This window comes from Heloderma suspectum, chromosome 1 (assembly GCF_057233095.1).
Source record: "Heloderma suspectum isolate Gila_16-S chromosome 1, 16-S_ref, whole genome shotgun sequence".
Classification (NCBI taxonomy): Eukaryota; Metazoa; Chordata; class Lepidosauria; order Squamata; family Helodermatidae; genus Heloderma; species Heloderma suspectum.
Window position 1 is genome coordinate 269,637,498 of NC_139458.1, and position 144,179 is coordinate 269,781,676.

Sequence of the window (144,179 nt, forward strand, 5' to 3'; positions counted from 1 at the left end):
GTATTCATATTTAATTTATAATAATTATTTATAAATGTGTATCTATACATACAAATTAGCATATGTAAACTTTATGCAAATTGGCATAATCTTTTGTTCTCTTTTTTGCCGCTGCATGCCCTCTTTTTTGGTGATTCATAAGTGGCCATCCTACCCTGTCTGCACCCTGTCTGCCTAAGACTGTGGCCTGCGTCTATAAAATTCCACGGGACTCATTGTGGCTGAGATGGTGCAACTCACTAATCTGGCTTTTATTTGTCTAATATTAAGGATGTTTAGGATTTTTGTACAGGTGTGATTGAATACACCCTTATGAAATGATGCTTTAGTGTACCTAGATTATTTCTGCAGAGCAGGGATGGGAATCATGTGGCTCTTCAGATGTTGTTGGACTGCAGCTTCCGTCATCCCTCACCATTGACTATGCTGGCTAGGGCTGATGGGAGTTGCAGTACAGCAACATCTGGAGAGCCACACATTTCTCATCCCTCTCATATAGTTTTGCGATCCTGAAGAACAGGTACAGCTGGACGAAGAATCCCCCAACAACCAGACACTGCCCTCGATGAATCTGAGCCTGTGCAAGAACCATCGCTAATCTGCATCCCATTTCTAATTATGATTGGCTGCATACAACATTCTACTCTTAGCAGGTAAGTTGTAGCTGACACCAAAGTAATGATCCGTTGAAAGGAGAACAGAGGTTTGCCACAGATGAGAAAGTGAGTTAATTTCCACACACACGCATACACACACACTGATAATTCCTTTGTATATTTTGTTAGGAATGAGCACCATCTTCTGGATCTAAACTGATAGGAGCAAACGAAAGACAGGCTTTGCTTGTATACAGTGTTTCTCTTAGCTTAGTCCAAACTTGCATCCACCCTTCTTTAAAAAACAAACAAAAGCACTTTGAAAACTTCAAAACAGCACCATCAACAGAAACTGAAAACAGGAGAGAATCCTAAAAACAGGGTATGGAGCGAAGATATTTAAAATGCTAAAAAGCCACACAGCACAAAAAGGTTTAACAGCTCACCTAAAACTAAATGGAGAAAGGGCTTAAAGAAGGGGCTGAAGAGAGAATGGGGTTTAGGACTTAAAGTTAGAATCAGTGCTTTGAAATGGGACTAGAAACTAATTGGACGCCAATAGCACTTGTTTGTTGTTTATTCGGTCAGTCGCTTCCAACTCTTCATGACTTCATGGACCAGCCCATGCCAGAGCTTCCTGTCAGCAGTCACCACCCCCAGCTCCCCCAAGGTCGAGTCCGTCACCTCCAGAATATCATCCATCCATCTTGCCCTTGGTCGGCCCCTCTTTCTTTTGCCTTCCACTTTCCCAAGCATCAGCATGTTCTCCATCTCAGTATTAAATGACTGAAAGCATGGGCTCTTGCCATAACAATCTAGGGGCTGCGTTTGGCTCCTAAGTGAAGTTTCTGGCCATTCTTCAAAGGCCGGCCTAAACAGAGTGCTTTGCAGTAGTCTAACAGTGCCAAAGCATGCATAACTGTGACCAGATCCACAAAATGCAGTTCTTGTATCTTCCCCTTCTCTCTCCCACTTTTCCTTCCCCTCTCAGATTCGTTCTTCTGGCCACTTCTTTTTATTTCTCTGGAGTACTCTGCCTTTCAACATTTCTTTCCTAGCCCTGTGTTCTTCCTACATACCATTTCCTAGGCCCTTCTGCCTAGCCTGCCTCTTTCTAGACTAGCCCAGCCAATAAGATGCGGGCAAACAGAACTGTGTACACACAGGATTTGAAATACTAGTTTAGAATACTAAACTAGTATTTACTAAATACCACTAATCCTAGTGGTTCATACTTTCATACCTAGTGGTTCATACCCAGTTTGAAACTGGGGGTTGATAAAGGTGAACTTAGACTTTGCTCTCCCCCTTGCTCTCATAATAAGCTGAGGCCAAACCCTGCTGATGTTTGGGTTCTGCTTGTAATGAGCTCACTCCTTCACTTCTTCCTGCTGTCAGTGCTTGAAGACTGAGGCCTTTGCTGCTGCCAGGGCATTCCAACACCAGCACCCCACATTTAGGGTGGCCATGTGTCCTCTTCTACAGAGGACTGTCCTCTGTTTTGAAGATGCCCTCTGTTTGAAGGGCTGTCCAATGTCCTTGAAGACGGTTCGGAAACTGCAGCTGGTACAGAACGCAGCGGCTCGCCTGATTAAAGGCAGCCAATGGCGAGATCACATCACTCCAGTGCTGAAGGAGTTGCACTGGTTACCAGTTGTTTTCCGGGCCAAATTCAAGGTGTTGGTTTTGACCTTTAAAACCCTATATGGTTCCGGCCCAGCCTATCTTAAGGAGCGCCTCCAGCAGCACCAGACAGGCCGCTTAACAAAATCAGCCTCGGATGGCCTTCTCTCTGTCCCATCAGCCAGGATAGCTAGACTGGTGGGGACGAGGGAGAGGGCCTTTTCTGTGGTGGCCCCCACTCTGTGAAACTCCCTCCCTAGGGAACTCCATCATGCTCCCTTTTTAATGAGCTTCCATCGTGCATTAAAAACATGGTTGTTCAGGCAGGCATTTGGGGTGGGTTAGGGTATTTTAGAAAATGTTTTTATTGTAGAATTTTATTGTTTTAAACTGTTTTATTGTATGTTGTACATCGCCCAGAGTGGCTGGGTGACCAGCCAGATGAGTGATTAATAAATTTAAAAATAAATAAATAAATAAATAAATGCAAGTCCAGCTTAAAGAACCATCTGAAGGAAGAGCTGGGCCTTGAAGTTGCCCATCAAAAGCAAATGGACAGCAGACTCAACGGGAAGGCACACACAAATCACCTGGTCACTCTTCCACACGATGGTGAAATGCACTGTATTTCTATTTAAATAACTACTACTGGTAGTAGTAGTAGTAACTTCTAAATTTGCATCTATATGTAGAAATTAGCATCTGCAAATATTATGCAATCAGTGTCTTCTTTTTGGGGTGGTGCATTTCCTCTTTTTTGACAATTCATAAGTGGTTACCCTACCTTGCAAGGATCAATTTAGGTGGCAACAAGTCAAGCCCATTGCAAGCCAGGCCCTTAATGTCACAGCCCCCTGCCCTTCCCCAAAACTTACTTGGTGGCTGCTGAGGTAATTAGGCCCCATAAAGGCTGAGCACCGAAGAACTGATGCTTTCAAACTGTGGTGCTGGAGAAGACTCTTACAAGCCCCCTGGACTGCAAGGAGGTCAAATCAGTCCATACTAAAGGAAATCAACCCTGACTGCTCATTAGAAGGACAGATACTGAAGCAGAAGTTCAAATATTTTGGCCACCTAATGCGAAGAGAAAACTCTCTGGAAAAGACCCTGATGCTGGGAAAGACTGAAGGCAAAAGGAGAAGGGGACGGCAGAGGATGAGATGGCTAGATAGCATCACGGATGCAATGAATATGAACTTGAGCACGCTCCGGGAGAGAGCGCAGGACAGGAAGGCCTGGCGTGCTATGGTCCATGGGGTCACGAAGAGTCGGACACGACTGAACGACTGAACAACAAGGAACCTCTTGAAAATGGAATGGTCATGTGTGTACACTGGAGACTCTGCTCCTTCCAGAGAACATTGGATTCGGAAGGATGAGTACGCTTAATTGTACTGGTAGTATATTTCAAGGTTGACTATGCCCAAAGCTGTGCTAATCCAGGTAACCTGAAAACTTGGTTCTCTTCAGATGTCCCTTTTTAGACCTATTGCCAGGATGAAAGCAATTAAAAAACACTAACGTAGTCCCAAGGTATATTTCACTTTGATCCTGTGATAGCCTGTTTCATCATAGTCATAACTTGGCTGGATCTGTAAAGTTGGATTCTGACATAGTTAAAGTATGACAGTGCCCTTTTGCACTCTAGAAAGCCCTAAAAGCAAGCAGAAGTGGAATGACATTTCCCCAGCAATTTTCATAATAGAAGGGATGATATTTAATAGAGGTTATAGACAGGTTAGGCAGATAATACTTGCTCCAAATTCTCTCTTCTTTTCCGTGCTTCAGGGGATTTGTTGAGAGTTTTTATTTAAATTTTCTTCTCGTGAGTCCGGCAGCAGACAAATGGCCCCTTGACTGATTTATCACAAATACCAGCACAACCCATTATTATTACCACCAGCATAAAATTCCTTTTCATGCTTTTTCCAGAAGCAGTTGCTGTTTTGACCTTTTTATTCATGTATTCAGATGGCTTTTTTATACATTTGACAGTTTCAACCTTTATATGAAGGGAAAATAGGTCATGGTTCGGTGAAAGGTAATCATGAGACTACTGGGGATTTTCTAATGTCCACAATTTCCTCCCTAAATAGATCTCTCTCTCTCTCTCTCTCTCATTTTGGCTACTGTTGTTGAAACTGTTGGCTCTTGCTTACCTAGGTAAGAGGTTGTTCAGGATTAACTATTTTGAGTGGGAAGAAGATTGCCCTGACATAAACCCAAAGCACATAGTGTTGTTAAGTGACACAGAGCAGTTAATAATGAAATTTACCCTACAAAAAAATTGAAAGAGCGTCACCATGCTGTTGTCAAGATAAAGAACTAATACACAAGGCACCAAATGACTTCTATGAAACTTGCAACTGATCTGGGAATTATTTTCTGGCATGTGAAATTATTCTCCAGTGTATTTACTTATTTATATATGTGGCTGTTACTAAGTGAGTAGGTCAGCTGTACAGCTTGCTATCTTTTCAGAGTTAGACTACTTCAGGCATCTGTATTTTAAATTAAAATGGCCCAAACATATTGAACTAAGCCTTGTGTAATTATTCTGGAAATATCTAATATATCTATACAAGGAATGTGCTATCATCACATTATACATGTCAGTAAGGGAGAATAATGGCATACCCATGGTGTCAAAATAATGGCATACCCATGGTGTCAAAATTACAATGGGCAGTATCCAACAGGGGCTTTGCCCCTACCAATTCCATTTTGCACCCCACCAATTCCTTTCCATGAGTGGCACTTACTGCTTGTGACACGGAGATTTAGCATTTCTGGGGTCAACCCAAAATGAGCAGAAATGCTCCTTTCTGGAACAGGGCAGGCTAGCAGAGCTTGCACAAGGCAGCTCCACCAACCTGTCCTGATCCAGAAATGAGTGTTTCTCCTTGTCTCAGGGCTTCCTCTAGGAAGTACTAAACCTCCGTTGCATAAGTGGTGGATCCCACTTCTGCAACGGAGTCAGCGGGACTCACCACGTGTGGAAGGGAATCGATAGAGCACAAAAGAATCGGTGGCGGTGTAAGCACCCTATTGGATACTGTCCTATGAGAAACATGCTGTCTAAGTGAAAACAGATAATCTCACTCACAACTAACTAGGTGGACTGGGGCTTATGGGTTTAGCATGCAAGCCCTGTTGTCAGAAGAGGAGAGAGAAAGAGAGAGATTGAGATGGGGAGAGAAATATGTTACTGGCTATTGTTTTCATTTTTATTTATATCTTTTTGAGATTGTATTTTGCAGGTAGCCTCCAGGTATTTTTCTCCCCTTTATACATGAAAAATCAGGATAGTTAACAACGATAAAAGATTTAATGGCAAGTATTTTACACGACATAAAAAACTAAAATATAACATTGCCACCCTGATCTTAACCACCTTTACTTGAAATGAGGCTGTATTTATTTGAATAGAACTTCCAAGAAAGTGAGCCTAGGAAGTAAGGCTGAAAAAGCATCACCTATCTAATCTGAATTACGAGGTCACATTTTTGTAACCAAGTGTACCAACAGAAATGCTTCTGAATTGCTGTAGAATAAGTTCTGACAAGGCGTTGTTTTGTGCCACATTTTAATATGTAACATTTTAACTTTGCTTTTGTATCTCTTTCATCTGAAAATTTAGGGCACAATCCTATGCATGTTTAGACAGAGAAAAGGCCTCCCAGTATTACCCAGCTAGCAAGGGGGAAATTATGTACAGATCTTATTATCTCCACTAGATGGCACTATTTCCCATCCGCCTACATCACTGCCAATTTTAAGTAGCAGAAGATGATTACTTCATTACTGCTGCTGCTTGGATAGAAGGTGTGAGCAGTTTACACACATATATACATAATGAGAATGAATCCCCATTAAGAGGTGATACGAAACCTAAAATGCATCAAAGATTACTTGCTAGAGGGATAGCTCTTGCAATATTAGGGAAGGCTTCAGCAGGGATATTTCATTCATTCATTCCTTTCATGTATTATATTTCTATAGCAGCCCCTAGCCGAAGCTGTCTGGGCAGTACACAAAGATTACACAAACATTAAAAATACATTATACAAAGTGCAAAACCATTTACAGAAAAACCTATAAACAGATAGCACATATGGAGGCAACGTATACCTAAAAACAATCAGCAGAAGACAATCCAGGGCTGTGTTTCGACGACAACGGAAGGAGAAGTGAATGGAGGAGTACTGGATGTTTTAAAAGGAATCAGCATTGCTGTGTTTTGGTCCATGCAGGGCTCCACGAGCAGGTTCTCAGGAGCAATAAAAATCCCTTCATAGAATATACTTCCTGGTGGGGGTGGGGGTTGAACGCCACCTGACTGGCAGGGGCTGCTCAACCAATAAGAGAGGCTTCCCCCTCCCCCCCTTTCTCCTTTCCCCTGAAAGTCCAGATGCACCTGCCTTTCAGGAGCAAGCCTCATTGAGCACAATGGGAGTTACTGCCGAGTAGATACACATATGCTTGTGCTGGGAAAGGGGGGGAGGAGAACACAAAGATGGGAAACCAGCCCCCATTTTAACTCACAGGATCTCTATAACGAAGGGTTAAAGTAGTTACTTCCTAGGGCAATAAACCAAACAATGGAGAATCGGAGCCTCAAGATCGTGCTTTACCGCACCTAGGGAACTGGGCTTTAAACTGTGCCATGTCAATTGAGGGGGATCTCTGTAAGTTCTGATGTGGGCATTCAGAGGGCAAGCCTCATTCAGCACAATGAGTTACTTCTGAGGAGACACTAATGGGTTTGTGCAGGGACGGGAAATGCCCCTTGACCAGGGTCACAGTGAAAGGCACACCCCATCTAGTCCATTGTTGCAGTCAGGCAACAGTGTTGGCGTAGGCCAGGAGTGGTCAAGTTGTGATCATCCAGATGTTTTGGCCTACAATACCCATCATCCCTCACCTTTGGCTATGCTGACTAGGGCTATTGGGAGTTGTAGGCCTAAACATCTGGAGACCCACATGTTGCTCACTCCTGGAATGGGCTGTAAGTTACACAATAATAAATGGATACAACAGTTTCTAACTCTATGTATTTGTCACACTGTAGTGTATACTGTAGATGACAGCACAACTGCATTCCAAACCTCCAGATGACTGGATGACAGCACTCAACAGTTTCGTGTAGATGTTGAATAGCCTGGAGAAAAAACCGACCCCTGCGGATCCCCGTACTGGAAAATCCACAGGACCGAGCAATATTCCCCAAGTAGCACCATCTGGAGCCAACCATCCAAGTCGAAGTGAAACCGCTGCAATGCAGTACCTCCCACTTCCAACTCAATCATCACAGGATTATACCATGGTCAAAAAGGCACTGAGAGATCAAGGAGAATCAACAAGGTCACGCTCCCCCTGTCTCTCTCCCGACATAGGTCATCATACAGAGTGACCAAGGCTGTTTCCATGTTAAAACCCAGCCTGAACTCCAACTGAAATGGATCTAGGTAATTAGTTGTATCCAAGAATGTCTGGAGCTGGTTAGCAACCACTTGCTGAAGTATCTTACCCAGGAAAGGAACATTTGCCACCGGCCAAAAATTATTAAGATTATCAGGGTCCGGGGAGGGTTTCATCAGGAGTGGTCTTGCCACTGCCTCTTTCAGGTGGCCCAGGACCACTCCCTGCTGCAAGAAGTCATCAATCACCTCCTGGCCACCCAGATATTCATTCCCTGCCAGTTTTTATAAGCCAAGAGGGGCAAGGATCTATTATGGAAGTGGTTGCACAAACCTGTCCAAGCACCTTGTCAATGTCCTTGACTTGTGTATCAACTGAAACTCATCCAAGAAAACTGGACAAGGCTGTGCTCTGAATATCTCACCAGATTCACCTGCTTTAACACTGGAGTAGGTCTCAGTGGATGCAAGAGATTTTATACCGTATCATAGGTACACTAGGGGTGTACGAAACTCAAGTTACCTGGCTCCGCTGGGGTCCGCAGGTGGGGGGAGGAGATCCATTCCTCCCCCCGGAATCCTCAACGGGGGGGGGAGGCGATCCATTCCTCCCACCTGGAATCCTGCCTGGCCACCTCTGCTCCATGCTTCCAGCCGGGACAACCCGCAGTGGGGCCTCCAGCCAGTGTCGGGCTGCTGCTGACGCAAATGGTGTCCTGCGTAGGGAACACCATTTGCGTCCCTACGCTAGCCCATGATAGGCTATGTCAATATTTACGTAGCCTATCACGGCTAAAGCAAGGACGCAAATGGCGTAGGGGACACCATTTGCATCCCTGCTTTACTGTGATAGGCTACGTAAATATATACATAGCCTATCACGGGCTAACATAGGGACGCAAATGTTGGCCGCTATGGCGGCCGCCATTTGCGGCCGCAGCAGCCTGGCAGCGGACGGAGCCGTCGCCACTTCATCCGCCGCCAGAGCCACTGCCACCACATCCGCCACCAGGTAGGTCTGTCCTGGGGGGATTCCGCAGGGTGGCGGGGGGGAGGCCATTCTGTCACGGACTCCGGGGGGGGGGGCAGATTCTAAAGAATCTGGCTTCACTGGAGTCCGTGGTGGAATTCTCCGCCATCCCTAAGGTACAGACTAGTGTTTGATTGCTCCCACTAGGAGTTCTTCTCCATCTGCACTCAAGCCATCTCCTATTTTGTTTCATCATTCTCAGCTATGGTGTGTACCACAGAGCAGTACGAGCTCTACTCAGGAGAGGGCACTCAGGAGCAATTGTGTCAATTCGTAGAACTCATAGAATCATAGGGTGGGAAGGGGCCTACAAGACCATCGAGTCCAACCCCTGCTCAATGCAGGAAGCCTGATTCCCAGGCGGTCTCCCATCCAAGTACTAACCAGGGCTGACCCTGCTTAGCTTCCAAGGTCAGACGAGATCCAGCGCATCCAGCACTGCCTGGGTCATTTCTGCATTCCACAGATCACCCAGGGTTGCAACAGGAGAGCCAGCCATATCAGCCAGAAACTTCTCCCGAGTCCTCTGGAAACCATCCGTTAGTCTCCAGGAGCAGATCATCTTAATAGGTCCTCCACCCTTGCAGAGGGGAAAAGCTGTAAGCCTAAATCACAGCAGGGGATGACAAAGGGACTGAGTCAAAGTCAACATAAGGGGAAAGCTAAAAGAGAAACACTGGGAAGAATCCAGTGGTGTCATGGCACTAGTGCTATGACATGGCACTGGCATAAACCCATGCTAGCGCCATGTCAGTAGTGTTTGTCAGTGTGACTGATTTTCTGGGAAACCACCAGTCGTGCTAGCAAGCACTATTGACATTATGCAAGCCCTGGTTCATGCTAGTGCAACATCAGTAGCACTTGCACCATGACACCATCGGTTTCCTGCCAATGTTTCCTCTTTTGCTTTCCCCTTATGTCGTGCACAAGTCAATTGGGAGATGGCGTAGGTTTCCGTCTCCTCCTCCTCCTGTTCCACCCCACTTTTTAATGTAAAGTTGGCCAACACCCCAAGGGACATGAGACTCCGCAAGTCACTTGATGTATTGAGAATGTTTGGGTACTACTTTAATATACAGGCTTAATTAAACTGTGACAGAAAATGATTAAAACAGTTCAAGAACTGTGCATTGGAATAACCTACTTCCACTTCAACATCTCTTATTTCAAAACATTTGCTCTGGTTCACAGCAAGCTTCAAAAGCTCCCCAAACAGATCAGACAGTAATGTTTCCAGCAGGGCACAGCAATAGCTAAGCACCTGCTTAAGGGAGAATCACTCCTTTGATGTTTCCAATCATTCTGAAAATAATATAAGTCATCTTGTCTGTTCCTTCATCATGTTGCCCAAACCACCAAGATCAAGTGAGACCAACCTTACAGTTAGTTTAAGCACATATTGAACAGTTAATGTTGTACTTTCAGAAGGCAGGGCATTGGATGTTTTATGAAACCAATGGGAAACAGGTATGTCACCTTCCCCAACCTGGTGGCCTCTAGATGTATTGGACTGATCATTGGCCATGCTGGCTGGGACTGATGGGAGTTGAAGTCCAAACCACCTGGAGGGCACCAGGTTGGGGAAGGCTGGTTTATGTTGTGGGCTCCCTCACACTATTGGTAGCTAACTAGATTCCAGAAAATCCCAGAATTTGGTGACACATATTGAACTGCACCAGAATAGACTACCAGAATCTCACAGGTTCCACTGTGAGTTTAGAAGGCTTCAGGGACATTGTATTTATTATGTATTTGTACAATTTTTTATTTTTTTATTTTTTTATTTAAAACATTTCTATACCATCCAATAGCCAAAGCTGTCTTACATGCTGCTGAATATAAAAATACAGTGATGTACATTAAAATCACAATAATAATACAACAATAAAGATAAGACAATCACATAATAGAAGTAAAATACATCACTGGGTTACACTACAGGAAAAGCCTGAATGACCAGATGTGTCTTAAGTAGGTGCCTAAATTGGGGCTGGGGGGAACTGGTTGACACCTGCCTAATATTAATGGGGAGAGAGTTAGCTCTGTTATTGGTAGCCATAAGGTGGACCTCTAGAGCATGCAGCACTAGTGCTTCCCCTGAGGACCGCAGTGACCTGACCAGGCACGTTATAAAGGGCCAAGCAATCCTTGAGATAACCTGGTCCCAAGTTGTTTAGGGCTTTATATACCTATAACAAAATCTTGAACTTCGCCTGGTAGCATATCGGTGTTACATATTGTTGAAAAGATGCTCCAATCAACAGCCTCGCAGCTGCATTCTACACCAGCTGTACCTTCCAGTCCAACCTCAAGGGAAGCCCCACATAGAGTACATTGCAGTAGTCCAGTCCTGATGTTACCAATGCCTGGATTACTGTGGTCAAGCTATCCTGGTCCAGGAAGAGCTGAAGCTGTTGTACTACCTGAAGTTGGTAGTCACCAGAGGCCACCTGGGCCTCAAGTGACAAATAGGAATCCAGGAGCACCTCAGGCTATAATCCTGCTCCTTCAGAGGGAATGTAACCCTGTCATGAACAGGCAAATAAGCTATATCTTTGACCTGGCAACCAACCACTCACCCACAAAGCCTCTGCCTTGACAGGATTCAAGCTCAGTTTATTGGCCTTCATTCAGCCCACCACTGTGTCCAGGCACTGGACCAGAGCCCGCATATTGGCCACACCTGAATCAGATGTTAGATAGAGTTGGGTATCATCAGCATACTGATTACACTTTGCTCCACTAATGACCACTCCCAACAGCTTCATATATATGTTAAACAGCACTGGGGACAAAATAGTGCCCGGTGGCACCCTGTAGCCGAAAAGTAATTTCCCAGTGCCACTCTCTGGAAATGACCCTGTAGGTAGGTAGGAACGGAATCACTGAAATATCCCATTGTGTAAGTAAACCAATCAATATAAAAGGCAAGGCTATATCAAGAACAACAAGTATCACAAGAATTGCACAAAACACACAAAAATTGGATCACACACACACACACACACACTAAAAGGTAAATTTCTTGGATTGGTATTGTTGTGGCTATTAAAAACAAATACCCCCAGGATACTCAGGAGATGAATCAATGACTACGTAAGTGGCATAGCCTCACTGAAGCCAGCTGGAACTAAACTACTGGAAGTGGTCATTGATTCCTTCCTTCCATCTTCTACCAGAACGAGACTGACTGACTCCATTTCAAGACTGTAAAAAATAAATAAACTAAGACGCATTTTAAAGACATGCAATGACTCCAAAGGGCTTGGCATATTGACGATGAGACAAACATCTAATGCGCTCAGTATTGCCGCCAAGACCAGCAAAAGCCTTTGTAAGGCTTTCTGTCCTGGGTACATAATTTCTGCCAAAAAGCTATATTTGCCAATTATTTGAACAGCTTTGACTGTTATCATGCTATTCTACATACATTAGAGTACTTTTTAAAAGTATGTTTTTACAGACAAAACCCAGTTAGCATTACCACATTTAAGGGTGCAATCCTATGCATGTTTAGACAAAAAAAAAGTCCTACAACTCCCAGCAATAACGATGCTGGGAGTTGCAGGACCTTTTTCTGTCTGAACATGCATAGGATTGTGCCCTAAAAGACTTATGAGACAATACCAAGTGATGTTGTGCTCAGAATATAGGTTGGCATCTCTCTTGCCAAATCAGGAATCATTCCACCTATACCAAAGGAATGTATCTAGTTCTAAAGAGAGAGAGAGGCCCTTTTGTCTCAGCAGTAGATCTGCGATCGAGAAGAAAATATGTCGGTCCTGAAGAGATACATTTTGTAAATGTAAAAGAGGAGTGGAAATGGTACTAGGGTTTGATGTGATTAAAGTATAGGATTGTATTATGTATAGGAATCCTATAGTATTACATTGCTAGTATAACATCTTAGCCTCTGTTGTTTTTACACATCCTGGGAAAAGTACATTTTTCTTTTGGCATAAAATCTACAAATGAAATATTTCAGTAGGAAAGCAACCATGTTTATGGTGACATTACTGAAGTCCATATTATAGGTGATGACATGGCCATTGCAGCTTTGACTCAGGAACAGCCTAATGAGACACTGAAGACAGCTTTGGAAGCTGGCGTTCAAACAACAGTACCCATAAACTACAACAGCTTACTTTGCCCCAGTTTTGGCATTTAATAGGCATTCACAACCTTAATAGTTGTAAATGACTTTGAATGACCTTGAACTTAGCTAGGCTAAAGTCTTACCAATATCCCAGAGAGAGATGAAATGAATGTTAGCAGTCAAAGCAAAACAACTTCTTTTACAGCTTAAAAGTATTAATAAAAGACACCTTTAGATTGGGCACTATGAGAATTATTTGTGATGTGCAGTCTCTTAATTGGGGGGGGGGGTGGAATGGTGAACTCAGGGGTCCTCCTCTATTACAAGTTTGAGCCCAAACTTCCACCAAAGGTTCAGATCTGGCTTATGGGTTTGACTCGTTGCCATCATGTGATATGGGGTGGGGGGAGGATGGTGTTGGGGAAGCTTGACAGTAGCAGAGGCCACTTTCCACCAGGAAGCCTAGAAACTGTGGTTTTTAGTTCCTCTTGGCTCAATCTATTGATCAAGGAGGAATTGAAAACTATAGCTCCTAGGTTTTCCAGCTGTAATGGAGGCTTCCAAGCATATTCCGGAACTTCCACTACTGTCATGAGGTGGACATCATCAGCTTCTGCCATCATCAACCCACAACTTCACTCCTCGCTTGGAAGGTTTGAGATGGAGTGAGGGTGAATAATGATGTCAGAGGCCTGGTGACAGTGGAGGTCTAGCAGGAGGTTCCCCTTGAGTTGGTCTTTCCAACCTTTCTCAAATAACTGTGCATGGCCATAGCTCACTGGTAGAGCACATACTTTGCATGTAGAAGGTCCCAGGTTCAATCCCTGGCATGTCCAGGTAGGGGCTAGAAAATAACTCCTGTCTGCGTAGGCAATACTGAGCAAGATGGATCAGTGCTCTGACCTGGGATAAGGCAGCTTCCTATTCTACTACTTCTAACTCTTGGGAAAGCTCTGAGTGTTCTCCAAGCCAGCTCAGAAAGGCTGAGCCAATTACAAACTGAGCCGGGAGAGATAAGTTGTCACCAATAATATTCAGAGACAGTAAGACACAGTGGCACGCTAAAGTTCACTGTAATTAAATCTAGGTAATGGCATTACTATAACAAATGCTCAGTGCTCAAGGTGGGGCACGTTCTTGGAATGTTTGGCAACAGCAAGTATCTGCAGCTAGGGATGTCAGAGAATTCCGCGACGGAGCTCAGTGAGGCCGAATGCCAGTGCATTCGGCCCCCCCAAATCTGTCGCGGAACGAAGCCCCCGCCCCCCAACCCACGAAAGGCACACGGGACGAAGTCCCCGCCGCCCCCACCCAATGAAAGTCACGCGAAACGGAGCACTTACCTGCTCCCGTCCGCGCTGCTGTGCGAATGGCGGCCGTCCTGCGGCCGCCATTCGCTTCATCTTCATAGCCATGATAGGCTACGTAAATACTTACGTAGCCTATCACGGCTAACGCAGGGATGCCATTTGCGTCCCTGTGGAGGCCATGACAGGCTACGTAAGAATTTACGTAGCCTATCACAGCAGGGGGGGAAAATACCCAGTGTACACAAATGGCGGCGGCTACTGCCATTTGCGTACACTGGGGTTTTTCCCCCTGCCGTGATAGTTTACATAAATATTTACGTAGCCTATCATGGCTCAATACAGGGACGCAAATGGTGGCGGCTACAACAGCCACCATTTGCGTCCCTGCAGGGCTGCCCAGCGGCCGGATGTCCGGCTGCAGGCGGCCGGAGCCGGCTGGCGGCTCTGCAGTTTGGCCGCGGAGCGGAGCCAGCCAGGCAGGATTCCGGGGGGGAGGACCGGATCACCTCCCCCCCCGTTGAGTATTCCGGGGGAAGGGATGGAGCCCCTCCCTCCCACCGCGGATTGCCCGGCGCGGAGCCAGGTAGGTGTTTCGTACATCCATATCTGCAGCATCAGCCTTCTGTAATAAAGGCCCTTCTGTAATTAAAGCATGCCCTTGACCGTATCCAAGGGTAGGGATGGGCAGATTCCCTACCTGTCATTCCGGCCGGGGATCCACCCTTGTGGGGAGGCAATCCATTCCTCCCTCCGGAATCCTCTTCAGCCAGCTCCGCTCCGCGGCAATTCTGCAGAGCCACCGACAGGCTCTGAAGTGCCAGCAATACGGCCGCCATTGCCGTATTGCTGGCTGAGGGGTATTGACTGTGGACACAAACAGCATCCAGGACGCCATTTGCAGCCGTAAAGGTCTTAGTTTAAGGTAAATGCAGCTGTAAATGGCTGCATTTAGCTTAAACTAAGACCTTTACAGCCGCAACTGACGTCATGGATTTTACGCAAATATTTGCATAGCCTATCGCGTGAAAAAAAAAGCAGGGACGCAAATGGCATCTAAGATGCCATTTGCAGCCATAAAGGTCTTCGTTTAAGCTAAATGCAGCCATTTACGGCTGCGTTTACCTTAAACTAGGCCTTTACGGCTGCAAATGGCATCCTGGACGCCATTTGCGTCCACAGTCAATACCCCTCAGCCAGTGATATGGCATGGCAGCTATATCACTGGCATTCCGGAGCCGTAGGATCCGGCCAAAGAGGATTCCGCAGGGAGGCAGAGGTAAGTGCTCCGTTCCGCCACGGACTCTGGGGACCTCATTGGAGTCCGTGGCAGAATTCTCCGCCATTCCTATCCAAGGGTCAGTTTGTCTTACGTATAAAAATTGGTCCTGGCCACAATGCAAGTTTTCAGTGCAAAGCTGAAAGGTGAACTGGCTGTCTTATTACTTTGTCCCAGGGCTGGATTGATTGTGAATAAAAAAATATGTTACTAAATTTTGTAACCTGGAAGGCTGAAAATTAGGCTGCCCATGTGTCCTCTCTTACAGAGGACAGTCCTCTATTTGAAGGGCTGCCAGAGCACAGTTCTCTATTTTGAAGGCATCCTGTATCCTAAGTCCAGAGATAATGATAAAGAACCATCAGAAGGAAGAGCTGGGCCTTGAAGCTGCCCATCAACAGCACCTGGACAGCAGACTAGGCAAGGCAAGGCACCACAGAGTCCTTGATCACCGTGGTCCACACTATGGTGAGATCTAATGTATTTCTATTAATAATTATTTCTAAATTTGCATTTGTATATATAAATTTGCATATGCAAACTTTATGCAAATTGGTGTCCGCTTTTGTCCTGTTTTGGTGATGTGTTTCCTCTTTGGTGATTCATAAGTGGCTAATTGAAAATCAGTCTTGGTGTGTGACAGAGCAACTAAATGACCCACTATACCTCACAGCTTGCTGTAATGCACACTGAATGCACTGGATGATTATTTATTCAGTTGCATAAATTGCATGACTGATTTTTTTTTTTAATTGCACATTCAGGGGACAAAAGGTCTCTGATTTGAGTTGCTTCTGTGTGGCCCTTAAACTGCAGCATCAGCCCATTATGTGCTGAATATTATATTATTTGTCCCGCTACCCACCCCCTTTTCAAGCTTCAACATCTGTCAGTTGGACTCAGGCTGCAGCGGACACTTCTAAGCAAGGGTGGAGAATCTGTGGCTTCCAGATGTTGTCACACTACAACTCCATCTCTGATCATTGGACATGTTGATGGGAGCTGAAGTCCAACAACATCTGAAAGGCTACAGGTTCCCTACCACTGCAGGATGCACAAAAAAACACTGAGCTTCAATTGTGAGAAAACGAAGCATTGTATATGCTTCTTCTCCCCACTCTTTTGCAATGTACAGATGCATCTTGTCAAAAACAAAAACCACCTCACAATATGCATTTTTGGTGAAAGTTAAAGTTGGCTTGTTTCATTGTTGTTGTTTTGTTTTAATGACAAGAACAGATGCCCATGTGTTTCCTGCTTGAGGTGAGGTTCACATAGTCAGGATATGGAACGTTAACATGACAAATGTAATTATTGTGTAGGAGGAAGTTCATTCAGTTCTAACGGGTATCCGATTCTTCTTGTACTGTCACACTCTCATTTGATAGACTTACCTCATTTCAGGGAGATGCCGCAGCAAATTCAGCAATATAGGCATCACATGCAGGAAGTAGAAACTTTAAGAAAGAGGACAAATAGCTGTGACGATTTGCCTTCAAAAAAGTCCAGGAATCAAATCTTACCATTGAGTGCTAACAGGGTGCTTCCAGGTGAGCCTTTTATTGTATAATTACCCTTCCTCAGATATCTTGTTCTTCCATTTCCAACCCTCCTGCGTTTTCCCACCTTTTCTTCTGTCTTTTTACTTTACTCACACACACACACACACACACACACACTCCTTTAAGGAGGAAAAGACAGAATAGCTGCACAATGTCTTCTAACTGGTGGCATTAGGTAGTTGTCTGTCTGGAAGCACCCACATCAATAAGTCCTGTCTCTCGCAAACAGCAGAAAAGGTGGCTGGTCTGTACCATTTCAGACTGCATATGGGGGCTTACATAATTGCATACTCTTCCAGACAAAACACAAATACTGCCCATAGAAAAATACTGTGTCAGGGAGAATTCTAGCTTGAAATCTTCTCCCTATGCTGCAACATTTTGTTGCAGGCTCCCATTGTAACTTACAAGTTAATGAACAAAGGCATCTGCCTTTTCTTGTTGGAAGGAAAGACCATTTTTGAAATTTTCTTTTGGATTCATTGTCACAGTAAGGAACCACATTTAAAATGTCCTGAATTCAAGATCAACTGACCTCAACCACCCATGAAAAGGTGTGTTACATCAAATTACTAAAACAAAATCAATTGCAATTAATATTGGGATGTTTTCTTAATATATGCAGAGTAATATGATCTACCACAAAACCAGTTTTTCCCCCCATGTAACTGTTTATTTAGCCAATTTCTGCTTTATGATTTTAATTATATACTTGAGACCATTACCCTTTAAATACAGGACAATATGAAGAAGGGGGGGGCTAAAGGGGAGGGAATGGTACAGAGGGGAGGGTTTACTGTTTGTACTGTATTGGAAAATAGAAAAAAATCTATTAACTGTTAATAACAAAAAAAGCATAAACAAACAAACAAATGTGCCTTTCTGTCACAGTTCCACCTATTAAATTATCTTTACCAGTTAATCAACTTTAGATGATTAATCTACTAGCTGAACTGATTAAAGCTGGCAGTTCTAATATAAATTCAAAATGAACTTCGTAAGTGTGATGGTTGGGTAGACAACAATCTCCTGAAATTTAACAAGGCCTAATGTAAAGTGTTATAAACCGGAAAGAAGAAACAAATGCACAACTTACAAGACCATGTATTGGCGACTTGTAAACAGCACTATTGAGAGAGGTTTAGGGATCGTAGAACCTCTTCTAGTGTGATGTTTCTAAATCTACATTCTAGATCTTAGTTTGTTTACTGAGTGTTTCAGGATTCATTCTCATAACCACTTTCTGGCATGGTACCTTCCATACATTACCGTGACACCAAGACTTGTATAAGTATCATGTCCAAAGAGAATGACGATTGTGTGAAAGCTGGTAATGCTGTGTACAGAACTCTACATGGATCAGCTTTTTACATGCTGTTGTAAATCCACAAAAAGTCACTGTGGTCTTGCAGTAGTATGCAAAAGATCTGATTTATACAGAGGGTCTGCCAATGGCAACAGTTCAGCATCACAGAAGACACCATGCCAGAAGTAGTTGTTGTGAGTACAGGCCCCAAATCTATTGTGCTTAGGTAGCCACTTATGAATCACCAAAAATAGAAAATGCATTATCAAAACAAAGGACAAAAGACAATACTGATTTGCATAACATTTGCATATGCTAATTTATATGCATACACGCAAATTTAGAAATAATTGTTTTTATTTAAATAGAAATACAGTACATCTCACCACAGTGTGGAAGACTGTGACCAGGTGCCTTGCGTGCTTAGCTGTTTAGTCTGCTGCCCATGTGCTACCTGTTAATGGGCAACAGGTCTTACAGTTCTTGATCTTAAACTGGACTTGGACAGCCCTTTATTTGACACTTTCAAACAGAGAACTCTATAAAAGAGTCCTCTGTAAAAGAGGTCACATGGCCACTCTAGTTGTGCTTTTTAAATCAGTTTTTATTGTGAGTTTCAACAAAACAAACAAAAACATAACAAAATAAAAAAACTGAAAATATAACAACATACGCTGAAGTCCTCAGTTTCAAATATTACAACATTTGGGGGGCGGCGGGAGGGAATAGAATAGATTACACATAAACTTAAGTAAAAGCAGACCAGATGTCCAAATATAAGTCTATTCACAAGTGACACCTATATATCACTCTTTCAAATGTTGTTACTACTGTTAAGTCTCCAACCCATTGCATTATAGGCGATGAGCAATACTATCCTTCCAGTATTGCAGTATCAGTCTTTTAGCAGCCAAGAGGGCACGAAAAATCCATTTACGCTGACTGTGTGTTACTACATTCCAAAAAGCAGGTAAATAGTTTAAGACAACATGTACATCAGTAAATATTGAAGAGCTTTCCAATACAAAGTTTATCCATATGATAACTTCCTCCCAGAAGGAGGCAACTATTGGGCATTTCCAAAACATATGAATAAAAGAAGCATTAACTTCATTACACCTCCAACAATTAGCCAAGTTTGACAAACCTCTGAAAGAGACATTGTGGCATCCAACAGACCTGAAACAAAAGTTTTTGCTGAATAAGACGTAACCGAAGGGCCAAAGAGATATCAGATACAGATGCCAAAATGGCAGTCCATTGATTAGACAAAATAGGACATTCCAGTTCCCTGTTGTAGACCCCATGTACCATTTTTATTCACTGATAATAGGTGAATAATAGGTAAACATGAATTGTGGGTTGATATACCTGGTCAGCTTCACTAATTTTTTCCAATAGCAAAAGAGACTCTGAGGCAGTAAAAGTAGCAGGACCAAATCTAGATACTAACAAATGTTTCATTGCAAATACTGCCATTCAGCTGTAGCAGGCAAACCAAATTCATCTCGCAAAGTTGAAAATGGCAAAAACTCATCAACACCCAATAACAGATCCAGGGTAGAGATCATTTTATCTGTCCAGGTCCACCACAGAAACATTTTCTTTCTTATTCTTAAATCTGGATTCCCACATAAAGTTAATTTGGCATGGGAAAATGGGTCAAAATGTAATTGGCATGACATTATATGCCACACATCTCTAACTGCTAAGATTGTGGGAGGAGCCATATCCACCTTAATATGCCAATAACCTAATGCCATCCATTTGGAGAGAGGCTTCATGCAGGAAGATTCCAAAACTGACCAAGGTGGAAAATCAAATCTGAGTGGAATAGACCAAAATTTAGTACAGGTCAGCACATAAGCCTGATGATCTAGAAAGCCGAACCCACCTTCTTTAATTGGAAGTTGCATCCTTTTCAAATATATTTTTGGTGGAAAGGAGCCCCAAAAGAATTTATGAAACAAAGTGCTTACTGCAAGGTACTTCTACTTCTGGTCATTTTATTCTTCTGAGTGATAAGTAGGAAAAGTATGGTAGTTTCTTTTCTTTTTACAGCAGTCTCTGGGAGTGGAAGTTTATTCTTTCCTTTCCTGTTTTGCATGTGTATATGTTTAGAGGCAGAATCTATCACAAAGCTAAGCTGCAGTTAACTTCCAGCCAGCACATGCGTAGGTTTTGTGGTCACCCTTTGCATAAGCTCCCTGAATTTCAGCAAAGTGTTTCTGAGCTAGACTGCTGAAGACTGAAGAGAAACTACCTCTCTAGCCATTTTTCATTTTGCCATAGTAGAAATAACCACTTTATAATCACCCTCCCTTGCCCCCAATCGAATTTGCCAAGTCCTCCACTAATACAAATGGCACTAAAGTGAATTCAGGCATTGCAATGTGCGTATTTTGAGCTGTTCTAAGGTGATGCCTGGAATCCATGTGGAAATTCTGGCTTTGATCCAGCTCAAATCAAGGACAACTTACCCAGTTTGCATGATCACCACAGCTTAAACAGTGGCAGGTGCCGGGCTGTGCTGGGTGCCATTTGCCTAATTACCCACCCTGGCACAGCTTGTCATGTTGTCTGAACCCTGGCAGCATGGTTTGTTTGAGGGGGAAACAACCCTCAAATAACCCAACAACAGGTCATTGTTTAAGCCACTGTGGTTGTGTGAACTGGGTTTTAGTGTGCATATGCATCCCTTCTGTATCAAAAGATACACATCTAGCCAGTTCCATGGGGGCTGAATCAAGATTGCAAAGCCGAATGCTGTTGTTAATAGCATTTGCATCAGCTGCATGAGCAGAAGCTGCTTCCACATGTGGATCTCCTTTACTAGATGGTTTGGTTCTCGACTGAAGCAGAAATCAAGTAGGTAATCAGTAAGATAACAGGGTTAACTTCCCTTTGCACTTATTCCTTAGTTGCCAAATGGCATTCACCAACTATTAAACCTCACTGTGACATTTGTGCAGCTGGCAAACAAGCCAGATCTTGCTAACCTTCCTGCAGAGGGCTGCACGTTGATAACCTAGAGGAAATCCCCACAACAATAATTTTGTTGATGCAGCATGAAAAGAACAAGTTGAGTTACTGCATTCATTAAACTTTCCCCCAATCTTTGACTAATGTTTTCATTCAAGCATATCATTTCTGTCAGTCTCTCAAAGGTAGATCATCATTCCAGCATACAGTTTTCAGCTCTTATTCTGGGATTCAAAACGTGCAAAATGTTTCTGAAAGAACTGTAAAATTAAATCAGAAAAGGGTACAAAGTCCTTTTCAAAAATCCCACAAATTCTGTATAAATGATTTTTGTTCGTAAGGCAAGGTAGGGAGATTTGAAAAAGGTGGTGTGGCATGAGAGCAGTGCTGGCTCCAGGTTTTGGAGGACCCTTGGGCAAGGCACCCACAATGGGCCCCTCCCTCAGTGAGCTGAGCTTCTCACCCCCATTGTCACCCGCTGCTCTTGCTCCTCCTCCCCTTTCTCATCACTGCTACCCCTTGCTTCATTGAGAGCCAGCGAGCCAGTGAGTAAGTAGGCAGTGGCCTCTACTGCTCCTCTTTCTCACCATCACCAATGTCTCAGCCAGAGCAAGAGGCGGGTGAACAAGCAGGTTGCAGTGGTGAGGAGGAGCAATGCCAGGGGGCTCTTGGCAGTGGCCCCCTATTGGGGAGTGGGCCCTCAGTAGGTACCCAATCATGCCTACCCTTGATGCCCGCCCTGTATGAGAGTACCCTAAATCATTATTATTCTGCCCCTGGTGTAAGACAGCAGTCACACAATCCTATCAGTGATCACACTGATTCCGTTGGAGTGGTTACACTGGGATGGTTAAAAAGAATACATTTTGTAGTCATTTTTACAAAGGAACTCCATTTTTTGAAGGAAGCATTAATGCACTTTTTTTTTGGTTCTTACCTGGTGTAAATGGGATCTAAAATGTCTGTTGCTTGGTCATCCCATATTTGAAGGGCAGGGGGAAGTGGGGGTAATCAGTAAATATTTATATTTATTTTTGCACAATTGGAGAAGAATTTGCCGGTGATACCTTAATTTTTAATGGGTCAGATAGGGAAATCATGGATAACATTGTGTCTACCTTAAGCAAATGTTTACCATTCACTTACATCTTTGATCTTACATTTGTGGCCTGGGGCTAGCATCTTGCAATCACTTGCATACAATAAACAGAATACATTGGTAGGGAACCAGAAATATAATGCTGTTGCCAAGGTTACAATGTCTAGATGCAATGGAAAATGTGTTTCTGCAAAGTAGCTGAAATCAGTTTGGTAAGCTAGTGGTATTAATAAGATCTAAGTAAATATGACATATCCATTGAGCAACATCTGGCAATATTATTAAGAATAATCTTGACATTATTGCCCATTTCAATGGAATCTTCTCTATATGTAACAAAATGTAATTTGTGCTATTTATATTCTGTCTGGACCAGCTGTCACTAGGGAAGAATCATCACCTTGTATAGCTATATTTTGTTTCAAGTGCACTTTTCTTATAGAAGAGAAGGTTTAGTCATTGCTTAATGTGGGTTGTATGGAAATGTCCCTTCCTAAGGCAGAAACAAAACAATTCCCTTACTAGCGTTACATTTTCTCTTTATTATTGCGGGATGAAGGAGAAGGCTAGGTTTTATATGCATATTTTTTGTTGAGTGTGTGTGTGTCTTTGAGCATTTTGTTTTGTTCTGCATTGTTACTTCCCATAGGCATGTGCAGTTACATCTGTGGAGGTCAATGTTAAATTTTTGCAAGCAGGTCTGCAGTGATTTAGTATTTTTCCGTGGCTGTGTGGTGCATTTCAATGGTTCTGTGTAGGAGACAAGCTGTTTTTAAAAATACTGTTGCCAATAGCAAACTGCTATTTTTGCTTGTGCTGTGGAGGGTTAAGCATAGTGCTGTCATAGTGCTATGATAACTGAACTGCTAATGGAGAGACCAGGCACTGTAGACACGTAGGATTTTTAACAGGGCCAAATGCATTGGGCTAAAAGGAGATCCAAGTTTGGGAGACCAGGGGAAACCTTACAGCGGCCATGTGTCCTACTTTATAGAGGATGGTCCTCTATTTGAAGGGCTGTCAGAGGACACTCCTCTGTTTGAAGGGCTGCCCACTGAATTGCAGACCGGAAGGTCAGCAGGACAGCAGTTCGAGACCCGAGTGCCGCGTGACGGAGTGAGCTCCCGTCTTCAGTCCCAGCTTCTGCCAACCTAGCAGTTCGAAAGCAAGAAATTGCAAGTAGATAAATAGGTACCACCTCGGCGGGAAAGGTAACAGCGTTCCGTGCACCTCGGTGCTCAGTCATGCCGGCCACATGACCACGGAAGCGTCTTCGGACAGCGCTGGCTCTTCGGCTTAGAAACGGGGATGAGCACCGCACCCTAGAGTCGGACACGACTGGCTGGGGACACCTTTACCTTTACTTTTTTACCACTCCAAGTCTAGTTTAAAGTTAAAGAACCCTAAGAAAGGAAAGCAGGGGCCTGGAAATTGCATCTGGAAAGCAGATTAAACAGGCACACTGATCACCTGGTTATAATCTCCCCCGCTACAGCAAAATGTAAGAACGCAAAAAGAGCCCTGCTGGATCAGACCAAGGGTCCACCTAGTCCTGCCTTCTGTTCACACAGTGGCCAACTACCTGTTGATGGGATACATGCAAGCAGGACATGAGTGCTACAGCGCCCTCCCACCCAACTTTCCCAGCAACTGGTGTACATAGGCATACTGCCTCTGAAACTGGTGGTAGCATATAGCCATCAGGACTAGTAGCCATTGATAGCCTTTTCCTCCAGGAATTTGTCTAACCCCCTTTTAAAGCCATCCAGGTTGGTGGCCGTCACGTCTTGTGGTAGCAAATTCCATAATTTAACTAAGCGCTGTGTGAAGTACTTCCTTCTATCTGTCCTGAATCTCCCACCAATCAGCTTCATATGATGACCCTGGTTCTAGTATTATGAGAGAGGGAGAAAAATGTCTCCCTATCCACATTATCCACACCATGCATAATTTTGTATACCTCTATCATGTCTCTTACTCTCCTTTTTTTCCAAGCCAAACAATCCAAGCTGTTGTAACCTCCCCTCTTATTCCCCTTGATCATTTTAGTTGCCCTTTTTTTTCACTTTTCCCAGTTCTACAATATATATTTTTTTGGTATTTCTATTTAATTTATAGTAATTACTTCCACATTTGCATTTGTTACATATCAATCAGAATCTGCAAATTTCTTACAAACCTGTGACCTCTTTTTGTGTGATGAATTTCCTCTTTTCTGACAATGTGTAAGTCACTTCCCTAGCTGGGGAACGCAGGGGAACCCCAGGCTAGGGAACCAGGGCAAAGACCCAGAGGCAGATGGGAAAAGAGCTGTGCTTGTATGTGAAGAAATGAAGCTTCCTTTCACTGGTGGTTAATGCAGATGGCAGTGGCAGGAAATTACTTCCAGCGCTCACCTTCCACTTGCCTTATTTTAGGCTCCTGGCAAACTGCTGATGTTCATATACACATATGCTCATCATATGCTGAATCCCAGATGCTGCTGCTGTCACTGTTGCCGCCGCAAACCTATCCCATACCAACAGCATTCCCTGCTTGCTCTGTCTGGATAGCATTTCTCCTGATGCTGTGATCCTGCTCTGTTTTTTTCTGGTGACCTTAGGCAGTATGAAGATTACAGTGAATAGTGGAGCTGTGTAATCGGCCCAGTGCTACATGGCCCTTGGCTATGTGCCCATAGAGAGCTGAAGGCTGCTCCTCTTATTCCAAACATTACAAGCTGACATATATTTACCCGAGTCATTTTCAGTGAAACCATACAGTGAGGGATTTGTAATCAGATGTCAGTCTTGCTTCGAGAGCTCTACAGCTAGGACTGTTTGACAATCCAAGCATATCAATATTGACAATCAACATCTTTTCACTGATTACATCTCTTCTAAAGTTTTTATTGAGCTTTTGACTACTGGGCACTTAAAGAGTATTTTTATTTACACAAGCAACTCTCCTGCATACAGAAGAGATTATGTATAATCAATCACATTTTAAGGCCAATATTCTTGAACCTTGCTAGTTAAAACTATTAATCTAACGGCCAGATTCTAATCTATAGCAAATTCCTATCACAAGAGGATTCCATCTTTAAAGGCAGCATAGAAATAATTTTAGATAGATAAATTAATGTAATGGCCAAATTCTATGATAGTTTAGTGAGCCAGAGAACTCTTGCTATTAGACAAGCCAGCCCATATTTCCTAAGTAATTCTTAGACCAGGTATTACAGAGCATACTTAACTTTATGAAATCACACGGTAGCAACTTAGTTTATGCTTCAACAAATATTTATTGAAGCTAATGTGATATCACCAACATTAAATTGAGTCAAATGCAGAATGTTTAATCTCCAAAAGCAAAATTCCAGGATCATTTTCCGCTGTGGCATTTGCATATGCCAGACTACTCCTGTACCATGGAAAGACGTGTGCCTCATGTACATAAGGCAGGGCTGATTCACAGGACTGCCAGACTTGTGGTGACTGCTTTCTTTTTACATGTTTCAGCAATCCAGTTTAGGAAGGACTTTCTCACCTTTTCAGTGCATCTGTGAAGTGGAAATTCTAATTAGAGTTCCCATCTTTTTTTCTCCTACAGTTATTGTGTCTTAAGTGATCACGTGACAGTTTCAGATATTTCTGCATAATTTCACATCCCTGCTGGGGAAAATCTTCACTTCTTGAATTTGTGTCTGTCATGCACAGAAGTCTTATTTGTGTTTTGGGGTGGGGGCCAGTTGGCAAGGGTTAATGATTCTGAATGGGAACAAGAGGGTAATAGGATTTTTCTTTTTCTTTTTTGCAGGACTGGAGAGCCTTTAATAGGTGCATGGGAGACAGAACGGCAGGTGAAAAACAAAATTTGTTTTTAACGTTATTCTTGTTATAATGGTTTGTTTTTAACCTTTCTATTGTAAGCTCCCTTGAGCACACATGATAGAAAGGTGGTAATAGAAATATTTAAAATAACTAAACAATTCTTCTTGTCTTGTAACTGTTAGGGACACAGGAGTCTCACCAGCATAGAATTTAGCAGCTCTAGAGGGTGATTATTAACAAGGTGTGCAAGGGAGTGGTCCTGTATGACTGTGTGATGTCAGAAACAGAGGCATCATTTCTGGTGGAAGTGGGTGAGTACTTTTAGCAGAAAGTGCATACACTATAATAATATACAAGTGCACGCAGTGCTGCCATCCGGTTAGTTTATTCCCCTCTACCTCTATGCTAGGGGATGGATTGCCACTAGTCTTATGCTACAACAGTTTAGGACAGGATTGGGAAACTTTTTTTTTTTTTTTTTTAATGTTGAGGGCCACAGTCCCTCAGGGGAATACTTGGGGATCACATACCAGAGGTGCACAGAGTCAGTGGTGGTCAGGGCCAAAGCCAAAAGTGGTCAGGGCCAGAACTGGAGGTGAGCTACCCATTTTCTTTCTGTCACTCCCTCTCTCTTTACGCATGCATAGGTACAGCTAATCTGCATAGGACTGAGCATTAAGGCATGCTTAATTGGCAGGAAGAACCATTGAACTCAGACATATTTGCAAGAAAACATGAATAGGATCAGGCTGTTAATGCTTGGCTCACTTAACAAGGTCCATTTATGAGCAAGTATGATCATTGCCTTAGTTTTCAAAAAGGAGAGGTGTCTGGGGCTTCAGGCTGGCAGGATGTCAGCTCAAATAAATCCAAAATTTGTAGCGCCTAGCTGTAGTAATTAAATTGTGAGGGAAACATACTCTGCACATGCCGTTTTTATTTTTACATTCATTTTCTTTTTCTTCTTTGTAGATTTTTATTTTGTTTATGTATTTAAAATATTTCTAGGCCACCTTTCAGGGCATTTTCTTTTTCTTCTCTGTAGTTACTCAAACCTCTTTCTGTATTAAGAAATGTCAGTCATTATTTAGGGATTTCTTGATTATATGGCAAGTCTGAAGCATGACAGCTGAGGAGATTGCATTATATTTAATAGGAATTGAAGGTATACGTATTCTTTCTAAGTTTTGCTTCAGGCTCTTTGTAACAACTTTTATAGCTGAGAGGAGTGCTCAGTGAATTGACCTGAATTTCTAGGCATGCTCTACATCCCAAAGTAGGGGCCAAACTAGACATGACATGGGAGCAGGGCAGTGAGGCCACAGCTACCTCAAGCAGCACATGTTGGGGGGCAGGGAGCAGTGGTGAGGTTTTGGAGGACAAAGCTGAATGTGCCACAAAACCTGCCCTACACCCCCTAAGCCAGGTGGCTGCCCTCAGGTGTGGTGGAGGATGCTGTCTTATCGCCAGCGTTTAAGTAAAATTCAATTGCCAGGTTGGCTTCTGTATGTATTTATTTCATTTCTGTGCCACCCAATAGCTGAAGCTCTGTGGACGGTTCACAACAATTAAAACCATAAAGTACAACATGAAACAATATAAAATATATTGTTGAATGTGAATTGTTGAGGCGGGGTAGGAGGAGCATATTGGCCTTGACCTGGGCCAGCACAGTGTCTTGGGCCAGCCATGCAGCGGAGATACCATGTGTATGCATGATATGTATGTTTTGCCCAAATGGGGGGAAATCGTGTGTGTGGGTGGGAAAAGGGTGGGTGATTGGGAAAAGGGCATGGGGGGAGGCTTAACCCTCTCCCACAATCCTATTAATATTAAACACACCCATCCACCCACATGCACTGGGGATCCTGTTCACAAAACCATGGCTCTTTTGGCCCTAGCTTGAGCTATTTACTTTTCAGTCCTTAGGTTTCCCCCCCCCCCCCCGTGATAGATAGATAGATAGATAGATAGACAGACAGATAGATGACAGCGATCACAATTCCGCCGGCTATAAATGATAGCTTCTCAACTATAGCAATTCCGAGTGTCTTGTTCGTTGGTTTGCCTCCGTTATTTCTGGCCTCTTGTTGCATGAGCGCTTGATGCTGCTTCTTAGGTGCTTCGCGTTACAGGGCTGCGCCCTGCCCGAGCCTGGCTGGGGGCTAAGCCGCGTGTGCGCGCACAGAGAACACGCCCGCCGGAGCGGCCGCAGTGCCGGCGCCCCCCTGGCAACTGGCTGAGGCGGCGTCCGAGGCCGCAGGAGCTCCGGGAGGAGAGAGAGGGCCGAGCGCGCCCTGACTGACTGACAGCCCAGAGCGCCTCCCCCAGACGGCACATACAGAGAGAGAAGGAGAAGAAGACGCTGCTGCTGCTCCCAGGGAGTGTCCCGCCAGCGCGCCCGCCGCCGCCGCCTCCTCTCCCGCGCTGCGTTGGGTCGGGCCATCGTTGCGAGCGCCGGCTGGGCATGGCTGAGCGCTCCGTTGTCTGCTGCAGCGCTGTGGAGCGGAGGCGAAGGGAGCAGGTGAGGGCGGCGGGGGTTGGCAGAGTAAAGCGAGTCGGGGCGGGTGAGGAGGGGGTGGACCCACAACTTTCCGCCGGGGGTGGGTGCGTGCGTGGGGGGAGAGCGGCCAGGGCTGGGGGGAGGAAGGAAGGAAGGAAGGAAGGAAGGGGCCCGGCCTGCGGTGCAGCTTGGTGCGGAGGCTGAGCTGCAGGCTGGCGAAGTGAGAGCGCGCCCTGGATGCTCGGGGGTGCTGGAGTGGGTCAGGAGCTCTCGGCTTGCGCGGGCTCTCGGCCAAGACTTAACCCTGCCCCGTCTTCCTCCTGGAAGCGGCAGCTTGTCCTCCTGCTCCTCAGCGAGATGCCGCCTTTCCCCCTGGGGGGTCATCACAATCCTCAACACCGCCCACGCCCGCGCCCCACCTACACACACTCTTGGAGCCCGATCGCGTGCTTGTTTACTCGGAAGGAAACCCCACTGAGTTCAAGGGGGTCTCTCTCCCAAGTACACGTGCGCAGGTTACGAGTGGTTGAGCTGGGGCGGAAATGACACCTGTTGCTGGTTTGCCTTGCCCGCCCGGCCCCCCCCCTCCCAGTGGTGACCTCTGCTTCAACTGTGATTCGGATGCGAGGCTTGCTAACACGACTGAAGAGGTTGCAGTTTGCCCTAACGTGCTTCCTTCTACCCCTTCCCAGTTCGGTCTGAAATTGTACGTGGGGGGCAGCGGGGGTGGTGGTGTTGATCACTGGCTTATGTCAGTCGTGGGCCTTGTGGAGGGGACTTAAGTGCTTTGCTGTTTCCCTCTGTTCCCCTTCCCTACCTCACGTTTCGGATTGACATAACGTGTGTTTCAAATCTAGTTTTGATTTTTGTCTCACTTCCTCCCATCATATACAACGGAAGGGAACCCTCGTACTGTTATTAATTCCTATTTTGTGGTGTTCTTTGGATGAATTAGGGGGGTGGAACTAAGGTCATATCACGTTGGGTAGGGTTTAGCCTGGTATCTGCCTGTGTGGACTGAATCGCTTGTATTGCCCTTGCTGTTTCCTTGGTCAGCCATAGGGACTAGCTGGGTTCACCTCAGTTGCCATGTGTGGCTTGTGGCAGAAGTGCAGTGTGGATAGAGCTTAAGCAGGCTTCAGATCATTGGAAGGCTGGTGTGGTTGCTGTCAGAAGTCCCTGCTTCTGCAGGGTAGTTTATGCTGCAGCTTATGTTTCTAAGTGGCAGCCATGTGGATATTGTGCAAAATCCCCATAAGGCTGCCACCAAGCCTTCGGGAGGCCCTACCATGGAAAGGAGTGTGTGTGTGTGTGTGTGTGGCAACTTTGTGATGCTCATAAATGTTCTAACTTAGTTAAGAGTCAGCATAGATAGTATATATGTCATGCTCTTCACAGGCCCCTCAGTCCTGTCCGAATGATCTAAAACATGTATTCTGGTGTCATATAGACATAATAAGATTGTACCATGTCAGGGAGACATGAATCACCTATTGGGGGCAATGCATTAAGGATTAAACTGTGTCACATAACTGTAAGTATTTGTTGAAAGGTTGAAGAGAATGTAAATTACTAGCAGGAAACTATAGTCCAAACTAGCCCTTACATGGATGATGGATGACATGATATTTTTGTTTTAAAGCAGCCGTGGGGGCTCCACATTTGATTGGAACAGTGGTGCTGGCGGAGACTGTTTAAACTTTCACCTCTGCACTTAGTTGCCTCAATCCAAATCTTCCCCTGCCCAGAGTTGGTCTTATCCCCCTCTCAGCCCAACCCACCTCACAGGGTTGTTGTTGTGAGGATAAAATGGAGAGGAGGAGGATAACGTAAGCCGCCTTGGGTTCCTTGCAAGAGGGAAAAAGGTGGGATATAAATGCAAAAATAAATAAATAAATAAATAAATAAAGAAAGAAAGAAAGAAAGAAAGGGAAAGCATCGTGTATGTCTGTGTGTGATGGAATTGAGGAAGGCAAGTACAGGTGAAAGGCTTAAATACGTCTCACTCAGCACCACTGCTCCAATCAAATTCGCCCTCTTCCTCCTCTGTTTTGTTTATAAATATAACAAGAGCCATACTGAATCAGAATAAACACCTATCTAGTCCAGCTTTCGGTTTGCCCAAAGGACAGCCCAATGCCCATGGGAAGCCCACAACAGGGCATGAATGCAATTTCACCCTTCCGCGCGTGTTCCCCATCAACTGGAATTCACCAGCATATTGCCTCTGATACTGGAGTAATATATAGTTATCATGACTAGAACCCTCTGATAGCCTTATCCTCCATGAGAAACAAAAAACATCAGGTTATCCAGTCACGTCTCTCCCACATAATATGCAGTTTGGCCTACTTCACAGGTTGCATTTGCTTTACACCGTCCACATTTGTGATACATATTGAATGATCCAGTTTTAGGTTGCCATTGCCATGTATTTTGTTTTCCCCACCCTTGATTCTTATCTTACCTCAAAACCGTACATGAAATTAATTTGTATATCCTTTATTGCATTTGCTATTCCAATTGAGGAATAGCAAATGAGTCATGTTTGTGTGGATATTAGTGTGTGTTATCCTCCAAGTGGCTCTACTTTCTATTATCTAAGGGATATCAGTTTGAGGTTGAACCAGTGTATAGCTGGCATTGTACTAATGCTATAGCAAAACTTCAGACATATCATAAACTAATTGCATGGATGGTAGGCTTGAATGGATGCCAAATTTGCCATTCTCTTTGCTCAATGTATTGAGTGAATCACTACTAATTACAGTGTTATCCTAAATTATTACTATATGTTTGTTTAAATCTCATGGATTTTAAAAGATTGGGGGCTTTTTGGATAAAGCAGGAGTTGGCAGAGTTTATTCTGCTTCCATATAACTTAGATTCTTCCTGTAGTCATGAATGTGAAAATCTTCTTAGTTTTCAAAACAAGGTTTGGATTTACGAGTTAAGGCTTTTAAGAAATGTCCAAATACTATAACAGGGTGTGTGTGTGTGTGTGTTTTTTGGGGGGGGTCATGAGTTGGTAACGTGGCTGTGATCCTTCCTAGAGGTTGTTGCTTATTTGGGTCATGGTAATGCCTTATGATGCCAACAAGGGTTCCTCTGTTCCAGGATCTTCATTAGCAAAGAGATGGAAAAATCCATTTCCCAGACCACTTACTGTCTTGTCCCAGGCCATACTAGAGGGACAACAGAAAATGGCAAAATACAGATTGTTGATGAGGAAAGGAAACAAAAGCTGCACAGTTAACAGTGTTGCATTTTAAAGGGAACCACTGCATGCGCTGGCATTTGGGTTTTCTCTCGTTTCATACCTGTAATGGAGACAGGGATCCAAGCTTTCATTGGCCATGTATACTTTTAGTTTTCTTCACATATTTACTGAGTTATAGACCTAGTATGCTGGGGGAAAAAGATTTTAGCATTTCAGCTATGTTTTGTTTTCTTCTTGGAAAAGAGAAGAACTGTCACTGGTTACGTACCCACTTTGTTTTTAAAATTCATAGCTCTGTCTCAGTCACTCTCCTGTGGCCTGTTTATCTTTTGGTTGCTGTTAAAAGCTAGCTGTGACACAACCAACTAGGTTCTTTCCTTGCCTAAAGGATCACAATTTGCATCTTGCAAATTGAAGGCAGAAACATTTCATAAAAGGTTCTTTGTAATATTAGTTATGTTCTGTTAGTACATCCCCTTGTTCCAGTCTGTACACTGATGTATTTCTTATGGGACTGGCATTGGGCTCTATTGTATCATTTCTGTTTGTCCAGCTTAGTTTTACAGAAGAACGAAAATCCTAACCCCCCGCCACCTCAGGTGTCTGCGTGTGTTGGGATAGTGTTCTCCCATCACCTCTCCTTCAGTGTTGTACAGTGAGAATAAACATGAATACACCACCTCTTTTGCAGGGGGAACGCTTTAAAAAAACACTTCTCAAATTACATGTTGTCTCGTTCTTAACTCTCCCCCATCTTTTCCTTCTCTTTGCATTTCCCCATCTCCTTAGTCAGAAACAAATTTTGGTGGTGAGCCCTCCGCCGACCCCGCCCCCAGAAAAAAAAGGCACACATGTACTTTACATTTATTTCAGTTTGTCTCTTGAAGCATACAACATTTTACACACCCAGAAAAAGAAAAAAAAAAAACCCTCATAGTCATGTTAACCTCATGTTATATTAGTGCATAATTCCATTTTGTGCTTCCTTTGTGGTGAGCTGTTCTTGAAGTATAATTATAGTAGGTTAAAATGCTTTTTAAATTATTTTTCTCACTTGTTTACCCTCTCATGTGTTTTCCTGTTCTATGCTGTATAACTAGGCCCAGGGGCCATATTTTCTCTCCCTGCCCACCCCTCGCCCCAACATCAGGGTGACTGTGTTAGCATTACTCCATTTCTTACTCACTGGCACTGTCATTCGGAGAATGGCAGGTGCAGCTGGGAGTTATTGTTGGCTGTGAGAAAGCAAAGGATCATGAACACAAACCGCTCTGTAGACAGCAGCCGGAAAGTCCTGGCCCTGCTGGTGGTATTTGTTAGATTCTAGCTTTCATGTTTTATTATGAAACCCTTAATATTTGGGCTGAATTTTACTCACAGTGGTAGTAAAGTGCACACTTGCTCAGCTAGGATAAGTACTCCTTATCCTAGCTATTTAAACATAAAAGGTCCACCACTACAAGACCCACCCTTGTCATCTTTTTACACAGGCATAATTTTAGCCTTGTTGGTGACATCATGACACTATATGGGTGGGGTTTGTCACTGAAACCCATAATATTAAAAACAAAATTATGGAGGCTTTGGCACTCGGCTTCCATGTAACAAATTTACCCTTACGTGTGATAAGTGATGCATTTGGCTTATTGTGCAATCCATGGATTTTCACAACTTTTAGTCTTTATAGAAGCCAAATCTTTTAGTCTTTACAGAAGCCACCTGAACACTTTTCCCCCCCGTATGCCTTTTGTAAAAGACGCTTCTGTACAGCTCTATCACATTGTCAACATTTGCAAACATATAATAGAATATAAGAATTATTTGAAACCCTACTGGACGAGAACTAGTTGATTTGTCTAATGGCTGTTGATGCAGTAGCTGTGCCAGGATGAATCATAAGAATGTACGAAAATAAGAAGAGCCGTGCTGGATCAGACCAAAAGTCTATCTAGTCCAGCACTGTGTATCAACAGTGGCCAACCACATGCCTATGGGAAGCCCACAAGCAGGACATTAGCACAATTTAGCACCCTAAAGCTTGTGTGCTCCAGCAACTGGTATTCAGAGGTATATTCCTTCTGATACTGCAATTATGACTAGTAGCAATGCATTCCCGACCATTGGCAATGCTGGCAAGGTTTACTGAGAGTTGAAGTCTGAAACATCTGGAGGGCACCAGGTTGGGAAGGTTGTTGTAACTTGTCCTCATAATGGAGTTGCTCCAGTCCCTTGATTATTTTGGTTGCTCCTTTTCTGCACCTTTTCCAGGTCTACAATATCCTTTTGGAGGTGCGGTGACCAGAACAATACACAGCAGTCCAAGTGTGGTTGCACCAGTGATTTATATAAGGACATTATGATATTGACAGTTTTATTTTTGATTCTCTTCCTAATGATCCCCAAAATGGAATTTGCCTTTTTCAGAGCAACTGTACAGGTGATGTTTTCACTGAGCTATGTACGACAACCTCAACTGATCTTTCTTGCTCAGTCACCACTAGCTCAGACCCCATCAGTGTATATGTGAATTTAGGATTTTTTTGGCCCCAGTTTGCATTACTTTACACTTGCTTACATTGAACTGCAATTGCCATTTTAATGCCCATTCTCCCAGTTTGGAGAAATTCTTTTGGAGCTCATTGCAATCCTTTTTTGTTTTAACCACTCTAAATAATTAATGTCATCAGGAAACCTGGCCATCTCACTGCTCACCCTTAACTCCAGATAATTTATAAACAAGGTAAAAAGTGTTGATCCCAATTCAGCTGCTTGGGCTACACCACTCTTTACATCCCTCCATTGTGAGAACTGACCATTTATTCCTACTCTGTTTTCTGTTGTTTATCCAGTTACCTACCATAAGAGGACCTGTGATCTTATCCCATGACTGCTAAGTTTGCACAGGATCCTTTGTCAAAAGCCTTTTGGAAGCCCAAGTAAGCAATGTCTGTGAGATCTCTCCTGTCCACATCGTCACTCTCAAAAGCTCTGACTGACTTTTGCTTAAGCTATATTGGTTCTTTTTCAGCAGGATATGTCCTTCTGTACGCTTGATAGTTTCATCTTTAATCATGCTTTCCACTGATTTACCTGGACCAGTTGTTAAGCTACCAGCCTGTAATTTCCTAGATCACTTTTTAAAAATCGTTATTATATTGGCCATGCACCAGTTGATCTTATGTAAGGATGGGAGAACCTGCAATTATCAACTCACCTATGTTGTCTGAAAACCACTTCAAAGCTTGTTTTGGCTCTCTCCCATTTTCATCTTCAATCTGTTTTCGATCAAACAGGAAAAGTTCACATTTCTATGTGTATTTTTCCAAAATGTGCACTGTTCCCCCATTGACTAAAGCAGGAATTTGCTAACATTTGGGGGGGGGGGGGGAAAGCTCCTGCTTGCATTCGTATTGAGGATTGTGAATGGGACATGGTCACATGATTTGCAAGCAGAAACAAAATTCTCATACATCCCTAACCCCTATTTCTGTTAGATCAGCAATTTCACATTTGAGTTCTTTAAGAACCCTTGGAGGAACCATATGGCCCCAGTGATTTATTTGTTTTCAATTTGTCAGTAAGGTCTAGAAACTCCTCAGACTCCCTTCCTGAAAATACCAGTTCAGGCACAGATATTTGTTCTACATCTTCTGCAGTAAATACAGATTAAAAGGGTTGTGCCATCAACGGCTTGAGTTGGGGCAGCCTCTCCCCCACCTTTCCTGGGGCTACTTAAGACTTGTGTGCCTTGAGGGGAGGCAAAAGAAAAGCCCCAGCCAGGGAGCGCATGCCCTAAGCTCCTGAAAAGACATCCAGTTGGTGTTAGAGAACTATATTCTGATGGCTGTTTTGTTGTTTAGTAATGTTTGCTTGTTTCAGTATTTAAAGATCATAAACTGCCTTTGGTATCCTGGCAGAACAGTATAGAAATTATTAAATCAATCAAGCAGCTTCTCTACAGTCTCCTCATCCTCCCCTAGTGCTCCTTTAACTTCCGTGTCTTCCAGTGGTCCAACCGCCTTCCAAGCCAGTTTCCTGTTTCTGATGTATTTAAATAATGTTTTATCTTAACGTTATTAATATACTCCTCATAATCCTTTTTTGCATCCCGTATTGTCTTCTTGTATTTCCTTTGTGCAACTTTGTGATCCTTTTCATTTTCCTTGTTTGGATAGGACTTCCATTTTCTGAAGGAAGCCTTTTTCTAATAGCTTCTTAGACACTGCTTGTAAACCATGCTGGTGACTTCATGGACTTTGTGTGTTACCTTTCCTGAACTACAGTATACATTCTAGCTGAGCTTCCATTACTGTAATTTTTGAGTAACCCCAAAATGTTCTGGAGAGATGTGACCACCTTGACTTACCCTTTCAACTTCCTTTTTATCAGTTCCCTCATTTTAGAGAAGTTTCCTTTTTTTGTAGTCAAGTGTGACTGTGTTGGACTTCCTTGGAAATTTTCCACTTACATATAAATTAAGGGCGCAATCCTATGGGGATAGTTGGCCACCTCTGAACTCGGGGGTGGCCGACTAGCCAATGCAATTCAGGGCAGAACATGGAGGGGATCTTCTCTGCACCCCAGTCACCCTGCATTTGTGGCTAGACAGCCAATTTCAGCTGTCTAGCCAGGGCACCTCAGAGTGGCGGGGGGTGGGGCGGAAGGTGCATAGAAAGTGTTGTAACGGTGGTCCCCTCCCCACCCCCAGAAATGCCCCCTTTTCAGCCTCCTGTGACCCATGCTTCCTACAAGGCAATGGGGAAGGGGGCAGTGAGTTGGATTTCTGGGAACTGAGCTCAGAGCACTGACTCCAAGCTCAGTTCCCAGAAACCGAAAAATCCTATGGTCATCTAGATACTGTCTAGCAGCCATAGGATTGCGCTATAAATTTAATAAGTGTGCGCAAAGGGGCATTCTCCTAAAACTTTACTTTGCATTGCCAGTTTCTTTACTCCGAAAGTATTTTCTGTAGGTTTGGTAATGTGCAAATGTGTCAAACATCAGCATGCTTCAAAACAATATTTTCTATTACTCAAATGTTATGCAAAGTTGTTAAACTATTTTCAGACTGGTTAGATAGTATATCAGTTGGTTTTCCTACATTTCAAAATACTTTTTGAAAAACATGGAAGAACTAGCCTGAAACAATAGCAACTCTTTTTGTCAATCAGATCTTGCATTCAGTTCTAAATATTGTTAACATGCTTAAAGTAAAACATTAATTCTTGAATGCCAGTGATCTTTTCAGAAAGTCTGGATTGAAAGAAAAAAACAACACAACCCTCTCAAAACTCCAGTTACATGCATGCTGTTAATTAGCGATTTTTCTTTTTCATATCTTTTCATTTGTGTTGTCTGGTTTCTATCTTGCAGACATTTACATGCTTGCCATCTTGTTGACCCAATTTAAAGTTGGCAGTGCCTCTTTAAAATGACCCAATTTCTTCCATGATTTTTCCCCTTTGGTGAATTTGGGGCCATTTTATTAATCATAGTATTCTGTTGAAAATTGTAACTTGCTAATTACTTGAACCTATAAGCTGCAGTTCTGGTGATCTTTAAATCTCAGAGAGTAACCTTGTTAGAGAAACTACATACACATTTTATGAGTAAAAGCCTTGATCCAGAGAGTCGTGGTACTGACTCCACTACAGTCCTGGATATGCTGCTTATTTGAAACTCTTCGCCCACCTTCCATCTCATTTTGTTGTATGACAAATATAGAAAGCATTTTTAAATGCTTTAGTTACAATTAATTATAATTGTTTGGATCCAGGGTCTTCATCCATGGAAGGCGTGCAATCCACGGAACACTTGCACTGGTGGAATGTGGGAGTAGACAAACTTCACCATTTCTCCCCTCCCTGTGTAGTCTCCTCCCCCCCCCCCAAAACAATGGGGGAGATGTTGCAGGGGGCTGCAGAGGTAGGAGCAATTGACACAGTTTTGCTCCTCCCTTTTTCAGCTGATGGGAGCATTCTGAGTGGATTCTGCTCTGGGAATGCTCCTGCTGGCAGAAAAGAAACTGGATCCCACCTAATGTGTGAATTCGGGGAGTAATGAAGCTGTGAATGATGCTTGAAAGGAGTTAAATGTTATAAATCAATTACAATATTACTTGGACATAAATCCAGTTGATTTCAGTAGAGTGGAAGTATACTTAAGACTCTAGCTTTTGAACTCAAAGCAAGACATCTTTTCTGTGAGTCTGTGCAGTTCCAATTGTTGTGTCTTTGAACTTCAGACATTGTTATGCTAGCATAATCTAATATTTATTGGCATAATCATTGTGGAAGTGATATGTGATTTGGCTTATAAGAGGGCAATGGCAGCGGACATCATAAAGAAAAAAGTTGGATTACAAGGCTGCTTGGAAACCCATCCAGTGGTAGGAAAAAAAAATTCCCAGTGTGAATATAACTATTGGCAACGGCACTGTGAACTTCGCAGCGCACGTGTTTCCACCTATATGACGATTGCTCTCCCCACAGAAATGCATAATGTATGAACCTGCTTCCAGCAGTCAGGGTGCTGCTTTTACTTTTACACATTTTCCTTAATAGCTATGCAGATCTTTAGAAATCAAGCCATGATAGTTTAAGTTAGCAGGTGTAGCACTCAAGCAAACTGAGACCACATGTGCACCACGAGGCGTTCCAATGAAAAAGTATTGAGCAAGATGCAAGTAGAACAGCAGAAGTGCATTCTAGGGAATTCTCCTCTTCTACGGCATATATTGCTTGAGAGTCATATTGGCTATTTTACTCTGGAAACATGTCACTTTAGAGATACTTTGGTGACTAGAAATGTGATCGATTTTAAAGTGAATGGTGATGGTCTGTGACAGTGTTTATAGTTTCATAGTAATCTTTTCCTATTTTTTTCATGCATTGAATGTTTGCTGTGGTGTAGTTATATCTGGGTTCTACAGGCTGTGCTCTCCTTTAGTTCATCTTTAGTAGAGAGATGTTATGATTATGCCTTCCAGAATGATTAACCTATTCCCCCACAAAGTTACCTTTTAACCCAAGTGTGGCAGTATTTTTTTTTTTTTTAATTACCATGTATTTATTTATTTAGGGAAGTTTCTACACTGCTCTTCGGACGCCGAGGCTGATTCCGGATTACAAATACATGCAGTGAAGATAATGAGATAAAATCACATGCTTAGACATACTTTTAGACACTGTCATTGTTTGTGGGGACGTCTAGGTGATAGGATAGCGATCACTTTAATACAGTGGTGTATAGATTGACCATGAATGAACTGAGAGTGATGCTGGCTCCTCTTCCTCTTGCTTTAAGGCACCCGTGAGGGTGTTATTTTTTAATCTTCTCACTAACAGGCTGTTTTGCAACTACTTCCATTTTGCCAGCAGGCAAAAAAAATGTAGTCCAGCGTGTTAGATTGAATCAAAAGCTTTTAAAGAGGCTGGGGACGAAGGATAATTTTTTCTGATGAATGATTTGGGTGGTTGTTTTGTTTTTATTTGTTATGGTTTCTTTTACTTGATAACCAACTTTAAATGGTAAAACAACTGAATCTTATTCTCTGCGGTTGAACGTTATAATTCTTTTATGATTTATGGAATCCTAAATGTATACTTTATGAAGGCAAACAACCCTCTTTTGACAGGTTCTGGGTTATTTTTCTGAGATCACACATTTGCAATAGATGTGGCTGAGTTGTAAGTCCATTTCCAAGGTATTCCTCTGTTATATGTCATTGCTGGTGTTTGTGTGAACGTACCACTAATAGTAATGATGTTCGGATGGCAAGAATGAGAGTGAAAGAGAGGAGGGGAATTCTTTCTAACTTTGGCATATTTAAACTATGGTTTGAAACAGTTGAGGATTTTAGGATTCCTGACTTCCTTTGTACTTTCTGAAGCTTTTCTGTTGCTGTTCTTCAGCTTTTAATGTTCTGATGGGTAGTTTCTAAAGGAGGCTTTTTAGAGCAGCAGTGTGTTTGCTAGAATATTTCTCTTTAGAAGCAGGTCTTTAAGAACTATCATGGAGTCATGAGACAGCAAGCTGCTAGCTACTGAGCTGGAGCCTCTGACAGGCTATTTTCTGAGGCTTTGAATTTGTTGTAAATGCAGCTGAATGATGAGCCTATTTCCAAGGTATATAAGGCCTCCTGTCAACCATCTGATGAAATTTGGTGGTGTGGATACACCAGCTGTACTGCTGATGGTAACTATGCTTGACATGTTGAATGAGTTATTGACAGAGGAATTCATTCTTTCTTGAGTCCCTGTGTTCCTTGAACTCTATTCCAGGCATGGGATATAAGGCATAGATTTATCTGCATATGTAGCAAAGTTGGGAAGGAAAATGTCCATATAAATAATAATAACAACAACAACAACAACAACTATCAGATGTTCAAAGGAGTGTATTTCCTGTTTTTCCCCTGCAGAAGAAAGCAACATAACCTGTCATCCTTTTTATGTGGAGTTTTTTTGCAGCACTGCTCTAAGCCTTCAGTATGGGACTTCTAAGTAATCCTTGTAATGGAGATTGTGAGAGCCATGTTTACAACACAGGCAAGAAATACAAAATAGATGTGGTGAAAACTATTGAAGCATACTTTTATCATGGGAGTATGAGAATTTTCTTGTAATGAAGGTGAATGGTGGGAGATTCAGGACAGATAAAAGGAAGTACTTCCTTACACAGCGTGTAGTCAAATCTATGGAATTCACTACCACAAGATGTGGTGGGATGGCTTTAAAGGGAGATTAGACAAATTCATAGAAGATAAAGTTATCAATGGGTATTAGTCATAATGGCTATATGTTAAGGGTTCCACTCTTAAAGGTGGCCTAAAAATAATTTAAATGAATAAAATCAAGAAATAGTGCCTCCAGTATCAGAGGAGGTATGTTTCCAGTATCACAGGAAGTATGCACCTGAATATCATTTGCTGGGAAACATAAGCAGAAGAGTGCTATCGCTGTCGTGTCCCACTTGTGGGCTTCCCGTCGGCATCTGACCATTGCAGAAACAGAATGCTGGACTAGAGAGACCTTTAGTCTGGAATGGCAGGACTCTTCTTATGTTCTTCAACAGGCAGCATGGAAAGGATGCTATTTATTCATTAAAGAAATATGAAAAATTTGGCTGTTTAAGGAGCAGAGGCAGCTATGTGACAGTGCTTGGAAATGACAACAAGGCTGGTGAAAAACGCAATCCTTTCTCTGTATCTACTGTCTTACTCGAAACTTTGAGCATATCTAGAACATGCATAAACTGGTGCAGTGTAGTGGCTAAGAGACAGTGCAACTTTACGGTTATCTACGCAGAAATAAGTTCTGCTGAGTACAATGGTATTTACTCTCAAGTAAGCATGCATATGATTGCAACCTGAGTCGGTAATTTGGAGGTGCCTGCTTGAGATCTCATCTTAGCCAATGACTTACTGACCTGGTTCGCACAAAATGAGAAGCCACCGTGTGTGAATTCCCCTGCGGGGTTTCACATTGTGGCGGTGGCTGCCATTTTGAATTTTCAAGCTGTGGTGGGGGTGCGTTGCAGCTTGTTGTAACATGAATTTGGCAAGGGTGGATTGTTGGGGTGGTTGACAAGCCACCGAGCACCCATGGGCTGTATTAGGGTTGCAAGTGGCTTGTTAACCACCCCAGCAACACACCCTCACTGGGTTCACACATAATGACAAGCTACGGTGGCCTGCCACTGTAGCTTGAATATTCAAAATGGGAGTCACCACCATGGCAAGAAGCCTCACAGGGAAATTCACCTATGGTGATTTCTCATTTCATGCGAACCAGGTCACATGGTGGCCTTAGACAAACCGCTATCTCTCAGCCCCCTTTTGCATTAGGAGGATAGTAAATAATACTGATCTACCTTACTGAGGTGTTGTGAGGATTACTGAGATAATGTATGTGAAATACTCTGAGCATTCAAACACCATATAAATACTATTATAAACACTATTATTTAAAAAAAATCAGAAGACAATTTGGGGTTGTGGTGGATAGCTCTGTGAAAATATCAGTTCAGTGTGCCATGATGACAAACAAGGCAAATTCCAGGCTAATGTTTATTAGGAAAGGATTGGAAATAAAATGGGCAATGTTGTAATGCCCTTGAATAAATCTATTGTGCAGTCACATCTGCAAAATTCTGTGCAAATTTAAAAAATTGTCCCAAAGAGCTTGGAAGGGGACAGGAAAAGACAATGAAACTGATCACGTGGTTGGAGCACCTTTTCTATGAGAAAAGGCCAGTGAACTAAGAAGCCCCAAATTTTAAAAAAGGCTGACAGGTTTATAAAATTATGATTGGTGGAGAGAAAGAGAAGAATAAAGGAGTGAGAATCTTTTTCGTAATATTAAGACTTTTGTTTCAATTAAGTTAATTGGCGATAAATCCAAGACAAAGGAACAAAAGTACCTTTTGCATCATGTAATTCATGTATCAAGTTGATTGCCACAAGATGTGGCAATGGCCACTTTAAAAGGCCATTAATACCAGGGCAGGCCCAAGACATTTTGTTGCCTGAGGCAGAGAAGATAAACCTCCTCTCCTTCAATGTACAGAAACTGACCAGACTGGCAGTTCAATCTTATTTTAACACTGGCAATGGGCAAGGAGCTTCCACTGTACTTGAGGGCAGCAGGCATGTTTAGTGGACACAGGGCAGGCCACATGACATACATAGCTCAGTCCTGACCCCTCCGCTCCCTGTCCCCCAGCATCTGCCGCCTGAAGCATCCGCCGCCTCACTCTGCCTAATGGTAGGGCTGGCCCTGCTGAATACCAGTTCCCTTAATGTCCAGGTTATGGGCTTTCTGGAAACATCTGCTTGGCCACTGTGAGAACAAGGTTCTGAACTAGATGGACTTTTGACCTGATCAAGAAGATTGTTCTAATTTCTCCTTAATATATTTAAAGGCAAGTTGCCCTCTCACTTTTATCAAGAACTGTTTACGAGTTCACACAGCACATGTTCGTGGCTCAGTGATTTGAGCATCTTGAAAGATAGTTTGCACATGTGAATGAACTATTACAAATTAAAACCACAGGCAGAGCTTGACTCAACTATATTTGGATCAAAATAGTGTTCAGCTATGACTCATCGAAAGATGAGATAACAAGTTCAGCACATTCATATGTGAATTAGCACCGAGGACCAGAGAGAAGAGAGGTCATGCTGGAACATTCAAAGCATGCTGTAGTTAGTTTTTAAACCTGCCCTGAGCTAAAAGGATGGGTCAGGAAGATAGAAATTGAAATAAATGGGTCAGTGACTAAAGCAGTAATGTGTGAGTAAAAGTCTTCTGTCATGTTGGACAGCATGTTAGCATCTGTATACTTTTAAGCTGGCATTACTGCTGTACGTAATGGGCTTTGAAATGGTTGTACCCTATGATGCATTGTGAGCCTGTTGATCTGGTAGTGCTTCTTACTGGGAGTGGAACACTTTTAAATGGACAGGCAAGAAAATTACAAGGCTTCTTCTGATCCCACGAAGTGTTGCATTTTCCCTGAGGCCGCCAATCCTATACACTTACCTTGGAGTAAGTCCAGTTGAACTATACTATTGATAATACTATAAACATGTAATTAAAAACACAATAATAATAATAATAATAATAATAATTTAAAGACTTACTTTGAGAATACATATGAGTAGGATTGCTCTCTTACAGCAACATCCATTTGGGAAACCAGTTAGTGGCTTGCTGGCAAGGCTTTATTTTTGTAGTGTATATTTTTAAAGTGTGTGTATGTGTGTGTTTTACAAATACATGTTATGTTTTAAAGATATAGTTTGTCCATCTGTCAAAGGAGAAGAGGAGTGGATATTGCTAGGGGAAATCTTAAACAAGAGGTTTGGGGACATGGAAGAAGGCCAGAAGGCTCCATACACATACAGAAAAGTATGTGTATGGAGCTAGTTGGATTAAATAGTGCATGAGAAAACTTATCCTCCATAGCTCTAAGATTGTCAGATGCCTCCCTAGTTCTCTTTACTATCTTCTCTTGTGTTTTCAAACCCAGTGCAAGGTATTTTTCCCCTCAACTTTTAAAGGTTTCTTTGTGACCTTCCTTGCCTTACATGAGGAGTAGGCAAGCTGGTGCCCTCTAGATGTTATGTTCCGATAACCTCTGACCATTGGCCATTTTGTCTGGGGCTTATAGGACTTGTTGTATAAGAAAAAACTGGAAGGTACTAGGTTGCCTACCTCTGCTCTACATTTTAATTTTCTTAGGGTGGAATGCTGGGAGTTGTAGGACTTATTTCTGTCTAAATATAAATAGGATTGCACCCTTATATATTTTTATATCCTTGCTAAGACCTCCAGTGGTACACCCACAACTCCGTGGGCAACACTTGCCATAGAGCCTTCTCTTTTCCAATCTGACTTGACTGATACATACTTTGTGACTACCTTTTCTTCTTGTGTTTTGTTGCATTGTCCTCATCTTTTAAGCCAAATCTCAAAAAACATGTTAGAAACTTCCTTACATTCTTTTCTTCCTGCCCTTATTTCCAGGTAGAAAATTGTCTTCTGTATGTTTTTCTCCATCTCCTTGTCCTTCAGTTTTTCTGTAGTTTCTCAGACCATGTTCCTTTGGCATCATGAGTCACTCTGGCTGCAAGAAGCACAGTTATTAGTTATTGTGCTCTCTCTTTCTGTGTGTGTGTGTGTGTGTGTGTGTGGCATCCAACATGGTTCCTGTGGGGGTACCAATGTGCCCATGTATGCCTTTTTTGGTGCCTACCAGGTTCCCTACCCCTTGTGCTTTGCATGCTGCAAAGTGAAGTTCTGCTCTTGAGCTCCATCTTTATTTGGATTCATAAGAGTGGTTTTATGTTTTGGAGCTTTGCCTTGTACTTAAATATTTGGGCAATATACTTTTGTAGTAGGCCCACCAGCTTGCCTTCTTGGAAATGGGTGGTTTGTGAAAGGCCACACCCACCATAGCAGCCATTTGTGAGAGTGCTCACAACACTCACAATTTCAAATGTACCCACCAACCCAAAAAGGTTGGGGACTCCTGGTGTAAGGCATAGAACAAATGAAACTTGTGGACAGTGCAGTCCTTGGCAGCTGCAATGCAGCTTTGACAGACAGCACAGCCAGCAACAACATCCCAGCTCAGCAGGGGTGGGACCAACAGGATGGCCTGGATTGAAGACTGTCCATGCCTGGGCCTAAAGAATGGCCCCAGTCTAGACAGCGGCCCAGGGTGTATTTTCATCCTCCCCACCCATTATTTATTAAAGTTTAATAGAAGTGCTTTCTTTGGTTACTGGCTGATGGAGCTGGAAAGGAATTTTACCAGGCCCCTGACTTGGCAGATGTGAGTTGTGGGTTTTTGCCTCCCTCATAGCAAAGTAATTTTCTGACATGTACATACGTAGGTTGGTTGGTTCAAGTGATTATGTTTTGCTATTCATAATGGCATGACTGGCACTTAGCATTAGGCAGGGGCCATAGTTTAGGAGGGAGGAGGCATGGATGGGCTCGCTGTAAATTCCATGGAGGAATCTGCAAAGGGCATAGAGGATAGTCTTCCATGGGACTGACTGCCAGCCACCCCCCAGGTTGGTGGCTGCTCGTGCCATCTGCTGTGCTATCCACTTTACTCAGCTGGTGGGCTGCCTCGGCTCCCCCTCCATAGTCAGGCTGTCAGCAACATTGCAGTGACCAAATTCATGGAAGTGGAAGCAATGCAATTAGGGCCTGTTTTCAGCTCAGCACATTGGATGTGTGTCATCCTTTTTCTTCCTTCAGGTCCATGCTGCATGCATAACATGGATTCAGAAGCTTCCTGTGGATCACGTACTATCCAGCCAAAATGACTCTCTTGCCACCATTCAAACATTAAAGTGCACTCCTTCTGACAAGGAGATTAATCTCCATGTTGTAACAAGTTTCATGTAAAGCAGCCCTTGATTTAGCACTGCAGAGCCCTAATTGCATGAATAATACTGTGTGAATAATTAGTAGAAATAATTCCCCACATAGCTGTTAACTGCTGAACAGGCTTGAAGAGCAGATGCAAGACTTTTGAAAAGGTGGTGGCAGATACTGCCTAATACCCAAATGGAGGTGGGAGAGAGGTTTTGACTCCTTAGCTCTTACCTTTGGTAAAGTATGGATTACCTTCAAGCAAGAGGAGCTTTGCAAAAATCGGTGGTTCTTTTGTTTTGGGCCATAAATAATATACTACATGAATCTGTGTGGGTTGGTTGTTCTCGTGGGCTTTGAAATGCCGCATTTACGTCTCAGCATTGTCTGAAACTCTAGGAGGTTTAAAATCATTGAATAGTTCAGGTAAAGGCTCCAGTTCCTTCTTGAGTGGATACTTGTCATCTGTTGTTTTATATAAATTTAGAATGCTAGGGGAATTTGTAACTTTTCCGTTTCTATACTCATTTTGAGAATATACCATATATTTTATATATTCAGGTGTTCCGTTCAGTATATTTTTGTGATATAAAGGATTGAGTTTGACTTCACATCAGTGATTCCATGGGTTGAGTGAACTTTTTTTGCTGGGGGTGGGGGGATGTTATCTGGTTATTGAGTTCCCTTTCCCCCCCTCTTTCTTCATGTTGCATTTAAGTTACTCCACCTCTCAGCTCATTACTATCTTTATTGTGAATTCCATTTATTCCTTGTTTACCTGGTCTGTGTTATCACACCCTTTTTGGTGTTGTCTTCCACTCTTGACTTTAATCCTCCTGCTTCATTTCTCCTTATGCCCAGAATGGCCACCCTTTCTCTCTAGCATTTGTATGTTTTCCCTCGCAGGGCAGATAGCAGCTTTGGGTGTTGAAGAAGCATTTCAACTGGGAAATGGCACAGGGATAAAGGGTTAAGCCAGCTTTCCCCAACCTGGTTCCATCCATATATTTTGGACTATAACTCCCAGCATTCCTGACCATTTGCCATGCTGGCTGTGGCTGATGGGAGCTAAGTCCAAAACACCTGGGGGGCACCAGATTTGGGAAGGCTTTTAAACTCTGCCTCCTCCAGTGCTGCTGTCCCTATCCACGTGATCTCCAGTCCCTATCCAAATTGTCCCTAAACATGGAAGATTCTGTTCACAGATCTTCTTCTGCATTAGTTTGGCTGTCACTATAGTACTTACACATCTCTTAATTTGCCCTGAAAACCCTCTTCTGCATTGACATCAGCTGGTTTGTTTGTTTGCTTTTGGGGTTGCTTCCAGATGAGGCTTTTATCTTGCCTCAAACATGGAATTTTATGGGGAGTCCAGGTGAGAACGCCTTCCATTTGTAACCCTCCCATGTTTTCCATGTTTGTCCATAGTTTTTGTTTCCACAAGAAATCCATTAGGGAGTAATATACAGAATAGGTGCATATAGTCATTTAATTGGTAGCACTGAATTTAAATGCTGAATGTTTGTTGCTGCATTCAAAATAATACTTTTTAATGTGTTTTATTCTTGGTTTTAACCTTGTTTTTATTGTTCTTGTTTTTATTATGTACATCACTGAGAGCTTCAGCCACATAGGGTGTCTCATAAATTGAAATAATAATAGTGGTAATGACAGTGATAATGATCATAGCGCTAGGAGTCCTCTTCTGAAAGTACCCTTGGTTTATTTATTTAATATATAAACAAATGTATACCCTGCCTTTCAGGGCACCCCCCTCCACATTTTCATTGCTTGTGATGATGGTTATCATTTTACTTGTTTTATGGGGCTTCTTGCTCCCATATAGATCTGTCCAGGAATTAAGATCAGTGTCAGAGGCTTTCTCCTTGGTGCCATCCCGGGACATTTGGCGAGTGAGCACAAGGGACAGAGCCTTCGTGAGGGTGATGCTGCAACACTAGACTGCCCTCCCAGTTCAAATGGCTAAAGCTCCCTCTATGTGTATCTTTTATTTCAGTGGGCTTTTAATATATAACACCTAGGACAGAATCCATCCCTGCCCTTGCATGTGTGGCCAGCCCCCCTGATTTTGGTCTGCATGTGGCCAGCCATGCCGTTTCTGGTCCAAATGTGGCCCCTACCATTTCCAGTCCAAAAGCAGAACAGCAAGCCCCCCCAAATAAGAGAAAATGAGCTCTGCTGACCTGCCCCTTCCAGAAACTAGGGGTTTTGCTAGTTTCAGGGCTTGCCCCCAGAGGAGCTGCATTGCCATTCTGCAAATTGTAGGGGCTGCTTGCAGACAGGAAATGGTCTTGGCCACACGTGCAAGGGCAGGGCTGGATTCTGCCCCTAGTTTTGTTATTGGAAGTTTTAATGAATAGCATCTTTTATTGCTGCCACTAGGTTTGTGATTTGCTTTGTTTTAAGCGTTAGCTGTAGTTTGTTATTGCTTTTAGAAATTCTTTGTTTGCTTGTTTGTACTTCCATTTTTATTGTTTTTATGATTATATTGTATACCAGACTGGGTACTTTTAGTAGAAAAGTAGGATATAAAAGTACGTTACAGTGTCAACAGTATGTAACTCTAGCTCTCATTTCCACATACTAATCTCGGGGAGCCTGTGGAAACTGTTGAGCTGGTGTCTAGAGGCAGTTTTGGGATGGATGAGGGTGAACAAGAGGAGACCAGTACTGTTGGTGGGGCAGCCAGTTGCTCTGAGCTTCACCACATGAGGCTAAAATCCTGCATCCTTACTGGGGCTTCTGCAAAGATTCTTTCTGGGATTAAGATCGATTTGTTTACACAGGTGGACACATGCTTCGAATTGGGGAGTTCCTTTCTCAGCAAGTTCTATATGTTTCATTTTAGAGCCACTAGATGGCACTGAAGTTATAGTGGAACTGCGCAATTACACACAGCCAATATATAGGATTAATGTTCCTTATCTAGTTATCTCCAGTCATTTAAAAAGCAGGATAAAGGTCAGAAAGCATGGGAGTTGCCCTGGAGGTTGACAGTGTCATGTAAAGGACCTGTAAACCTCCATGAGTGACCAATCACGAGAGTGCAATAAAAGCCTCGTGTAGAGGTGTTCAACTAGTTCTGGATGCAGTTGAACTCCCTCTGAAAGGCTAAGTTTCTGGGTCCTGAGCACTATCTGTGGAAGCTCAATAAGTTTATGCTGATATGCCAAGCTACAACCATTTCTGAATATGGTAGATCTTGTTGCAGTGAATCATGTCCTCTTGAGACCAGACCATTTACTTTTAGCTGGGCCCAAAAGACATTTTTATTTCAGACTGCTTTTGGTTAACACGGCAGGTCAGAGGTTTTTGTTGTTGTATGATGTTCTTAGTGGATCTGTTTGTAGATCTTATGACAGAATGGCTGGCTGAAATGATGCAAGTGTACTTCTCTTTTGAGGAATTATTATTCTTGTTTCTTATTCTTGTTTTACTGTTTATGCATGTTATTTATCATCACTTCTTTGCCACCTTGTAAAAATACTGTATTTGAAAGGCGGTTTATAATTTTCTCAATAAAATAAATTTCATTGGGCAATACTGTAAATTTCATTAGAAAATATTTATAACTCAGTGGCAGTATGTACATTTTAAATAAATAAACCCCTCTGTCTCCTTTCTCAGCCTTGATTTCTGTCTGTCTGACTTCAGCCCTTGATTCCGTGGGAGGGTGGGGTACAAGTTTTATTAAACTCAATGGCACTTAGTTCCAGGTAACTGTGTTTAGTATTTGGGTAAAAGACTTCAAGCTCTTTAGATAGGAACTATGCAATTTAAGATTTTTTGAATCCCTGACAGCTTACAATTTACACCAAGGGTGGGCAACTAATGGCCCTGCAGCTGTTTTGGCTTACAACTCCCATCAGCCCTAGTCAGCATAGCTAATGGTGAGGGATCATGGGAGTTGTAGGCCAAAACATCTGGAAGGCCACAAGTTGCTTGCCCCTGATTTACACTAAAAAAAAAAAAAAAAAAAAAGCTAAACAGCACTGGTGATAATACATGAATTGGCCTCAAGATGATTTAGTAATGAGATTTCTCCAAGACTAGTAAGTCCTGGTTTTTCTTAAGTCATATGTTGGGTAACTATGACTCCAATCCTACATGCATTTACCCAAACGTAATCCTCATTGAATTTAGTAGGACTTACTTCTCAATATGCACACATAACTCATTAGGCTATTAATTATGTGTACTTCCAGATGTAAATTTCATACATAGTTCTACTGGATGAAATAAGTCTGTACATGTATATTAACTTCAGACCATACGTTCCTTGGTATATTACCTAGACAATGTGTATCCATGTGAGGGTCAGTGTGGTATAGTGGCTGAACTAGGCATGCACAATCCGCTAAAGCTGATCACAGCTCAACAGCAGTGTATTGCTGCCTTGATACTCCCCTCCTTTAGCAGTCCTACACACAGCAACAAAAAGAGGCTTAAAACATCCCTAGCAGACCGTGATGCATAGCTGGTGGGTAGGGTGGCCACTTACGAATTACCAAAAAGAGGAACCGCATCGCCAAAAAAGAGGACAAAAGGGGATAGTAATTTGCATGAGATTAGCATATGCTTATTTATCGGTATAGATGCAAATTTAGAAGTAATTGTTAAATACAAATACAGTACACATCATCATAGTGCAGAAGACTGACTCCATGGCCCATGTGTCTGCTTGTTCATTCTGCTGTTCACGTCCTAACTGTTGGTTGTTTGGCAACAGTCCTTATGGTTCTTTATCTTTAAACTGGGATTGGACAGGGCAGACAGGACAGCCCTTGAAACAGAGGATGTCTTTGAGTAGAGGACACTCCCCTGGCAGTCCTTCAAATAGAGGTCTGTCCTCTGTAAAAGAGGGTGCATGGCCACCCTACGGTTATCCTACACTTGGCTTGGTAAGTTTTAAGGTATATAGACCTAGGTTAGAGTGTTGAGTTTGACCTTAGGAAACCCAGGTTCAAGCCCATGCAAGGCTGTGAAGCTCACAGATGGGCCTTGAGCATGTCATTGTATCTCTCATAGGATTGATGGAATAACATTCTTCTTTGAGCTACTTAGGAGGAATTTAACAGTCAAGAACTTTTCATTTCTGCTAGATTTCTCAAGGCCAGAGCAGACACTACTTGAAAGACATTGCAGCTGTGTGTACCCCATTTTACTCTAGAGTAGGCGCAGGGCCCCCCAATCCAAATCAGGACCCTGGAATGAGAGTGGAAGGACATTAACTTTTTATCTTGTGCCTACAATTTCTATTTCAAAATAGTGATCCATAAAGCAAATGGATCATTGTTTTGCAATATCAATTTCAGGAGCAGTCCCTAATCTGGATTGGCCCCCTAGTGGGATGGGGGAGAGGGTTAAAGTCCTCTACTTCCCCTGATAGAGTTCAGATCTGAATTGATCCCCCTGTACCTTGCGTAGAGTAAAAATGGCGGCGGGGGGGGGGGAATGTAGCTGCTAGCTAAATCTTCAAAGTAATGGCTGCTTTGGCTGTTAACTCCAACCACCGTATAAAGGCTGCTGTATTTTTCTTAATTTAGCTAGGCCATTACTACAGGGGTCACAATAGGGATTTAGAATATTCCTCCTCATTAGCCACTATTTTTCACCTGGTGGATCTCAGGGTACTAGTAAAAAAACAAAGTGGATCCTGAAATCTACCCACCCGTGCTTTAAGGCATCATGCAGATGTATGGCATTTTCTAAATAATAAATAAGTCATATCTGGGTGTCTTTGATAACAGAAAGAATGGGATCAGACTATCTGTGTGGATGTGCTGGCCAGTTTTAAAAATATCAAATCAAGCTATTTTTCTGGTTGTGTTAAACTATCTTTTTTCTGAACAAGAGCAGCCTTTAGCAGATTGGTAGTGGGAGGCAGATGCTGAAACATTATAGGACATCTGTAGAAATCTGTGGAATTGTAAGTGGCAGATTATGCAAGTATGCCTTTTTATTGCTGTTTCATGGCAGTCTGTCAGTACATCTGTTTGGAAGAACAAGATGTATGTACTAATGATAAAGCCGTGATCACACTTACACAATATGAATTTAAAAGAAGGTAAATGCATATAACATATTTGAATATGCTACTTGTTTTTAAAGTCGTATTTTCTGTTTCAGATTATTAAGGAGCAAATATGTAGAAATATAACTTGGTGTACGTTTGAGAAGACAATAATGGAGTTATTTTTTCTTTTTGTTTCAGGATGTGTGTGCATGTACTCATTGAGGTGGGAAAGGGTGACTTGCATGACAACTTGCAGGGTTTTTAATTCATGTGTCTGAAGTGAGCAGTTTTTGGAGCTGTGCTGGCTTCCTTCAGCTTTTTGCCCATAATAGGAAAAAAGCATTGCCATGTGACTTATATAGTGAAAAAAACCCACAAGATCAAAACACTGTCTCATTTCAGGAGGCTTAATAGTGGTTTTTAGGCCAGGATTTGCAACTTAATTTCTGTATAATTAACCTTAGTAGTCCCTGCGCTGCAGGGGATGCATTTCTCTCAGTTTGTCTACAGTTTTATTAGTGGGAATCCACAGTTTTTCTTATACAGTCTTTTTGTCTGTAGTAAAATGATGATTAGCTTTGACTTAATATAATCCTTAATTTGTAGCACTGGATGGCTCCACTAGAAATTAAAGATTTATTACAGTCAAGGACTGGCATAAATACAACTAAAAACAAAATTTAAAACATTTTATCAGCACTTCTTCAATCTTAATTTCATTGCATTTGCATTTCTGTTGTCACAAAAACTTAACAATTAGCTCATTTGAAAACTTCCTTAAATTTGACAATAATTTCAATACTGCTGTATGGAATTTCCTTATTGATCAATAATCCAGAGTAACCTTCAGTTCTTGGGAGATGATCCTAATGTGGAAGTATAATTCAGAGTTCTCTAATTTAATCCTTCCATGTTTCTGAAATTATGTAAAGCCAGCCGTGGGGGTGGGGGGAGAATCCCTGCTTTGCCTACCAGGATGTGTATCTGAGTCACAGGAGCAACCTGCCTTGAATGTTTTGTTACTTATCCTGACCAAGAGGTTAACTGCATGGCTGGCAATTCCAGGCATGCATTGATCAGGATGAGCAACAGATTGACCGCTGAGATTATTTGGTCCAGACTGCACAGAAGGATCTGCCATTAGTGTGAATTTATTATGTCACTGTGATGTTGGCTTGTATGCTGGTGGTGGAAATTTGGAAAGGTAACTTCAGCTGAGGACCTTGGCTGGATCTTGTCTTGCACTTCTTGACATTTCATGTTAACACGGCATCAAAGAAACTCTGGGTTATTATCAGTAATCATTTTACAGCTCCTTTACATTACTAGTAAGCTAGTATACTGCCTTTCAACTCAGACAGGGCCCCCAATGTAGTATATAAAAAGGAAAGGAACATCAAAAACACAATTCAAATTAACAGCTAAGCTATCATTAAAACCTCAGAGACAGATTTAACCCGATATCAAAAAACATTAAAAGCTGGACAGTATATTCACTTTTTACAGAGGGAATGCTAGAACCATCTGTAGCCTTTCTACAGGTTGTGAACAGTGAAATCGTAGACTGAGATGGCTGAGTTCTTGGGTTGTACCACTTCTGACTGGAGGTGGGAGGTACATCAAGAAAAAAGGTTTAGCGCATCCTTCTCCATTCACACAGGGAGAAAGATTTATGTGGGTGGCCTTCAACAACAAGAAGCACCCACTCGCCTGCAGTCTGAAGAAGCATAGCCTAGAATCCTATGACTCATCCTGTATAATATATAGAGTGAATGTAGATACAAGTCCAACATTCTAGCTTCTGGACCACATGAGCTTCCAGTGTCAGCTAATGTTAGTTAAAGGTTCCAGATGCTGCTTCTTTCTGCAGACTGTGTTGTAATATCCCCATATGATGTTATGATGAGTGAGAGGTTGGACAGTAGAATTGGAAATCCCATATTTGAGAAAGAGAGGTTATTTCCATTCTACTGTTCACCGTGTCACCATGATAAGAAAGGGATAGAGTAGCTGATGACTACACTTTATATGAGAAATTTTACAGGAGCCTTGCTGTGGTCTGTTTTATCTTGCTAGCCATGGTTTATGTTGTTTTCAACCATTCTGTTACACAGTCCTTTTTCCCCCCTCTAATGGCTTAATTTTTAATGCATTCTGGAAGACTGATCATATGGCCTTCATTATTTCTTCCACAGCAGGACACTTCCAGAGCAACAGCTGTGTATTGCCTTAAGTTAAATTGACTGTAAAGTATTATTGCTCAAACTTGGCATGTATAATAAGCTTTTCTCCTAGAACATACAGTTGACTGCGGTGTGGCAGGTACTGAACTGGATTTTTTAAAAGTACCTTTTAATCTATAGTTAAATGGATTTGTTAGGTGTCACTTAAACTGTAACATGTATCTCTTTCTGTCTGTCGGTCTGTCTCTTTTTGCTGGAATATATAGACTAGGAACAAACAAAAAATATGCATCAAAGTTCTGTGTACCCAAGGGGGCTATGGATTTGTTCCACCCCCAGCCTTACAACACTGCCGACCACTTTTGAAATTCCAAGGAATCTCAGAAGCAGTTTGTAATATGGCATGGGGACCTGCTTCATGAAGAAAAAAGTAAAAAATAATAATACATGTTGAAGCTGAAGTACCTCTTTGGACACTAGCCCCTCAGTAGTTCGTACATATGTGGCTAGAAAAATAAGACTCTTGTTAATATTGGAAAGGGTTTTTCTTCTTCTTTTTTGTCGCTATTGATACTAAGAACAGGCTCTTAGTGATATAGTGAGGATTAGGCTGTTGTGGTGGTCATGGGGGAAGTCCACATAGAAGCTAGAGCTGAGTTAGAGTATTTATTGAAGCAGATGGATCGATGCAAAGAGCATAATGCAAAACCATGGCCATATCATTCATTTATTTACTGTATTATTTCTTATGATACTTCTATACCATGTAGGGTGCAGAGTCCTGTCCAGATAGTCAGCAGCCTCCGAACTTGGAGGCTGCCAAGTATCCAGTGCAGGGCGAGATGAGAGGAGAGAACTCCATGCTTCAGCTGCCCCGCATTTCTCCCGATTTTGCCTGTCTAGCAGTGGTGGCTCAGAGGGGGAGGGAAGGAGCCTGGTGCAGCCAAAGGAAATGGCGTACTGCAGCCACCCCGGTCTCCTCCCAGCCCCCAGGAACGCCCCTTTCCCCCACCTCCATGCTCTGATTTCTGAGTGCAGAGTACAGTTCTCTCCTTGCTGGCTACAAGGAGGAGGGAGTGGGGAGCAAGGTTTCCTGGCATCCAGGTCAGAGCCGTATCTCTGACTTTGTAGCCAGGAAACCAAACAATCCTATGGCCCCTCAGATGCTCTCTAGGGGCCATAGGATTACTCTCTTGTTAAAACTCCCTAAGTGGTTCACAATAAAATATGAGATAGCAAGGTAAAAACAAGATAAACATAATACATAATTAAAAACATTACAGCACTATAATTTCATGTGCCATGTGCTTCAGAATTATATCTGCCTGTAGATGTAGACAAGAGGGGGCAATTGTGAACGTCATAATTGTCAATATAGATGCCAGGGCTCAAAGCAAGATCATGTAGTTGAAGGCTGCATAGACAGAACCTTCCAGAAGCATGATGCTGGGCTGAATAGTATTTCTCCATGGAATGGAAAGTAAATGTCCTTCTTGTCTGGTTGGTAATTATAAAAATTAACTGAACACTTTGCAGACTGTCAGTAGTTAAAGGACATAAAAAAGAGTATAGTGGATGATCCTGGTGAAATAATAGGGTGTTGTCTCCTGGACCCTAGTATCTGTGATGCCTTGTTAGTTCTGGGATTAAGAGGAAGACCACAATAACAAATAAAATACACGACATACATGTCTTCTCTAATGCTTGACCTCAGAAGTCAGGTATTTTTCCTCATTGGTCTTCCTTTTAAAGCAAATCTTTTACTCCATGCTTTTGATGGAGACCTACAGATTCAGAATTAAAGGACTATAGATGTAGACGTTACCTGTTTGCATTGAATTCAGGTTTCATTTTAAACCAGGGACAGTATCCATTGTTGTGCAAGTGGCAGCCACAGCTTGCATCATGGAGATTTAGTGCTTTCCGGGGCAACCCGAAACAAGCAAAAATGTTTGTTTTTCTGAAATGGGGCGGGTTGGCAGAGCTTGCATAAAGGAGCTCGACTGACCTGTCTCGTGGGTACGTCTTGTGGAACAGAATCAGCAGGGCTGGCTGCTCACACAGTGGAAGTGGTGGTGGGCCGCACTCAGAGACGGGCAGTGTTGGATGCTGTTCCGGGTTATTTTTATTATTTTAAAATGAAACACTATATAATTGAAACTTTAAAAATGAAAATATCCTTTTGTGTGTGTTTGGGAAAAAGATAGGATATCAATTTTTATGCACCCTGTGCTTAACGACTGTGCTCTGGATGGAGGGCCCTTCTTTCTCATGAAGGCAGCCAAGCTTAGCCCATCAAGGCAATGAAAGAATTTGGCTGTTTCAGGCTGGCTATATGATTGCAAAGGATGATGTCCCCTTTGCTACCACAGCTGAAACACTGATTCACCATGAGAAATGACCAAGTAAGAGGAAACACATCTGCTTTGAGTACAGAGACTGTGGCACTTGGTTGGGAAAAACTGATGTGCACTTGCAGTTCTATATTTCTTAAAATATTGTCTGAATTTCATAATATAGTACATTGTTATTTCATTTAACTGTTAATGCAATAATCCCTGCACCATTCTCTCCCATTCCCCTTCTGAGATTTTAGCTCTCACTTTCTTACCCCTTATTACTTCCCTCCTTTCCTTTTTTTTCTCCTTGGAGTGTCTGTGTTACCATTTTATATTTGAGAATTATTTTACTCTAAATAGAACTTTCTTTCTTTAATGACACTGGTGGGAGTAGATCATGCTGTATACATAAATCCAAATATGATGTATAAAAAACTAAGGGAATAGATTTGCAAGTTGCAAGCATTGCAGGACAATTTAATCTATAATTTTTTAAAAAACAGAATGACTGTCTGTCCATGCCATAATGCCAAGACTGTGAAATCTAGACACGTGAAACTTGGCATGCATACTAAGGGGACTATAGCAGTGTGCACCTTGGGCTTATTTTGTTTTTAAAATGCATTTACTAATTTAAATTTAATTGAATATGTCCGTGTGTTTGAAGCCACCAGTATCATCATCAGTCACTAGGCGGTAGACTTCCCTACCCAGTGCATAGCATTGCAATCTATACGATTTGAAGCCAAGAGGGATTAGACTGAGGGACAAAGTTAAACAGCTGCCCCCTCTCCCTGCTGGGGGGCAGCCCCCTGTAGGGGAATGGAGTGAACAGACCACTCCGTCAGAGGGCTATAGGGGTTCACTGTGGCGGCAGCCATGTCTTTACACAGACAGGGTGCACACAATGTGTCCAACTCTGAGAGCTATGTAACTTTGCTTGAAGGCTTCGCTGTATCAAACAAAGGGCTATTCCAGACCATGTGAAGCCCTGTCCATTTGCTAGTAAGTAATAAACAGCTGATTTGTAGACTGAGGCAATGTAACTAAGGGCACAGCTTTCTTATCTGTAGAATGTTAAGTGTGTCTGAGGCCTCAGATTAGAATTACCATCTCTTCCATCCTTACAGCTTTGCCATACATTTTCCTATTTTATAGAAGGGAAAACTTGGAATGAAAAATAAGAATACTCACAGTTGAGCAAGAATTTGAACGCAAGCTGCATGTTCAAGGGCAGCACTGTTTGTTTGTTTGTTTGTTTGTTTTTTGACAATGCTAGCTCTAGAAATATTAAGCCAACATAGCTTAAACCAGGGTTCATAAACCAGATTCTACCTCTGTTGTCAAGCTGGTTTAAAGCTCACCATGAGAAGTATTGATCTTGGTGCAGGCATAATGCTGACTGTGGCTAATGCTGAAAAGGGAGGGGAGGAGGCAATTTGCATGGAAGGAGGGGTAGGGACCACATGGGGCACTCCCATTCTCTTAATCAGCCCATCCTCTGAGTTAAAAATTAAAACACCAAATAAAACTTGATCATATTTCTTTGTCTATATGTAACTGTGGGACACATTATTTAAACTGCATTGTTCTTATAGTGGATTTCCTTAACAAATTAATGAATAATGATAAATTAATGTTATGAATTTAAAATTGGCAGGTTTCGCACTTCTGTTAGATCTCTAGGAGGCTTTGGAGAATCTCTATAGAGGTAAGTAAGATCACACCAGTTAGCTGCACTCTTGTATCCATTGAGGATACAGCTATCAGTGGCTACTAGTCCCGATGGCTGTATGCTACCTCCAGTATCAAAGGCAGTATGCCTCGGTACACCAGTTGCTGCTTCATGGCCTGCTTGTGAGTTTCCCATGGGCAGCTGGTTGGCCACTGTATGAACAGAATGCTGGACTAGATGGACCCTTGGTCTGATCCAGCATGGCTCCTCTTACTTCTGCTGGGTGGCTGCTTAGTGTTAGAGCTCCTGCTTTGCATGTAGAATGTCCCTGGTTCCATCCCCGGCAGCATCCCAAGGTAGGGCTCGGAAAGATTCCTGCCTGAAACCCTGGAGAGATGCCCCTGCTAGTCAGTGTCAACAGTACTGGGCTAGATGGACCAAAGGTCTGACTTGGTATAAGGCAGCTTCCTATGTTCCTGTGTACAAAGTCTTTACCTTCCACAACTCATTTTTGCTGAAATAGTTAAGATTTTAACTATATTAGAAGTCAGGGCTGATTGATTTAAATCAAGGTGGGGTAGGGAACCCATGGCTTTCTAGATGACATTGGATTACAAGTCCAGATTACACTGGACAACTTAGCCAGCACGCTCAATTATCAAGGATAATGGAGTTGTAGTTCAACAACATTTGTAGGGCCACAAGTTCCCTACCTCTGACTTATTTACACCAGCAAGAAATAAGGCCTTTAAATCAGTGATTTATATCAAGTTTCCTATTGATACTACTTCAAATATATCCTAAACAATGGTGCTTGGGGTGGGTTGCTCATTGATGTCAGTGGGAAGGAAATGAACTATGTCAGCTCCAGGGCTGGTGTAGTTCTCCCCACTACCCAACCATTATAGGGGGCCATTGGAGGCATGTCCACAGGATGTCACCTTATCCACTTCTTTTGTTGGAGAGGTAAGATCTGTGGAGGTTTCCGTGGGGGCTGGGAGAAGGTATCCCAGGTCACTCTCCCACTCTGAGAGTGGATCTCTCTTGCTGCCCTCAGAACTGGAGATCTGAAAAATCCTAGGACACGTGAGATCCCTTCCCAGGATTACAGCCCACTTAATGCACAACTAATTAGAGTATTATTTACAGTGTTGTTTCATTCTTGCAACCAGACCTTGTATCTATTGGTCATACTTTTACATCTTGCATGCTCTCTGTTTTAAACTATTTCTTTTAACTATACAGGGGATGTCCTTAAAATATTTCCAAATAGGGTTTTTCTTATGATCAGTAGCCATGACCATTTATGAGATCCAGTATAAAAATACAGGGATTTATGCATTGGACAGTGTTGTATTTTCTCCTTTTCAGTGTTGCTCCTTTCTGCTTCACTATGCCTTGGCCCATCCCCACCCGCACAGAAATAGAGTAGTAAACAAAACTGGGATGCCCATGTGTCAGGGTCACCCTTATGTCCTGGACCCCCTTAGCAACTCCTTAAGGATCTCTTGCCTCCTTAAGGGTCCCACCTTCCTTCTTTTCCCTTTCCCTTTCCAGTAATGTGGGGTTTAGGCTAAAGGTGTGGGGTGATTGACACATCCCCTAGACACAGGGTTTAACCAAAACAGTTTACTGGTAAATTAAAGCAAGCAAATCACAATTACAGTATTTACAGAATAGAGCTGAGTGATACAAAAGGCATCAAGAGAAAATAAAAGTTGCAAAACACAAGTTGCTTTACCCTAGGTGTCCTTAGACATTTACAGGCTGCTTCTTCCTGCTCCCTCTTCAGGCTCTGGTCTCCCTGACTCTGCTCTTTCTCTCTTTTTATATACTCTCTCCCTCAAAACCGAAAATACTGTTTCAAACCTGAAGAAATGAAACTTAACTGGGGAAATGAAACTGAAACTTAACTGGGCAAATGAAAATGAAACTTAACTGGGGGAATGAAACTACTCCTCTCATGCCCTCCCAACAAAAACCCCAGGCCTCTAGGCCTGACCTTTTCCCTTGCCTCTGTAGGTCTCAGACCTTCACACCATGGCTGATATGTTGAAGCAAGGTCTGGTAGGTAGCTACTGAGCAGACTAGAGCAGTTTATTTCATCTGGTGAGAATTAAATGTCTGCGTTTGTAAGCAGAGTGTAACTACTCATTTTTGAGTAATGATCAAACTGGGTTTTCATTTACATAGAAAAACCTTCTGTAACTAAGTCTATTTGGTAGAAGGCACTGATTCAGTTTAGAGATTTACTGTAGGGCTAACATGCTTATATTCAGATAGTTTTAATATTAACCAAGTTTTTCCTTAAGACAGGATCAGCAAATTGTGTCCCTCCAGATGTTTTGGCCTACAATTCCCATGGCCTCTCGCCATTGCCTCTAAAAGTGCTAAATAGCTGTTGCTCAAGAAGTAGGGGCTGCTTGCGCAACAGAATCAGATGGCCAGATGTGGCTGGTCACTGTTGGATACTGCCCATAGTATTTACATTTTAAAAAACAAAACACAACACAACATCAGTTTAAATAAAACATTCTGATTTGATTTTTAAAAATTAAATTATTGATAGGAACTGTTGTGGTTTGCAAAGTGCAGTATGACTTGAAAATGTTGGTGTCCTGTTTTTCCCCACTGACATAAGTCTAGATTTCGCCTGTCCTGCTCCTAACCAGTTTCACTGATTTTGCTATTGCTTTCTCTGTAGTAAATGCTGACAGGCAGGATCAGATTGGGGTAGTTGTCATATACAAATCTGACCTTCTTGTTTTGGAACTACTTCAGTTCTGAGAAGTGGCCAGGGTGGCAATGTGGGGGACATCCTTCTTATAATTGGTATCATAGTCTGTAGATTAGGAAGTGCTTAACTTAACTTAACTCATAATTGGGGAAATACTGCCGCAGAAAGGGCTGACTCTCAGTAATCTCAGGGACATAAAATCCTGAGATCTTATTTTTAAAGAAAACAGAAGTTTTGCCATTCTCTTTTTTAAAAGTCCTTTGACTGGAAGCCTCATAGGAAGATCAGTCCACATCCCCATTTCTTAAATTGTGAGTCTGAGGGCAGGGCCTGTGTTTTTAATTTTATGTTATGTACAGTTAGGATGCAGTCCTATGGGGACAGGCGGCCGCCTCTGAACTTGGAGGCGACCGCCTATCCAGTGCAGGGCAGGAGAAGCACGGAGGGGATCATCTCCTCTCCTCCGATTTTGGCTGTCTAGCCATGGGAAGTCGGAGTGGGGGCTGGATTACACATAGGATGTGTTGTACCAGCATTTCCACCCACCCCCGGGAATGCCCCTTTTACACCGCTCTGCGCTGCTCTTACGAGCACGGAATGCGGGGCCATTCCGCGCTGCCTATGAGGCAGCGCAGGAGAGGGGAAGGTCGGTTCCCAGAAACTGACATATCCTATGGCCATCTAGCCACTGACTAGCAGCCATAGGATTGCTCCCTTATATATTTTATAAACTATAACGGGTTCCATGATTGTTTCTTTTACAGCTTTTCCCCCGAGTATTGACTAGAGCAGCCAGTTTTATGCCTAGTGTAGAGTTAAACATTCTGAAATGAAGAGAGAGCTACATGAGAGTGGGGATTCTCACTAGTGGTATCCTGACTGTGGAACTCCCTCCTAAAACAAGTTTACTTAGCTCCCTCTCTCAAGTTTCAGAAAGGCAGCAAAGCCTTTTAAACTTGCACTGTGCCTTTTGGCTACAATCCTAAATTAAACTCATTGGGGCTTACATCTGAGCAGGCATGTATACCATTGTACTCATAATCTGTTTTAACCTCCTGCTATGGCATTATCTTTTAAATGGGCCCAGTTATTTTATACCCTTTTCATGCTGTTTTTGTAGTGATGTGCATGGTAATCCAATGCATTTTTACACAGAAGTAAGTCTCACTGAGTTCAGTAATATTTATTCAGTGAAGGATTGCAGCCTTAATTAACGTATAGTATTTGCTTTTATCACATTTTTACTGTATTTTTGTGTTTTTAATCTGGAAACTGCCTTAGGGGCCTTTTGGGGGTCCAAAAGGTGGGGTAGAAATTTTCTAAAATGAATTGAATAAATAATAGAAGCTCCCCCCTACCTACCGCACATGCACAATTATGCCTGGCAGTGTAGCACTGATTGTACCCCTCTAAGTACAGCTCTCACTTTCTTCTGCTCTCTCTGTGCAAGGTCCCATGGGAAGGCAGAGTAGTCTGAAGCTACTTAACAGTAAGGAAAATGGCACATAGAATATCTGTATTTGAGACTGAATTGGTTGGCACAGCCTTGGGAAAACTTTTAGGAATGGCTTTTTATGATTGTCACACCCACTTATATCCAGTTGAAGAGGAGCCTTTTAAAACATCTGTGGTCACTCATGCTCATATGCATGATTAATGCTTTACACCATTCCCGCTCCCCCCACCCAGCCCAAACCATCCCCAGACTTCTACAATCAAGTCTCAGCACGCAATACTTCATCCACGTTCCCAGCCCTTTGAAAAAAGCAAAACAAAAACAACCACCTTCAGTGCCCCTTAATTTCTCCTGTCTCCCTAATTCTGTAAGTTTTCGACCTGGTTCGCATGTAATGACAACCCAGAGTATGGGCTGAATACAGGTTGAGTACGGGCTGTTGTTGAATGATGGACTGTTGTTACGCACAAACCCTGCCCTATCATTTCACTATTAGTTGTTAACCATGTGTAACCCAGAAAGAGAACCCATGGTTTGTTGTTGGGTTGCGAATTCCGGGTTGTTTGTGCTTAACAACCCATAGTTAAACCATAGTGCAAGGTTTGCACATAACAACCCACAATTCAATGAAAGCACATGATTCAACCCATACTTGAATCATGTCATCGTTACATGCAAATAAGGCCAACTCTGTTCATGGTAACCAAGTACCCATCCATCTTTGGGACTTTTCTAGATTCCCTCCTATGAAACTAGAGCTGCACATTTACAGCACCAGTTAGAGCCAAGCAAAAGCAGGAGTGCCCCACTTAATAGCAAGTTCAAATATAGTGATACTTTTAAGAGACACTTCATTGTAAGTTGTCTCAGTTATACTCTGTCTGCAGACACAGGTTTTGTTTTGCTTTGAAAATTAGAATATATGAATATATTGAAAGAGATCTTGAATGCTTAATACTTTCAGGTTGAAAAGCTATTCAGAGCCATCCATTCAGATCTCCCTGGGCACAACACACACACACACCCCTTACTATTTGTTGATAAACTTAAGAATGTGCTTTCTATATTCTATAAGAATATATATATATATATATATATTCTTATATATTCTATAAGAATATGTAACACATATGTTACAGTGTCATAAATTTGGTAAATCCTGACATTTACTGATAATAATTAGGATTTTAAGAAAGCAATCCTATGGTCCCTGGGCGAGCATCCCAGGTACCATAAGATGGCTTGGATTCCCTCGTCTGAGGTCAGAGACAGACCGCCAACATTGAAAGGGGGGGTCAGAGATCCAAGCCCTGCCCCCTCACAGCCTGCTTGGAGAGAACCACACCAGCTGCCTCTCTGAGGTCGGAAAATCGACCATGGAGAGGGGGAAAAGGGGGCATTCTGGTGGGCAGGGATGAGAGGAGATGGGAGAGATCAGGATTCAGTTTATCTTGAGCTTCTTCCAGCCTGCTTCCCTCCTTCCCCCTTCAAAGCACCCTTGCTAAACATGCTGAAAAGCCTAGCTAGTGAAAAAAGCCAAGATTGGAGGACGGGGAGGCAAAGATTGCCTCCATTGCTCCTCCCGCCTTGCTGGCTTCAGCCTGGCAGTGCATAGCAATCTTGGAAGCGTCTGAGTTTGAGGGCTTCCAAATACTGAGGGCACAGTCCATAGGATTGTGCCCAAGAAGGCCAAAAGGAACCAGGAGAAAGTGCAACCTTGTGACAGTAAAGGAACAGTTGTTTGAGCAGGGTGTTTGTATATACATAAACTTGAGTTCTGTATGAAGCAGTTACTGACTACCCAATTCCATTGTTGCAGATTATTGTTGCAGATCATTGAACCTGATTCAGAAGAAATACATTTTCAGGTAAGAAATTACTCGGTCTATCAAATGCTTTCTTAGGCAGCACTCCAGTAAGGATTTTTAGGTATGTTTTGTGAATCTAGCTTTGTGTATATGATTATATATAAATCCACGTTTCCCCATTCCAGAGCTTTATGGGGCTCTGTTTACATGTGGATCTCCACATAATTAGAGGCTCCTACATAAATATGTGCCCTTGAAGGTGAATGGGGTAGTCCCTGATTTCACAAAACTCTGTTAGTATATGGGAGCCTTGGGTTCATGCCTTGGGTACATGCCAAAACTATTGCTTCAGGGCTAATATGCTTTTAAATTAGTGGAAGAGTGTACATTCACAAAAATACACAACCTATTCAGTGTTCTTAAATCAATTACATCCTTATCTTGCTTTTGATAAATACCTTAGTAGGGACCCTTGCAGAAAAATAGTTTTGGGGCAACGTGCTAACTCAGAAGTCTCATCGATAGCAGAAAGCACATTAGAAAGCACTCAGTAACTAGTGTTAGGAATGCACAAGGATTTCATTCAGCCTACATTTTTAAACAAACTGACTTAATTCACATTTTCTGGACTAATACATGGATCAGAATGCAGTTACCCTTCAGATCAAGCACTTCTCAGAATTTTATAATGCAGTTCTCAACAGCAAAACCCATAAGTAATGTGTATTTTAAGGATAAAATGCATACAGAAACATATTTAACTAAGTATTTAAATATGAATTTCTATGGATTCATGTTTTTTTTTAATTTAAAACTCCCACATATTGATGCGGGAACAGACTTAGAGTTGAATACATATGAAACTGACACTGACTGGATTAGAGTGATCCCTAACTAGTATATAGATAGGACGTAGCTAGGTAGATTGGCAGAATCAGCTAGGTGCCCCCTCAAGCTCCAGTACTGAGTTACATACTCCCCCAAACAACCATAAACACTTGGTCAGATCTGCTTCTAGGTAACGTTTGCCGAAAACTGATGTCTTGGGCTGTTCGGAGGGGAGGCTACAAGGGAGAAGCCATGTGGCCCAGGGAGTTTCCAGGCTCAGTGAATTGGCAGTAGCAACAATGAGTCCTTCTGCGTGCTGCATATGGTGGGTTATGAAAGAAGCTTGTAGAGGCATACGCCTTTAAGGGAAAAGAGGGACACAGTTTCTCCCATCTTTATTTATCTCAAGTTTCCTCACCCACCCAGCCTGCTGCCACAGAGCAACACCACTCAAGTCATGTTTTTGTCTGTTTGCTCTGGCTGCTCCTATTAAGTACCCTGGAAAATATCTCCATGATCACAGGGTCCGAACAGGGGAGATCTTCAGGGTGTGTGGAAGATGGAAGGCCTCCTTCCTGTCTCTGGCCTGCCTTGCCACCTGCCAGAATTATCACACATCTTCAGTTAAATCCAACTGATAAGCACAAGGTGTGTGTCAGTGATGTTGAACATCCGTACCCAAAAAGGAAGAGTGGAGGATAAGGCAGAAGCATACTAGGAAAGGCAGCAAAGACAGCAGATTTTCACTGTTACCTACTCAGATCACCTTGCAGGGACTGTAGTAATTAACACTGCTGGAATGTGGGTGGAGGCAGCATTTTACTGGATGCAACTTAAAACTAATCCTGGCTTTAGTGCTAGGTTTCAGGTTGAAACACCCTATTTACATAATTCAAAATTCACTTTTCTGTGTTTGATATCAAAGTGACGTAGAAAACTTAAAAAAAAATTAAAACCCAGTGAAGAAGAAAAAAATACACCATAAAACTGCAGTCGTGAAAACATCAGCCAGAAGACTTAAAACAGCTGTCTGCACCTCAGTAGTATGCCAAATACTTTCCAAAATAAAAGCATATTAAACTAACAAAAAGTATACTGGGGGGGGGGGGGATAGGAACTCTTTTGTTAAGTGTTCCAAAGAGGGCACCACAACTGAGAGATGCCCACTACATGTGATTTATTTATTTTTAACATTTATATGCTGCCTTATTTGCCGAAATGCCATCAAGGCAGTGTACAACAGTTTAAAACAATAAAACTCTTCAACAATAAAAACAAGAACATCAAAAACAGTTAAAACATTAAAACTACATATTTTTAAAGGCTACATTGAACATAAGTGTCTTTCTAAATGCCAAGAGAGTGAGGGTGGATCATAATTCTTGAGGGAACACATTCCATAGTTTGGGGGCAACACAGGAGTCTCTGTGGGTATTGGTTCCCTCAAAAGGGCCTCTCCTGCCGACCTTAATACTTGGGAAGGTTCATAGCAAGGCAGGCAGCCCCTTAGTAAGCCGGGTCCTAAGCCGATTAAGGCTTTAAAGGTTAAGACCAACACCTTGAATTGAGCCCGGAAAGCAATCTGCAACCAGTTCAGGTCTTTCAGGACAGGTATAATATGAACCCAATACTGTGTACTGGTTAGCAGCCTAGTTGCTGCATTTGAAGCTTCTGGACACGCTTCAGGGGTAGCCTCACATAGGGCGTATTGCTAAAGTCTAAATTTGATGTAACCAAGGCATGGATAATTGTTGCTGAGTCAGACCAATTCAGGAAGGGTCACTTCTGGTGCACCAAGCTTAATTGTGCAAATGCACTCCTTGCCACCAATGCAACCTGGAGATCCAGGGACAGCATAGGATCAAGGAGTACTTCCAAGCTATGGACTTGATCCTTCAGAGGGACTTCAACCTCTTCCAGAACAGGTAGAATTCCAGTTCCCGAGTCAGGCTTTCTCCTGACCAACAACACCTTCAGCTTGTCGGAGTTTAACTTCAACCTGTTCACCTTCATCCAACCCATTATTGAATTCAGGCAATGTTCAAGGGTTTCAGCGTCTTCCTTAATGTTCGGTGATAAAGAGCATTAGAGTTGGGTGTCATAGAATCATAGACAGTACTGTTCACTCAAAAGAGAGCTACTTCATAACAATCCAAAACCCAGCAGATTTGTCCATCAAGGCTCAGGGCTTTGAATCATAGAATAGTAGGGTTGGAAGGGGCCTACAAGGCCATCAAGTCCAACCTCCTGCTTAATGCAAGAATCCAAGACAAAGCATCCCTGACAGATGGCTGTCCAGCCTCGTCTTGAACGCCACCAGTGTGGGAGAGCCCACTACCTCCCTAGGTAATTGGTTCCATTGTCGTATTGTCATATGCTGTGTCATATGCTGTGTCATCAGCATATGGGTGGCACCTTACTCCAAAGCTCCGGATGATCTCTCCCAGTGGTTTCATGAAGATATTAAACAACATGGGGACAAGATAAAGCCCTGTGGGACACCATGGAGTCGAATCTTAATCCCCAGCACCACCTTCTGGACACGGCCTGACAGAAAGCACCAGAACCACTGGAAAACAGCACCCTCAAGGCCCAGCCCTACCAGACAGTCCAAAAGGAGACCATGGTCTGTGGTATTGAAAGCTGCCGAGACGTCCAAGAAAACTAAGAGCCGTACTCTTCCCATCCAGTTTCTGGCATAAGTCATCTGCCAAGATGACCAAGGCAGTCTCAATCCCATATTGTAGTCAAAAGCTCAGTTGAAATGGGTGCAGATATTCATTTTCATCCGGGTGCATCTGGAGTTGTAACATCATCACCTTGTCAATCATCTTATCCAAGAATGGCACATATAAGCCTGACCTATAGTTAGACAGATCTCCTGGATCAAGAGAAGGCTTCTTTAATCAAGGTCTTATTGCCATCACTTTTAAGCAAGAGGGAACAACTCTTTTCCATAAAGAGGCAGTAATCACTTCCCTTAGCCATGGTATCAGTCCCACTTTGGCCTGTTTAATCAGCCAAGAAGGGCACGGGTTCAGTACACAGGTGGTGGCTCTCACCACTCCAGATACCTTGTCCACATCCTTGATATCCTCAGGCTGAAAAGAATCCAAAACAACTGGACAAGCAGTTGTTGAGGTTACATCACTCTGACCTGGTGCAAGTTGGAGTCCAAGTCAAGGCAAATCTAAGCAGCTTTACCTGCAAAGAGAGAAGCAAATTGTTCACAGTGAGCCACCGACTGCTGTATCTCTCTCTCTCCAGCATTCTGCCGAAGGAGGCCTTGCACAGTACAGAAAAGCATCACTGGTATATTCTGTGTGGACGTGATAGTGGCAGAAATGTGAGCTTTCCTTACAGCCCTCACCACCATAGTATAGGTCTTTGAATGGTCTTTTACCCATGTTTGGTTGGATTCATCCCGAGTTATTTTCCAGAAGCACTATAGCTGACATCTCTGTTCCATTGCCCTCAAGATGTTAAACCAGGGAGCTGACTTGGGTCTACCAGGAGGGAGAGGGTGCTTAGGAGTGATAGTGTCAGCGGTCTGGGCCACCGCCGCATTCCAGAGATGAGCTAGGGCTTCGACAGTACTACCGACACACGAGGCAGGAAAATCCCCAAGTGCATTCAGGAAACCATTCAGAATCATTAGGTGCCTGGGGCAGGCTATTCTAGCTGGTCCCCCACCCCTGTGGAGGTCTGTACCGGCAGACAGTCCAAAACTAGCCAGACAGTGGTCTGTCCAGGACAACAGTCACATGTAACTACTCCACCTTCAGAGCACCAAGTCCACCAGAGCAAAATACCAGATCAAGAGTGTGCCCTACTGCATGTGTAGGGCCAACCACTAGTCGGGACAGGAAGGAAGACTGTAGAGCATTGGGATGGACGGTACACCAACAGAATCCCTACACTGTCCTGGCCATCCAACTGCAGCAGCATGCACTCAAAATTAGCAGACTATGGTTTCCAGAACCATAAATAATGGAATGCAAAGCAGGACTTCATTGTTTATCTTAAGGTCCTGGGAGAGAGTACATGCGGGCTTACTTAGGCTGTCTCATCGAGCCTTTTGGCAGCACATGGGGGGGGAGGTTCTCATCACCTATTGATGAGGTTCTAATGAAACATTTTTCTGCCCCCCAATAACCCTTCCCTTTTACCTGAATGCTCACATGTATGAATCCAAGCCCAGTGTCTTGGGTTTCTGGCTCTAGAATTGAATGCCCTCTGTTTCAGATATGGACCCAGTGTGTGGGCATAACAATTCATATTGTTATGAATGCTGACCATGCTGTGCCAGCCACATCCATTACAATTTTGGGGTCATATTTTCTGAGAAACTGTCATGGGCACTTTCACAAAATGGCTGCCATGGTGACACGGCAAGTCACAAAATTTGCTATTGCAACCACCTTTTTTCACAGAAAGGTGAACAAGTGAGGCTTAATTTATCTACAGATAGAGCGTAGACTCCTTCCCCGTAGGGCTAAACTGTGTAGGGGTGTGTGGGTGCACACATAAGCCCCATCCCCAATGTCCCTTCCTGCCTGGCTTCTGTGTAGACTAGGGCTCTGCAAGCCCATTCAGCTGACCGGACTTGAGAGTTCACTTGATCGGAAACCCTGCCTGACTGGGGCGATGGAGGCATGGCTTACGTGCGTGGCTCTTTTGTAAAAGCAGCAGATCTGCTCCTCTCATTAGATCCCTGTACTGCAAAGTGCTTCACCAACAGCTAACTCAAAGCCCCCTCTCTTTTCAAAACCGCCATAATCCTGTTTGTCGCTCACAATCTCCCAACCACTTGCCTTGGGGCTGACCTAGATGATACATTAAATGTGTCATTGGATTTAAGGTTTTCTAAATCTAGTTGCTTTTCTCTTAAAGAACAGCTGGGGAATCAGGATTGGGATTGCAGGGAGGGGGCAGTTACTCTTCCCTTGCCGCTGGCCATCCCAGCAAAGATCGCCCACACCCTGAAACTGGGCTAAAGTCATGGGTCAAAAAGCAGCTTAGGAGAGGGGGGCAGATTTTGTCACAGCTGCAGTGGGAAGGGGCGGGGGGGTGCAGTCACACATTTAATGCATTGGCTAGTTTGGCCCTCAGCACCCCCCCCCCCAAAGTGGTTTGTTTTGTCAAATTCCCCACTCCCATCTGGAGTCACTGTAGACAAAACCATAGCGATTGATCCATTCACAGTAATCAGGTGGCTCCACAACAGCACTACCATGCTCTGTCAAGCACAGCTGTAGGAGGTCCCGGTTATCCTTATTTTAGAAAGTCATCCCTTTATTCTCAGAACATCATAGACATCTTAAATATAAGAATTTCCTGTTATTTCCATATTGCATAATGGCTGCCTCATGTCAAACATCACAACTCCAAAATATCCCCTGTTTTTGACATTTTGATATGGCAGCTCTAATTGCCTGAGCGCTCTGAAGTCATGCATATTGGACTTGAAACCCTTATCCTTTATGCCTAAAGGCATAAAGACTTTTGTTAGTGAAGTGCGGAAGAGCTAGCCTAAAAGAAATCTCTACATATGGTCCATTAAGAGAAAAAGACAAGCCAAAAACCAGTCTGTTTTTCCTGTGTAGCAGGAACAAATCTGGATGCTTTACTGTCATAGGACATGTTTCCAGAAATGGACTTGGAGCCACACCCAGGCAGAGTTACAAAACAGGATACCGTTCCATAGTGTGTGAAGCCCACCTGCAAGTATTGTAGACCTGAAGGCTTTCTTGCTTTCTGAAGGGAATGGAGAATTTGAGAATAATTTAGCTTATCAGATGATTAAATATTCACTGTGGAATTTTTTATAAAGCTAGAAATGCTTGCTTAATACTGTGTAGCACATTCCTCTTGTATACCACAGCTATAAAATATCATTTAGTCATTCAGCTAGTGGAATCAATTACTTTTCCTTGTGTGAATCTTGTAACAGTCAACAGAGTTGTTCTGTGTGTTCCATTTACGCAGGAATCTTCTCTTTTTCTTTTTTCTTTTTAACTTTAGACCATAGTTCTTGCTTCCCCAACTAGGCACCCTCCAGAAGTGCTAGATTACAACTCCCATCATCCCCAACCACCATGGCTAGTTGTTGGGGGTGATGGGAGCTGTAGTCCAACACATATAAAGGGCACCTGGCAGAGGAAGGCTCTTAGTTCTAAAAGGCTTTTGTTAAGAAGATGTAAAAGAATGTTAAATTCTCCTTGTTAAAGGACTATTTCTTATTAGTTCTGGTGTAGTGGTGGTGAGAGTGTTGGACTGGGAGCTGGGAGATCCTGGTTGTAGTCCCCGCTCGGCTATGGAAGCTCACTGGGTGACTTTGGGCCAGTCACAGACTCTCAGCCCAACCTACCCCACAGGGTTGTTGTTGTGAGGATAAAATGGAGAGGAGGAGGATAATGTAAGCTGCCTTGGGTTCCTTCCAAGAGGAAAAAACGGTGGGATATAAATGCAATAAATAAATAAATATTCAGTTTTTTTAACATTTGAAATATAGCAAAATAATAAAAGAACTTTGTATTCCAAACATTCAGTTCATACTGAATTTAACACTTCCCTTCCCTGACCCATCTAAGCTATCCTCATAAAACTATAGTCCCCCCTGCCTTAAATAGCCTTCCACTCTCCCAGAACCCTAATCCTAGGATGCCTAAACCACATAAGACCCAGGCGACAAAGTTAAGGGGTGGAGGGAACAGAAGAGCTAATATGTCACTACTGTAGACCCTCCAGATGGTTTGGCCTACGACTCCCATGATCCCTCACCATTGTCTGTACTGGCTGGGGCTGTTGTAGGCCAAAAAATCTGGAGGGACACAAGTTGTTCACTCCTGGGTACTATTTCCCAAACAGAATAGCTCTAGAAAATAATCATCATAATTAGTGGAAAGGAAAAGAAAAATGGATGGAAGTGTGTGAATTATTAGTGGAGTTATAAACCAATCCTGCCAGATGGAAGGGGACAGCAAAGTAAAGGATGTATGGAAGAGACAGCTCTTTAAAATAACCCCCCCCCCCTAAACTTTGCTGAAATGTCTAGGCAGGAGTGAAAGAGTAAAAATGCCTGAGAAAAAATTGGGCCAATAAAATTTGCTGTCATTTGAAATAAAACCCATATGGAAGGGAAATAGGATTTAGGTATTTATGAATGACAAAGTTAATGTTGGCAATAAAGCACAGGACTCAGATCTTAATTAACTGCCAATTTTCTCTGCAGATCTAAAATGGTTTTACAAATGTATTATTTGGGGAGCCACCGTAACTCAGTGGCAGAGCCCCTGCTTTGCATGCAGAAGGTCTCAGGTTCAGTCCCCAGCATTTCCCAATAGGGCTGCGAGAACTGCCTGAAACTCTGGAAAGCCAGTGCTAGTCAGCGTTGACAGTACTAAGCTAGATGGACTAATGGTCCGGCTCAGTATAAGGCAGCTTCTTGTGTTCCAATGAAGATAAGGCTTTTATATCCAATTCCAAATGCTGGAGATGTCAGCACTGATCCTTCTAGCCAGCTGGGATGGTATGCAGTGGATAAGAGGGACTCGCCATAGGTTGCAGCCCATTAAGTATGGATTTGTGTCTTGAAAACAAATGCCCTGCACAGATGTAAGCATGTGACTTGTGTGGAGGAACTGGGAATGAAAGAAACGTCTTTTATCTTTTTTGGTCACCAAAGTGTTTACTACTTATTGAGTCTTGTGTAATGTCACCTGAAGATAAAGGACACAGTCCAGTGATGCAGTTCTGCAAAGTGTAGAAAGGGTTCTGTTTCATTGTCAGCAAGGGTGAAAATTGACCCCATCCCTCCATTCTAGGAGCTTCAATGGGAGCCCTGCACCTGTTATCTCAGCCTTTGATTCACAGCGACCGATTATTGACTCAGATTGCTCTGTGTTTAAAAAAAACAAAATATTTAAATGTTAATTGATTTTTTTTTTATGGAATAAGTTGAAGTTGCATTTGTGTTTGCCAGTTCACTATAGAAAAAGACTAACAGCAGCTATTATTCAGCCTTACATTTCCATGATGAATACATTTTAAGGTGTAGCTTTAAAATAAACATAATTGCTTTCCTTTTATTAAAGGCCTGTGGAATTTTGGGGGAGTAGCATATTGTGGGTAATCCCCCTTTCTCCATTACTATTGTTGCCTAGATTCTGAAAGTGGCCTACTCCTGCTGATATTTGTACAGACTACTATAGGTTGCCACCTGTAATAAGTGGTATTGATTATCCAGGATACCTACCTACATTTTTCTAAAAACAAATATCTGCAATGCGATTTTTTTTGGCCTGGCCACCTGTATTTTTACTTTGGCAGGCTAATATTGCCACTCAGTGGATGACTCCTCTAACTGCAGTCTCTTCTTTAAAAATATAATGAAAGGCAGCTAGATTGGCATGTTTTTAGTTGGCTTTTAGAGGAGAGGAGGTTAGCCTGAATTGCTGAATTGCTGAATTTCTGAAATTAATTTGACACTGAGCCAGTTCACATGACACAGCAGGCTGTTGTACACAAGCAGGAGAGAGCTTGTTCCATAGCAACCCATGATCGGCTTCACTGTAGGTTGCTTAACTTGTCATCCAAACCTGGAGAGCTGGATTGTTTAGGAGCTAAACAACCCAGCGGTTAACCCAACAACAAGCTGTGGGTTAACCACTGAGTTGCTTAGGCCCTAAATAACCGAGCACTCCAGGTTCAGACGGAGCCAATCTTGTGTTGCTAAGGAAACATGGAAGTGATGGGTGCACTACAGACAGCGTGTCCGCTCTCTCCTGCTCATGTACGACAGGGAGTTTAACCCATGGGCTGCTGTGTCAGGTGAACCAGGTCACTGTGTCAAGTGTGTGTATGCCTCAATAGTGACCTGGTTCACATATAACACTAACCCATGGTTGTTGCCCTACCTGGGGTTTGTCTGGCAGATGATCAAACAAACCACAGTTTCTTTTTTCAATCCCTGGGTTGTTTGTTTCTGTCCTCCTTTGCCCATTCCCTCTCTGTATCCCACATGCCTTTGCAGTACTGTAGTGCTGGCAGGTAGAGTGGCTGGATTTTTTACCACTTTTGCTCACTGCCTCAGTAGCCTGGCAAAACAACCCATGAACAACCCATGGCTCTGGGTTTGGATGTAACAACAACCAACCAATTTAAACAATCCGGAGTTCACAAGCCAACAGCAAACCATAGGTTCTCTTTCTGGGTTGTTTGTGGTTGTCAAACCATGATTTGTTAGCGTGCCTGGGTTCACACAACACGACAACCTAGAATTCACCAGCTCATACCATGGGTCAGCGTTACATGTGACCCCAGCCAGTATGTCCAACAATGGCAAAATTGTAGCAGCTACAAGAACAAATTCAAATTTCAACAGCATCTCTGCTAACAGCTTTATACTGCTAGAGTACCTCCCAAGAAAGAAAGAAAAAGAAAGAAAGAAAGAAAGAAAGAAAGAAAGAAAGAAAGAAAGATCACCTGTTCCCCTTCCACTAACAACAGGATTGTGTTACTAGAAGTACTTCATGGCAGTGCTGGTCCATGGTTAGCTCTGATTCTCTGTAGCCTTTGGGACTGGCTTTGGTCAATAAAGCCTTGCATTCCTGGCTGTCTTATTTCCTCGTTGTGTCTCACTGCACTCTCTTAAGTACAACCATCTCTATCAGATATGGGGAGTGTGTGGCTCTCCAGATGTTGTTGGGCCGCTATTCCCATCATCCCTCACTATTGGCTATGCTGGCTAGGACTGATGGGAGTTGCAGTCCACCAACATCTGAAGGTCACACGTTCCCCACCCCTGATCTGCATGATGAAGATATACCTGAGAAAGATGCTTGGGTTTTACTGGATGTCTGGAGCTAGGGAATTTTCAAAGGTGATGAGCAGTCAAGAATCACTTGCTGACTGTTTAGACTTTGTCATATGAAGAGCACTTCAAAGATTCCACTCCTACCTGCATAGGGAGATTGCAGTGGGACAAGGGGATGAGACTGAACATGTGAGGATTTAGGAGCTAGTTAGGAAGCTATTCTACTCATACTCAGGAATAGTTCCTGCTGGATTTAATGGGATTTACTTCTGAGTAGACAGGGCTAGGATTAAGTTGTTACTTTCCCCAACCCAAGATGTAAGTTCATATGGGACACAAGCTGAGGCGTAAAAATGCACATTTGCCGCTGCTTCTTTTTTCCTGTTGACCCCATGTAACATCCAATAGTGGGAAATTATTTACAGGAGACATTTAACAGTAGCTTAGTAAGTTTTTTTTTAACCCAACTTGCAGGCATTGAAGTCCCAATATTTTCATGATCATATCTGCTTGAGATGGCATTGTAAAACCCCAGCAATGTTTGACTGCTGTTTCTTTGCTGTGCTGGTGTAAATGGTGACATTCCACTTCCTAACCCCTTTAACAGTGGTAAGCAAAACCTAAGAATCAGAGGGAGCAATCCTATGGGGATAGACGGCTGCCTCCGAACTCATAGGTAACAGCCTATCCAATGCAGGGCAGGCAGAGTGGATCTTCTCTGCGCTCTGGCCACCCTGCATTAGTGGCTAGACGGCTGATTTCAGCTGTCTAGCTGCAGCGCTTCAGAGCAGGGCTGCGGGGAGCCCGGCCAGCCAGCAAATAGGAAGCGTCGTAACGACACTTCTGCCGCCTCGCTCTGCGCTGCTCTTATGAGCGCAGAGCCTAGGACAAACCACACTTCTTACAAGGCAGTGGGGGCAGAGGTGGGGAGGCGGTTTTCTGGGAACCAACCTCAGAGCGTGGGCTCTGAGGTCAGTTCCTGAAAACCGAAAAATCCTATGGCCATCTAGCCACTGTCTAGCAACCTTAGGATTGCCCCCTTAGAGTCCTGCTGCTACTTACCAGTGCTGCACTTGGAATGGACAAAATGATGTGTGTTTGTGTTTAGCGGACAACAGAGAACAAATGTCCCTTCGTTCCATAGGCTAATTCTCTAAACTGAGAATATTTTAAAATATTCATTTAACCCAAATCCTCCCTCTTTTGTATGTGTGTGTTCTCTTGATTAGTTTTGCCTGAAGAGAATTTACATGAACATTGTTCTAAGTTTGCAGTTTCATTTCAGATCTGATTAAAGTTGTAATCGTAACCTATTTAGATTTTTAGATGAAATTACCAACACCACAGAGAACATCATCAAAATCAAAGGTATTCGGAAACCATCAAAACATTTTTCCATACTTCTTGTTTTCGAGCCTTTTTAAATTTTAAGTGAAACTTGCGATTTTTTTTTCTTGCTGAGTGGAATGCTTGGTTTAAAAACACTTGAGAAAAAAATGACATTTCTCTTTTTTTTAGTTTTAACATCTAACAGCAGGGGGCACTATGTAATTAACAAAGTCCATTCCTAGCCTATGTAATTCTTCCCCCCAACCCCCTTCTTCCTTCATGTGAAGCCATGTTGAATGAGCAAATGTCTATAGACTGGTCTGCGAGTTTTAAATGTCTCCTTCACAGGAAATCCACTGTGTAGCACTGCAGGGTTGTCCAAACAACTGCACAATGTCCACTTCTGTGCATATGTTTAACTTCGCTCAGATCACTGAACAATGTCTGTTTTCTTTGTATAATAGATCACTTTAGTCACGTGCATCTAGTATTATGAAAGGAGCAAATGATATTTGCCATAAAGGGTGTCTGTATATGATTAATCATCATGTGGATTTGTCATGGCTTAAAACTAGCAGTTTTAGAACTAACTTGATCTTGAATATATAAGTGGGACTTTTTATAAACTTAATTGTCTTAACAAGATCTTACTGTATGGATTTTACTGCTGCTGAATTGAGATTAGTTTCTAGTCACTCATTATTAAATACGCCACTCTAAAACAAAACACAAAATTCACTATTTACATTTTACAGTTTTTAACTTGGAACGCGTGTTTCCTTTTTTAAAAAAATCAGCAACTGTATTTTTTTTATTGCCAGACTAGTCATTACTTTGCCTTTTCTAGGCAATAGGCTCTTGTTATAAGGCACAATAAGATTTTTTTCCCCTATAAATTGATTGAACAGGACTGGCTGATCTTAAACCTTTCTCTAGTTAAACCTGACTGATGTTTTGCCCAAAAATGTCTACTGTTTCAGCCAGGACATAATACAGAGGTGATATTTTTTGCTTATTAATATGTGTCCAGCTGTTATGTGATCTGTTCACTATTAATAATAAAAACTCTGCATGGGTTGGACAGCTTTGGGTTTTCACACTTCGTGGAGACATTTCCTATGGACTGCCTGTGAATGGCTGAAAGATGAGTCAAGACAAGTGTTTTTAAAAAGAAGAAACTGACCAAATAACTTTGCGAACAGATTGAAAATAAGCACAATTACTTTTCTTGAAACTAGTTTTGCTTTGGGAAGCTTTAGGAAGAAATAGTTTGGGATTCAAGATAATTGTTCAAGGCTGCTGTGCACCTTTACTTGGGAGTAAGCCCTACTGAACTCAGTAGAGCTTATTTATGAATGTGTGAACAATCAAACCACACAAAAGTCAGTCTTATCTATAGTTAAGGCTACTGTTTTTCACTTCTTATCTTCCTTGAACTCTCCTTTTAATTTCTCTAATTTAATTAGAGATGTTGGGCTTGCGTAGACAGCAGTATGGGGACTGCTTACCCACGGTTGCTTCCATGCTTCCAGGTCAAGCAATATTCATGTGCAAAGTATTCATTCATGCACAGAGCAGCTTAGGAAAAGCCATGGGCTATCTGTTCATGCACAAATGCAGGAAGTTGAAACATCCCCACTCCCCATACTCTACAAGAGGTCAAATGTGCACGTGGAGCTAACAGGACTGTGATCTTCCTCAACCCCTTCAATTGGGAGCACTGCACACGTAAGGGGGTTGATCTTATCACTTAAGCAAATGGGACAATCCATGCAAACATGGTGGCTTGAAGGGAAGTATTTGAAGATCTGCCTTTATAGCTAGTCTATGGCCCAAACTAGATGATACATGAAATGAGTGATTCCTGATTAGGGGCCTTCTGTGGCTTCTGTTTTAAAACACAAAAAACAACAACCCAAAACATACGCATTTCATATAACATCACAATAGTTCATCTAGTATATGAACTAATCCTTTTACAAATCAAGATACATGCTCCAAGATCTTTTTTATGAAATGGGTTTTCTCACCTTACCTCTCAGGTAGGTTTCAAAAGATGGTAATAGGGGGCTGTTTCTGTGTCCCATGGCAACTGTCCTGTGGGGTGCTTCAAAATTCCATCTTGTCTTCCATATTTTAACATGTACATGAAGCTGCTAGAAGAGGAAGTATGAGGTTTTGGAGTTGGAATCATCAAGATGCACTGCAATTATACCTCTCTTTTAAAAAAAACAAACCCTGCTGTAGCAGTAGAGTCCCTGAGTCAGTGCCTGGATTATGGTGCCTCATTACTGGAGTCAGTCATGAGCTACAGAAGGTCCCAGTAAGATGAAATTCAATCATGATAAGGACAATGGTATTGGTAGATGGATCTGTTAACTTGGGCAAGTACAGGGACAGCTGCCTCTAGATAGGGTTGCACCTTCCCCTAAAAAAGCATTGTTGCAGTTTAGGGATGATTCTGGATCTAGTTTTGCTGTAGCAAGATGCATCTCTATCAGCCCTTGATTGGTGTGGCAGCCACATGCTCCTAGAGTCATACATACCCTGGTAACCTTGACATGAGATTACAGGGTTTGTAACATGAGATTGTAGGGTTGGCTTTGTCCAGAATCAAGCTAGGCCAAACACTGCCACCACCACCCTTTTCACAAGACTATTAACCTTTTGTGAAAGTGGGGGGGAACAGCAGTGACTTTCAGCAAGTGAGCAAAACCAAAGAACATTTGGGTGTGGTCAAGCTTACTTTTAAACACAAGGTGGCCATGGTTGTTGTCCTTTTTTTTTTTTTTTCACATTACATTCTGCCCCGGATTTCAAAAGGTGCTCATTCATTCCTGTACCTCTTATTCAATATCCTCAATCTTTTTGCCACAGTTTCTTGTGTTATACTCATTTTTAAAAATCATCTTTGAATTGGAGGTGCCACACATGCTGTGTCAGCATTGTAAATAATTTTTCATTGTATGCTTGCTAACTTGTACTCTCTTCCTCACCGTATCAATTCCTGCTGTCTCACATTGTCTAATATCCTCTAATCCTTTAGAGGGCAAATATTATTCTCTGTCATACACGCACTGTCTTTATCTCCCAGTGGTTTTCAAGGATTGTTTTATAAAATATGTTTTGGAAACATGGGATTCATTCTTATTAGCTGGGGTGTACTTATTAGGTGGGGAGGTGAGAGCACACCAGAACTACTTTCACCAAACATGCACAAATAGCCCAGACCTGACCCAAAGGAATCACTTAGACTGTCATGTCTCAGTTGGGACCCAGTATTGCCCTTTCCAACACCTGGAAGCCGTGCTGCAATTAGAGTAAACCTGGCATGGCAAACAGCTAGATCGAGTCTTCCCCTACGTGTGCATGGACATAAGGCATGAGTGTGCATCTCTCCCAGTACTAAGGGTGATGTCAGAAGGGACCCAGAATATAAGGAAGAATTAAAATGGATTCATAGCTGTAATGAATAGGAAGCGTGAAGTATGTTGCCAGTAGGGAGGAAAGTTGGGGAGACCTGGATGAACATGAGATATTTGGAGAGCAGCCTTTAGTCCAATGTTTGCTTAATTTATTTCTTCTAGTCACAACAACTGATCTCCCTCTTCTAGTCAAGGAAGAGCATGACTCAGTCAGTAGGGTCTGTCGTAATATATAATACAGATTGGAAATAGTAAAGTTTTTTTCCTTGTCTCTAATGATAACTTTCTGTACCTTTGGCTTACTTATTCATTGGAGGGGAAGATATTACAATGTATTTGTTCACAGATTTATTCTTTTTGAAATTAGAACAAGTAAAGGTTAAGGCTGTTTTTGTTTTAAATTACATTCAGTAGAAGAAAAATTAAAGCAGAAATAACAGTGAGAAATAGTTCTGACTCACTCTTTCAGTATTATTTAATTATAATATTTTCACATTTTTCACTAATTTCTGTTATTACACCAGATATTTAAATTAATTTACTGTTGTCAGTGAAAAGTATTTTTAAGTTTCCATGCTTTTGTGCAGTTTAATCTCAGCCACAATTTGTCTTTGCATTGAATCATCCTTAAAGCCTTGAACGATTCCCAAAAGAATAGTTTATATTTTAGTGAGACAGAGAATATTTTTCTTGGAACACCCTTGGTGTGAGAGAGTTCAACTTCCAGAAATTAGTTTAGACTCATTAATAGCATAGTCCTGTACATGTCTGCTCAGATGTAGTCTCATTGAGTTCAATTGGACTTGCTCCCAGGTAACTGAGTATAAGACTACAGCCTAAGGTTGCAATCCTGTGCAAGTTTAGACAGAAAGAAGTCCTAAAACATCATTCCCCAGCCAGCCATGCATAGAATCACACCCTTAGTGTTTAATACTATACCTGTTCTGTCGATCTTTGGCCCAAAAGCCACTTCTGCCAGTTTTACATCCTCGGAGACGAAAGAAACCAGTAACTGCAGTCAGCAGGCTTAGAAAATGTAATTTTAAATCATCGTTTATCATTTTCAATTATTTTAAAGTAATAACATAGTGAAACATTTCAAAGCATCATCACGTTGAAAGTGATTTTTGTTCAGTCGTTAAGTCGTGTCCGACTCTTCGTGACCCCATGGACCATAGCACGCCAGGCCTTCCTGTCCTGCGCTCTCTCCCGGAGCGTGCTCAAGTTCATATTCATTGCATCCGTGATGCTATCTAGCCATCTCATCCTCTGCCGTCCCCTTCTCCTTTTGCCTTCAGTCTTTCCCAGCATCAGGGTCTTTTCCAGGGAGTTTTCTCTTCGCATTAGGTGGCCAAAATATTTGAGCTTCACCTTCAGTATCTGTCCTTCCAATGAGCACTCAGGGTTGATTTCCTTTAGGATGGACTGATTTGACCTCTTTGCAGTCCAGGGGACTCGTAAGAGTCTTCTCCAGCACCACAGTTCGAAAGCATCAATTGTCATGTGCTTAGTTGCAGTCCCCTCGGTTTCATGTTGCTCCCCCCTGCCCTGCATCAAGTTGGACGCCAAAGGCAGGCGTTCAATTCTGTGATCTAATTTATATGTTTAAGAAATAAAGTGTAGTATGTATGTTTGTCCTATCTGGAATGATGTAATAGGTGGGGCTGCATCACAGTCCTCTGTATATGTATTCAGGAGTAAGTCCTACTGATTCTGTGGGTCTTGCTCCCTTGTAACTGTACATAGGATTGGGGGGTAAAGCAGGTTTGCTGAAGGTGCTGCAAGCACAGGTAATTTTCAAGAACTGATTTAGAACAGTATTTCCACCAAAATCATGTTGACAGATGGTACAGAGGGGAAATTAGGCTGGCTCCTAATTCATTCACTGCCATTACCTGGAAGCCATCATTACATCTACACTGGGCCAGGGAATTCAGACCTGCTCTTATGGCTTCCATTCTGAAGGCACGGTATACAATATGTGGCTCCAAAGTCCATTTGTGTCAACCAGGGGTAGGCAGTGTGGTGCCCATGGGTACCAGTGCACCCTCGGACACCTTTCTTGGCACCTGCTGAATGCACTACCTCTCCTACTTTTCATTTTTTAAAAAAAAAATAGTAAGTTTTCTTTCTGGCAGCTGAGATTACTTCAAAACAAAGTGAGGGCCTCCAGCCATAGCCATCCTAATTTTCCATGAATGCCTCTCAGCCTCACGTGGGGCTCAGAGACATTCTTAGGAAATAAAGATGGTGGGCCGCTGCAGGCATGCAGCATGCTCAGTCATCAAGAAAAATAAGGGGAAAAGGAAAATAGACTCTTGGTGCTTTTGTCTGATAAGCTGGTGGGGGGCAGGGTGCTGGGGGAGCTAGGAAGGACAGCAGTTCAATAAGTCAGCTGGGGGATCAAGGAAGCCAGTGGAGGGGGGCAGCAGCAAAAAGCCAGGAAGGCTTGGGGAGCCAGCTTGGAGCAACCAGGTGGGTTTTGATCTTCTGTATTGGGCGGGAGCCATGTGTGTGCAGAAGATAGAGGGAGAGAGAAAGGGTTTAGGAAGGATTTGGAGGAGTCCTGGAAAAGAATGAATGTGAGCATAAGAGGAGCTGTGCTGGATCAGACCAAGGGTCCATCTAGTCCAGCGTTCTGTTCACACAGTGGCCAACCAGCTGCCCATGGGAAAGCCACAAGCAGGACGTGAGTGCAATAGCACTCTCCTGCCCATGTTCTCTAGCAACTGGTGTACATAGGCATACTGCCTCTAATACTGGAGGTAGCATAAAGCCATCAGGACTATGTGCCATTGATAGTGTGGCTTTTTGTGTGTTTCCAGTGAGGAGAAGGGAGGGACATGTATGCATGCATGGTGGATACATGGAATGCTTGCATGCATGTGTGGGAGGATGGTTGGCTGATGGAGGTATGTGGCTAACTGGGGCATGTATTCTGAGTGTGTGTGAGAGAGAAGCTGTACATCTGTGGGTGGTGAGCTGGGGTGAGAGAGAGTGCATGGGTGATGATCCAGAGTGAGAGAGAGAAAGAGATCATGACTCCCAAATTCAGACAAACAGGAGAAAACTACCTTCCCAATGGGAGCTTCTGCATATTGGTGTGGTGGTGAGGGGGTGGCGAGATATACAGAGTTCTTTGTCAGACATTACATAGAAATGCAGGAAGCATATTTAAAAAAATATATATATCCCCAGTGCTCTGCGTTCTGGAGGAGCTGCTTTAAACTGCTAGCAGATTTCAGAGAAAGCAGCAAGATGGGATTGATGTTGGCACACATGTTCCTCTTTCTTCAAAATGCAAATGCTTGCACTCTACTTTTGGAGATTATGGAGAAATGTAGGGAATCAGAAGTGTGAGGCACCTCCGGCTCCTGTTCCCTGTACTTCTCAAGACCTCCAGAGCAAATTGAGGCCGTTTCACACACTGCACAGCAGTACATACCAGGAGCCATTGAGTATACACTTAACAGGGAGCCACAGTTTTTCCTGGTAGCATGAGCTTTGTCTGGAATGTTGGGCATGGCCATCCAGCTCTGATCCATTTGTTCTTGGGAAGACGACTGCTATGGTTACTTAGAACAGACTACTGTTTGTGAAGTCAGAAGTACAGCCATGGCAGAGGTGTATGCATCTGTGGGATCCACCTGGCTGCCTTTCAGAACAATGCCCTGGGTTTAACTAGGATGGTTTGTGGCTTTGGAACTAAAACATGCTTTTGGGATTGTAATCTGATTTCATTTTTTTAATGAGGTAAGTTGTGGTTTTTAAATTAAGTTTGGAAGCATGTCATCCCTAATTAAATCATATTCTGAGATGAATTGTCTGTCAAAATGCAGATTTTTTTTTAGCATGATCCTGGTGTTGTGTATATGACACTTATGCATGATGAAGTTAGTCACGTTGAAATAAAATTGATGGGATCAAGTCTAAAGTTTACTGAATGAGATACAGTTGTGTTCTAAATTATTTACCCTAGTAAAACTTTGATTTGAAAAGTAGTTGTGATTTTTTGTTCCTTACTTTCTTATAAACTGGTTATGCATTCTGAAAAGTTATGTTTGGTCTGGCATGTTTTAATACATTGTATGCAAAATGTTACTAATTGAAAGGGTTTGACATACCTGCTCTTAGAGAGGGTGTACACAGTATGACCACAGCACATGTCCAGCAGGTTTTAAGATGCTGGTTGCAAGCTTTTAAGCCGTGGTGTGCCTGAAATTAATTGAAAGTGGTAAATCAGTTTTGGGAGGATGACCAAGGCTGCAGAACAGCAGTTCATTTCACCAATGGGTTTGGACCCACCCCATATTGTTCGCAGCCCTGTTAGTAATAAACAGAGCTGCTACAGATACAAGGAAAACATTCCTTATGAGGCTACCTTTACTCTGCTCCTTATGATGCTGTCCCTTTATATAATATTGGAGTGGCTCTTGTCTGTAATGTGGCAAATGTATGCTAAGTTGAACCCTTGGACATTCATTACCGAAACCTGGTTGTTTGGGAGACTATATAACATTAAAACATTGTTGTTGTTTTTACAAACAACTCCACAAAAGATATCCGTCCAGAAATAGCTTACTAGACCAACTGCCCACATATAACAATGTAAGCCATTTGTGACAATAGTCGGAAAGGAAAGCAACCAACTCTTGGTTTGTAAATAAACTAATGGCTATAAAGAAGCCCAAGTAATACGAAGTAATAGAGAATATAGAAATATTTTAAACTGCCTTGAGTAGCTGAATAGAAAGGTACTTAAGAAATAAACAAACTATATACAGAAATATTTTGTATAGGTAAATTGGAACAATTTTTCTTTTATGTTTCTCGTGGATGTATTGGGTTGTATCCAGTGGTGCCCATTTCCCAGCAGAACGGACATTACTGATGGAACTCGCCAGTAGTCCCTGCATGCCCCTCAAATTTGCTTCAGAGGGTTGGGGAATCCTCTGGAGTAGATTGAGGGGTGGGGGAGGAGAGGAAGAGGAAGTCCCATTGAATGAACAGAAGTCCACTCACCTGACATTGATTGCAGCCCAGTGCCAACACAGGAGCAGAAAACAAGAAACAAATTGGAGGACACTATACCATAATGTGGTACATTCATTTTTTGTTAATGCCTCTGGTCAAACAGATTTTGCAGGGTTTTGGAGTACCTCTTTGACCAGAGACAAAAGTGGCATAAAATAAACTAGTGGGTTCATCACTGGCAACTGTGCCTCTATCATAACACTTAACTGTCTCCAAGACTATCCAGTCTCAGTAATGAAGTTCAATGCCTGCATATCCTTTTCCATATTTGGGTTCCTCTGTGGCTGGCCACTGTTAAGCTATTCCCAGTGAGTCTTTCTTATGGCACTTTATTTTCAACATTGCTCTAGAAAACAGCCTGGACATTATTATTTCAATTTGAAATAAGAATAGCAGTGCATGTCAAGCCCTTACTTTTCAACATTCTAATTTTGCATATATAACTCTTTATGATTTTATTGCATTCACTAGGTTTGCTGGTATGGGTAATCTTCTTAAAGTCCTTACCAGGGAAATTGAAAACTACCCACATTTTTTCCTGGATTTTGAAAGTAAGTTCAAAGATTGGAACATCATTTTCCCTGACTTAGGAGCGGGTTGAGAAGGAATGTTTAAGTCTGATTTGCTTTGACAGATAAACATGTTCAAGCAGTGCAAATGATCTGACTCAATGCTTTCAAGATTTGTTCGCTGAGCACCTTTCCTGTTCCTTTTCTATTTTTCAGGAACCAAATGGGAAACCTTTTAAAAGTTCTCACTTGCACAGAGTTTGATCAAGGGCCAAATTTTTTCCTTGACTTTGAAAGTGAGCAAAGCTTCTTGCCTGGCTTGCATTCTTTTATCGGGGGGGGGGGGGGTTATTTGTAATAAATTGCATGTATTAATCCACCATACAAGCAATACAGTGCACACCACTTACACTTTTCTTTCTTCATTCTGAAAGCTAACTGTGCTCAGTTTGTCCAAAATCACAAGAATATTTTTGTGACTGTTAGCATAATTAAAAGCATGGGCTAACACTGCCTTGTATTCTGGGCAGGTGACTGCTGTACCCAGCAGCCTGCATTTTAGAATGTTTTTGTTGTTATTGTCTACAAAGAACAGAGCCTGCAGAAAGAGGTTTTAGTGAATCTAAATTTTCTCCCTGGGTTTAACCTGTGGGGAGAAAAGCAGCAGACCTCAAGGTAGTATGCTCAGCCTCCTGTGTTCCTCTCGCCATGGTCGTTATAAGTGGCTTGTGCTGTATTCAAAAGGTACTTGTAAGCAAATTTCTTTGAGCACGTTACTGTGACACTGCTAAAATCGTGTTGGGCAGAAAAGTGTTGACATAGTATATGATGGAATAGACAATTTTTACCTCCTATCGTTTCAAAGCATAAATATCATATAAAAAGAAAGGCAAATTCAGAGATTTATGATACATGTTGATGAATCTATTATCAAAAGACTGAAATTAATATTTTGGATATATCTGTCCTATAAAGGATAATGCTACGACACTTTTCTTGCCTTTATTTAGTTTTGAATTGGACAATCTTTTTGCCTTTGAGGGCCATGTACAGTGAAGGATAAGGGCCGTCAGTTGCCCATGTATTAATTAATGGGATTACCTCCATTAATTTTAAAAATAAAACTATAGCAATTGAAATGAACCCTTGATTGCTTTTCTCTTACCTTTATTTCAATCATGTGGTGAAATGCATTATACTTCTAACATTAATTTTCTAACCACATCTTTCATTGGATTATTACTAATACAATCCTTCTGCTTACAATCTGATGCATGTAGTTTCAGCATTCCTTTGAAAATTGATCAGCAAATATGTTAAATTCCCTTCATACACTAAAGATATACTATACCTTTGCTCTGCTTCCTATGTAATACCTTTTTAAACACTGACAAGACAGGTGTATGTTGTTTTTCAGCACAGGCTGTTATATTTCATAACTAACATGTTATGGGAAGAACTTTCTAAGGGGCATTGTATCAGTTTCAGTCCATATCCCTACATCCTTTCTACAGTATTCAAATAATTTCTTCATACCTGCATTTTCTCAAAGTTCCCTGATAATTATGCACAAACGTAGCCTAATTAGGTTCTTGGCATTTAGATCAATATTCAGGGCCATTGCACATTAGTCAGGTTTGCTACTGCGTGGATTTACTTCAAGTGCAAGAAACCATTTCTGGCATGGAATTATACCAGAAGCATAGACTTCTGGTAAGTATGGCCAATGGTCAGGGATATGGGAGTCGTAGTCCAACAGCATCTAGAGTGCCACACATTCCCCACCCAATGTGTAGAGCATTTCCAAATGGACATACCTGGTGAGATGTTAGTGACATGGCTATGATTGGTTGTGTTTTAGTTTTTTCTTGTTGTTAAGGGCAATGTTCAGGTCGATTAGAATATGGTAAACTCAGTGAATGTGCAGGGAGATTAGGAAGAGATAACACTTTGCAAAAGCATAACATCAAAATAAGTAACAGAATGGTCCTTGCTCTGAAAACTCAGCAGGGGCCGAGGTGAGGAACTGGAAGTATGCTTAGTCCATCCATGGTATCACATTGTGGAATGACTTCCAAATGTGCAAGGCCTCATATGGTACAGTCCTCCCATAGGAATATATCATTACAAATCACATGTGATGTGTGCAAAAGTACCCTCTCCACATCAAGATCTCCTCATCCTTGGAAAAAGTACATAGGAAATTCAGATATTGGTAGGTCTGGGATTATGGAATATCTGAACTTGAACTTTGCATCAGTATCCATTTAGCTAGCAGTAAAGGTCTGGCAAGTATCATGGGTGGGAGAGGGTTCCTGACTTCCTCACAGTTCTGGAGCTGCGTTCAAAAGGAGGAAGAAGGACACTGCTCCTCTCCCGTGGTGTCCCTTTCTTTGGTGGCTGGGCCACTTCATTGGCATGTTTGCCCTCATTGTAGCAAGGTACCCAAGTGCTGCACTTAACTTTTCCTACTGGAATGAGTGGTAGCTGTTCACTTCTGTGCATAGGAGAAAGTAAATGGGTGCAGTTGGGGACACTATTCAACATGCTTTGTCCCTGGTTATTCCAGCCACTGAGGTTCAGTCCTTCCCTATCTGCATAGGTCAGTTTTGTTTCTTAGTTACAGTCTCAACCCATACAGATAAGTAAACTACTCTGGAGTGCACTGTCCCACCCCTGAGTAACATAGCCATCTGCATCATCTTGACAAATGGTAAGGAGGATTTTATCAAACATCACATTCTAATGCGTGATGTGTAAAGGTTGCATGTCTGGGCTCAAAATCATGATGGAATATTGGGTACTGACTGATGCGTATATTATAGAGGGGAAAAAAATGTCAGCCAAATCCTGACATCCGGAATTGCTAAAGTGACAAGAGCAAAATCTTGGCTCACTTTACGTGCTGCATATCTGAGTTTTCCCTCTAATGAAGGTTTTTCATTTGCACCTGCAGTGAATTCCACCACAATGAATCTTGTTAAAACTAAGGATCTCTCTAGGTCTTTTTAGACCTTGTACCTGCCTAAACTAATAACTAGTAGGCTGATTTTTGAGCACTCAAGGCCATGAGCACCAGGCATTTTTCTTGTAAAATGTGTACTACTGGATTTTACAGCTCATTTAAAGTTAGAAGCCATTTATTTGATGTGTATGAAGGAGGAGGAAAATAATCTTCCAGAGGAGGCCTTATTCCAATCCATAAAATAGATCTGCAATACTTGTTATATGAGGGCATAGGAATCTTAAACACACAAAATTCCTGATTTGGGGAACCCTGAGTGACGCAGACGTCTCCTTAGGGAATATGTGCATGCACACTGCTTAGTGTGGTCGGTGCTGTTAGGATGTAACAGATCTCACCTCTGAAAGGGGAGGGGGAAGGGGTGCTTAGACTGAGCCTAGTGCCCATTTCTTCCTCCACCCCCAAACAGGGGATACCTGTGCCACATGCAGGAAAGACAGCTTTTTTTTTCTGGCAGTGGTACCAACCCATATTCTGAAATCTGTTTCCCCACAGCATTGGCTTTCCTAGGTCTAGGTGATAATATCTGAATCGATTTATCCATCCCACTTCTCATGATACAGTATTACGTTTTGAAGAATAGTGGCCCTCATGTCTAGTTTTGTATAGCATCAACAGATGTTGCAAGCACATCTTCTGAATTTTCTAGTTGTCTTCAATATTATGGTAGTTATTGCAGGTACTTATAATCTCAGTGCAGCATGTTTAGAACTTTGGCTAATGGCCATAATCTATTTATCTGGGTGTTCAAAATAAATGCATTTGGAATAATATGATGCTGGTGAAATCAGAGATCAGTATTGACAGGTGCCTGCTGAGGCCTGTACCCCACTAGGCCTGCTGCTTCTCCTTGCCTGTTCATCTGCCTTCTCCAAGTGACCAAGCAGAGAAAGGAGCAAGGAGAAGAAACAGCAGTTTCTGTACACCTTGTCCTCTGCCTCTGGAAGATGGAGTGGGGGCAGTGTGGCCCAAGTTATTAATTTTAAAGTTGGAGAATCAAGTTTCCAGTTAATTTGTGAACAATGCCCTAAACACTGTTCTGGAGTGTGGGGGCATCAGTACAGTGAGTGTAGTTTCAAAGACTTGAAAACTTGCTTTCATTTTTGTTCAATTTGTTCATCTCTGGCTTGAATAATTTATGTCAGGACTGATTGGACCAGACCAACTCCAGTGACTTCAATATTGCCCATCGAGAGGTCAGAGTATGACCCTGAGTCCATGAATATTGGGAATCATTTGAATGCACCTGTGTCTAACACCCTCTGAAGAAGGATTTACAGCAATGCTGTGTAGTGTGTTTGCTTTAGTTAAATTGATGCTTGATTTTAAAGAGGAACAAAGAAAAGTGGCTGTAACAGTTAACTGAAATGATGAGTCTACTAGGAGATAAAAGAATGGCACGAGGGTTATCCACATTCACAAATCATGCTAAGCAACCTTGGGAAGTTTCTCCCAAGAGTGCTAGCCACACGAGGAGGGGTGATTTTGTTCTGACTGCACTGGGGAGGGAAGAGATCAGCGTCCGCTTCCTATGAGCTGCGTTCCCAGTAAGAATCGTACACACCCTCCGGGCAAGCCTATAATTTATTAAGAAAAAGCCAAGATATGCAGGTGCATGCTATCTGTCAAGTAAACCTCTAATTTATTAGGGGTTCAAGGGTGGAGGGTGCAGGGAGGACTCTAGGCCCTGTCATTCTCCCACTGATGTTGTGGGGGCCCAGAGGCCTTGCCAATTTGGAGATTACCAATTAAAATGCCGATTAGTCCAGCAGATACCCTCTTAATAAATTGGGTCTTTTATAAAATGGATTGTTTCCAAATCTGATATTGTGGAGCATGTCCTCCCTTCTCTAGCAATAACTTCACTGGCGATTAATTTCTCATTCCCAAGAGTCAAGGCATGGAAATAACCAGGGCAACATCAGACTATGATTAGTTTTGGGAAAACGGGAAAGATTCTTGAGTATTCTTTTGATCTTACCATAGCAACATCTGTAACACTGGTGGAGGTGAGCTCGCCTCATAGATGTCATCGCCTCCTGCCTAGTAATACCAGTTGGGAAGGATTGCAACTACATTTTTTAATGTATCCAGTTACCTTGATTCCGTGATATCTTTGACCTGGAGTTTGTTGAAATCTGAAATTGTTTTCAGTTCATAAATAAATTTGCATCAGGGCCTTTTTTTAAGGCAGGAGGAAGCAGCATTCCCAGTCCTAGTTAAGATTGAGCTAAATACCAAGGCATGTATGTGAATTTTCTGCAGGCTAATGAAATATGGACCAAATAACCAGTGTACTGGATTCCACGGAAGTGCATTGTGTTTTATGTCTGTTTCATTTGCAGTCTAACACTTTTTAAAATTCCTGTGTGTGTGTTTTATGTTTTGCTTAGATGCTCAGCCTACAGATGGAGAAAGGGAAATATGGAACCAAGTCAATGCTGTCTTACAGGATTCAGAAAGCATGCTTTCAGACCTACAGTCTTACAAAGGAGCCGGACAAGAGATTAGAGATGTGCGTTAAACCATACTATGGAAACAAATATTTTCTGAGGAAGAAAATTAAACATCACTCTGCAATATTTCTTTCAATTCTCCATACCCAAGCAGTCAAGAATTTTTAAAAATTGTGTGTTTCTAATTCTGCAATATTTATTAAAACCAAAAATAGTGAGAATTTTCCAGGTCATGGCACAAATTGACTTTCGGAGACAAAAATGTATCACTACAACCAAGCTACTATATGAAGTCACTAAAATGATATCCTTTTTGAAACTTGTAGCAACAGTCTTTAGCATTCCAAATTAAAAAGTGTGTGTGTATGTGTTTAATCTATGCATGCATATGGTGTGAGACAAGACTGCAAAGAGCTTTTTCTAAGGATGCTATTTATTAATGACTCAGATGATGAATGGTGGAATGTGAGAGCTGCATGTTGGCTAAAAGATTTCTGTTCTAAGATATCTACCAGGGCTGCAGTAAATGGTGTGGCTTCAAATATAGATTTAAGAGCATCTTGGTTTGGTGGTCTCTGTGTGTTTTTGTTTTAATTTACCAAACCCCTCAAATGGTTATGTATAAAGCACCATTGATGTATATGATGCTTTACAAAGAAAAGCCAAAACAGATTCCTGCCCCTGTACTTACAAACATTTTCTTTTCTACAGAAGAGGGAAGGGAGGGACAAGGGTAACAAAGAATAGCAAATGAACTGGACTAGTTGGAATCTGATGGATAATTTACTCTCTTCTAATAAATCAGGGTGGGGAACCTATTTTCTTTTGATGGCTGCATTCCCTTGGGGGTAATTTGTTGGGGGCTACATGCCGGTAGTGGAAAAGGGGAAGCCAGTGGTGGGCAGGGGCAGGGCCTAAAGTGGTCAGAGCCACCCTTTTTCTCTCTCTCTTTCTGGCACCGCCTCCCCACTCTCCGCCTCTCTCTCTCTCTTTCTCCCCTCCCAGCAGGCTGCCAACGGAAGGACAGATAGTTCTTGAGCTCTGAACAGATAACTTGCAGAAAGTTTTTGAAATTAGGCTGAGGGCCACATGAAATTAAGTCAAGGGGCACATGCAATCCTAGGACTACAGATTGCCTTTCCCTATAAGAAATGAATAATTTTGAGAAGATTTTATTTTAGGTATACTTAAATACAATAACAAGTGGTATGCTAATTTTAATTTTCTCTTTGGCTATTTTTGTGCACTGTCATTTCATCTGATATTGATCAGATGTCATCCATCTGAGGAATGCACATGCGTTAGAAGGACGGGGTATAAATCTTTATCTAAAATAAATAAAATTGGTCAAGGTGTTGTTGTTGTTTTCCAGGCAATACAAAACCCAAATGATATCCAACTTCAAGAGAGAGCCTGGAATTCAGTGTGCCCTCTGGTTGTGAGGTTGAAGCGGTTCTATGAATTTTCTCTTAGACTAGGTGAGGACCTGCCTATTGGTTTCAAAAGAAGGTTTAGTGAGATGATCAACCATCATCTGCTCTACTCCTTAGGTAGTGGCTCTTTCCTCTGACATATGCATACCTGAACATTTTGTGTGTGTGTGGGGGGGGGGGGGTGCACTTAGAACAATGCAGTTGTACATTCATATGTCCAGACTTATTGCTAATCTTAAAAATCTGTTTGAAGCTATCATGAATAATACTGTATTGCCAGACTTCTGTCAGCAAGAGAATGATGCCTTTTTAATACTTGAGTTCAGAGGAGCAGAAAGAGACAACAAAATGGGGAAGTCCTGAAAACGTGAGATAAAATTTCCAGAGGGGTAGCCACGTTAGATGCCTGCAGCAAAAGCCAGCTTGTGGCACCTAAAGACTAACACATTTATTATGGGATAAAGCTTTCTTGGGCTTCATGAGAGCCCACTTCATCAGATACACCATTTGGAAATGCAGACTGGTATGCAAAAGATAACGATGAGGGCTGGTTCACACAGGAATAACTACTGCATGTTTTCTCCTGTCTGGATTAGCAATCAGTATCATTGAACAACGGGATGTTAGCAATACATGTTAACTTTCAGACTTGGGGCCTTTAAGGACTTTATTTATTGAAGCCATTTTTTTCATGTGTTACTGTAATGGGATGTATTCCATATTCCCAGATGTGGTGATGAAGAAGAAGTAATTAAAGATGCTTTTATTTATTAAATTTTAGTTATGCCACACTTAAGATAGCTTGCCTTCTTCCTCCAGGATCCTCTGAAAGCAATCTTCATTGAGGTCTGCAATCAGTTGAGTAAAAGTCAGGCAATCAATTTTTTTTTAAGCTTTTAATCAGTCGACAAGTCTATTAAGCAGCCATATGGATGTTATAGATTGAAAGACTCCTTTAAAAAAAAAGAGAGACAAACATATGTGATTTCATTATTTATTTTTCCAGAGAAAGCACTGCAGAGCTTGTTGGAATCCTTGACTTGCCCCCCCTACACACCAACTCAGCACTTAGAGCGAGAGCAGGCCCTAGCAAAGCAGTTTGCAGAGATCTTGCATTTTACCCTTCGCTTTGATGAACTCAAGGTTTGGAGTAGGAAGTGGTGGACAGCTTACACTGAAATGTTTAGTTGCCTTTTTGGTTAAGAATCTGATCTCTTTTTAAAATTTTGTTTTGCCTTTTTCTTTTATTAAGATGAGAAACCCAGCAATTCAGAATGACTTCAGCTATTATAGGAGGACATTAAGTCGCAACAGAATAAACAATATGCATGTAAGTAAAATATTTCCTTATGGAGCTTATGAGTATCCTGTACTAGGAGACTCTTAGGAACATAGGGAGCTGCCTTAGACTGAGTCGGATCATTTCCCCATCTATCTCAGTATTGTCTTTACTGACTGGCAGCAGCTCTGCAGGGTTCCAGTAAGGAGTCTTTCCCACCCATACCTGGAGGTGCCAAGGACTGAACTTGGAACCTTCTACCTGAATAGCATGTGCTCAACCACCGAGCTGCATTCACTACCACATGCTGCATGTATTTCTGTTCATTGGTTATATATGCAGTAAACGCAGTGTTCACAAACATGTTTATACCATGGGATAATTCAAAGTTTTTTGCATAAGCACCTGGTCATATGATTTTTTAAAAAAAAATTAGGAATCCACTGTTGTGGATGGAGCCTTTGTCAGCAGTAGGCATGGTTTTCAAATGACAAGCTTGATACATACCATCTGTTGTGATACTTAAATGTATATAGGCCCTAAGAAGGAGTGTTTCCCTTGTGTTTTCATCAGCTCGACATTGAGAGTGAAGTGAACAACGAGATGGCTAATAGAATGTCCCTGTTTTATGCAGAAGCTACACCAGTGCTGAAAACGTTGAGCAATGCTACCACACGTTTTGTAGCAGAAGTGAGTGGTGCTACTAATATAACTTTAAAAAAGGAAAGCAAATTATAGGGAAATACTGAATGACTGACCTGATTTGTTGTTGTTGTTTGTTTTGTTTTAATCTTCATAGAACAAAACTCTGCCAATTGAGAATACAACAGACTGCCTAAGTACGATGGCCAGTGTATGTAAAGTCATGCTGGAAACACCGTAAGTTAGTTATATGAGGAATGGACATGTGTAATTTCATTTCATTTCATTTATTTGTTTTTGATGTAATGGTTCAAATAAATTACATTAGCTAAAAGCTTGTAGAAGTGGTCAGACAGTGGTAGCGGTAGTTGGCATTTCAGGGCATCTCTGTAAGGCTGGAGACAGGTGGTAGTTAATCCAGAGTGTGTGAAAGAGGCATTGTGGCCCAGGCTGAGCACATCCATCCCACTGTCATCTCTGGTAAACAGGTTTTGCAGGTTCTCTAGTGCTTTAAACAAAAACATTCAAAGCATGTTTCAGCAGAGACAATAATGGGACAAAATAAATAATCACACACACTGTGGGTAGTGATGCCTCTTGCAAATGTGGCCTTCTGTATTCTTCAAGACAGAGCAAGACCAAAAACAGCAGCACTGTATTGTTGTTTCAAGAAAATGAGAAGACATCTAGGGATATTCAGTGCATGACATGTCATCGCACCACAAAATTTCCTGTTCCCAGTCGACTTCATTACTGTGTGCTTTTAAGAAGTAGGGAAACATGTGTTGTGGTCATATTGCACAGGCATTCACCTGCAACGTGAGTGAACCTAACTTGGGAATGGGATATGGGTGTGCTCGCAGGCCCTGCCCACAAACGTCCCCACAACCCCCCACTCCGGCTGCCTTACAGATCGTCATGTTAAACGTGCAAAGATCTGAAAGGGGATTGTAAATGTGTTCATCTGAATGCCCTTACAAAGCTCCCTTACCAGCGTTCCCAGTTGTGGGAGCTTGATAAATATGTTCTGCCAAACATGCCTAGAAGCCCCTTTCAGATCTTCACACTAAATGCACAAAGATCTATAAGGCAGCTGGGGCGCAGGGATGTTTTGGGGGCAGGGCTTGCATGTACACCCACATCCCATCCTTGCTTCAGGTCTTCTCGTCCTGCGGACAAACCCCTGCATAGACCTTATGTTACAGGGGAGAAAGGGGAAAATGAGACGCTGACCTGCCATTTTGTGTAGCAGGCTGTGACAATTGTAATACCTAGTTCTACCCTCATTTGCAGAAGTTAGATTAGCTGGGATATATATATCAGGGCCTTTTCTGTCCTGCTCTGTAGAATTCCCCCTCCATATTGCCAAGAAAGTAACTTACCTGTATAGCTGTGGTGTCAGAACTTTTGTTCTCTTTGACAGCCTTTCCAAGCTATGATTCAGTTTTAATTATAAATGTCACTGCTATTACAGCTTTTGCTCTTACTCGTATTTTTTCAGTGCACCAACTTAACGGCATATTTGATGCTATATGATGGGGCACTTATGTCAGTTGTTTTATCAGGTCTCAGTATTCTCTTGTAACTGTTTTTGAGCTGTTCTAAATTGTTTTAAAATGAGATATCGTAAAGATTTTATACCATGTTTTTATTATCTTTTTATTTGTGGGTTGTGATTTTGTGACCTGCCAAGGGAGAAATGGATGAAAATGAATAACCTTGGACCTCAACCAGTCCTACCGCAGTCTCAGCATCACATGCAAATAGATCCTGTAGAACCCTGTCTCCCCTGCTCACCCCGTCCCCCTGCTACATGTGGGTACTCAGCTTTCTGAAAGGCCCACACAGGCCTACCATTCCCTGTAGTAGCCCAGGATGGTGAACTGGGCATGTGCCTATGTGCTCACACTGGGGCGGGGGATAGGACTGAGTTATGCCCCGTCCCTCCACACGTGGTGATAGACTGGACTGAGCCCCATACTTTATGTAGTACCTTAATATTATTTTAATATTTTCTTATACTTTTATTGTGTTCATATGACACTCTTGAGGTGTTTTTTTTCATAGAGGAGGAGAGGCTAAAAACATTTATAAATATTTTTCTTTTTGCTGCAAAAGGAAACATTGCATAAGAGATTAATACTTAAATGGATTACACTGGCCTGTTGGCCATGTATCTTTAAAGGACAAATGTTTAAAGTTGGAGAGGGAAGGAGGGGAAAAAGATACTGCAGGACAAAAAAAGGGGGGTCAAGGTTCTTTAAAGCAGGTCACTTTCCACATGACTTACCCTTTTAGCCAATTGTATATTCTTACAAGCTTTGATGTTTGAAGATTGGTCATTCTGTCAGGGAAACCTAATGAATCTTGCACCCATCACCCATGCTGATGTGGTTGTATACAGACGATGCAAACATTTGCTCTTCATCTTTTCCTAAATATTTTATGTACTTGTTATTTAAAGCATTTTTACCCTGCTTTTCAGATGAATAGGGCTCCCAGAGTGGCTTACAATTGTGCCCTCTTCTACCTCCCCAGATGAAATGTATGGTGAAAGTAATTTTTGATAGTTCCTTAAGATCTTGGGATATAGAAGTTAAAAACCCATGTTTTGAACTTCTAATTCTCAGCGTTCTTATAAGGCAGCCTAAAATAACAATTCTTTGGCCCAAACCATTGAGGAGATCCCAAGACTGGCAGAGCTTAGGTATTAAATGTACATAATGACCTAGTTCACACATAACGACAACCCAGAGTATGGGTTGTCATTGAATCGTGGGTTGTTGTTGAATTGTTCCGTGTGAACCCTGTGCTATGGTTTAACTATTGGCTGTTAACTATGAACAACGCAGAGTTCACAACCCAGCAACAAACCATAGATTCTCTTCCTGGGTTGTTTGTGGTTAACAACCCATCATTAAACCATTGTGCGGGGTTCACATATAACAACAACCCATGATTCAATGACAACCCATACTCTTAGTTGTCATTACAAGCAAAGCAGTGACTTGTTCAGTTTACTTCCCTGAGAGGTGATAAGTTCCAGTGGCAGGGTTTGCTTTCCTATGGATGAGACAGCACTGGAGACTTGTGGTATCTTTGTAGTGTTTGTTTTATTTTAAAAGATACAAGGCCATAGTGGAGGCAAATGCATACCTTTAGGCAAGGAGCATAGCAGCTAATCCTGCACCAGCTCCTCAGAGAACTATACCCCAAAGATGCTTCGAGCAGCTCACAGCTCCAAAACTGCCAGCTTACAATCTCTCTGTTCCCCCAATTCAGCTGGCAAATCACATGCAATCTATTTCTATACCAGCTCCCATTAGCTGGAGGGTATCAACTTTTGAAGATGGATGTTACATTCCCAATGCTGGAGAGAGATTCCCAGCTTATCAAGATAAATTATGTATTTATGTTTTTATTTGATTTGTACTTCGCCATCCTACCAAGAAAAATGGCACTCAAGGTGGCCTACAGTCATAACTGTGATAAAAACAATAATAAAACAAATGCATTAAAACATAATTAAAAACACAGCAATAACAGAATAAAAACAGCATCCAGCCCAACAGACCCGCTTTCACACCAAAGGCCTGCTTGAATAAAAAGTTCTTTGCCTGCCAGCGGAAGGACAGCAAAGAGGGAGCGAACCTAGTCTCCCTTAGCAGGGAGTTCCACAGCCTGCGAGTGGCCCCTGAGAAAGCCTTCTCTCACGTCGCCACCAGATGGCTCTGAAGGTGGTGGTGTCAAAAGAAGGGCCTCTCCTGAACATTTTAAGACCCAAGCAGGCTCGTATGGGAAAAAGCATTCTTTCAGGTAGCCTGGTTCCAAGTCATATAGGGCTTTTTCGGTTATAACCAGCACTGTGAATTCTGCCCAGAAGCAGACTGGTAGCCAGTGAGGCTGATGTAACAAGGAAGTCACGTGCTGTCTGTTACTGGCCCCAATCAACATGTGGCCACAGCTGAAGTTTCTGAACAGTTCAAAAGCAGCCCCACATAGAGCATGTTACAGTCATCCAAACAGGATGTAACTAAGGCATGTGTGATCATGGCCAGATCAGACATCTCCAGGAATGATCGCAGTTGCCACACTAGCCTCAGTTGCGCAAACACACTCCTTGCCATCACCAAAACATGGGCATCAGGTTCAGGGCTGAGTCCAGGAATACAGCCAAACTGCAAGCCTGAGTCTTCATGGGCAGTGTAACCCGATCCAGCACAGGTTGAATTTCTATTTTCTGATCTGCCTTTCAACTAACTAGGAGTACCTCTGTCTTGTCTGGATTAAGCTTCAGTATGTTTCCTATCACCCAGTCCATTACCGACATCAGACACTGATTTAGAACTAGAACAGCTTCCTTGGATTTGGATGGAAAGGAGAGGTAGAGTTGGGTGTCATCAGCATACTGGTGGCACCGAGTCCTAAAACCTTAATGTTATTTTGTTAGATCTCTGGTTACTATTAGGTAACCATTCTGCAAATCCATACTTACAAACCCATTCTGAGAGCACAACACTTTATATTAAAATTAATGGTTGTATTTTAAGTATATAGTACAGTATTCTAACAGTAGGCGGCAGATGAAATAGTTTTGATCAAATCAAAGTTAATAAGGTTATGTGTTCTAGTACAGAAAGTGATCACCTGCCCTTGACTGTTTCATTGGTCTAGCACAGTGATTTCACAGTAACGTGAAAATTTCACATAAATTTTCTTTTAGTCTCAGTACCACCATAACAAAGATTTCAGTGTGACTGTTAGTAAGAGTGTGTGTGTGTTCATGTGTTTATCCTAACTGCAGGCACCTTTCAGCACTAATATACCATTTCTGCTGCATAAAGGTGCTAAATTCTTTGAAGTCATTAGTATTGTCCTTTAACTTTATTCTGTCATGAATGAGATGCTGCTTTGAAAGTGAAGCATTTTAATTTGAAATATGAAATCAAGTGAGAATAAAAGCTACAACTGACGCCAGGATAAGGGATGTGCCTGATCTCGTCTGATCTCGGAAGCTAAGCAGGGTCAGCCCTGGTTAGTACTTGGATGGGAGACTGCCTGGGAATCAGGCTTCCTGCACTGAGCAGGGGTTGGACTCGATGGTCTTGTAGGCCCTTTCCAACCCTATGATTCTATGTTTATGTTTATTTTTCAGAGAATACAGAAGTAGATTCACCAGTGAAGAAACACTTATGTTCTGCATGAGAGTAATGGTTGGCGTTATTATTCTGTATGATCACGTTCATCCTGTGGGAGCTTTCTCCAAGGCTTCGAAGATAGATGTAAGCACAATGAATGACCAAGTAGTGTTTGGGGATGAGAGAACCAGGGATGCTCAAGTTCACTGAAATTCTCTGAACTTTACTTTAAAACTTGGCTCTCTCCCGTTCTCATTTGCGAGCTGTTTATTCAATTCGTTCAAGTGGGAAAAGTGCACGCTTTTCCTCCATTGACTGAAGCATGAAAATGCACAACTTAAAAATGTACAACTTTAAAAGTGTACATTTTAAAAGTGCACCTTTTAAAAGTGACACTTTTAAAGTTGTGCATTTTTAAAGTCCATATTTTGCAAGTGCCACTGAAAGTTTGGGAATTTGCAAACATTTTCGGAGAACATGCGCTTCCGTTCACATTCAGTGTTGGGCATTTTTTAGTAATTTGCAAACTGAAACTAAATTCTCATGTATCCTTAGTTGTGTTATCTTCAGCAAAAGTCAATGGGTGTTGTGAAGAGGATGCTAGTGGTTTAGCTTGAAGTGTTGGTCACGAGCCCTCTTCGTAGCCTTTAGAAAAGTGATTTCTGTTGTGTGTTTGCTATTCAGGATATACTACAACACTGAATAAAATACAGTACAATGTAGTGCTGAAATCAAGGAAAATGAAAATGAAGAAGCTTTAAAAATGTCAGCCTTATTTCCAAATGCCTGCTATGAAATAAGAGTGTTCACAAATTTCCTAAAAAGAACGGGCTGCTCATCCACATCAGTCTAACTTTTTGGATAGACCACTCTCACTTCCAGGGTCAAACCAAAGAGATAATTTCTTGACCAATTGAAGCCACAAAGAAATTGGAAATCAGGAAAGCTGCAATTACACTAAAAGCAAAAGATAAACAAATGCACATGAACAGCAGTGATAAAGCCAATAAACCCCAGCACAGCAATATCAAAAAAACTAATAACATGTTATAAAACATGCTGAAATCCCCCCCCCCTCCCAGATTTGCATTGCGCCAAAAGCACAACAGGATAGCCACTTTCCTGAAGAGGGTGTCAGGGTATAACTGGAAAAGTCTGTCTGTCCACCTGACTTGGATAATGCAGCAGGTGCGGGGTGGGGGTGGGGGACTTGAAGAAAGGCTTCAGAAGAAGAATGGAGGGCTCAGAGAAGTTCACTGTGGTGGAAGGTGGCCCCAAGCCATAGTCTTCATATTGGGAGGCTCATATGGGTGGAGTTTTACCCTAAAGCAATGAGGGAAGAAGCTATTTGGGCTCAAAGTTTACAGCCAGCACTCTGATTCATACTTGCTGTTTTGCATCTCAGAGAAGCAGGTCTCCAGGCCTGATGACTGGAATTAAGTGCTGCTTATCTACTCTGGAATTACTTAGTTCCTGCTTTCTTGGTTTCCTGAGCTCTATCCATGCTGACCTCAAAGACTATAATAAGTATTTATTTAAAATATGAATATTGGATCTTTTAAAACTACACCAAAACATTACATTTAGAGCTCAAATATACTTGTCATACAAATGATTATAGGACAGTCTCTTTCATGGCTACTGTAGAGTCAGAAGCTCTTAGGGTGATGCTATCTTGACAAATATGTGTTACCAAATCCACATTTTCTGACATGATACATACACTGTGTGTGTGTGTGTGTATGTGCCTGTGGGGTGTTTATAGGGGAGAATCAATGGGATTCTTGACCCAATAATACACTCTCACATACCCCTACCTAGGGTTGTACGAAACCCTTACCTTCCATTCTGGGGTGGGGGGGAGGCGATCCATTCCTCCCCCCCAGAATCCTTTATGGCCAGCTCTGCTCTTCAGCAATTCCATTTACGGCTGCATTTAGCTTAATCTAAGACCTTTACAGCCGCAAATGGCATACTGGACGCGATTTGCATCCGGAGACAGTCCCCCCCAGCCAACAATACTGCAATGGTGGTTGTATTGCTGGTGTTCCGGAGCCGGCCGGCAGCTCCGCAGGATCGCCGCGAGGAGGATACGGCTCCGGATGGGTCCTCAAGGAGGCAGAGGTGAGTTGTGCCATTCCGCCACAGACTCCAGGGGGTCCGTGGTGGAATTCTCGGCCAACCCTACCCCTACCTATTCTCTGTTGAAAATGCTTTCTCCAGCTGGGTTTATTTCTGATCCTCAGAGCCTGGCTGTGTAAAATGCGCACACACCCTCTTCCAGTTGCTTATCCTGTTCTTTAGGAACAAGAAAGAGCAATGTGATCTCTTGGCTCTGTACGAGTGAAGTCAGTGGGCTTCATACAGGCACATCGTAATATGAGGGCATGAGGAATGGAGTATCCTGAAAGAAGACATGGCTGGCTGGTTGGCTGGAACACTGTACAGAAGCACTCCATGCTGGAACATTTTGTTGCATGTTCCACTTGTTTCTGTATATTACTAACACTTCCATTAATTTACTGATTCATATTACGAACACTTCTGTCTCCATCAGTAAAGGCAATGTTAAGATATTCAGCCAATATCTGTAGGTAAACACCACAGCAAGAGATCTGCCACTTCAGCTTAATTGCAGATCTCTTGCAGTGGTGTTTACCTACAGATATTGGCTGATTAATTGCACAATTAATTCAACTTAATTGTTCTCTAGATAAAAGTACTATCAACTCTATGGTCTGGAATTTTGGCATGCTTTATGGAGCGTCAACTCTCTTTAATGTCTCTAAATAGAGTTTAAGACTATGTGAAGACTTCAAGGCAAGGAGCCAAGGAGATAATGTAGATGTATTTATAAGAGGTGTTATCTTGTTGGAAAATACCTGAAATGCTTTGCATAATCAAACTGTAATATGCTGAGGGGGGCCTGGCTAGCAAGTCTTGACTTTGAAGGCACCAGGTCCTGAAGGCACCAGGTTAAGCTTGAGGTTCTCTGTTTATTGTCTGTATTACTTTCCAGCCTGTCCCTTCCATTGGAATACAGCCAAGGAAGATGTTCTTCTGACATAGTATTTTGGTTTTGGGGTAGTTTAAAAGCACAGTAAATAAATAAATAGTTAGTTAGTTAGTACCCTTTTGGGTAACAACTTTCAAGGAAATCCCATACATTCTGACCATAGGAATAGATGCAGTGAGCGGGGGTTGGTCTGCCTTTTGGTATTTATACATTATCCAAATAGTAACTTTTATTCTTGCATGTTTTTTCCCCCCCAGATGAAGGGTTGCATAAAGGTTTTAAAGGAACAGCCTCCAGACACAGTTGAAGGGCTTTTGAATGCTCTCAGGTAACTACTGTATTTACCTTGAGTTGTCTGGTTACTTTGTATTCATAGTGTGTGATCCGCCCCTTTCGTAAAATTAAAGTTGCCAGCCTGCAACTCAGAGATCCTCCCCTGCCTGTTAAGAATGTATTAAATGTTAGTTTCATTTTTCAGTACGAGCAGAAACTGAGCACTTCCCCCATCCTGCCCCCACCCTTGTCCCCATTCCTTCCCCTTTAGGTTTCCGCTCTTCATATTGTCCTGTATTTAAAGAGTAAAGGTTTCAATTATATAAGCCAAATCATAAAGCAAAAATTGGATAAATAGTTACATAGAAATAAAAAAAAAATTAAGGGTGTTGTGTTATGTACATCTTTGAGGGCCTGCACTGGTTTTGCAGGGGATCACATTACTCTGCAGTAGGTGGGGGGGGGGGTTTGCAAAAAAGGGGGTGTGGTGTAGTGGTTAGAGTGTTGGGCTGGGAATGGGGAGAGCCGGGTTCAAGTCCTCACTTGGCCATGAACCTCACTGGGTGACTTTGGGCCTAACCTACCTTACAAGGCTGTCAAGAGGATAAAATGGAGAGGAAGACGATCATCATGTACGTCACCTGGGGCTCCTTGGGGAAATGTAACCAATATATAAAGGGTGGGAAGGTGGCAGTTGAGGAAGGGGACAGAGTCAGAGCTAGTGAACAAATGGTGGTTGAAGGCAGATGTATTTGCAATACAGCAAGGCTGCGTTTGAATAAGATTAAGTACGTTGCAGCATTAAGGCTGAAATCCTGTTCACTCTTAACTTGAGAGTAAGCCCCATTGAATAGAGTGGGACTTACTTCAGAATAAGCATGTATAGGATTGCACTGTGAGGTTATATCTTTAATAGGTCAGCTAGCAAAGTTTGGAGGTAATTCCATGTCACATTCCCAGGATTGCCTTTTGACTATGTCCTCCGTAACTTCTAGGTTCACCACGAAACACCTGAATGACGACTCTACTTCAAAACAAGTTCGAGCTATGCTTCAGTAATGCGCTCCTTTGAGAAATGGACTTTTGTATTATTTAGAGAAGATGTTTGTTTACATAATTTAATAGTGTGTGGTGTTGATACATATGCGTAATTTACATGATATAGCAACCAGTTTCTTCCTGTTGTCGCAATATGTGGAATTGTATCAATAACATGACTGACTCCGTATGGCACAGCATTCACCTATATGCTAGTCTTGCCATTCAACAGTTCAAAAAGGTACCTTTAATTTGATTATATACATAACAAAATTGTCTGTGCACCTTGCTTTTTTGTTGGTTGTTTGGTTGGTTGGTCGGTCGGTCGAGCTCTTTGTGTATATGCAGTCATTCTCTGTTGTGGTCTCTGGGCAGTTCCACAAATGGGCATGATCTTGTGAAGACATCGGAGTGGACCCTTCTACCGGTCTGATAGGACTCGTCCATTCTCCCTTCAACTGGATCTTTCTACCATCGCGCGCATGCACTGAAAAGCAGTGTGCATGTTCCAACCATCAACACAGATCAACACACTAACCATGTGGGGTGTTGGGGCCCTCCTTTTGCAGGGGTAGGGGGAAGTCTCCCTTTTCCTGACAGCTTCAGCACCAAGACCTGTACATGCACATCTAATGGTTTAAAATTGGTTTTAAATTTATATAGTTTTATGTCCGCAGAGTGCCTTTTGGCAGATATGTGGAATATAAACAATTGATCATTGAATATAAGTGATGGATTAAACCAGCCTTCCTCGACTGGATGCCCTCCAGGCGTGTCAGGCTACACCGCCCAGCATGACTGTCTGGGGGGTTGCTGGGAGGTGTAGTCCAACATGTCTGGAGGGCACCAGGTGGGGAAGGCTGACATAAGCAAATACTGGCCCGGTTCAGACATTAAGTCAAGAGATGCACGAGCCTTGGACCAGTGCACTCCGTCCTTGCACCATCCTCTCTTCCTGGCATGTCACAATTCAACACTTCCTGGATTAATGAACTAGAGTTCTCCATTACATCCAAATTGAAAAATGGTGGATATCAGTATTGGAACAATCCCAGATCTTAAACTAACCTCAGCCAGAAGGAGGAAAGGGGCAGTTGAGTGTGTTGACACAAGTCTCGTGCACATCTTGACTTCCTAAACTGAGATACGTATACATCTGAGCCAGGCCAACATGTGGGACTGCACAGAGGACCAATGAGAGATAGGCAACACTATTGTATATACCTTTGCCCGGTTTGTATGCTTTTGAGTATACCAATGGCACTGAGAGTGGCTTTGTTGTGTATGGCATTTCTTCCCTTTTGTTTTTCTTCATGCTTCTCTCTGCTACTCGGAGAGCTATGCATGCGATGGGGGATACTGCTCTTATTTTTTAACAGCACAGCATTCCAACCTTGGATGTGCACATTTCTGCCACTTTTCCCCACCATGAAAATCTGTGAGTACAGGTTTAGATTTAGCCCAAGCCTGGCTCATCCTGTGTATAATTCCCAGTGAAGAGAATAGGAAACAGTGTGGAAGAGTTCTTCAAAGTGCTGTTACTTTTGACTTAAAGATTCATTTAGCAGGAGCTTCACATTATTTCAGATTCAGTTTGAGCAACTTGAAGCTCTAGTTCAGTAACCTCTGATCATTGTTTTAATGCTGTAAGTTGCCGTTAGGGTGGCTCTGTTAACATGGCAGATTAAAAAATATATAAAATAAATATTAAGCAGCTTTCTATTTTTCAGTTGCTTTATCTGACAATGATGGTTCAAGTCCCAGTTACATTTGTGGGATTGCTGCTACAAAAATGGAACTAGGTGGGTAGAGAACTGCATAGAACGCTTCCAAGGAACTAGCAAACCATGTGATTTGGGACGGGGGTGGAGTATTCACCACATCAGCAGAATTCTCTCTTTTCTTACTGGCTGCACTGCTATGGTTAAAATCTCACCCCATGCGCCCAGTGTCAGGAAGCTGCTCTGAAACCATGATCATGTGATTCCCTTTCCCAGCAACAACTATGCCACGAAGATAACATAGTTTTGTAAGTCACCATGAATATTTTTAATAGGAAGTTGATTCATAAATATCTGATTAAATAAACAAATCAGACCTCGCTTTGCTGCCGTGTATGTGGAGGTGTATTGCTAAAAAACAAAAACAGACATACTTATCTCCATTCACACATGCCACCTCTATATTATGAAGAGAACCAACTGGAAAGAAATATTCGCAAAACGCACATGTGAAGTCATCTTCCCATCAGCCCCAAAGTAGTATACTGTCTAGCAATAGAAAATAGTTTTGAAATGTGTTGTAGCTGCTAATAATTTGCTGTATTCTCTGAATTTTCATGTTATCCACCTATAAGAAAACGAGACTCCAGGTCTTATGGCTGCTGATAAAATTCACAACTTCAGCTAAGAAATGAGATACAGCTTACATAAGCCAAACACTTTGCACAGCATTGATTTCCTCAATATTTGCGTATTATGGGGTTTGTATGCTGTTTTGCCACATTGAAGTAATAGATGCTCAGACAATAATAAAGAGTAAGAAGACAGGGAAAAATGGTTTAATTGTACAGGAATTGAGTTGGTTACAAGAATGCCATTAAATTCCATTTACTGCAGCATTCAGCAGTTGGCCACTGGGTGAAACATGAGAGTTACATTTCAGTTTCTGGCTGGCCAGAGTTCCCAAATTTGATGCTTCCAAGAAGCAAAAATTCTTCACTGAGCTGCATATGTTTTATAACCCATTACAGTGCCCAGTCAAGGAATACTGAACATTTTGCCAGTTCCTCTTTTGAATGTGTCTTCTGAGTGATCTGCAACAGCTGTGAACTGATTCGCTTTTAGGATTTCTCAAAAATTCATGCTAACTTTTGAGTACGGAAGATGAATTTATGCTATTCATATATTTAGAACATGTAGAGCAGGGATGGGGAACCTATGGCCTGCAGACCTAATCTGGCCCGCAGAGGTTCCCCATCCAGCCCACAAAAGGTTGTGCTCTTTCCTCAGACTCTGCCCCGCCACTCCACAAGACTCACCCCTCTCCCCTATTGGGGAGGAAATGGGGAAAGGAATCCCTAGTGTTGCTCACATCAGAATCAGAGCTAAAATGGAGAATGGGTCCCTTGAACGGGTCTGTGACTGTATAATAAGCTTTGATTGATTAATACGCGCCACTCCCCCTCCCATTTGGAAGGGCAAGCAGCATGGAGGGGAGTCTGCATTATCTCCAAATCTGGTCAAAATTCAGAGATAACCGCGGGATTCCCCTTACTTTGCGCTGGCATTTCAGCCAGGGTGGCGGTGCAGTGGTCGGGCTTTCCGCTAATGTCATTTGGCCCATGGAGGTCTGGCTGGGGGTGTTATCTGTGTCCCTGCAAATACATTTCTCCACCCCCTGCTGTAGAGTTTGCTGTATTGGGGAAGGGGGGTTGTCCTGAATAAATTAAGGATTTTGCCAAGTACAAAATATGAGTTGATGGAAACTTGGGCCCATGATGGTTTAGAGAGGTAAGATGGCTTCGGCTGGAACGTCACTTTCTTGCTACGAATCCTGAAACCAGACATTTCAGAATAGACACACTGATGTTAGTTTGATTCATTAGAGTAAGTCATTTGAGATCCATCTTTTTAGGCCTTCTTGTAAGCTGCTTGGGGCAGCGATATCTTTCTATTTTTATATCTGTGATATGCAGCTTGGACCTGAACAGGAGTCTGTTCTGACACTCTTGATGTTGAGAGGAACTAGTCCTCATGAGGAATATTTTTACATAGGGATAAACGAAATAATAGTGTGTGTGGGGGTGCATACACATGTAACAAAGAACAAGGAATTGGAATGCATTGTTGACTGGGGCTGATCCATGCCTCTTTTGAAAGTAAATGACAGCCCCATCAGCAAATTGAAGACTGAATCAGCACATTTCTTGTCCCTTTCGCCATATTTTAGGCAGCCAATCCACCTTTTCTATTTTTCAGTGCAGCATGTAGCTCTGGGTGTTTTATAGCTTCACAGTTGCTAGCCAATAATAACTGTACACAGACAGATTCTGCTGCAAACATCTAGAACTGGCTTTGCTAGAACTTGATCCCAGACAGAAGATGGTATGTTAGATCAAAACACACTTAATCCACATCAAGTTCACTGCTCAAATTATGTACATCTGTACACACCCATTGACAGGTCTATTGACATACACAGATCCATATGTGCAGTTCCTATGATAGATTTTACTATTTTTATTCATAGCTGAGTACGCAGATTTGAACTATAGATGGAATTCATGTTTATAAAAGTCAAAAGAAGAGAATTATTTGTCTTCTGTATAATAAAAAGTTCAAAAAGGTATTGTGTGATTGATACAACTTTTGAATACATTTCAGTGCCTGATAAGTGTTTGTACAGAAATTTAAGCTAAGAACTTTTTTTTTTTTAAGTAATCTAAATTAACTGTTTGGGGTAAAATCCAACATAAGTCCCACTTAGAGTAGTCCTGTTGAAATGAATGGAACTTAAGTTAGTCATAACGAACCTGTCCCATTCATTTTAATGGGTCTCCTTAAATAGGACTTACATTGGATTTTACCCTTGGATTACTGCTGTATATAAATTGGAATCTCTCTCTCTCTCTCTCTCAGAGATGGATATATAAAATACAGATGCAATAAGGCAAAATTAGTAATAGACCTAATCCAAAACTTGTTACTATCAAAGGACCACCTTGCTTCAAGGCTTCCTTTGGAACTGTCTCATTGTAATTTTATTTTTAAAACTTTCTGGGCAGCTGTTTTGTAGTAGTTTACAATACTATAAAATAACAACAAAAATAAGGCCTCTTTGATCATATAACAACAGAGGATTAAAATGATGGAAAGTTATAAGCTCGACAAATGGACTCTCGAGGTTTGCCAATTTGGCATTCACACATGATCCTAATGCATGTTGGGCCCTTTCTGTAACCCAGTTCCATGTGAATTGCTGCTTTGGGCTGAGTACTATGGAAAAAAATATTTTACAGAGGAAAAACAATGGTCTGAGTTATCAGTAGATGTTCTGGGTCAAATTAGAATGCATTCACTAAATGCAGTGGACAAAATGCATGTTGGCCCTCCAGGCACAATGTATTGTAAACCTGGTCTAAAGACTGTTAAAGGGCATGTTGTCTTCCCAGTATTTCAGCAGACATCTGGCTTTTATCTCTTGATATTTCAACAGATATCTGAAGTACCATGAAGGAAAGAATAGGAAATAGGAGGCGATGGTCTATGTACAGGTCCATCTCCAGATTTTAGTGTTAATGTTTGAAAGAATTTGCCCCAAATAAAGAAGCCATGGTTGCTTGAAGGGTCCCCATCTACCCCCCCACCCCTCAACCCCCCACCCCAATGTTCAGGAATGATTCTTATTACCATGCCTATTTATAAATGGCTCTAAATGTGCAAAAAAACCTACATTGGTGATGGTGGGAGATTGAGAATACACTTGTGCAGCCCTTTGACCTGGATTAGTATCTACATGTTAGTAGGGATGGGGGTGAAATTTTGTCTGTTCACAATTTAATATGAGCTTTCTTAATTTTGCACTTTTTGAACACTATGCCAACTAAAACTCAGTAATCCTTTGAAATTCATACTTTTCTGAATTTTCCAATCGAAAAATACTTACAAAAATGCATATATTGGAGAAAATGATGTTCAAATGTGCAGTATATTTGGAAAAGTGTTTGCAAAAAAATGCACATTAAGCAAAAATTCATGTGTTAAGAGAAGTATGCACAAAAAATGCTCATGAATTTTCCTGCAAACTTAAAAAAAAAGAAAGAAAACCTCAAAAGTTTGGGATGAACTGAATTTAGGACTGGAGAAATTCTCAACGTTCACAATGAACCAAACTTAACATTAGAGAAATGAGACACTGAGAAAAACCGACATCAACAGATGTGTCCATCACCTACATTTTAGGTGCCGCATTGGAATAGGACTACAGACATGTAGGCCTGGTCAATTTCTTCATTGTCCTCCCCTTTGATGGGATAACAATCACATTACCTGGGCATACATCCACTTAGCTCCCAATTCAGGGGTGGGGGGTTTGCCTAAGAATCCCCTTCTTAGATCAAACTACCACCTTGCTGGTGTCATCATTCTCCATTCTCTTGCCCTCTCCTGGGCCAATCCACGACACTACCCAGGAGGAAAGGGCAAGTAAGTGGAAGCTGCTGCTGCTGCATGTCCTCAGCACTACTTGCATGTTTGGAGAGTGATCAAGCAGTAACACCAAGGGGGAGAAGCAGGGCCAGAGGCTAGATGGTCAGCAGTGGACACATGGATTGTTATGCACATAGGCCTCTGTTCCAATGTGGCATCCTGAGTACACAGTATCAGAAGGACCTAAGCATGATCCCAATTCCGCACCTTGCAAGGTCCTCTGCACACGAAGATCCATGTTTGATGAGGACCGTATATACCCTAGGTCTGATTTCATGTCCTACGCTGTGAAAGGGGAGATCAGCTGTGTTCAATATGGGTGTTAGAAGGCTGTCTAATTAGGTCATCTGAAAATTGCTTGATTCTCATCATGCCATCTTTTCCCACAAAAATTAGAAATTCTGTCACATAAGATTCCTATAAGCTGTGGCCAGTCTTTTGGCTGGTCTGCATCAGTTGACTTCCAGTTGTTCCCTGGATGCAATTAAGAGGAATCTTATGTAGCTTGGAAATTTGCCATGTATGCTATTTTAATAAATATGTATTGCTGGATTGGAAGAGCATGTCTTCCGTTGAGTCTCTTTGTCTTGTGCTAGAGCAACATTTTGCTGTGAATTGTACTGCATAATTATAAAGTATCCAATGTCACTTTAAACCGGTCTTATCCATTTCCCATCAAACATACTTTTTTCCCCTTTTTTAGTTGAGTAGTAGTCTACCTCAAAACTTATCTCATGCTTGCATTTCTTGGAAGCTAGAGCTTCTAAATGGTAACTTTTAAATTTGTATCATCATGCTTTAAAGAGGATCTTTTTAGTCTTGTGCAGGGCTGGCATAGGGGAAATCTCACACTGTTTTGCATTTCAACTCAGGCTAATGTTTATTTGCTGGGGGCAAAGGAAGAACTGGTTGAAGAAAAAAGGAAAATGTCAAAAATGAATAATAAAATGATATATAAACAGAAGCAGATTTACTGTGATATGTTTCCCTCTGATAGACCTGATAATGTTTCCCAAATGTGTTGGTTGAATTCAGAGCCAAGATGACTGGTCAGGTTTTATGTGCTATTTTTAATTTGACTGCTTAAGAAACTTGACATCATTCTGGAGGAATTCCCTCCTACTGCATAGCTGTATCTAGTTATTTGTAGGTTAAAATTCATCTTAATATAGGTTCATATGAAACATGTGTTACCACAGAAGCAGATATGGGTGGGTAAAACAACCACAACTTGCAAGGAAACCATTTTTGTGTTTTTTCCCTGTGTGTCCCCCCCCCCTTTCCCCCTTAAAGGAATATGTTTTCTTTTAAGGTCACCTCACTGTTTGATATTGTAGACTCTGAGGTCTCTCTGTTCAGTAAAGCTGCTCTTGCCCTTTATGTAGTGAAATCAGGCTGTGAAATGGGAATAGAAACAACCCAGGAAAGGAAAGTGAAGAGACTTTTTTTTATATATCTTGAGTTCACAGAAACTGGCATGCCGCTGTGATATTGGTTTGACAAAATAATTTAGTATGTCAACAGCTATATAGAAATAAAGGACTTCTATTTTGCTGTTTTGTTAATGTCTACATCAGTGCCTTTTGAAAGCAGCCATTCCAGGCTGTAGAGCAGCCTTCCTCAACTTGGTGCCCTCCAGATGTTTTGGACTATAATTCCCATCAGCACCCAGCCAGCATGTCCAATGATCAGGGATGATAGGAATTATAGTCCACAACATCCAGGGTGGGGAAGGCTGCTCTAGAGCATCAGGAATAGAGTTGTTGTCAAGTGAAAAGAGCATTCAAACAATGTCAAATAATTGGTGTTTTTCCAATAAATCATGAGGCAAAGGGTGCTTCCAGACAGAGGGCTCCTAGTACCACCAATTAAAAGACATTGTGCAGCTATTCCATCTTTTTCTCCTGAACAGATTTTTTGTGGAAAGAAAAGAGACTGACCAAACAGTCGAAAAACACAGGAGAGTTACAAACAGAAAACAACATCATTTGGACCCCTAAAATCCTGTGAATGAGGCAGGGCAATCACACAATAAAAAGCCTCGTCTGGAAGCACCCAAAGAGACAACATGAAAAACAGAAAAGTGTCTGTCTATTTCGAACCTCTTAGGGAAAGGCAGCAGTGAACTTAAGTTGATCTCAAGTTGTCCCAACATAAATCTGAACTGAAATAGCAGGTTCTGTTCAGTTATTTCCTTCATGACACCACCACCTTCCCCTCTCCTACCTGGGGATTTGGGCCTGTGGCAGATGGGCCATGAGTTACTTTTAAACTGTGTTTTGGGGATGTGCACAGCTCCTTTGACTCCTGACCAGGGTTCTTTGATGGGAAGGTCAGTAACAGCAGACAAGCCTCCCTGAAAGAGGACTGCGCAGCCTCAGGGGACAATCGCAGTGCATGTGCTCTAGGGTGCGTTTTCAATTCACACGAGGCTCACGCGCAAAAGCTAATATCTCTAATAAGAGGTAATGTTTAAGCCTACATGAGTGTGCTCTTAGAGAGCCAGGCTGTCTTTGCATCTTGGTTTTTTAGCAGGATTGTACTTCTTTAATCACTGGTTTTTACGGGATCTTTAAATGCCGCCGCTGCCACTCCCCTGCTGTTATCTCACAACTTTCCTTCCCTCTTCCCATGTTATCTGAGAACGGGGAAAACCTGGCATTTTCTGTGCTTGCGGATGAAATCACCATTTCCTCCCTGCTGTGTATTTCTCCTTCAGCATTTTGTCCCGCTTTGTGTGGGTATGTGCTAGGGGGTGTTGAATAACACTGTTATGACAAGAAATCAGTGGGAGGGTGGGGGCAGGTCACTGACCATGCTTCCAGTGACCTTTTCTGCCTCTCTCCCATTCCACTACCAGCACTTGAACCATAAAGTGGTTAACCATCCCAAATGCTGCTCCAAGATCTCCTTGAACACAACAAGGCTGACTTCTGAGTAAACTCATTGGCTGTAAGGCTTTCCTTTCCTGGGAGTAAGTGCCATTGAAATCTGTGTGGCTTGCTTCTGAGTAAGCATGCACAGGGGTGCATTTTAAGTCTACTTAAGTCTACTTAAGAGTAGCAGTCTTAAGGTCTCCCATCGCCTTCAATGCATTTACTTTGAAACTCCCCTTCCCATTGACTTCACTGACTGCTGCTTCTCCCTTTTGCTCACTAGATTGATGGGCTTTCTTCCTCCCAGGGTGGATGGGGGAGTCTCCTTTCTCAGCCACGCTGAAAAAAGGCTTGACAGTTAGGATTTCAATGGGTATTAAAAGTGCCTTTTCTCCTCCCCTGAATAAATTCATCATGCAGAGCTTGGAATGGTCATTTTTAACCGTTTCATTTTTGTGTGTGGCTTTGTTTTAGATAAGGCAGTAATGCTGAAGTGGTTTTCCATAGTACTTTCTCCCACCTAGCCAGCCACCATCTCTTCTCCTAGCCCACCTCGCAGGGTTGTTGAGAAGCCAGATTAAGGGAGAAGAGCAACAGCGCATGGCGGGGGTGAAGCAAGATGGGTCTAAACAATGTGTCCACTGTGAAGCAGTCGCCTGGGGTGGGGGGGGGGGAGGCTGCTAGGGATGGCTTGGTGTATTGACTGTATACAAGACCATTTGTGGATTTCTTACTTCTGTAGTTGTGAACCTGGAAATCAGTATACCCTTCAAACTTAGTAGTGCACGCAATATACTGCATTAAATTCCATCACACGCCAACATATTTAGCAGAGAAGGGCTAGCAGTGCCAGCAACCTTGGGGTAAGCCATTGAGAAAACTCTTTCTCCCTCGGAGGAAGGAGGGGACCAGCTCCCATAGCCCACTATCCAGGTCACTAGTAGGGCTTCCAACTTCTCTCCTGCTGTGCAGGAGTGGAGGGATGAGCAGAGCCATCAATCATGTTACAGGAACCAGTGATCAGGGGAGGGAAGGGGGCATGAGGCCAGCAGCCCCCTTCTGTCCTGATTGTTCCATGCAGTTCCACCCAGCCATGAAAAGGGATATTGAGGAGGGACGTGCTATGAGAGATGCCTGTATACAAGGCCAGTGTAAATCCTGGAAAGGAACTGGAATCAAAAGGAACGATTTGTAGTGGGATAAAATGCCAGGTGTGAAGATACCTCCAGTGTGGTGTAGTGGCTAGAGTGTTGGATTGGGAGTTGGGAGATCTGGGTTCTAGGCCATGGAAGCTCACTGGGTGACTTTGGGCCAGTCATAGACTCTCAGCCCAACCCACCTCACAGGGTTGTTGCTGTGAAGATAAACTGAAGGAGGATTAGGTACGCTGCCTCAGGTTCCTTAAGGAGGACAAAAAAAGGAGGGATATAAATGAAATAAATAAATACCCTCAGATTCCTCTTCAGCATGCAGGGGTTCCTCAGCAGTCAAGGTGGTGCAAAAATTGTGCCCTGGGGGTAATTAAACAATGAACAAACAGCGTTCTTTGATCATTGCTCCTGATCCTTGTTGCCCTTGCCACACATTCTTTGATACCTCTGACCACATCTTGCTAGGTAGCTTATTAGGCACCAGCATACAATGCTTTTACCAGGGACAATGGGATGGCCCTGCCTATGGAGCATAGAGAATGTTGTACTCCTACGTTGACTGCTTTCAGATTTGGCTGCTAGCAAAATCCTTGATATGTCAACCAATTTGGCCATGTTATCACTACAATAATACAATGTGTGCCTTTCTTAAGTTCTTACTATATTAGTACTTGATCACACCTTTTCTGAAAGACCTTAGTCCAGAGGTGGACAACTTGTAGGCCGCCAGATGTTTTGGCCTACAACTCCCATCAGCTCTAGCCAGCATAGCAGTGGGTCAAGATCATGGGAGTTGCAAGCCAAAACTTCTGGAAGGCCACAGGTTGCGCACCTCTGCCTTAGTGTCACCTTGGCTGGTCCTCCATCATTTCCCTTTCTCCTACCTTCTCTTCATTAGTCCATCGCTCTTATATCTACCTTCTCTGGTCTTTCTTGTCACACTTTGGCATATTGGTGTTATGTGAATGATAAACATATTGACACTGCATATTTATGGGATTGTTTTATTAACTGGATTGAAGCCAAAGGAGTGCCTGAAGGCATGAGCTAGATGCTAACTTCTTATTCTTATCAAATTGCGCAAAAGCAATGAGTGCATACAAAGATGCCTTTAATGATGCTCACTGGTTCTTACAGAGACTGAATCGTCGATGCCTTCCTGTGAATTGTGGGCTAGGACAGCAGCGGCAGGGCCAGCAGGAGCCATGTGTTGTGTAGAGTGAGCCCACAGCTGCATTTACCACACATTGCCCCTTCACCTGAGAAGGCTATACACGAAGAATAGCATGTGAGCCAGAACACCCTGGGTTCAAATCTTGCCCCACCTCTACAATAGGAAGATAACAGCCTATCTTACAGGATTGTTGAATATATTCCTACAGTAAATTCATGCTTGGTAAGGATCTGGTAGACTTCTCATTGTGATCAAGTACAGTGGAATATACGTGCAAGAGTTATTGTATGAATCTCTGCGATGGGCCAAGCTTGGGGACTGAGCATGGTACAATTCACTATACAGCCTATAACACTTACGGGGTAGCCATTTGCTCCCTCTGGTGACATGGAAACATCAGGTTCAGAGCAATATGCCTGGGGGTGGGCAAGGATTATGGGGATGACTATCTGAGCACATGCAGATAGTGAGCACCAACAAGGATGGAGCCAGGATGGGGCCACAGAAATAAGAGGGGGCATCAGCATGTTCCCAAGGGGTAGTGAATGGAATGGCCTGCATGCCTGAACAAGAGCAGTTCTGTTAGGATATACTGCAACATTTTGTCGCAGTTGCCACTTGTCAAGACTAATAACCATGCCAGACCTATCCTCAATGAAATTGTCTAAACAGGATACACAATCAAAGGACTGCATCTCATAGATGGTATTTTTCAAAACAGAAACATTGAATTTACCTCTTTCTATATCTCTCGGTAGCTAGTTTTAATGTACTTAATTGCTCATCTTTGTAGCAATATGCTTTCAATCGAGTCTTTGTGGATTTTATCATAAAACAAAACAACCTGGCTAACAGCTATAGGGCAAAGAAGGTTACACATTTTATAGCAAGCTTGACAGTCCGGGAAATATTCCACCTTAATGTCTGGCTGTGCTTAAGAGGCTGCTTAATTCACAAATGCTGACACCATCTGCTGCTACTTTGATGAATGGGAAAACTGGAGCAGCACTTTTAGCAGGACCTCGAAAATGGATCTGGTTTCAAGACTTGAAGATCAATGAAGCAAGTGGAGTTCCAGACTGTATTTTGTCCTGACCAAATTGCACCTATATATGCTGTGGATTTCACAGCACCTCATGTCAGATACCACAAAGAATGCTTTAGTAATAATGTACTTGTCTCTGCCAGGTGCCAACTATTTTATAAATACCAACACACACAAAAACCCAGCTCAAACTCAGTTTTTTTAAGGCTAGCTGTTTCAGCTGTTTGGGATCATCTGCCTGCTGGAAAAATGTGTGGGCACTCACAGATGCAAATAGAATAAAGGCATTCTGTCAGCTCGCTCGCTCTTAGAATAGGAATGGCACACAGAACGCGGGAAGAGGGTGGACCACCACATGTAAAATGTCATCGCTTGGCCACCGTCCAGCATCATCAGCTGCTAGCTCGCAACCCAGATATGCTCTTCACCTGTCTTTGCAGCTGTCAGCATGTGACTGGAAATGAGAGCAATGATCAAACTGGAGGCTCCTCCTTGTGGCTTCGCCTGATGAATGTTCAACATCCTTCAGTCTTTGTCTAAATGACACATAAGAAGGTGGACCCAGATGCCTGACACTGTACAGCAGAGCAAAGAATGAAAATGTTTACAGGAGCCTTCCCCAGCCCAGTGTCCTCCAGATGTGTTGGACTATGATGCCCATGATTCCCAGCTGGCATGGCCATTGGCCGTGCCAGCTGGGAATTATGGGAGTTGCAGTCGAACACATCTGGAGGACACCGGGTTGGTGTCTCACTTCAACAAACAAGGTCTGCTTCACCTACAGTGTAAGTTCTACCTGGACAGAGAGGTATCCCTGCATTTTGGAGGGCATGGGATTCATCCCATAGAAGTGTGAAAATCACACATGTGTCTGTTGTGTGCTTGGAAGCTGTGACCATTCACACTGGGCAGTGTCCACATTTTCCTAAGTGGACAGTTGTCTGTATGGGGGAAAACAGCCGCCCGAAAAGTTCACATAGTAATTCAGATCTCAGGGTTTGCACCTACTTTCTTCCCTAGCCAACTAAGCATACACTTGTAAAGGCAGGCCTCAGGGCTGGTGGGACAGAGTGGCTGGGAATGTGATCTATCAACTACCTAATTCAGATTTCACTTTGGCTACTGTGCCCTCTTTGCAATGTGGAAAATAAAATAATCAGGTCCAAGTCCAGCACCCTAAGGCAGCTGCCAAGGCCCACTGGCATTGACACCTGACCTGATTGCCCATACTGGGCATCCAGGTCTGGGAAGCCGCCATTTTAAATTTCCCACGGTGTCCCATAGTGACACTATACTATGTTGGGTTCTCTAGAGCAACATAGGAAACTTTAAGAGCTTTTCTACAGGAGGCTGTTAATCAGAGTATCTGCTTTTGGTTTCGTTGCAGAATTGAGATCTGAGCTCTACACAAACAGCTTTTCCTTTCCTGCTTTTTCACTACATAACCTCTAGGTGGAGCTGTGCTATAGCAGAATAGCACAAATGCACAAGTAGAAACAGCACTTTCAGAAATAATACCCCAATTTTCCTGGCTCTAAAAATATCTGGAAAGTGCTCCAGAAACAAAACTGGAGGATCATGTCGTCAAAAGAACCCGTAAACCACTTTGAGTAAGGAATCATGAGGGCATGATAAATGCCTCATGTAGAAAAGCTCCAAATGCTGACTTCCCAGCTGTAGATAGTGTTTTGCCAGTGGCCCAATCAGCCCTGGAGCTGACCCTGATAATAATGGCCTATCTTACAGGGCTGTTCTAGAAAACTGGAAAAACATGTCTGGAGCACTTTGAGCACTTGGAAGAGTAATAATAATATATAGCACATCCAGCTTGGAAAGATTTTCTATCTTGCAAGCCAGTAGTTTAGTGGGTGTCATAGCATGGTGCTGCACAAAAATATGAAGGCTTACTCCTGTAGTATAAAAATGTTGGAACACTCGTTCTTTTATACCTAAAGCCTAGAACACTGCTGCTTCTTTATCTCTTGCTAATGACCATATTACAAGCACAATCCAGCCAAAGTTAAGTATTTTTCAGTTCCATTGATTACAGCAGGAGAGGGACAAGGATATGCTCAACTCCCACTGAAAAAACCAATCTATTCAACTATGAAGCGGTTTAAATAAAACTTTCCAACTGGTGTGTCAATGATTAAATTTATACGGCACATTTCAAGAACCAGACGAAAAAGAGGCCTTGTGGGAGAGGAAGGCCTCCTTGGCAACAGTTGCTACCAAATCAAACAGGCAGCCATGGTGGTTTTGCAGGTCTCTACAGACACGAGGGCAATTTTATTTATTTTATTTAAATAATTTATTTCCCACCTTTCTACAGAAACTGTATGGAAAGCAGCTCACATTTGAAGAACACAATTACAAATGAAAAACAAAACAAAACAGTACATTATTCAAATAGGAGCAGTGGAAAACATAAAAGAGGCAGTGCTCATTTAATTAAAATCACACTGGAATAAAACAATCAGTGGGGCCAGGAGTATCTCCTGTGGGCGGCTGTTCCACAAAATGGGTGCCACTCTGCTGTTTACAATGGTTGGAGCTTGGTTAGGGAATAATGGCCTGAAGGTGAAATCCCCTGAAGTCCACAAAGTTCACTTCAGTCAAGGAGTGTTGGGGATACTGCAATCTTGTCTGCAAGTTACAGGAAGAATGCAGTTTGGCAGTTAGTTAATGTGTGGGAGAGCCAGTATGGTGTAGTGACTAGAGTGTTGGTCTGGGAGTCAGGAGATCCGGGTTCTAGTCCCCACTCAGCCATGGAAGCTCACTGGGTGACTTTGGGCCAGTCGCAGACTCTCAACCCAAGCTACCTCACAGGGTTGTTGTTGTGAGGCTAAAATGGAGGAGAGGAGGATTGTGTCTGCCACCTTGAGTTCCTTAGGAGGAAAAAAGGCAGGATGTAAATGTAATAAATAAATAATAAATGTGTGGTAATTTGGGCATAGCTTGCCTTAGGATCTCTATAGCCTACAGTTTCCTGCTCCCCCCACCCCCAGGCCTTCCTCCATTGCTGCAAGTGCATCGTGTGCTTGCTCTCTCTCCTACACATAGAACACAAACAAAATAGACTGAGTGTCTGATTTGAAACTATATGCTGCGCCTGCATTCTGTGCAAGAATACTCATGAGTAAAGCTGTTTCTCTTTCTTCACTAAAAGAAAGGTGTGGACTCAGGTGTGTGTGTGTGTGTGTGTGTGTGTGTATGTGGGCTGGTAAACACTTATTCTGCTTTGCCTTTCTCTGCTCACTATCTTTCTAACTATACCATATAAATCCAACAAGGAGCAGGCAAGAAGCAAGGACAAGTCAGTTCAAGGTCAAAGCCAGCAAGTTCTCAGAGCACAGTAACAGACAAGGATTTAGCAAGAAGAACGGTCAAAGACAGTCCAAGGTTACTTACAGGAGTCCAAGGATAAGCAGCACTAAGAGTTCAGTTCAAGAAATAGCAAGGTCAAGGTTTCAAGGTATGAGGAGCTGAAGGAAGCAGCTATTCCAGCAAGCAGCAAGTCTCAACAAAGAGCTTATAAACTGGAACTTCCAGAGCCCTGCCCAGAACTCAGGTGCAGCATGTCAGGCGCTTTGTCAGAAGTCTACTCCTGAGCAGGGCCTTGCTCATGCGGCCATCTACATGGGAGGTTTTCACGGATGCTGCTATGGCTTAAAGACATTAGGGACACATGATGTGGCCATTCTGCAGCCACCCTGGAGTTTATCTGTAGGGAAGCCACATTTTTGCAGAATACTTTTATTCCATTGTTTTTCTTTCATTCAGCTCCCCTGCAGTTCATCTGCTGTGTACCCATCCCTCCACTTAAATTCGGTGTTCCTGGGGGTGTGTCTTTCACCTGGTTGTGCCCTGAGTAACCTAGGGAAGTAAAGAAAATTGCCTGCCTTTCCAAGACATCAAAGCCCTAGAGTGCTCTTTCAAGCCTTCAGAATCGCCCTGCACTTCCTTTTTTCCTGTGGGAGTAATTGGCCTCAGTATGCACTTCTCTGATGTTTGCATAACTTTGCTTCTGATGTTGTGTTAAATCGCTTCCCTGATGTTACATAAAGTCGCTTTGCTGGTGCATAAGAGCTTTATCACAGTAGTGAACTGGTGAGGTCTCGGGATCAAAGGAGCCTGTCATTGTGAGCAGGGAGAAAGTGCCCAGAGATAGAGAAAGGGGGTGATGAAAGCTATAACTCTATGACAGTTTGCTGGAATGGTGCAAAATGGGGGGGGGGTGCTCTCATTGGGGATTTTGGCTTCTCCATGCAAAAGGGGGAGCCTGGACAAGGGCAGGAAAGAAGCCTCTCTCATTGGTTAAGTGGCCCTTGCCTGGTCGATAACGTTCTGTTCCACTCCCCACACCAAACCTAGAAGTGTGTTCCTTTCAAGCGCTGTGTGACCTGTGAAAATCAGATTTTAAAGGTACGATACACTCAGCTTTTCTTGCTTTGTGTGTCCCTGATGGAGCAAAGCAGATTCCATGAAAATTCAGATAATACTCCAACACGCTTCTCATTTCATTGTCGTGAAGATGGAGCCCTCTTCAGCAAGTGGGCACTCCTTCACCTGGCCACCATCCTAACCTGAATCTTAAGGCACCACCATTCTTGGGGGCTAAGTGGTGGCTCAATATCCCCCTCTGCCTCAGAAGCTGAGCTCTCTGCCTCTTAAGGAGGCAAACCTGAAGGCATCATTCCTGAGGGCCCAGGACCATCCTGGGTAGTCCCAGGGTCCTCTGAGGCAACCTGTTCCTGATGATTCAGGGATTTCACCTTCAGGCCAGAGAAGTGATGACAGGCACAAGCAAGAAGTCACCTCTCCCTTACACCCACCGACCACAGATCAGATGTCAATGGGACAAGGCAGAGGGCTCCAAGGTGGAACGGCATTCTTGGGCAGGTTCACAGAGCAGGAGGCAATAATACGCTTCCTTCTGCACCATCATCCCTGCTGTGTGAAAAAGCTGAATACACAAAGCAGGATATCAAAGCTGCTATACTCACTGCACCATGTTACAACATGGAGTCATAGCAGCAGTGCTCTTCAGGGGCGGAAAGAGATAGAACATACGATGATTGAGAATTGGTTGTGTCAAAATTTGTGTAAGAGGTAGAGATGACAGGTGAAGCTTTTCCCACCACAGAGCTGGCATGAGGAGGGGAAAGTGTCAAGTGCCCATTGCCACCTATTAAAAGGCATAGAGCAGGGGGAGGCAACCTTTTTGGGCAGTGGGCATGTCTGGCAATTTGAGAAACCGTCTGAGGCAGCCCCACAAAATGTCTGCCATGGGAGGCAGGGCACAGGACAAGTAACCTGCTCCAAAATCTGAGTCCAAGGAAGAGGTGGAGTCTGAGTCCCAACACACTAAACCCACAGGTTTCAGCACCAACAGAACCCATTTCACAACAATTCCAACTACTGATAAGAAATATTATTATTATTATTATTATTATTATTATTATTATTATTATTTTGATAGCAGTATGGCACCCTAGTGGGCACCATGAAAGGTGTCTGAAGGCACTTTGGTGCCTTGGGCACCACATTTCCTACTCCTGGCATAGAACCTCTCTCCAGAAAGAGTCTGGCAACCCTATTCTGAAGAGCTCTTACCTTAACAGGAAGAACTCTAATGTACATTTACGTTCCATCCATAATTTGTTTTTTGTTTTATAATTACCTATTTATGGCCACAGGATAGCTCCTGAGCAAAGTTCTTCCTTATGGATTTTATCCTCTTGGTGGATATAAAGAAGACAAACCATTCCCAGCTGAACTTATACTTGGGCATGTATGTAATGCACTTACCCAGCTTGGACTCTGGCCATGTTTTAAGTGTTAACACTCGTAGCTTGAAAAGTGCTTGAGGGGATTATTTATGAGCACCAGTTGTCAATGGTTCTCTTTAAGAAAAGAGCTGAAAGAAAACACTCCCTGTGGCACTTCGGCCTTTATATCTAACCATACAAGTCACAGCTGCACCATTTGGCTTTCTCCAGCCATCAGAACACTTGTGTTCCTCACAGCAGGTAGAGGGAAAGAATATCCTATGACCACATCAAATTGCCCATATAGAGCCTGGAGCAAGCAAGTCTGTTCCTCCATGTAGTGCAGTCTTATGTGCTTTTGACTGGGAGCAGCTCTCCAGTGTCTTCAGGCAGACGTCTGTTCCAGCCTTGCTACTGAACACCCTCTCCCACATTGAAGATACCCGAGTCTGAACCTATGACATGATGCATCCAAAATTGGGGTGATTCCACTGACCTCTGACCCTTCTTATAGAGGCTGGGTAAGGGGTCACTGTCGTTGCAACCTCCTCTGAGACTGCAGGGTTGTTAAAGAGACCAGGGGATTCTCCAGGTTGTGACCTGGCAAGAACTCTTCCAAGGCTGCAATCCTATAAATGTTGACCTGGGAATAAGTCTGACTGACTGCAGTGGGGCTTACTTTTGAGTAGGTATGCATAGGATTACACTAATATATATATATATATTTAATAGGGTAAGATATTCCCCAACCTGGTGCCCTTCAGATGTTTGGGACTTCAACTCCCAGCATTCCTGACTATTCGCTATGATGGCTGGGACTGATGGGAGCTGAAGTCCAAAAATTCCAGAGGACACCAGGTTGAGGAAGGTGGCTATAGTAAACTACTGACAGCTACCTTGGAAGTCTGATTTCAACTTCCCAGCTAACAACCTTGGGGAGGGCCATGAGCATGACTCAGTGGCAGAATAGCTGCTTTGCATGCAAAAGCTCCCAAGTTCACTCCCCAGTTTCTCTAGCGAGGGCTGGAAAAATTCCTGCCTGAAACCCTGGAGAGCCACTGCCAGTTAGCCTTGACAATACTGAGCTAGATGGACCAATGTTCCTACGTAAGCTAGATTTTTCTTCCAGAAACTTATGACTACATTTCCCAGCATCATTGCCAATGTGCACCATGATCACTGACTCATCTCCAGCACTATCCACCGGCCTACCCAGTCAAGGTATGATGCCCTCAGCATTGGGTGGGCAGGTCTACATGCCCATCATGAACCAATCTAATTGACGTATTTCTAATTATTGGCTCTCCCCACTTCTAGGAACCCCTGGAGGCATATCCTTAGCACAAGAGAATATCATATCATCAGCCATGGAATGGGTCCCTTCTAATGGATCATTTCCTTCTTCCTCAGAATGATGCCCTCTCCTTCTCTATGACAGCACAGGAGCCATCACCCTGATAGTGGGATGCCTCTATCTGTCACATCTCTGAAGGCCTCCCCCACAAGGGAACAAACTTGATCTCCGACAACTAGGAGCTCATTGCACCAAGCACACCCACACAGCTTCTGCCTAGCAGGCAGATAAGTCATAGGTGTGACATTCTCTGAATAACCCCCACAGGCCTCCTGCCGGCTTCCTGCCTCCATAACTGGTTTCTTATTTACTGAGTTTATCTACTTGGAAAGCTTAAACTCTTGTTGATTTTCCTGGTCTCTTCACCCTGTTATTTAATTCTCATAGATGCTGAACTCACCTGTCTGTTTCCCTTGACAATTCATTTGGTGAAACTCCACTCATAGAACAAGACCATATTCCAAGTTGGCCTATATTTATACCCCTGGCTAGCTTCCCCCAATTTCTGCTGCAGCCAGATTGCAGGACCTTTTTTTTTTTAAAGGAGGGTATGCAACTCACCTATGAGATGCACTATTCTACAGTGAGCGGTAACTAAAGAAGGATTCAGTTTAGGACAAGTGAACCTTTCTTGGAATGTAAGGGTCTGACTTGCTTTAAGCCTACTTAGATTAGCACTTTTCTAAACCTTTACTGTCTTTTAAAATTGAATTTAAAAACTGCGGGTTGGATCCAGATTATTTAAGCATGTGCAATGGGGCTGGTGGAAGCAGAGTTCCCCATGCCCTCCTCTTTATGGCAGCCCCTCCGGCCACCAGAAAATACTACACAGAGGGTCAGGGGACCCTGCTGAATGGGGTGAGCTGTGGTTTGGGAAGGAGGGATCCCTCCAAATCAAGTAGAGTCACCTTGTGTGAACAGAGCCCTTCCATCCATGAAAGGCAGATCCTGAATCCAACCCTGAAGATTTTAGCTGGATTGAGGTGTGAAGCTAATCCTTGGTTTATAAACTGTACTTAAAACTAGTGATGGGAAAACTTACCCTGAGTGAATGCATTATTTACTCAGAAAGTAACAAATTTGTCCACATGCATTTGGACGAGAGTTCCCCTTCAACAACAGATCTCATTCCATGTATGAGTTTTTGTGCATGCACAATATCAAAGTATCTTGGGAGCTGTAGTTTGGAATCGTGTAGTGCGTCATGATGTCATGCATCGCCATATGATGTGCCCCCTTCCTGATTGCTTGTTTTCACATAGTCTGCGTATGTGATGTTTATTCGCCAATCGCTGGTATATGGAGGAAAGAACGTGAACTTGCAGAGTTGTCCTCCTTCTTGCAGAGCTAGAGCTCCGGCAGCAGTGACGACAAGGAAAACAATGGTGGACAAGGATACACCAGATCATTCAAAAGTTAGACTAACTCAGTGGATGCACAGAAATGACATTATTTAGATGCAGACTACATATGCTCCAAAGCTCCTAATCAATTCCGAAAGTAATAGCAAATTTGTAACACAACAATCCAGGTTTGCTGTAAAGGTGAGCTTTATGAATGGATGAGTTTCTATCAAAAAACCAACTAATTAAAAAATACGGAGGCATCACTCCTCCAAACCTAAATTGAACTTTAAAAGAACACTGCCTTCATTTTTGGCTTATACATGGATTTTCCTTCTAGGTACAACTGCCCTGTGGCTTTCTCAGTTTAGAACTATATATTTGTTTTTACCCTTTTTCCAAAATTGGGTTTAGCCTGGGTTTCTGGATGAAGTATACTACAGCCAATCAAGGCTTTACCGCTAGAGCAGAGCTACAGGGGGGGGGGGAGTGAGTTTCTACTGGGTTACCCCCCCAGGGTTTCCTGGCTTGCAATGCTGTGTGCCCTCCTTTCAGCTTCAGTGGAGAAATAATTAAATAAATGGGTAGTGCTTTTCTACCAACTCATTAACTGCAGAGGGAGCAGTAAGGTTGCCAGATTTTCAAGCAGCTCCTGCAGCTGTCCATTTCAGCAGAGCTTGATGTGCAGGAAGCTTTTTAAGGCATGGAAATAAATATTCCCTGTTTATTGCAGCAGCTCAAGTTACTGCTTAAGGCATAGAGCAGCGGTCGGCAGGAAAAACCTGCCTCCCTTATATGCAGCTTACTATAGAGAAGCAGCTCCCGCCTCCTTTGAAACATTATCAAACTGTAACTCCCATCATCCCTCACCATTGGCTATGCTGGCTAGGGCTGATGGGAGCTGCAGTCCAACAACATCTGGATGGTCACAAGTCACCCACCAGATGTTGACAGGGGGATTGTACTCCAACACATCTGGAGGGCTCCAGATTGGGGAAAGCCAGTTTAGGTCATCTGAACTGGGTCAAAGCCCATGCATCCCAACGTTTTTTGTTGTTGTTGTTGTTTTAGCATTATAGTGAAGGATCAGACATGTTTTATAATTTGTATGCAGTTTGGATGTTAAAGGGTTGATTATTTTCTCAGTATTTGCTGGAACCAGAAGGTCAAAGGTTCAGACAGTTGGCTATAAGTCTACAGAGCAAAGGTTCAGACAGCAAATCTACAGGAGGTTCAGCTACAAGTCAGGAGCCTTGCTCAGCTCTTGGGTATCAGAAGCATCTGCTCTGAGAGAAAGATAGGTTTCAGTTTGCAAAATGCAGAGGCTTTTGCAGAAATGTTTGCAAGGAGCTCACCTGAAGAAAACTGGTCAAGAGTTACAAGATCACCAGCTAGCTTTAACTTATAAAAAGTTGATGCCAAAAATGAATCTGCAAAAGAGAAGAAAGAAGGGCAGGCCAGCAAAGAAAAGGCCAGCTCAGATGGACAACAGATGCAGTGCTTACCTGAGTTCAATTGATATGTTCCCAGCCATGTGGGCAACAGAATCAAGCCTCACCATCATGCTTCCTCCCACCCCCGCCTACCCACCACCACCATCACCACCACCACTCCTCCTCCCCAATCCCTTTCCTTATGTCTCATGTCATTTTAGAATGTGAGCCTGAGGGCAGGGACTGTCTGATTGTTGATTGTTGTAAGCCATTCTGGGAGTCTCTTGACTGAAGCGTGGGATATAAATGCTTCGAATAAATAATTAAGAAATAAACATAGTTTTTGAGAAGGTAGAGGAAGGCTAAAATAGAAGGTTGAAAGGTAAGAAGAATCAGAAAGAGAAAGGAAATCAGAACTGCTTGGAAGAAGCTGAATCCTGGGAAGAGCTGAAGGCTTGGAAAAACTGAAAACACCTTTGGGAAGAACCTAGAACATAGGGATCATCTAGTTAGGAATTTACTGGATACCTTTACTCTGGTTAGTTCCCTTTCCTTTTGCTCTTATGGTATTGGTGTGTGTGTGGCAACCATTCAGATATTAAAACCTTTTCTCTAATAATAATAATTTTTCAGTAAACTTTTTAAATATTGCTGTTTATAGCTTGCCATGTCCTTTCTTGTTGGATTACCCACCCCATGCCTCAAAGCCAAACTAAAGGTGTTTACAGGAGACCAAGAAGGAGTGGCTCTCTTTGGAGTGGGTCTCTTTGACTCAGAAGGCCGAGGAGGAGTGCTCTCTATTTTGGCCTGGTCTCCCTTCCACTCACAGGCCAGGGCATAGCTGGTCCCATGACAATTTTTAAAGGAAAATATATAAATACATTATAATCCATTCTATACATCCCCAAAATGCAAACATCATTCCAACCAAGAGAAGAAGGCTGGGTATTAACTGGAAATGTGCTATTCCAAAACATTCCCCAAAAAGTCAGTTTCTCAAATTTGTCCGTTATCTAATGACATGTACGCCAATAATACGTTGATGTCAATAAAATAGCAATGTTCCATATTCCAGTACCATACGATTCTAAAACTGATGGAGAGGTAGGAATTTTGTTTTTTCCCAATTAGCTGCAATGCACATCTTGGCTGCAATAAGCAAGTTCACCATCACTTCCAAATTAATGTCATTAACGAGGTCCCTGAGATAATAAATAATGAATTGAATACTCTATCATTTAGTTAATTAAACTTAAAATAGTAGTCTAAAAAGGCTGTATTACAGATCAAGACCCCACCCCGGAATTACATAATCTTCATGAATAATCCCACTGGTCAATCACACTCGCGTTTGCCATTCCATGATACCATGATGCATTTTATTTTTAAAGGCCACAATTTATACATGGGAATTCTGGGCTTCATGGAATATTTGACTGCAGGCAAATAACAACTGGTCTGTAGAACAGCCATTTGGCAATATCAGATTGGCCAATTGACAGGTGTTCCAACCCAATGGCAGATGCCCTTAAATGAACACTTTCCCACTGGGAATGGATACCTAACATAATAGGATTTGCCCTTCCTTGAAGGAACAGCCTACTCGCCCAGGACTTCAAGGAGACCAAGCAAGTGTTGAAGCATCACAGTGAAATTACTAGTAAGCTTTGCCAGGTAAAGGGACAGTGTGAAGATTTCCAGGATTAGCAGCCAATTTGCTAGAGTTCTATATATAATTGCAGCATCCTGGCAATTAGGGAGGGCAGTAGCTCAATGGTAGAGTGCCTGCTTTGCATGCAGAAGGTCCCAGGTTTGATCCTTGGCATCTCCAGATAGGGCTAGAAAAGACTCCTGCCTGAAACCTTGGAAAGCTGCTGCCAGTCAGTGTCAACAATACTGGGCTAGATGGACCAAGAATCTGACTCAGTACAAGGCAGCTTTCTTCTCTTCTTTCTCCTGCCTTTCCTTTTCAGAAAGTAAGTATAATATAGCTATTGCTTCAAAGTAATTCAAGGGGAAAGCCTTACACAGCCTGTGACCCACCAAGCCAAACACAGGGTATTGTAGCTTGCCAACTGTTTGCCCCCCCCCCATCTCCCATTTTTTGCATTCTCAAGCAACAAAACACCAGGGAATTTTATCAAGCCCCCCTCAGTCATGAAACTGTGTAACTCTGGGCCAGCCTCTCTCTCTGGGCCGATCTACATTGCGCCCACCATCGCAATGAATGTCCTGTCAGGTTAAACGCCCTCGCATTAAAATGTGATTATCCACACTCACCCATTTTCCCCGTTGCAGTGCTTCATCGGATGTGTGAGCTCAGTTCATACTTGAGCGCTGTGCTGTTTTCCTGCTCTTAAAGACAGAGGCTCTCATTGGAGGATCAGAAACTCTTCCTGTTTCTGCTGATTCCACGCCCACCACGCCCACAGCTCTCAATGGCCCCATGTCTTCTTCTGGCTACTGATCACATAGCTTCCTCAGCAGCCAATGTTTCCTCAGCAACAAGCAAACGGCTGGACGTGTGCGCGCTTGTCTGATCTCGGAAGCTAAACAGGGTCAGCCCTGGTCAGAAGTTGGATGGGTGACTGCCTAGGAATCAGGCTTCCTGCAATGAGCAGGGGGTTGTTCTATCCCTTCAAATGAGACTAAGTTTTACCCCTTCTATCCCCCGCTTTGGATTTTTTTTTTAATTAAGGCGTTATCCTCGAAGAATCGTGGCTTCTCTGCGATGTTTTTTTTTCCTAATTCAGGCATGATCTTTGAAGATTCGAAGATTTGAAGCTTCAAATCTTTGAATTTTCGAATCTTCGAAGATCATGCCTGAATTAGAAGGAAAAAACCATTGCTGAGAAGCCACAATTCTTCGAAGATAACACCTTAATTTAAAAAAAAAAACCCTAAGGGGGTAAAACTTAGTCTCATTTGAAGGGATAGAACAACCCCCTGCTCAATGCAGGAAGCCTGATTCCCAGGTAGTCGCCCATCCAACTACTGACCGGGGTCAACCCTGCTTAGCTTCTGAGATCAGACAAGTGCGCGCACATCCAGCCCTTTGCTTATTGCTGAGGAAACATTGAGTGCTGAGGAAGCTATGCAATCAGTAGCCAGAAGATGACATGGGGCCGTCGAGAGCTGTGATTGGACAGGAGGGAAATACAAACACCGCCGTATATGGACAGGCAGGGGAGGGGACTATGACCAGATACGGTAGCGAAGGTGGAAAATCAGAGCACATTAAGGGGAAATACTAGGATATCAGGGTATTGAAAGTGGGAGCACAGAAGTGGGAAATTCCAGTTCCAATTTGAGGTGGCTACTGCATAGTGTGAAAGACGGGCGGTGAAACCTCATTGGAAGCTTAAAAAAAAAACCATACATGTAAATCAGCCCTCTCTCTCTCTCTCTCTCTTTCTCTCAGCCTAACCTACCTCACAAGCTCACTGTGAAGATTAAGTGAAATAAGTGAAACATGCTACCTCCAGTATCAGAGGCAGTATGCCTATGTACACCAGTTGCTGGGGAACATGGGTGGAAGGGTGCTGTTGAGCTCATGCCCTGATTGTGGGTTCCTGGTGGACAGCTGGTTGGCCACTGTGTGAACAGAATGCTGGACTAGATGGACCCTTGGCCTGATCCAGCAGGGCTCTTCTCATGTTCTAAGCTCTGAGCTGCAAGGTAGGAATGTGATAAGTATACCATAACAAATAAGCAGGCAGCCCACCTTTCCTGTTTTATTTCAAGACAGCCCTTCATTACAGGCAGCCCACATTCGACAGCCTTGTTGTTTTGCATGGCTTTGACTGAACCAGTTTCTCCTTTTTGTGTTCCTTAGAGCAGCAGGCATGTTGATCATTGGGCCAATAACAGCCCTTTTTATTGATATCTGGATTGGTTGTGCTATGGCTGCTGTATTGGGGATGAGGCTGCACCATCTGTCAGCAGAAATGTAACTGGCTGGCAGCAGCAGCTGAAAGCATCTGACTGCACGCTCACACACGTGCACGCGCGCGCACGCGCACGCGCACACACACACAGAGCTGAAGACAAAGGAAAGTGCCAAGAGCAACAGTGTTTGCAAGGAGGATACTTCAGCCTCAGCAGCTAATCTGGCTCTCTGGCGATTCATCTGCAATGCAGATCCTATCCATTTTCCTGCTGTGACAGCAGCTGGCTAGATACTGATTAAGGGGATTCTAGTGGCCTTGGAGAGAGAGAGAGAGGGAGAGAGAGAGAAGGATAAACCAAGGAGAAGGAATCAGTGGCAAGAGGAAAAGAGCAGGATTAAGGAATGCAGCCCCTGCAAGAGGCAAAATAATGGCCACAGTGTGCCTGAAGATAAACCACACAGTGTTTCTATGAAGACATTAGGAAGTTGTGTTAGTTTCTGCTAATCCATCACCTGTCAAGGGGCTGTTTCAACAGGCCTGAGATTAAAGAAAGTGGCATTGTCTATTGTCTTGATTACTGGTCACTCTGGAGCTGTTCTCTCTTTGAGCCTTGAAGTTAATCCCAGTTTAGTAGGGGGGCTGTCAAGAAAAACATTCCTTTTAACTCCTGCAATTTTCTTTAAAAATTGGGAGGGGGGGAAATGATTTCAAGATAGACTCTCTGCTGAGTTATCTTCCCAATCACACTGCTTGGTGTCTCAGCCATTAGGCCTAATCTCTTCCCCATCAGTGGCAGCAGGGTAGCAAGGGCACGCTCTGTCCTCCATTTGCACACAGGCGATCCTGGTGGGACCGTTTAAATTATGGACTGTGAAAAATCTTCACACAGCTTCCTGAGAGGTTAGAGGGGAGCAGCTCTGAAGTTCCAAAGACACACAGCAAAAGGTTCTGTTTAGCGCAGGGCAGAGTCAGCTTGGAACGTAAGCCATGTTCTGGCTCCCTGACCCATGGAGTTTTCCCTCTTCACCTTTATTATTTTAACCCAGGATTTTTCCTAACCAGTAACTGACACGCAGCGACTTTTGCCCAAGGGAACAATACGGCCAACAACTGAATCCTGTATTCCTTGAACTACCTTTTTTTTAATGGGGCTCAGCCATTCTACCTGCTGTTTTGTGACCAAGTTGCACAGCTAAGCATTCTTACTTGGTAGTCCCATTTAAATCAGTGGAACTTACTTCTATGAGTAGCTGGCCATTACAATCTGCCTTTTCTATTCGGCGTCATTCACAAACATTAAAATGTGAAAGAAAATGGCCAACAATTTCATACATGCTTCAGGTTGCACTGACCTCTTGCCTGAATTCAGAAGGGATTACTTTGGTTAAATGGATAATATCTTTTTCTGGAGATCCCTCTCCATTAAAAACAGAACAGAACAAAACTAACAACAAGGCCCTAAGATTATAACCCAGCCTAGTGTTACCACGACAGAACTAGGATGAGCTGATGCAGACAAAGAGGAGCAATGCAGTGAGCAGCAGAGAGGACTTTCAATGGCTTCTTCAGCAGATTTGGGTTTGACAACACCGATTTTGAGGGAGGACTACGCAACAGTTTAGGAAGGTTTAAAAACAGACACAAAATATCATGCCACCCTCAGTATCCTTACTAGCTTTCCTGATTGCTAAGATCTCTGCATAGCAACTTGTTCTATTTTCCAGCAAAGGCATGAGTTAGTAATACCCTGCTGTTGCCCAGGAACAACCACTCTCAAATCCATTCTTTTGTTCCCGGGTTATCTGTTTCCTCAATGCATTGATTACAGATCAAGACAGGATGTGTGTATCTCTGTTGCAGATAGCTTGATAATTGCCATGCTCCGCTACTACATAATGATCCGCCTTGACTCTTAAAGGTGCACAGTATGATGCCATGCATGCAAAGAACATGTAAGGTTCTTTCTCATCATTCACTGTAGCATTCATTTTACAAAATTTCCTTGGCTGTCTCCTTAGGATGAAATGTTGTGAGTTGGACATGATTTATAGAAAGTCAGTGTGGACAAAGAGATAGATGACTGGCTTATGACCTGTGTGCAAATTCCAGCTTTGCTACGGACTCACTTGGTGGTCTTGAGCAGGCTTCTACTGTGACCTTCCAGGAGGATTCTTCTGGCTGCTTTGTGCACAGAATGGGGTGGGGCTTATTTTCCCCCACCTACCCAAATGATCTTCCAGAAGTATTTTACACAGGAGAAAGAGGCAGTCAGGTTGCTACCTGTTTCACAAGAGACCTGTGTCCTTGATAGCCACACAGAGGACAGAATTCCAAGTCATGCCTCCCCACATCAATGCACCTGCATCCAAAGCAAAGCTGTACTTCTTGAATTTCTGCCTGTCATTCGGGCACTAAAGTATCTTTGCAATTTGTCTAAAACTGAGCTCACAGTTTTACTAGCTCCCCTATGTTGTTCCATCCGTCCCTCTGTAGAACTAAGGTTTGAATATGATGATTAAAAGGTGTTTGATGCACAAACATGCTTGCCTTGTTGAATCTGGGGGACCCCAGGAGGAAGCGTGAAGAAAAGCAAATATAAAAACAGGGGTGTGAGAACCCCCCCCCCTTGCCACCAGAGGCACACACAAGGTGACACCAGAGCCAGAAGGTAATGTTCAAATATGTAATAGCAGACACTGGTGATTCAATTCCTTGGTTCTAGTATAGGCATGCTTTCAGTTAATTTGAATGGTTCTGTTTTGCTGCTGCCGTCCTCCACATGTCACGTACACATGAATTTTCATGTATACATGTGTAATGATGAATGCACACCGATTTATGCACTATGTTCCTACCAAAGTAGGAAATGGCTATTTATAAAATGGGAAATTAGCCCAAACCTTCATTAAAATCCGAAATACGCTGTATCTTTACAGATTTTTGTTCTCAACACACACACACACACATTCATTATAGAAGAGAAAAATGAATTGGTTAGTATGCTGACCCCCCCCCCCCCGCCCCAGCACAGTGGTGGGTAACTTTGGGGTGTCCAGGCACCACTTTTGACCCCCCCTGACACTCCCCCCACAGGCTGCACTCCTGGCACTGCTGAATTTAGCAGTGGGAAAAAATGGCGGTATGCCACCGAATTTCAGCAACAAACCATTACAGAGGCGTAAAATGGACACATTCAGCTTGTTTTCAAGGTAATTTTGTCCTTTAACTTTCTGCAGCAGTTTGCCACCATTTTTTTTGCTGCCACTGCCTTGAATTTCAGCAGTGTAGCAGTGGGGGGGGGGCACATATGGTCCATGACCAGTGTGTTGCCCACCCCTGCCCTAGCACATGGGCCAGTATACTAGTTCTAACAGGGCAACAGGGCAAGCAACTTAGAGCACAGGGAATTCTGCCATGTCTGTCCATTGGCAGTAGCTGAAGGATCCAATTACACTTTACAACAAAATTGCCTTCGTACAACGGAAACTTGTTTGAAGGGCAGATCAGTGAATCATGCAGAGAGAGACATGGCAGGCAATCTCTTCCAGGAGTGATACTTTGGGCAGACAGGAAGCTTTAATTATTTTAATCCATTTCATGCTGCACATTAGCCATTTTATCACAACCCATGAGTATAACCCAGCATATGGATTGGAAATTATGGATCCCTGTCAGGTACATTTTCCCTTATAACAGGATCACGCTTCGGAGATTTGGGTGCAAAGGGAGTGGCAGACAGTGTATCTTCAAACATTGCGACATTCTCCCCAAGACTTCCATATATGGAAAACACCAGGGTGTGGAGAGGGAGGAAGGTGAGTTGGGCGGATATAGTTTTGTGACTGACAGGTCTCACTTCTAATGACAGGATATAATTTTACCAGGGTTCTCCAGTCACAGTGGTTTTGGAGAGGAACATTGAAACACTATATCAACTTGCTTCTAGTCGGTTCTGTACTCTTCACTTCTTCTCTATTTTCTGAGCAGGAAGGTTTAAATAATTACGCTGGCATTTAGGGGGGAGTTTGGCATGTGTTTCTTACCAGTACCTATCATACATATTCCTAAACCAGTTTCCTTCTTTATTCCAACCAATCCTTTCCTAAAATCCTTTCTTTTCCATTCCAGTCTTATCCTAAAATCCTTATCCTTTCCTAAAATTACATGCTTAGTACTTTTAATTTATTCTTGCTGTTGATTATTTGAGTCTGTCTTGAGTATTAGTCATTGGATGTTAGTAGTTCTATATCCTATATTCACAGTGATAACTAGGGACATAGTATGTATCTGAGGGATTGTCTCTATGTTTCTTGTCAATTGCAGACTAATGTGTTTAATGAGTTTAATACATTTAAATAATACCCACTGAGAACACACAGGGGGCTCAATACAAGTGAGGTGGCTGCCTGAAGCAATAGATTTGGGGGCAACATTAAAGTGTAAGAGATTGTCTGTATTTAATTGATTGTATTTTGGAAGGTTAGGGCAGAGGATGCATTTGGGGTCATCTTGTTAGGCACCAAACTGCCAGGGACCGGCACTACCCAGAACGACAACCTATCCAAAATCTGAATCATATATACTAAAAAGAAAACTGGGTATGGCTAATGAATTTTGTAGAAAATTGCTGTTTTACACACACACACACACACACACACACACACACACACGATGTTCCAACGCAACAGACAATGCATAGAAAATAAGGGGCCCATTTGCCAAATGCAGAGACAGTTCTTTGACTATTCACCTCAGAGAGCCTGATACCATCAGGTCACGAGAGAAGTGGAAATCACTGTCCACAGCCTTTTAAGAACAACAACCTAGGAAAATGTTTTATGACCTAGATTAGCAAAACCTACCCTGAATTTTAACCGGAGGTGTCATGTGGAACCATCTGCATGTCAGCTAAATTGACTGTTTATGGATCTCTGCCAGAAAGGCTTGACTGAAGCAATGTCAGGAATGCTGGAGAGGTCAGCTGTGTGAATACTGAACTGACTTCTCCTGAAGACGTGAGACATAATCCGAGAGCTGTGATGGTAACAGTCAAACATTTGTTAGCAGTGGACAGAAAACGATCAAGGAAGACCTCCTCTGTTACATCATCTATTTTTGCCTTTAGTTAGGAGCAAAGTGTTTTCTAAGAAGACTCAGGTCAGAACGGGAATGGATCTCCCTACCTTTTTTTTTTTAATTAATGTTGAAATTTACTGTTTTGTTAAGTGTTTGAAATATATCGGACTGCCTACTTCCAGACTGATCCTCTCTCATCCTTTAGGTGCTGCATCACAAGCAGATGTTTGCACCAGAACCGCACAAATGGAGTGGAGCCTGCCCTACTTGAGTTTTAACTCCCACCTCCCTGAACACAATCCTTTGCTGATAGAAAGGTTCTGTCAGGGCTACAGAAATGGGAACACTCTAATGGTCCTTAAGCCTGGCCCACATAAACAGCAGTTCATGTGGTTGAACATTGCTTGGATCATACTATTTCAGGTTGTAGATCGAGGTGGGCAACTTGTGGCCTACAACTGATGTTTTGGCCTACATCTCCCATAACCCCCCACCATTGGTTATGCTGGCTTGGGTTGGTGGGAGTTGTAGGCCAAACTGCTGCTGTAGATGGTAGAGATAAAGCAATCGTTTTCCCTGGTATTTAATTTTCTATGTGCAATACTATACATTCAGTCCTGTAATTTCCCACCTGTAGTTTGATGCTGGACAGACCAGGAACAGTTTTACCACCTCAAATGCTGTTTGTGCAGATCAGGCATGGACAGACTACAGGCTGTGTTTTTTTACTACAAGCCTGAGATGCAGTAACCAATGCCTAGCGCAGAACACTTAGAATTCAAAAATTTTGAGCCCAATAATTTGTTTTGAGTTTCTGAACTGCACAGATCTCACAGCACTTCCACTCAGAATTCCACTCGTGTTACCCCCCTCCGTCTTTCTTCATTTCAACAGTATAATATGAGGTGGGCAGAGAGGAAAAATTGTTTTGCTGCTGCTATTGTTAAACAATTGGGAGTCAGATACCCTTGCCGATGATCTACTGCAAATCACCAGTAGATCCAGATCTAGATTCTGCCCACCCAGGGGGACCAACAGTACTTGCATCCCAACTCCCTTGCACCACTTGGATTTATTGACTAAAGGCTTCCCCAATGACTGCTGCTGCCACTGTAGAGGGGCAAGGCCATTTTGCAGTACTAAAACTAGAACATGAGGACATCTGTGCTGAGAATTTGCTCCTAAGAGAATGTTGCTTCCACCATGGCTGAGAAGCATAGGATGGGGCTGCACATTACCTAGCTGGTATTAATCCTGAACTTTGTATTACAAAATGTTCAGGAGAATTCTGAACTGCCAGATTTTTCAAAGACAAAATGGATAGCTATGTTTGCTGTGATTTAAAATGGCTTTTTAAAAAAGCCCAGCTAGACAGCTAGGTCCCAGGGCATAGTCTGAAGGCACATGAGGCAACCACCTTGCTGAAGATAAGCAGGTTTGGGTCTGGTCAGACCTTGGAGGGGAGACCACCTGGGAACCACATGTAGCCACCTTGAGTTCCATGATGGAAGAAAGGTGGGATATACATACATACATACATGTAATAATAAACAAATACATTGATCTCACCATGTGAGATCTGTCATTAAGACATGTTGTCACTGTCATGCCCCAGTCAAGTTGTTTGCTTTCTGAACAGGCTTCACCTGCAAGACTCAGTGTTTAATTAATTGTCATGGGACGGTTGCAATTTTGCAAGAGATGAGTGAAAGTTATATTCCCCCAGCCAGCCAGCTCAAACCATGCCCCATTGTACTCTAAAGAGGCTTAAATGTACAACGTGTGACTAACCTGAGCAGCTTGGGACCAAACCCATTAATTGCAGCCCAGTATCCTTGTATCATGGTCTCTCAGGTGTTGTTCTCTCTCTCTCTCTCTCTCTCTCTCTCTCTCTCGTTCTCTCTCATTCTGCTTTGATGTAGAACTGGGCTGAAACAAATTTAAGATTAGAAAAATGAGAAACTGAGTAGTACCAAAATTAACAGATTCTCCCATCCCTAGTCACAAGTTAAGAAAAACTGGCTCAAATGTAAGAACTTGAAAGAAGGGGATATTCGGGGTGGCAACTTGCTGCATCCCGGTGTCATCTGACAGCCAGCCAGAAGTCAGAGGGGGCTATTCCCTTTCCTTCCTGAGTGAAGTATGTGTATGTACCCAAATACACATCCTTCACTTAGGAAGGAAAGGGAAGGAATCTGTTTGGTTCCTGTGGAAAGCTGCTCTGTGATCTGGGCCTGATCTACATGGAAACACATGCAGAAGCATTTCCAGCTTATATCCAGATTATCATGAAATCAGCTTTGGTCCATCAGCACCACACGAAGCAAGAAAAGCAGAGTATACACTACCTAAACCCCCGCTTTTACAAGTCACACAAGAGTACTTTAAACTGCCTTACTTTGGTGTTGGGCGGAGTCCCCCCAGTTGATTTGAATGTCATCAACTGCAGCGATGTTGTTAGCAAATGAGAGAAGTTTGTTCCCTGCTCTGTAAATGTGCCCGCTACTGGCCGCCCCCTCTCCTTCCCCTCTATGTATTCTTTAGTTTTCAGTGTATCACAGTAATGATACTGCGGAATACCACTGCTGCGTGCTCCCGCTACTGGCCGCTCCCCTCTCCTTCCCCTCTGCGTATTCTTTATTGTGCACTACGTATAGGCCAGCTACTCCACTATTGTGAATGAAGCTGTGCTATTGTGAATAGGAAAAAGAGACTAGATAGCTAGTGTGCTACTGTGAAGGCTTGAAACAGAGCAGTTTCGATTTTCTCAATGGGAAAAAGATGCTACAGATTCTCAGTGGGGGTAAAGCAGGAAGTACACCATTCTGAAGACTTGAAACAACATGGCTCTGATTTTCTCAATGGGAAAAAGATGCTACAGATTCTCAGCGGGGGTAAAGCAGGAAGTACACCATTCTGAAGACTTGAAACAACACGGCTCTGATTTTCTCAATGGGAAAAAGATGCTACAGATTCTCAATGGGTAAATGCTTGTGAATGGGAAGTAGTGCTAAGTGGGAAGAAGCCTGTGTCCAAAAGGAGGGAATGGGGGGGTGGCCCCACTCCTTGCCCAGATCACTGCCAGGTCACAGCCAGTTCACAGAAATAGGCAGATCCAGGATTTAATGTGGAGGATGGGGCACACTGCAGGGGGACCACTCCGGAGCCACATTTAGTAAAACAACACACTAAAATGACTTTCCGAAAATGCGCCTTTTCCAAAGGGAAGCTGCGGAGTGGCCGCGGCTTGGTGATAGTGTCATCTGTCGTGAACAACCCTGATGTACTCTCCCTCTGCATTAAATCGGCCATGTAGATTGGCTCCTGTTCTCTGCATGCGTGCGCAAGCTAGAGAAGTAGGATTACATCTTTCCTACACCTATACACAGACATACAGGTGCAATCTGGTCACATGAAAAGCATGGCCTAATCAGTTATCTAGGCCCTCATAAATTATCTCTTCTAGATGCACAATGTATACACAGCAGCTGAGCAGGGGTAATGAAATGAAGATAGGACCACCTCCATTTCTGAATTATTAAAATAAGGAAGAATAATAATAATAATAATAATAATAAGTAATCTGATAAATGATGGCTATGAAGACTAGTATAAAAATACTCCGGTACTAAATGTACATTTTGTTGCTTGTGGATGCACAGTGTGCCTGTGTTTATTAATATGGCATTAAAAACAAGCAGAAGCAAAACCTCAGGTAACAGATGGAGATCAAATAAACAACAGACAGATGGTGTGTGAGAAAATGAAGAAATGCAACCCTCTCTGAGGCTCCTCCTCAGCCAAAAGTGTGTGTGTGTGAGTATGTGTGTGTATGTGTGTGTGTGTGTGTGTGTGTGAGAGAGAGAGAGAGAGAGAAGATGTGGGGGCAGGGAGGCATATCTTCTGACAATTTAATGAGTGGAAAGGCAAAACAAAATGTAAAATGAAACATGGCTATGTAAGCATCTTCTTACACCCACTATCAAGCATTATTCCTTCCTTCACATCAGCTTTACCAGGACTGGGCCTACTATTAGGCAAAGTAAGGCATGACACAAAAGAGCAGCAAATAGTTATTTCATTTATTAGTGTTGTATTTTCACAATTATGGATATGTGCTTCCACCTCAGCTGACAAAATAGCATGGCTCCCTATGGGTACTGTGTGTTTCAAGGTTGGTGGATTGCACCCCACAGATTCAAACAGACTCTGCTTCCAAACAAGCTTACAAGTTTTATTTAAACAAAGACTCCTATACAGAGCTCTCTTAGACTGTGGCCACTCTCTCCTCAGGCCAGAAGCAGTGGGTGTGGCCCTTAACTACTTCCTGGTTCCTCCCAGGAAGTTCAACCCATTCAGGCTGAATCCAGCAGTTCTTTCATATTGTTACATTCCTTCTCTTTTGAGAAAGAAAAAACAAAATAAAAATAAACTGGAGTGTTATATGTAGTCTTTCAGGTGTGCAGATCTCTTAATAACTCACCCACTTTGAGTGTGTCTGGGTTCAGTGATGACATCCTTCAACTGCCATCCTTTATTCTGCTCCCCTGTAGTCTCAGAGGGTGTCCTGGCTGCAGTCTCTTCTTCTGCATTCACCATCCCTGGACATCCTCTGGTGTGTCTCTGCCCTGGTCAGCATATGGCAAGGATGCCTTGATGGTCTCATCCCACAGAATCCTCTGCTGGTTACATGCTTGTCCCTCATACAAATTCATGGCATCACCAATTCTTCTGTTGGTTTCCTTCTGTAACGTCTCAGTATTTGTCTACTGTCCTTATATGATCATGGGTTATCATGCTGAATTACAGTTGCCTTGTGCCGGACTCTGTCTTGCTTTGTTAGGGGTTCAACTAGCACTGGGACCCCTGGCTCTAGGTATGGAAGATCTCTGGCTGATCGGTTTTAATACAGAGCTTGTCTCTGATGCTGCTGTCTCCTCAGTTCACCAAGGGATGCTCCTGTAAACCCTGGCTCTAATAGCTTCCCACTTGTTGGTAAAAGTGTCTTTGTCATTCACCTTATTAACCTTTGTACTGGACATGAGTTAAGGTTGTGGGATGGACTGTTCTGATGATCTAGAAGTGATAGATATGGGTCTGCCCCTGCTGCTTTTGCTTTTCTCAAGAGTTTGTTAGCTGTTTTTACTATGGATTCTACTTTTCCATTACTTTGAGAATAACCAGGTGGTGAAGTGTTGTGTTCAAAATCCCAGTCCTTGCTGAATTTCTGGAATTCTGCTGCAAGAAACTGGGGCCCATTATCTAAACATATAGTGTCTGGTATCCCATATCGTGCAAAGTGTGCTTTTATTTTACGTATGACTGTTCTGGCAAAGATGTCTGATAAGTAATCTATCTCCCCCCAAATTGAAAAGTAATCTCCAATGATCCTTGTCTGCCCAGCTAAACAAATCCACACCTACTTTGGCCCAAGGTCTCTCTGGAATACCATGCTGCAATAGTTAGAGATGCTGGAGAAATCCTCCACAGACTCAAATGAGGCCAGATTCCAAAGAATCTGACCTCTGGAGTCCACAGCAAACTGGCTGCACTCATCTCCATGTCTACAAGAGGTCCCATGGGGTGGCTCTCCAGCTTTTGAAAAGACACAATAGGCTAATGGCAGCTGCCATTAGCCTATCGTGGAGAAAATTACAGCCATAAATGGCATATTTTACACTATTTGCAGCCACGAAGCACTTACTGTTGCATAAGTACAGCTGTAATCAGCTGCAATTTAGTAAAAGTAAGTGCTTTACAGCTGCAAATGGCATAAAACACACCATTTATGGCTGTAATTTTCCTGCGATAGGCTTGCCTATCATGTCTTTTAGAAAGCTAGGGAGCTGCTCCATGAACTCCAGCAGGTGTGGCAGGGCTCCAGAGAAATCCATGGGCCCCAAGCAGCCCAGATTTCTCCATGGCAGACACACCCCGGACCAGATGTCAGGGGGTCTGCCCATCCCTAGTAATAGTATTTCTTTGGGTTGGCAGTCTTCCCAAGATCTGCACACTTCACATTTTCCCATGAATATCTTCAGTTGCTCATTCATTCCTGTCCAGGAGACTGCTTCCCTGGCCAATTGTAGACATCCTTCAATTCCCATATGTGATGAATGCACTTCATGCATGATTTTTGTCTGAAGGGCTTCTGGTATAACCACCCCTTCTCCCTGGAAGATGCTGTCATTCTGTACACAGAGTTCATCCTGTATTTGGAAGAATGGGCAGTATATCTTATGCTGCATGATCTTTTGCTTCTGGCCAACCCTTTACTATCATGTGTTTTAGTCTTTGGAGGATGTTGTATTCCTCTGTTCGTCACTGAATTTGTCTCAGACTTTCCTTTAGGGATGTCAGAGAATTCCTCCACGGATCTCGGGGAGGCCGAATGCGCCCCCGAAATCGGTGGCGGAACAGTCTGCCCCCCCGCCCCCCTGGGACGGGACTTACCTTGGGTGGATCTTCCTGGCGGTGGCGGCTCCGGTGGCGGTTCGGCGGCAGCGGCCGGTCTTCCGACCGGCTGCCACCACCACCATTTCCAGTTAAACAAACAAACAAACAAAGTGATAGGCTACGTAAAGATTTACGTAGCCTATCATGGCTAGATTTTTAAAAAACACCGTGATAGGCTACGTAAATGTTTGCATAGCCTATCACAGCTGATTTAAAAGGAAAAAAACGCACATACGCAAATGGCGGCGCCCATGGGTGCTGCCATTTGCGTTCCTTATTTTGGCACGTCTTAGTCTACGTAAACATTTACGTAGACTAAGACGGCGAAAATAAGGGGAACGCAAATAGCGTAGCATCTACGCTATTTGTGTTCCCCTTATTTTCGCCATCTTAGTCTATGTAAGTGTTTACGTAAACTAAGACATGCCAAAATAAGGAACACAAATGGCGATGCCCATGGGCGCCGCCATTTGCATACGCGCATTTGTTTTTTCTTTTAAATCAGCCGTGATAGGCTACGTAAACATTTACATAGTCTATCACGGCTGACTGTAGGGACGCAAACAGCAGCAGCTACAGCCGCCGCCATTTGCGTCCCTGCTAGCCAGCGGTCGGATGTCCGGCTGCTGGCAGAGCTGGCCAGCGGCTCTGCAGAATCCCTACGGAGCAGAGCTGGCCAGCCAGGATTCTGGGGGGAGGAGGAACAGAGCACCTCCCCCCCAGTGAGGATTCCGGGGGGAGGGACGGAATGCCTCCCCCCCAACCATTAGCATAATCCCCGAAAGGTAAGTGATTTTCGTACATCCCTACTTTCCTTAGATATGAGGAAGTATTAGTACCATATTGATAGTTTCTACTTCAGCTTCTATTGATCCATCCATGGCAGCTTCTGATAGGTATGTCCAGTTCAGGGTATTGCTAAAATTAGGTCTCTGCCAGGGCAGCAGTTGATTTGCTCATCCCAACCTCCCAACATTCTCCAGAAACCAAAATGGAGGCTATGCAGATAGGATTGGACGTGGTGCATGATGCCCCTCAAAAGTGTTTGCAGGGAAAGTGCTTCATCCTGCCAGGCAACTTCCAACAAGGCAACCATAAAGAGCAAAGAAATAATTGGGGAAGAATTTTTGATGAGCAATAATGATAGATGTGCTCTTGTGACAGACACTGATCAGCAGACAACGTGAACTTTGAGACCAAACTAGCTATGACACCAAGTACATCCAGTGTGTAGTGGTACATTTTGAAGTGCAGGCACTCATCATGACAGTCCCCACAGACATGCTCCCAAGGAGAGGCCAAACATTCAGGCAGCTGTGTTGATCCATATCAACAAACCACTTCTGGTCATTTTCATCTCCACCAGGAGCAGGTCTTTTGTAAAGCTAATGGGCCTTAATTTCCCATTCAAGACCAGGCCACCCCAAATTACTTTGCATTACAACAGGGAACAATGTATTGTTGCTGGGAAAATTCATTGGCCCCTCAAGCTGCTGTAAGGATTTCAGCTAAGCTCAGAGGGAACAAGGAAGTCTGGTGGGGGGGGATGGGGGTGGCAGTTGTTAACATCCCTGCTAATTAAGAAGTGGTGGTGGTGGTGGTGCACCCCTGCAAGCCCTGGCCCAGCTCCATCCCTGAACACATTTCTGTATTTAATATGCACATTTTTTAAAAAATGCAAATAGCAGCCACTGGACACAGGACTGATCATTATTAGGATTGCAATAAGAGTGAGAGGAGGTGAACCTTTTCCTCCCTTACTGTGGTCCTGATTATAATTGCACCTCTGAAGGTGCAATTATATGGAGCCAGTGTAGTGTAGTGGTGAGAGTGACGGACTGGGAGCCGGGAGATCCGGGTTCTAGTCCCCACTTGGCCATGGAAGCTTACTGGGTGACTTTGGGCCAGTCACAGACTCTCAGCCCAACCTACCTCACAGGGTTGTTGTTGTGAGGATACAATGGTGAGGAGGAGGATAATGTAAGCCGCCTTGAGTTCCTTGCAAGAGGGAGAAAGGCGGGGTATAAATGCAATAAATAAATAAATAAAATAAATAAGGTGTTATTTGCCTTGGGAGAGAGGCTCTCATTGGCCTCAGTGGGAATACTTTGGCAAGGTTTTGGCCAATATAATTTCTTCTTCATCATCCCTTCTTTGGCTGTTCCATTAATGTGTGTGTTTTAGGTGGTGATGGTGGTGGGTGGGGGTAAAGCATCATGGCATCAGGCTCTGCCCCCAATCTCCATGTGTTCATTATAAGGTCTGCATAGAGCTGTGCACAGGACCAGCCCTACCATTAGGCAGTGAGGCAGCCACCTCAAGTAGTAGATGCTGAGGGGCAGCAACGGCAGCCCCTGGCTGTATCTCCTGAGCCCATAGCTGTTCCCCTCTGTTGGAGGGCAGAATTGTGTAGGCCCCTACCCTAGCCTGCTGCCTCAGGTGTGGTGGAGGATGCCAATCCATCACCAGTGTAAAAGAACTGCCAGCCCGGTTGACTCCTGAGTAGGAAAAGGGGCACCATCTTGTCCTTCACCTCAGCCAGCAAGATGTCTTGGCCCAGCCCTGGCTGCACACTTGTTGGTGTTTGTGGAATTCTGGAACGGGACTACAGATGTATAGGATTAAGAATCTTCCCTGACAAAGTCTAAGCTGGCACAGTTTGATTTTCAGTGGGCTATTTAATGGTCCAATGACTGTCCAAAACATGATGTCTGTTGACATTTATATATGTGTACCGGTAATTCTAGGTTAAATCTGTGAAAACAGACATAGACATTATCAAAAGAGTGTGTCTGTTCGGTTGGATCCTGAGTTCCTTTCCATGAATGGAAGAGCTCCTTCTGTCCATGAAAGGGACACTGGAAGTTTCTGCTGAAAGAAGAGAGGGGGAAGGCAATTTTCACCAATTTCCCATCTGCTCTACAGCCTCCCTGTTCTACCTTCCACACCGTTCCAGAAGGTCTCCCAACCTTCTGGAACAGATTTTCAGGATTGCAATGGGCTACGTGGGGAGGAGGAATTAGCACAAATTCCCCCTCTTCCAATGCTGGGAGTGTTCTGTGAGAAGAATTCTGCTCAGGGGATGCTCTCACTGATGGAGCGTTAGTTAGGATCTAAGCCATTATTTTTGTTAATAAAAATCTATTCCCTAATTACTTCTTTCCTCTTTATGGTTGGTCTGTCAATGTACATCTGTT

The 144,179-nt window shown here is 42.8% G+C and overlaps 1 protein-coding gene across 4 annotated transcripts; it reads left to right on the forward strand.

Annotated features, from left to right (window-relative positions):
* The first annotated feature begins 28,448 nt into the window (after positions 1–28,448).
* CYRIA (CYFIP related Rac1 interactor A) lies at positions 28,449–107,545 on the forward strand. 4 transcript variants are annotated; one of them, XM_084826588.1, is made up of 13 exons: positions 28,449–28,636; positions 57,947–57,997; positions 63,974–64,022; positions 84,867–84,946; positions 90,323–90,444; positions 91,758–91,863; positions 92,825–92,961; positions 93,071–93,148; positions 93,671–93,787; positions 93,897–93,976; positions 98,895–99,021; positions 102,151–102,221; positions 103,162–107,545. In XM_084826588.1, exons 4-13 carry the CDS (start codon positions 84,877–84,879, stop codon positions 103,223–103,225), a joined length of 972 nt encoding a protein of 323 aa, XP_084682714.1. In that variant the 5' UTR covers positions 28,449–28,636; positions 57,947–57,997; positions 63,974–64,022; positions 84,867–84,876; the 3' UTR covers positions 103,226–107,545. The 4 variants fall into 4 exon arrangements, with proteins under 4 accessions (XP_084682714.1, XP_084682716.1, XP_084682715.1 ...); XM_084826589.1 differs by lacking the exon at positions 28,449–28,636 and adding an exon at positions 34,685–34,771; XM_084826590.1 differs by lacking the exon at positions 84,867–84,946 and having other exon boundaries at positions 103,162–105,307.
* Positions 107,546–144,179: the final 36,634 nt, after the last annotated feature.

Coding starts and splice junctions, on each gene's coding strand:
- CYRIA (XM_084826587.1), top strand. CDS start 85,128: ATGGGAAACCTTTTAAAAGTTCTCACTTGCACAGAGTTTGATCAAGGG. Junction 91,864..92,824: donor TGAATTTTCTCTTAGACTAG/GTGAGGACCTGC, acceptor TTATTTTTCCAG/AGAAAGCACTGCAGAGCTTG. Junction 93,977..98,894: donor AAAGTCATGCTGGAAACACC/GTAAGTTAGTTA, acceptor TTTATTTTTCAG/AGAATACAGAAGTAGATTCA.